The sequence below is a fragment of the Mytilus californianus genome, unplaced genomic scaffold (assembly GCF_021869535.1).
Source record: "Mytilus californianus isolate M0D057914Y unplaced genomic scaffold, xbMytCali1.0.p SCAF_3, whole genome shotgun sequence".
In the NCBI taxonomy this organism is placed as follows: Eukaryota; Metazoa; Mollusca; class Bivalvia; order Mytilida; family Mytilidae; genus Mytilus; species Mytilus californianus.
Window position 1 is genome coordinate 22118570 of NW_026262679.1, and position 144179 is coordinate 22262748.

At 32.9% G+C, this 144179-nt stretch overlaps 5 protein-coding genes across 10 annotated transcripts; 1 reads left to right on the forward strand and 4 right to left on the reverse strand.

The window, feature by feature from the left end:
• Positions 1-7356: 7356 nt before the first annotated feature.
• On the reverse strand, positions 7357-53718 carry LOC127734125 (peptidylglycine alpha-amidating monooxygenase-like). 4 transcript variants are annotated; one of them, XM_052243797.1, is made up of 24 exons: positions 53672-53715; positions 46752-47009; positions 44933-44987; positions 39447-39534; positions 38673-38755; positions 36265-36342; positions 35516-35567; positions 33344-33411; positions 32359-32442; positions 30880-30962; positions 28837-28887; positions 27323-27375; positions 26823-27106; positions 24417-24582; positions 23651-23761; positions 23153-23225; positions 22633-22772; positions 22185-22267; positions 21430-21630; positions 20666-20778; positions 18190-18316; positions 17437-17637; positions 16578-16643; positions 7357-13512 (listed from the first exon to the last, which is right to left on the reverse strand). In XM_052243797.1, exons 2-24 carry the CDS (start codon positions 46881-46883, stop codon positions 13337-13339), a joined length of 2568 nt encoding a protein of 855 aa, XP_052099757.1. In that variant the 5' UTR covers positions 46884-47009; positions 53672-53715; the 3' UTR covers positions 7357-13336. The 4 variants fall into 4 exon arrangements, with proteins under 4 accessions (XP_052099757.1, XP_052099758.1, XP_052099759.1 ...); XM_052243798.1 differs by lacking the exon at positions 53672-53715 and adding an exon at positions 51281-51387; XM_052243799.1 differs by lacking the exon at positions 16578-16643 and having other exon boundaries at positions 53672-53713.
• Positions 51403-62819, forward strand: LOC127734129 (N(4)-(beta-N-acetylglucosaminyl)-L-asparaginase-like). 2 transcript variants are annotated; one of them, XM_052243807.1, is made up of 8 exons: positions 51403-51550; positions 55558-55696; positions 57140-57272; positions 58041-58116; positions 60495-60575; positions 60820-60911; positions 61858-61956; positions 62222-62819. In XM_052243807.1, the coding sequence occupies exons 1-8, from the start codon at positions 51406-51408 to the stop codon at positions 62360-62362; spliced, it is 906 nt and encodes a 301-aa protein (XP_052099767.1). In that variant the 5' UTR covers positions 51403-51405; the 3' UTR covers positions 62363-62819. The 2 variants fall into 2 exon arrangements, with proteins under 2 accessions (XP_052099767.1, XP_052099768.1); XM_052243808.1 differs by lacking the exons at positions 51403-51550; positions 55558-55696 and having other exon boundaries at positions 57230-57369.
• Positions 62820-63124: 305 nt separating this feature from the next.
• LOC127734127 (ankyrin-1-like) lies at positions 63125-74828 on the reverse strand. Of its 2 annotated transcripts, none has more exons than XM_052243806.1 (5): positions 74731-74828; positions 73190-73317; positions 71278-71409; positions 67446-68123; positions 63125-66871 (listed from the first exon to the last, which is right to left on the reverse strand). In XM_052243806.1, the coding sequence occupies exons 3-5, from the start codon at positions 71393-71395 to the stop codon at positions 65856-65858; spliced, it is 1812 nt and encodes a 603-aa protein (XP_052099766.1). In that variant the 5' UTR covers positions 71396-71409; positions 73190-73317; positions 74731-74828; the 3' UTR covers positions 63125-65855. The 2 variants fall into 2 exon arrangements, with proteins under 2 accessions (XP_052099766.1, XP_052099765.1); XM_052243805.1 differs by having other exon boundaries at positions 73190-73274; positions 74731-74822.
• A 5192-nt stretch (positions 74829-80020) lies between these two features.
• LOC127733419 (uncharacterized) lies at positions 80021-82158 on the reverse strand. Its single transcript, XM_052242782.1, has one exon. The coding sequence runs from the start codon at positions 82156-82158 to the stop codon at positions 80188-80190; it is 1971 nt and encodes a 656-aa protein (XP_052098742.1). The 3' UTR covers positions 80021-80187.
• A 13423-nt stretch (positions 82159-95581) lies between these two features.
• Positions 95582-118455, reverse strand: LOC127734131 (uncharacterized). Its single transcript, XM_052243810.1, has 10 exons — positions 118369-118455; positions 117343-117437; positions 115254-115401; positions 111985-112248; positions 107739-107896; positions 106990-107312; positions 106119-106202; positions 103966-104036; positions 97040-97144; positions 95582-95696 (listed from the first exon to the last, which is right to left on the reverse strand). The coding sequence occupies exons 4-8, from the start codon at positions 112233-112235 to the stop codon at positions 104034-104036; spliced, it is 819 nt and encodes a 272-aa protein (XP_052099770.1). The 5' UTR covers positions 112236-112248; positions 115254-115401; positions 117343-117437; positions 118369-118455; the 3' UTR covers positions 95582-95696; positions 97040-97144; positions 103966-104033.
• Between the last annotated feature and the right edge of the window lie 25724 nt (positions 118456-144179).

Genomic DNA, 144179 nt, shown 5'->3' on the forward strand with positions numbered 1-144179 from the left:
AAAAACATACAGCTGGTAATTTGAAAAAAAGATTTACCTCATCGGTCAACCAATTTGTGATGGTGAACGTAAACGTTATGTAGTGTCGTTTTCCCTGTTGCAGCAGTTTTTGTGTCAGATGCACACTCATGTAAATAAAGTACGTATATTATGAACATGCAAAGGCGTTTCGGGTTTATTGATATATGTATACGCGATACGATGGGACAGATGGTATGTTACTGCTGAGAAATGGGAAAGTGACAATTGAAAAGTTGAAATCATTAAGTTTTTCATAGGATTTTTGTGAATTATAGTTATCTAGAATAAAGACGGTTTGTTTCAACATGTGCATAGGAAAGAAGGACGGATTTGTGATTTTCTAAAATTTCCTCGTTCGTGAATGATGTAAATGTATATGTGGTATTCTCGGTGTGTTCATGGTACATTGTAGTTTTCTAATGCGCCTCTGAATGGATGACCGAACAGGTTTATCAAATCAGATAAAGTGTCCAGTTAAGGTTCATATGGCTCTAACTAAACCCAGTTTCTTACATAGACCTCTACTGCATACAGAGATAGACAATATCAAGTAGGTTTACATTCGGGTTTACTTTTTTGGGAAAATAAAAAATATCAATTAGAAGGCATTCAGCAAATTTTGCAATTGTAAATGTAAGTTCATATCTATAAAAAGGGTAAAGTTATAAACAGTTTTGCACGCATCATCAGCATGACTCATTAACAGTTTGTCAACCTGATCTATCAACAGGGATCTTTCTAAAAGTTTGCATTCAAAATAAAAAAAGAAATGTTTGCTCAAAGAAGTAAAAATAATATGTTCTCTTTTTGGTTAATGAAAATGACTTGGTGTACAAATTCCTGACCCCGAAAATCAAATGATTGTTCCCTTATGCACATCATACATAAAAGAGAGGCGACAGATATCAAAGGGAAATTCAAACTCTATTAAGTCGAAACAAATATTGATTATCAATTCACAAATTCTAGTAGTTTTGACATGTTCACATTCACATTATTGTCATCGTTTACATGACATAAACTGACATAGCCAACATCGACAAAAATAACAGAATCCAGCAAACAAAAAAGACAAGGATAGACACAAAATAAACACCAAGAAGACAAGAAAAAATTTAATATATATAATATGGAAAACCCTTATCATTTTAACCATTTATAAGTCTGTGATAAATCATTGCATGGGCTTCAAAATTGTTTCTCTAATATAATCGTTGCACCTTTACGTTAATATTCAACAAGACTACTTTTTGTTTGGTAAGTCGACAAATGTACAACTTATAAAAAAAAACTGAGAATATTGATCTAGACATAGAGAAATGTGATAAAATAATGACAGCTTTCATTCTTATTGTTTCCATTTGTAGAATTAACTATTTCGAAACATGAAATATACAGAAATTTCACTGTAGATAATAATAGAACTTAAATGTAGTAATACAATTACCGGGGAAGATTATGCTGTTTCAGTTGGACGAAACCAGTATGCATTATGATCCGTTTGGTGACTTTGTCTTGCCATGTAGTTCCTATGGGTGATTAATATGTTTGAATTGATATGATAAAATAATTCATCAATAATGTAAATGAAGTAAGCCCTTAGTTATCTAATTACTACCACACGTTTATATTAATTAGTATTGTAATTTTCATTGTTATTAATAAATGTTATATGAGTATAACAAACCTTATCTTGAATTCTATCCTACTTATATCCTATTTTAGAGAAATTTTTTAGAAATTCAAATGTGACGTCACTTTGTGCGTTGATCTCTTTGGCTAACTCGGCTGTGAATTTTTATGTGCTGGTTTATGTTGTTTTATGTATCCGTTTTTATTCTGTAGTTAGTCACCACTTCGGTGTTAACATGTATATCTATTATATAGTCATTTTTATAAATTTACTGTTTGCAAAAGTACGAATTATTCTAAATAATAAGGATGTTCTTATCCCAGACAGAAAACCGTATTAGGCACAACTTTTTGGAACTTTTGGTCCTCAATGCTTTTCAATGCTTTTCAACTTTGTACTTGTTTTGGCTTTCGAACTTTTTTGATCTGAGCGTCACTGGTTAGTCTTGTGTGGACGAAACGCGCGTCTTTCGTATTAAATTTTAAACCTGGTACCTTTTGTTAGCTATTATTCGTATGTTTCTCTGTCCTATATGTTCTCCCATTTATTTGTATTGTAGTCCTGTCATGTAATGTTGTCATTTTAATGTTATATTTAACATTGCCATAAAAGCTGGAGGTTTGGCTAGCCACAAAACCAGGTTCAACCCACCACTTTTTTCTTAAAATGTCTTGTACCAAGTCAGGAAAATGGCCATTGTTATATTATAGTTCGTTTCTGTGTGTGTTACATTTTAATGTTGTGTTTCTGTTGTGTCGTAGTTCTCCTCTTATATTTAATGTGTTTCCCTCAATTTTAGTTTGTTACCCGGATTTGTTTGTTTCTCAATCGATTTATGAATTTTGAACAGCGGTATACTACTGTTGCCTTTACTTTCCATATCATTTTGAGAGTCAGATTTACTGAGGGGAAAAGCACACGTTCAGTGTATACCGGTCCATTTTCATCTTTTATGAAATTATGAATTGATACATAGAAACCTACAAACGGAACACTCTCTAGTAATGAATTTCTGTTAATATTCATGGATAAACACAAGGTATCAGTATATTGCTGATGTTCAACTTAAGATCGTAAAATTCAGCATTGAAACATGCATCAACAAGAAAAGGTTAATTACAAATGGGCTTCCCTAAATGAAATGTAAAGTCCCTAATTTTTGACAAGAGAAGGGTACTTTAGTACATTCAGTACATATAGCCTTACACCTAGATCAAACAGGATATTTCTGTAACCTATTTTAATTTCCATCATGCCTTAGAATAGTACTCGTCGTCGACAAACGTTTAAGGGTTAACCTCAAATAAACATTAGAATGACAATAAAGCAACCACTACATGTTATAAATATCCATATATACAATATATATACGTGATCATCTAACTAGTATGTTCTTTGATCGGATAAATTAGGATTATTCTTTTTTACTCCAGTTATTTACAGAACTCAAGGATATAGATCATTGTATAAACCAGACAAATATAATACTTATAGATTAACGATGGTTTTCAAACGAGAGGGTGTTTCTCAGGTACAATATCATCGATGTGGCCGAGAAACATCCTCGAGTTTGAAAGACCATTGGTAATCTATTTATCGCTGTTTTGCCCATGAAGTCGTTGATGTTTACATTGACAACGTCACGTGCGCCTATAATTTTCTATCTCAAGCAAGTAGCATGATATGAAAATTTATCACAAAAAAGATCAAAGGAAAAATACACAAAATAGCGATAAAATATTATATGTCTGTATAAAAAAGACAACACAACAAGTATGGTGGTTCAGGTTAATCCAGTTTTACCGAAATGATAATCCAATCAATGAATAAACTGTATGCTATTCTAAATTCTACAGTAATAGTATCCAAAGATGTGAATGAAGGAAAGAATTCAATAACAAGAGGCTGTCAGAGTGACAGCAAACCGGATTTTTCTGCAGAACCCTGAGCAAGTATGGACACAACATTTAAGCTGAAAACAGCTCTGAATTTGGATTGTGATTGAATATTTGACACAGCATAGGTTTGTGACACAAAATGAATGTGGTAAAAGAACTGAGTACATTGTTAGAATCAGCATATCAAAGAACCCCAAGAACTCGATTTTTGATGAAATCAAACAAAAGTTTAATTTAGGACCCTTTGGACCTCAATGTGGTATTATCTAATTAATAATGCAAATAAATACAGGTTTAGATTCAGCATTTCAAAGAACCATATATCTATTCAATTTATGTTGAAATCAAACACAATTTAATTTTGGACCCCGATTTGGACCAACTTGAAAACTGGGTCCAAAATCAGAAATCTAAATATTTGTTTATTAATAGACAATGTAAGCTTAGTTTTTAAATGAGTTCGATTCATCAAATAAATATATATATATAGCATTCAGAAAATTTAAAAAGTTTACCAAAGAAAAGAAAAAAAATCCAAAATGTCATTTATCATTAATATATTAATACAATGTCTTTTAAAAATCCATAAAACTTATCTGTAATTATCTTCAAAATGTCTAATAATGAACAGTTAATTTCAAACTATATTTATACTGTCCTACAGAGCTTATCATCATCAACACTTAGCATGCTTAGGAAACAGAAAATTTTCAAATAAATCTGTCACTCCAATTACAATTGTGTGATTGATATTTACCACATGCTTTCTTATCTGATAACAGGTGAAAATTATTTAAAAACACTTAGTGTAATCAAACTTTATATATATAATTAATAGTTCCCAATATTTTTTCTTTCATTTGTCACAAACTAATATAGATCTGCAACGTATCTATCAATGTCAACAACTTCATCTACACAATGTAATGTAATGAAATTTATCCTTTAATAAAAATAGATTATTATTTAATGAAAATGATATTGCAAATATGAACCCCCAAACAGGATCAAGTAAAAATTAAACATTAACACACACAACAAAAAAATACCACATAACAACTGTGACATCTACCTTCAAAACACACATGACTTAAAAAAAAATAGTTATAAGCAATTTTTGACAGCTCCTGACTAAAATCCATTGAACAGACACAATCGTTGATAGACTATCTATACATAAACTTATAAATTACACCATTTCTGTTCAAAGGGAATTAACTCAATCATATAATAAATATCACTTTTGGCTACTGAAAGGTCTACAACTCAACGAGAAAAGCTAAAATCGTGAAAATTGAATTTGACCTTAATTTAGTCACAGGAAACAACATATCTAAATTTGAAAAAAATTCTTCAAAGCTTTTTCATGTTAACAGAGACATATATACGTGTATATATGTCTCTGATGTTAATGAACGGACACTGTTTGGCAGCCGCCCGCCCGGCCGCCGTACATCCCCAAATCAATAACCGATTTTTCCTTCGAAAATCCGGTTAAAAATCATTGAATATACTAAATAAAAAGTCATCACAACATGTACGGGTTTATCCAGTTTTACCGAAATGATAACTCAATCATTGAAGAACTATGTGCTGCTTAAAATTCTAGTGAGTTTGAATATCTCTTTGGTATCTTTCGCCTCTTTTTTCAAATTTCAATTTATATTTGAAGAAGTCTGTATCAGTCTATGTGGTCTTTTAAAAACAGACCTCTTTCGATGTGACGTTTTGAAAGAAATAATATACAGTAGCTTGGATGCTAACTTATTTGTGCGAGCATGTCTAGCTGGTTATACACATATGATTAGAAATACGTCAGTCATGGTACAATTTATTTTCTGCCATATTGCTGTTCTATTCGTTCTGCGAGTTTTCAACATCATATAGTACCAATAATATGTTGTAATCTTAACTTGAACCAAATGCAGAGGAGCACTGAAAGTGGATAAGAGTGACTTTCTTTTACCTAGAGGTAATCTCACCGAGGTGCATCTACATCGAGATTTAAACCATATTATAACTTATAAATTCTGCCCTGTGATCTGTGATGCAAATCTATTTCGATTGATAGGGATGGTGGAAACAGTCTTGGTATCCTTAGGGAAGGAAATCCTGTCGGCAGTTCTACCATTTCATGTCAGAAAACTTAATTACATGAAAGGCATCTCCAGGTCAACGCAGTCTTCGAAAATAGATTGATGTCAATCTCTTAATCATCCTGGGTCTGTTAAAATTGTCAATAAGTTTTACGTTTCTGTTAAATTCATTTAATTAAAGAACTGCCCATAAAACCAAACCCTCCGAATAACCAAAAACATTAAGATATGACACACGACAACTACTGACGATGTTCCCAACTTGAGACAAGTAAAATTTTTGAAGTATATCACATTGAATGCATTTTTCTTTGTTATTGTGGCTTTATAATGTTTCTCTCCACCTGTTATAGTTTATTTAAAATTTGGTATAATTTCTGACCTGTTGACTACAAAATGTGTACCTTTCAGCGACGCTTCAAATCCTGGCCTAGTGTAAGTCCTTCTTCATAAACACACCTAATAAAAAGGCATTTTGTTTTTCCACATCTTCCTTATCATTTGAATAAAGTGTCAACACCTGAATTCTAAAATCACAAATTTATGACTTATGTAGTGACTCTTTTAAATATTCTGATTGATGTCTGGATAATAATAAATGGCAAATGTGTTCATGCAACACAGATGATACCCCCACTTGCAAATAACGTTATAAAGGGGCATAACTTCAGAATGGTGAAAGTGATGCCATCCAAATTGGAACTTGATTTGAGTTTTGTGGTAATAAGCATTGTGTATAAGTTTCATAACATTTGGTTGAGGTAAACTAAAGTTAGAGAACGGTAACCAATTTCGGGACATACGTACGGACAGACAAGGGTAAACCTTAATGCCTCCTCCACTCTCGAGCCTCCACTACAGCGTGGGCATAAGAATACAAAAATACTACTGATCATAAAAGAGTACTATAAACACTTATTCATAATCACACTTAATGCTTTAGTTATTTTATATTCTTCCTCATCAGAAATCTTTATATATTCATCTGAAATGGGGCATTGGATGATGGAGGCAGAGGTTTGTATACTTTTCAGAATTGAGATACATGAATTGGACAAAGGAAGGTAACTCTACTTCTAAATATTACTTTAACAATGACATCATTGATATTTTAGAACAGATACTAAATTCATACGACATGTGCAATTTATGTAGTTTTCTTTACAAGTATGGTCATACACATACACATCATTTTGTGAGTTGAATATCTGAGTATATATTTCATTAATAAACTTCTTGAAATGTTTATAGATAGGATGTATATAATGCTGTGCACAAACGCACTATGTTTTGTGTATCTCAAAAGAAGCGATACAATAGAAAAACAAAGGATATAGGGTATCCATCCATGACACAAAATCAGCACATGCACAGCAAAAAAATACACAAAAAGCAAAAGAACAGCGTTTTTATTGCTGTTCTTCATCTCATAGTCACAGTGAGGCCTTCAACATGAACCAAAAAAACTCTCACTATACTGCAAGTTTAAGACGGCCCCTAGCACGGGCTTAAGGGGAATTCTTTGCAAAAATAATTTGGATTGACTTAGTAAGATGTAACACTACCAAATCGGTCAAAAAGAACATACTGGGAAGTAGTACATATTTAAAACAAAATAGTTCCTACGCATAGGTGTAAATATAAAACAATCTGGAAAATTGATGCACTTCATAATATCCCCATTCCCTCAAAAAAAAAAGACACCACGCTATTTTGGACATTTTTATTTTTTACATTATCTCCACAGTTTACAAGACATAAATATATAATATTATCACAGGGGAAATAAAACCCTTAGCAATCATACATTTAGTTGAATATTGGAGGGAAATCAAATATCCAAAAAAATGTTAACATGACAAAGATCACAAACTAATCAGTTTCAAAGTGTATCTGAAGTAATTTGGTATTTTCAATATAAACAGAAAGGGGTTAACATTAGAAAACTGTCTAAAATTAAATACAAACTGAAAATTCAGAAATAAATGGAAATTTCTTTTGAAGCAAAAAAGTGTTGCAAAATGGAAACTTGAATTTGATGCTAGTAATAACCAGCATCAAAACACACAAAAACTTTAATAAATCTAATGTTGTTGTCACCTGCGAAAATCAGCTAGCAATAATAAATTCATGCATTCAAAACTGAATTTTCAGTAGTTCTTTCTGAGATCTTTAAGAGATATTTTTTTTTATCAGAAGACAACATAAAACTTTATCTTTCAAGTTCCTTTTACTAAGATCATTGAAATAAGATGATCTCAAAATTGTAAATAAAAATAACTTAACATTTTATACAACAATAACAACAAATTCTTAACAAAAATATAATATATACAATTTCATACATATTATTTGTACATTAACAACAATCATATCGCACAGATTTATTTTAAGTACATAGTAATACTTATACTGTGTATCAATACTCTGATATCTTAATAAGCCTCACAGAATAGACCATCATAAAAAAATCATCTGGACTAGTGGTCCATGTCATTGAAGTAAGAGGGGCACACTAACTTTGGAAAGATAAAATTCTTACAATCTGTTAACAGATCAATTTTGTTCAAATAATTTTGGATTTACATCGAAGGAGATCATGTTTACTGATTGAGAATAAAAATGAATTGAAGCTAGTTCAAAAGACTGCTAATTTTGTTCATAAATTTTGTAAATATATTTTTTTTTAAATTCTTCCTGCCTATTTCATGTTAAAAATACTATATTTTCAATTATTAACATACTTCTTTTGTTCTCAGATTATTGAAGTAGTAGCAAATAGATAAAAAAAAAAATCATTTAAACAGGACTTGCTGTTCAATTATAGCCTGCAATGTGAAATAAAATTATCAATACTATGCTTTATACATAAAGTGTACAAAAAATTCCAGTGAGGTGAGCTTTTTCTCCGTGTTGAAGACCTCACTGGAACTTTGACGTGAAGAATAACAATAAAAACAGTTCCTTTTGCATTTGATTATGCCAAGAGCTTGTAGGGATTTTACCTCATGGATTAATTTACTGCATACCTTCCATTTCTTATATTCAAAAACGTTTTCTGTTCAAAATACAAATCTATTCTTTCTACATGCAGATTGCCATGTGAATTTCTTTTTCTTTCTGTCCAAATTTAAACTATCAGCTGAAATGTCCTTTCATATGTTCATGAACAAAGTAATATTTATTTTCTTTACAGGAACAAAAATAAAATATCAAAGTGATACTTGAAGTATACTTTTTAAATTAATTCATTGCTGCTTGCTAAATGTCCAGTTCATAAAACAAATATGATATTGAACAGAATAATGGACTTATTGACCCTTGACTTTGTATAATAATCAGTATTTATATTAGTATGTGGCACACCCAAATGATAGGGAAAATGTTTCAGTAATGTTTACACTAAAATTTGAAATAAAGGTTAAAGTGACCTATTTCTCTGAAAACATTCCTATCTTACGGCAGTTGATAATTACCACAAAATCATTAGTGTACATGAGATATGTCACAAAGTATTTTGGTGGAAACAGAATGAGTTCATTTGATGTATCTGCATACCAAATTAAACAACTTTAGTTCAATTCATAGTTAGACCAAAACAAATCTTGATAAACTTAACCAAATTCATTTTATTATGAACAGATAGTCAGACTTCTCTAATGATCTGAAGTACAAAGTTTTAGGTGAATCAGGGGTACAAATATAGCCCTGAATAAACTTAACCAAATTCAATTAATAATGAACAGATAGTCAGACTTCTCTAATGATCTGAAGTACAAAGTTTTAGGTGAATCAGGGGTACAAATATAGCCCTGTATAAATTTAACCAAATTCATTTTATTATGAACAGATAGTCAGACTTCTCTAATGATCTGAAGTACAAAGTTTTAGGTGAATCAGGGGTACAAATATAGCCCTGTATAAATTTAACCAAATTCATTTTATTATGAACAGATAGTCAGACTTCTCTAATGATCTGAAGTACAAAGTTTTAGCTTAATCAGGTGTATAATTGATTACAAGTGACAAAAGTTAAACATACACAAACATGTCTTCTCTATATTGTAAATGTGGACTAATGACTAGATAGCTATGTTAAAGAAAACTGCAGTTCCTGATTTAAAACTTTGTCAGCAAATTCTATTCAGATTTATTGGAATTATCACTAGCAGCAGGTATATTCACATTATTCTTATCAATTAATAATGAAAGAAAAAAAAATGAAATCTATTAAATACCTATGTTATCTTAAAACAGGAAAGGCTTATAGAATAACTAATCGAAGAATTCAAATAGAGAAAAATATTCAACGAGTGACCGAACAACACATTAATTCACGAATGCGCGTAGCGCATGAGTTAATTATCAGTGTTGTTCGGTCACGAGTTGAATATTTTTCGATATTTGAATTCTTTGATTAGTTATTCTTTTTATTACATTGGCAAATGGTCTTTTTTCTGAAATTAAACTAGAATATGTAAGGAACTATATCTTTTTCTAAGCATTCACAATTTGTTTTGATCCGACGTCATGACAACGCCTATTGTTGTATGACGTCAGAGGAGTGAAATAACCACGTTTATTTCACATGTGAAATTATCGGTTTTTATTTCACTGGGAAATCAATGTAATTCATTGCAGCCAATGTAATAATTTATTTTAATATATTTTTATCCAAAATTTTCACAAAAACTGAGATCTTATATTAAGCAGTTGAGTTTAACCTAATTTTGTTTCTCATTTTTTAAAACAACTTCTACTACTGTTCAATATATAGAGAATATTATATGTCTTTTTCTATATCACACCTGTATAAACCCTAGTAAACCAATATATTCCTATAAGTTCTGCTTAAAGAATGACATTGGCAGACGGTTGATACAGTGTGTGATATTGTAAAAGACATATGATATACACTAATATATGTTGTCTGCTCTATGGTTGGGTTGTTGTCTCTTTGACACATTCCCTATTTCCATTCTCAATTTTACTTAAAAACAATTTTTTTAGTATAGTTTATGTAAGGGTTTGATAGATCCTATGCAACCGTGACTGGTATAATCAAAGTCATTGAAGGCTGATACATGTATAAGTAAACCAAAAACATATTTCCTCTACAATTAGTCCTTTCCCATGTTATATTAATTCTACAATAATTTATCACAGTAAATGGTAGAAGTTTCTATCTACTGTAAAAGCAGAAATTTTCGTGGAGGATTTAATTTCGTTTATTTCGTGGAAAGAATATATCCACGAAATTAAAACCCCCACGAAAATTTAACCTACATATAATATCACTTCCATTTACTGGAAACCACGAAATTAAATCCCCATGAAATCTTATAAAGAGACAAAACCACGAAATTTTAACCCCACGAAAATTAATGTTTCTACAGTATTTAGGTCCAGCATTTTAACTCAGTTGTCTTTCAGAATACCATATATGACCCTGATAATGCTGAACAAAACAAAATCATGTGATATGTACATATGAATAAATTATATTGATTATGATCACGAGGAAAATCCAGACAATGTTACAACATTATATTATTGTGACAATAAATATCTACAAAATTTTTAATGCCTGTGTTTTTAGAAGAGCAATTGCATGTCTAAAATTTGGACTCTGAACAAAATAAACTGTTATCACAGAGATATGTCTCGCCCTTTTGTAATTTTGATTATGCAAATGTTGAAATTAAAACAGCAATACTTTAACATGTTTCATAAGTTATGCAAATATTCAAAGTCAATGAACCATGACTGAGGTACATGGCTAAACAATCTCCATGTAAATGAGATGTGCCAAAGCTAATACAACTGCATACCAAATATCACTGACTTATTATAAGTCGTTCCCTCTAAACAAACCTAAACACAAACATTAACTTGTAAACTATATAAAAGTTTCAAAGTCAATGAACCATGAAGAGGGGGTGGGGCTATATAATCTCCATGGAACCAATACTTGCAAATGCCAATAAATTTGTATACCAAATATCCTTGACTTAACATTTGCAGTTCATCTTAAACTGATCTAATCACAAACTAATACATGTAAACTAAGCAAAAGTTTCTAAGTCAATAGACCATGACTGAGGGGGCGGGGCCAAATATTCTCAATGGTAATGAGATGTGCTAATGCTTATACAACTGCATACCAATTAACATTTGCCTACTCTAAATGGTTCCCCTTGAACTGACCTAATCACAAACTAATACATGTAAAATAAGCAAAAGTTTCAGAGTCAATAGACCATGACTGAGGGGCAGGGCCAAATAATCTCCATGGAAATGAGATGTGCCTATGCTAATACAACTACATACCAAATATGATTGACCTACCACTTGTGGTTCACCATAAACTAGACCTAATCACAAACTAATACATTGTTGCCGCCACCGCTGGAAACAGCATACCTATGTCTCGCTTTTTGACTCCGTCAAGGCGAGACAAAAAAAGCATGTGTAATATGAACCCCATCAAAAAACAATCAATAACAAATGTCTTTTTGAATAAACAAAAGCATTATTTTTCAAAATATATATCTACTGATTATAAATATCCAAATCTGCATGTTGTCATACCATCAACTAATAGTCTTTTTATCATTTGTCTACTTTTTGATGCATGTGAGTTTAATGTACTTTTCATGCACAAGTGGATCCCCCCCTCCCCCAGAATCCTCAAAAACAGCCCTCTCAGCAATAAGTTTCTTCTATAATGATATAATAAAACTTTCATTCCGAATATTTAAGTATATACCATATCATAACAGATGTCTATTACAGGCTTCAATGGACTTCTGTATATACTTAACATAAGAAATAAAGGACCATTTGCTTAAATATCATCCATTAGACTTAGCTTTTATTCTTTTATTTATCCAAATGTATATTTAAGAAGCAAATATTCATTCTAAATTTGCACTTCATTGCACAAGTATTGAACTCATGTATATCACTAATTATTGCACACAGTCTAGAAAATTATCACCATTTGATGAAACTATCAATACAACTGTATAATTAACTCTTACATATTATAATATATACAAATAAAATTTCTATTTATTAAATAGAATCCTGAGATGAAAGCCACTGGTAAATGTTTTGGAAATTCTATAAAATTAATAATCAAAACATATTTCATTTTTCAAATATAAGACTTGCATATTTGCATCCATTTTAGTAGAAAAGATTAAAGATAGTAGCAGCTTTGACATCTTGTGTAGAGTTCGATAATAAATACATGTTTATAAAAATATTAATAATTAATGATTACAAATCCATGCAGTATAACAGCACGGACTAGCTTTTTACACAAAGCATTTCTAATTTATAGACATTGATAATAATTTTGCATTTCTGGCAATATTTCATGAAAGAACATTGTCACTATAAAACAGAACTTTAGCTATTATACTAATAATCTATACACTAGTTTTATTAGTTTTCCTTGAAAAGAATAGCAGTGCAAATAATGATTATGTGAACGTTAGCTATATACAGCTATGAATGTCATCTGGAGGTCAAGCTCCTGTAAGTTCTCATTATGTGAATGTTAGCTATATACAGCTATGAATGTCATCTGGAGGTCAAGCTCCTGTAAGTTCTCATTATGTGAATGTTAGCTATATACAGCTATGAATGTCATCTGGAGGTCAAGCTCCTGTAAGTTCTCATTATGCTTTTCTTGGGGCAGAATATTCTTCTTCCTCGGAATCGTTGAGTGGATCAAATTCTGTGTCACTTTCCTCCATACTTAGCCGATCGAATCCTTTGTGTGGACTGAGGAAGTTACCAAGGTTAAATTTTTTCCTTGATCTTGACTTATATTGTCTGCAACAATTGTATTGGCCTGAAAAAATAACAAATGCAACAATTGTATTGTCTTGAAGAATTACAAAGAACTAATATTTGAATATTTGTTTGAATTATCTAGTTTCAATTACAACTAAATACATTAATTTATGTTACGTTAATCTACTCTAAAACAAAATATGTTATTTAATAGTCTTTTCTGTTAAGGGAATCTTACTACATTTGTACCTCAATGTTTTTATTCAATTCATGAAAAATGAAAAATCTTACCATCCCTTCTTTTCTAGAACACGGGCACATAAAAAAAATTGAACAAAGAGCTCTTAAATGAAAAAAAAGAAAGAATCTGACTCTAATGTTGATAAATAAATGATAATGCATAAAATAAAATATAGTTTAAAAAATTGACCGACAAAAAATGTTAAGTTTGTTAGTATATATTTTCATGCAAGTTTGATTAGTTGTTAAGTTTAACAAATGAACACGTTTCCCTATCCAAGATAAAATAAAATTCCATGTAATCCCGGATAAAGCTACCTCTATCTGATCAGCAGGATAAATATTATGATGAGCTTTCTTTTTTCCTGTATTATTATAAATGTAAATTGAAATGAAGTGGAAAGTATACTTTTATCATATGTTTAAAAAAAATAGTCCATCAACATTTATTTGTGTTGGATGTGTTTTGTTTATTCCTTATTTCATCATCTGCACCTTTATCAATCGAAGGCATTAGGGAGCTACTATTTGATTTATATGGGGGGGGGGGGGGGCTAGGATGAAAAATTGTGTCCTGCATTTATTTTTAGTTGTAATCTCGGTCCTGCCTTTTTATTTTTCACTTTATTCAGTCCTGCCTTTTTTGTTATTAGTTTATCCTGACTTTTTTTTTTGCCAAGTTGCTCATCCTGCCTTTTTTTTTACTCAAAACTTCTGTCCTGCCTTTTTTTTCAAATTTCATCCTAGCCCCCCTATAAAAATCAAATGGTAGCTCCCTTACTATTTTATCTGTTTTGACTAAAATAATTGAGTTACCAGCTGTAATTAAATGAATTTTGATTGATTCTTTATACTTATTTCCTGTTTGCATTTTTTTTCAATATAGATATACAACTAATTTGTAATATTTTTGTATAGTCTGCAAATGATCTCTTTTTAATACAGTTATATGTTTATTCATGGTATAATCAAAGGATATGATTAAAGCTATGCAATGGCCACCAGACATTCAGAAAGAACTGGTCAAGTTGTGTAAACAATGAACTGAAACTGAACAAATCTTTCTGACAATCAAAGCAATATAATAAGAACTGTGTACCTTCATTGTAAAAATCTATTTATAAAAAGAGAATGTAACGAGAAAGTAAGAACTATAGTTACACCAAATGTCTGCAAGTCAATTCAAATTATAATTACATTCTTTTACAGAAATTTGAACTTAAGATAGTCTGATAGTATTGATTAATTGTTGGTTGTTTAATGCCCAGTGGCAAATATTTCATGCATGATCAGGACGAAGTCTGATAGTATGAGGTAAATATAAAAAATGAAGGATTTTTATTCAATTCAGTCAAAATGTAGTTTGTATCATGCTATTTTCAAAGTATGATTAAAAGTAAATGCCACAGAGATTGTTTCCGAGCTTCATGTTTTGCAAATTGACGTATTTCATAAGGAATTATATATGGGCAATACATTGCAATGTGATTAGAAAGAAAACTGAACGAAAGAAATTTGAAATAAAATATGAGATGATAGCTCTCATCAAATGATTTCAGAAAATAAAAAGAAAAAATGGGGTCACCGTCCTTGTTTTCTTGCTAAAATATATTCAGAAATTATATTAATAATCTAAGTTGTCTTCTCTTATAATGCAAAGTGATACCATTATGAAATCCATCAAACCCTTTTCTGTAATTTAAAAAAAAAAGTTGTAATTAAGTAATAAAATAGCAAAATTTTCACAAATAAATTGCCTTTCTGCCTCCAAATTTTCTTTACATTACATTAAAAAGACTGGACCCTTCATTTGCTGTCATGTGAGATGCAAGATGGCAAAAGATTCCCATGCTACCTCATTTTCTTTTGTAGTGAATTTGGTATCATTTAATATTCACTTGTCTTAATGACATACTGAACAATTTAAACATAATTCTATTCATTAAGCATTTCAATACCTATATGGATTGTTGTTAATATATGGATAATAACAAAGGTATCCACAAAAGGATTAGGTCTAGTTTAACATTAATAAAAAAAAAACAGAAAAAATTTCCAATTAATAATGGTATATGTTAGTTGTACTATATATTTCAAAGGAATGATTCAAATGCCCCTGCCTACTATTTAATTCAAAGGAACACATATCTGTAAAGTAAATAATCTACAGGTAAAAAGAAAGCCAAACTCAATCATTTATTCAAAATTATACTTTTTTATATGTCAAAAATCAGCTCACTTTCTACAGGGATAATAAAAAAAGATCTGCAAAACTGATAAATTACAGAAGGACAGACATGGGCAACACTCTATATCCAGTCACTGAGTGTCAAGGGGCATAACAATCATAAGTTTACTATTTGTTGCATCCATACAGATATTAAGTAAATGTCATTCAACTTTTAAAAGTATGGGTCACAGAGCTTTTTGGTTTATCTTCCTTAATATAACATAGTTTGAAAATTTTCATTGGATGAAAACTTTTCTATTTTTGTAAAAATAAAAAAGATGTTACCATAAGATAAATCATAATTTTGTTTTTCTTTCCTATAAAAAGTTTCATAAAAAATTCCTTTTCATCATCAAAGTTGTTAATTTTAGTAAAAATCTGGACCAATAATAGACAGCTATTTGCAATTAAAAATTAATGTAGAACCCCTATCTAACTTAATTGTGAAATAGCATCTAAACAATAAGCCCATACAGCTCTGAATACCACTGAAGACAAGTTGTTAGTAACTAAATATAACTAGCATTGCAAGTGGGTACTAATGAGGCCTATTTGTGGTAGTAACAGCACTGCACGACAAATACTAATAAGCTTATCTGTGGTAGTAATACCACTGCACACATATACTGAGGCTTATTTGTGGTATTCCTAACCTTTAGTTGTGGCTAATTCGCCTTTTAAAACAGAAAAGATGTCCTCATTTCTGCGAAACTTATCTGCTGAAATTAAATTGGACTAATTCAATTTCTGTTGGTTTATTTACAAACTTTTTAAGCTTTGCATGTTGCACAATATTATTTTCTCATATTACTCAAGGTTATACCACTAACAGTAAATGAAGAATATGATGAAACTAAAAGTAAATCAGTATGATGGTCTAGAAATGCTGACAATTTACATGTAGGAGGCCATTTAAAATTATACTAGATCTGACTTTTCATAAAATCTGTGACCTTATTTTGGACATCAAATGATGATCTATTCAAAATCAAAAACAAAAATAAAACATTTTCCATTGATACAATAGTTGCAAGTAGTTAAACAATGTTGACACCAAAGTATATCCATTAAAATTTATTTCATGTTCTATACAGTGGATTAATTTTAAGCAGTTTAAATTTCATGATTCCTATGGTGAAACCTGTTAGTGAGAATTTGTTTTCAATTTTTTCTTGTCCTCAACTCTCATACAATATCAAAATTATGAGAAGGTATTTTGTCAGGATTTCATCTAGACAAAAAAAAATGAGGGATAAAAAGTCTGTAGCAAATATTTCCCAATCTACAGTTTGTGCACTCCACATTCTTCATTACTTCATTCATTTTTCAATCATAAATCTGTCATAAGTACCTTCCATTTGTTGGTAAATAATTCAATAGTGTCAAATCCATCTAAATTATCTGCCTAAGTAAAATCCATTGAGATATGGATAATATTGAAAATGATCTTTGATGTTGACAATGAGACACCTACTGTTTAAAGATTATGATAAAAGTGATAACCATGCTTACCTTTTCTCATTCTAACAATAATGATAATGATGATTATGATGATTACAGGTATAACCAGCAGTCCACCAATGATTAATGCAGGCATCAAATCATCTTTTTTGGGTAAAACTTTTTTCTCTGGTAAGATCGGTGTTGTTGTTGTCGGTGTGGCCGTTGTTGTGGTTGTTGTTGTTGAGCTGGACGAGGAGCTTGAGGTAGTACCTAAACAAAAACAGATTCATGATTGTGCATACCTTTATTTCAAATACTGTTAATTTTGAAATTATTGCAAGTTTTTTTTTTACTGCGAATAATGCGACTGGGTGAGTATTGCAATAATAAGAACTTGCATTCTGATATCTGATATGTATATCCTTATGAAGCATTTCCTGAAATTGCAATAATTAATCATGCATTGATGTTCAGTCTACGAAAATCACAATAATAAATGCACACAATAATTTCTGAATTTACAGTAGTGATTTTCATTATATAAAATGATTTAATTTCTCATTCAGTTGACTTTTGGTTTTTGATTGCCCCCATGGTATATTCTTGCTTCATTTATTAAATACTCCTAATTTGTTTATTATAAGAAAGTATGCCTTTTAGCTACGATTGAATTAATCAGTCTAGAAACTTATTTAGCATAAATTTGAAAGAGAGTATACAATTTTTCTAACACTTTAATGCTTTCCATGAGCTCTATTTTCTAGACAGATAGTTGTGAGTAATACATACTTGAAGAAACAGATAGTTGTGAGTAATACATACTTGAAGAAACAGCTTTTGTGTACAGTGGATTCATGTCAAACTTCCATAGTTTATTTGGATTCAATTCCACAACATAAACTCTCATATTAGTAGAATCAACAGCTACATCATGTGGATTCTGTAAACCCTGAAACAAGAAATTAGTTCATTTTATTTAAATCCATTACAGTATTCTCCAACTTCGGATTAAAAAAAAGTTAAATCACAAAAATACTAAACTCCGAGGAAAATTCAAAACGGAAAGTCCCTAATCAAATGGTAAAGTCAAAAGCACAAACACATCAAACGAATTGATAACAACTGTCATATTCCTGACTTGGTACAGGCATCTTCTTATGTAGAAAATGGTGGATTAAACCTGGTTTTAAAGCACTAAACCTCTCACTTGTATGACAGTCACATCAAATTAAGTTAAGTCAAAGTTACTGAAGGTGTCATAAGTTTTTGATTGAAGGTATGCAGATAGATCTTATGGCGATACGTCTACATTCCACTCAAATTTTTGGGAACACATGCTTGTTTTAACAAGTATTTTTCAAGAAAGACTTGAAGAAATGTGGCCAATCAGTTTTATGGAAAACTGATATATTTAGTCATGTTTGAAATATAAAAGTATTTTAAGGTACACATGGTTGATATATCTCCAATCATTTCGGAATGTTACAGTGTCATTGAAAACTGAGCAAATTTTAACTTAAGTTGTATGCCATTTTATTTTTTTATTGTAACATCATAATCATTCTGACATTCTACAATGAAGTGAGAAACCAAATGATCACAGAAGGCAGTTAATTATTTTGACTGGACCTTGAAGATACATTTCTTCAAAGGAAATATGGCTTAATAGGAGTTGCCACAGGTGAGGCAGTGTATAACACAGAAATTGCTACTGAAATATAAGATGTAGCTGTTCTTATATGAGAAATGATGAATGACCAAAATTAAAAGGCCTTCAAAGAAAGCGACAACCATACATTCTAATAGCTATCTTAAAAAGTAAATATGACCTGATTTTGCATGACATCATTATTAAGTATATATTTTCTACTAAAGTATTGTTTTACATGACAAGTATCCGTTTCAAATTTTGATGTTTTGATCATAAGATAATAATCCCTTTTGTTGTTTCTTGAACACTCTTACCCATACATGAATAAGTACTACATATACCGTACCTACTCGCTTATTAGTCGGAAAATTGGGAGTAAAATTCATAATCCAGAGAGGGGGACCGACTAATAGACGAGATCTAGCGACCAGAGGAAAAATCCAAGCTTGAGAAAAGTGGTCAGGAGTGAATTTCCTGGTCAAAACTACGTTTTTGATTGCCAAACCTACATAAATCAATAAATAAAAAGTTTTTGTTGAAAATAAATGACTACAATACTGTCTTTGTGTTTTATTTGTTCTTTGGTAAACATTTTCTGCAAATTCGTGTTGAAATTCTACTGTTTCCGGTTTGTGTATTGATTTTCATGGTCACATGGTTTTCCAAAAAACCCAAAAGAAGAGCCAAGAACCAAAAATGAAAAGGAGATAACAATGTACCAAATATGTGAAAGGATGTTTTCAGCGGTGTTATTGTGTCATTATTGTGATATCATGATATCAATTCAATGCTTATAAATCATATAATAATAAAAAAATAATTTTAAGATTCATTCCCAAAATCAAAATATTATTCATTAAAGTGTCTCAGGTAAACAAAAATTACAAAATTGATTGACAAGCCAATATAATCCATTGATAACCCCAATTAAGAGACAAAGAGTTCTATTTACTAAAGGTGTGAAAACTATCAGTGATAGGTAAACAGATGACACTAATGAGTTGGAGTTAGTTATTTTAATATATTGATAAGCTTCACTTAATTTTTCTAATCCTTTAATCATCACAATATAATAAGAATTATGAAGTGTACATGCTCATTTAACACCGAGTTATGTATGCTGTGAAAAATATTTTCATCAAGTGTTGATTGACTTTAAATTTTTCAGGTTCATATTGGTTTATATTCGCTTTTCTCAAACAATAGGTTGTTAGTCATACCCTACAAAATCATTGATGCATTACGTAAACAACACATGGCTAATCTAACATTTGAACAGTGAACAAAACAAGAGAAATGAATACATCTTTATTATTAACAGCAATATAAATTATCATGATGAGCATCAACTAAATTCAAACCAAACATTAATGCAGAAATGAATATTATTCCTGGATTTGCATTGGTTCTACCGGCGTTCAGTTACTGTCAGCTGAAAAAAAATGCCCAAATTTTGTCCGACTTATACGAGGGTCAAGACTAAATCCTTAGAATTTGGAGCTGAAAAGGGCCCCCGACTTATAGTAGGATCGACTATTAGGCGAGTTTATACGGTAATTGCTCTAAGGAATATGCTAAGAGTTAATCACAAAAGTAGGTTGTTCACTACTAATGGAGGACAATGGATTTCAGAATAATAAATCTAACCTGTTGATTGTTGAATGTTTCTAGAGTATTGCCAGTTTCCATGTCAACAATAATACCCTGTACTGGTGCCCCATTTGGACCTGCAGGACCATTCACAGCAAACAACATGCCACCTACAAATTCAACAATGAAAATGTACACAGAATCAAAAAAGCAAAGAATCACAAAGGTTCTATGTACTGATAAGATAACAAGAGTAAAAAATAAAAATACAAATTTCATGCTGGAAATATAGAAAGATTTTTGCCAGTACCTGTATAAGTATTTCAGAGCTATTAAAGTACTCCACAATTTTAGTTTTATTAAAGTAAAAACCACCTTATTTATTGTACCAACACTAATAATAAACCTATTTTACACTAAACTATGTTCACTTATTTTCATGCAATATTGCTAGGTATTGAAATCATTAATGTAAAACAATATACCATAATACCACAAATAGGTACATGATTGTAATTCTGTGTGGTAAAAAGAAAAAAAGAAAACAAGAGGAACAATCAAGGAAATTTCAGAATAAACCATTAGTTACAACAGTAAGATATTATATTGCTGTCATACATATACCATGACTTTATTTTAAATTGGGAAACAAACTTTCACACTTATGATATGGAATATTATTGGCAAAAAGATGATACAAGGTACAAAAATATATAAAACTGTCCATTAGTACATGAAGATCATTGTCACAACTTAAGCAAAACAACTTGATAGTAAACCATCTGAAAACTTCTGCCATAAATGTTAAAACAGTAATTTACCATGAAGGGGACAGAACTCCACAGCAAATAACCTGGATCCAAACTCTTTAGGATGATACTGTCTCTGAAAGTTTCCATCTAAGTCAAAGCACTGAATCCTGCCATTTTCTCTATCTGCTACACATATCCATTGTTTGTCCTCTACTAAGGTCATACCATGGGGAACATTAAACTGTCCAGGAAGAGGATAACCATCTTCACCTATAAGTACATTTACAATCATATGTATTTATTCTACAAATGTTGGGTTGAATATGCCATTTAAAAGTACTATGTCCGTGTTTTATATATATGGTCTTTCAGTTTCAGAGTAGACATTTGTTTAGACAAATGACATCAGTTTGTAGATTCAGTTTTCATATAAAAATATACAAATTATTTTACTAGAAAAATAAGAACTTTTGGTATGATTGAAAATTAGACAACTTATTAATTTATATAAAAGTATGTCAAGATTTTTTTCAGGTATTCATAAATCTTAATACTTTTGTATTCTTGTTTAAATCAACATTTGAATTAAATCCACAATTTGAAAATGTGCTTGTTTTCAAGAACAAAACTTGCAACAAAATACTTCACATCAAAATATCACTTGAGTTTTAGTTGAATACATTTACTGAAATAAAATGATTTATTGCATATTTGTGTGTTAAATTTGTCCATACTTTCTTTTTTTTTAAATTTGAATCATCTCATTTCTAGAATAAATCATTATTTGTATATATGTAATGTTACTGGATAATAGTATCACATACCAAGTTGTCCCAGGTTCCTTGTACCAAACGTTTTTATTATTTTTCCATCTTTATCAAATTTAATAACTCTTGCATTGCAGTACCTATAAAATAATAAAACATTTTCTGTAATTTAGTTTTTTTAATGTCACTCACTATTAACATTTTACACAATGAACATATAAAAATAATATTTGAAATGCATGCAACACCACTTTTGAATGGACGTCTGCTATGAATTCCTTGCTTGATGAGTTATTTGTAACAATGTTGTCTAATAGCAAATGATTTTATTATTTCAAATATCTAACAAAAATATTATTATCTTATTAAGATTCAATTATTCCATTATAAAAGATGATCTTTAAAGACAGTAGTTAATAATCATTTTTATTTCTGCTAATTGAATACTTGGATAATAGAATCATGTTTTGAAATGTTCCACATTGAACTTTTCAGTAGTACTAACCCATCACTGACAAAGAAGTCTCCTGTCTTTAGCACTACAACATCAGTGGGTTTACAGAAATGTGTCATGTCTGATCCTGGTACAAATTTCTCACCCAAGACAAAATCTGGTGTGTCTTTACCAGCTGGTATCCTTAAAACCTGTCCAAAGTATAATATGTCCAATAACTCTATCAAGAAAAATGTTCAACTGCATGTTTATGAAGGATAAAAATCCTTTATTTCGCGCAAAATATTTTTTTCATTAAAAAACAATTTTAAATAAAGCAAAAACAAAACAGATACAGGGTTATACTTTTAAAACCAAGTATGGTATTTGACTTAAGAAAATTAATTAAAACATGAATCATGGGAGAAGGCCAATTTTTTTTACTATATTTCTTTCAAAGGTATGAACAAAAATGTTCTTTGTCAGCAAAATGAAGTGAATTACTTTCTTAATAAACAATTCATTTGTTGAGTGAGAGGGAATCAAAAGAACTAACAATAAATTTGGAAAGAATTATATTATCAGTTATTACCTGATGAAGTCCAACATCTGTCACCCATATGTTGTTATTATCGTCTACTTCTATCCCATGAGGCATGAAAAACCTAAATAATTATTAGAATTTAAAGTTATAATAAACATCTAGAATAGGTAAATATTTGTATTTAGATAAATACTGCCTTTCAACTAAGTGTGTAATCATTTATCTGAGAATCAAACATAGAATGATGTATATTTTGAATAAAATTGTAAAAAATTGAGATGTTGAAATGTTTTTTAATCTTCTTCTTAATATAATGCAAGTAAAAATTTATTGGACTTTTTTCAAAATACAGATTATAACTTATTCTATAAGATTTGATATCTCCTCATACATATGATTTTAATAAGTAAAAGTTAGTTTAAATACTATGCTTGATATCAATCCTGCAGAATGAAAAAATTTTTGATAAACCATTGGAGATAAAAACAAGTTTTTAAATTTCCATATATTTTGCATTTTATTCTATCAATTGCGGGACAAACTTACATGTTTTTTCCAAGCTGTCGTATGATCTGGCCATTTTTGTTATATATCACGATAGTATTAGTAGATATGGGTCTGTCTTGGTTGTTAATTGTATTGTCAAAATTAAATGCACTGAAATTAAAAACAATCATTGTTAATTTCATCAATCAAAGAATTAAAGCAAAATTATTATTGTTTTTACTAAATATCACAATTTTATAATAAACTAAACCAACTTTGTTAAATGACTGATTTGATTGCAGTTTTTAAAATGGTAATAACATTTTAAGCAAGCTTTATTTGGTTATACAAGTACTGTTGATTTGTTCATTTTTGTGGGTGCTTGGCTTTTATGTTGGCGTTTAATGCCACTTTCAGCCATCTTGGCTATATCATGGTGGCTAGATATTATTAGTGGAGGAAGCTGGAGTAACTGGAGAGAACAACAACCTTTGGAAGGAAACCGGAAGTCATAATTAATCCAGATCTGAGTTGTATACACTTCCCCATGATCCATGTTTAAACTCACAGCCTGAGAGTTGTCTGGCTATTAATCACTGAAGATGGAACAACTAAGACCACTCGTCCACCAAGGCCCAGTGGGTGCATATATCATTGGTCTCTAACAACAAGTAGTTTTACAGTAAGACAATTACTGATCCTAATTATACCAGCCCACTTCAAGCATAAACATTGTCCAGTTTATTGATGGACATTAAAGTCTTTGCTCAATGTTAACCATGATCAAATCAGCAAATTCTCAAATAACTGCTGATGATTTACTTACTTAAAATCCCAAACTCTCTCAGCCCTATGGAACACATAAACATTGCCCTGTTTATCAGTGGTTACTCCAGCTATTTGTCCCATCAGTCCAATACTGTCAAATGATACACCTTGAACTTGTGGTAATGGTATGCCAAATTCTGATGACGTGCCCAAGTAGTGGGTTCCTGTAGAATATAACAGTACAATACATTAAGGTGTGAATCAAATCTAGATATAGGTCGTGTAAAAGAGTAATGTGTGATTCAAGTGACTTTACCTTATATTTGTCTGAGTTCCTGCGGATGAATTCTGATTTCAAAACATCAAAACTAATTACAGGTAAACTTTTTATAAATAGTTCACAATAGAATAGCAGTTTTTTTAGTTATGTCTGAATACTGTAAATTCAGAAATTATTGCGATGTTTTTATTATTGCGAAAAAATGCTACAGGGTTATAATCGCAATAATTTAAACTCGCATTTTGAAATTTTTTATATGAATTAAACAGGATTTTTCTCAATATCACAAAAATTAAAATGGTATTTTAGTCTAAAATGACAAAATCGCAATAATTTCTGAATTTACAGTAGCATTGATTCAGTAACAGAACTTCTATTATTGCATGTGAATTTAACTTTTACATTTCTGCATGGTCAAAGGTAGAACAAATGGTCCAAATTTCGGTTATAAATGGACAACAAAAATAGGGTCAAATAATGCAGTCCTTGGAAAAGATCAGTAATAAAGACATATGATAAGGTCATTACTGTGTTTTTTTATTAATCATGGTACCAGTATCTTCTATGGAAGCTAGTCCTTCTTTTGCCTTCAAGGTTGCGCTTCTGTTAATATAGACAATGCAATTTCCCATAGGAACTCCATGAACAGCTAAAACTGTGCCACTTTTTTACTATGAAGTTTCGTAAAAAATTATATCCGACAATGGAAAGTTCATATGCACTACAAATTTTTTCAAAAGTCAAAACATAGGGCTGTACGGCATATTTTCAACATTTATATGCCTTAAACTTCTAAGAGTTTAAACTTATACTAAAATTCATTACTACAATCCCTTTACTTTGGGTCTTCCTCAGCATTCAATTTGGCTGCTATCCATGTGTATTTATACTGGTAAAATTTTCAAGTTGTGTCTCTATGAGATGAAACATAGAAATCGTTTCTGGGAACCAGTTGGTAACCAAAACAAAATATCTATGAATATTATATATCTCCCCAAAAGAGCCATGGTTTGTGAAACAGCTGTATTTACAAAGTGCAACCCCAAAAGACTTTATAGAGTACAAGGATACAGTTGACATACTATAAACATATAATTAAATAGCAACACAAAGATACATGCAATTGAATATTTTTTTCAGTGAGTAACAGATAGAATTTAACAGCTTTTAAGAAACTGATTCAATTGTGAATGGCTTCTTAAATTCTAAAGTACAAACAGTATAAGAATGAACACAATGGAAAATGTACTTCTATCTCAAGTAATTATTTTCATTTGTGAAAAATAATTGTTTAATAAATTTCAGAATGAGTTGTATCTAAAAGTTTTCTTTTTCTAAAATTATCTTACTCTGTCAGTGATATAAAATAATCTGTTGGTTCAAGTAGATAATTTTGCAAAATAAGAGGAAAAAAAGGTTGGAATAAAACTCCTTCATAGCACAGGGTATAAAATCATTACTCAATCAATTATTCAGCGTATGAACTTTAAAGATGAAAATAGTTATAATTCATAAATCAGGGTATTTAAAGGCAATAATTTACTAAAACAACATGAAAATAGGAATGGCTTTGGTACAAATAAAGAACACCACATTAATCTGATAATAATAAATAAGAAATTGAGTCAAAGTTATTCACATATATAAAATTAAATTTAAAAAAAAAAGATACACAAGACTACAAGACAACACTTAACATCTTTGACTTACGATGTTTTGACGATTTTATTAAATTAGGACTACTTGTTGTCTTGTAACCCATGCTATCACCAAAAGCATAATGTCGATTATGTGCCCCTTTCTTTCCACTAACTCTGTGGGCATCATTGCTAGAGTACCCAAAATCAGCAGCAGCTTCTTGAGATTTATATGGTCCTCTACGATTAGAACTTTGTACATCAAACGATTTCTGTCGGTTTCTATTCCTAGAAGACTCAAGCGGCAGATCAATATTATCACTGTTACCAAAGTAACGATATCTATCCATGTCTGAATCATTATCATCATTGTAATAATCGTATGATGGATGAGGCCGTTTACGATTTCTTAACATTTCAACATTATCATAATAGTCATTATAGTCTGGATGATACTCCCGAGGATAAACATTTTGATTGTTCCTATGGTTTTTCCGTAGATTATAACTGTCTCTATTATTTAATTGATATAATTTACCATCATTACCTTGTTTTACTGTTGGTACTGGAGTTGTGGTAGTAGTAGTAGTAGTTGTTGTTGTAGTTGTTGATGGTCCCTCGTGACCCTCAGGACTACCCATGTGACCATGGTGAGAATGGGCCACAGCTTCTAGCTTAGGATTAGGTGGCAGTTCAACATCTGAACCAGCAGGGAGGTTTTTGATTAGGTTTGGAATGTTGTTTCCTGCACATGTGCGAGATTGTAATCTAGTCCCAGCTGGTGTGTAGTACATTATGTAAAAGTTACACATTTCATCATCAGCAGTAGATCTGTAAAAATAGACCAATTGATGATTTTGCAGTTTAAAAACATCTAAACTTACCAGTTGTCATCTAAATATAAAGTGTATTGTTTTAGTCTTTTTGATTTGATTTGCCTTGATTGCAATCTAATCTAAATTGTTTAAAATAACTATGTCACTTCATTTTTTTTTAACAATATGTGATAGCAATTTCTCAAACATACTTAAAACTAAATGTACTTACCCAATATATGTATTTCTATTTCTTGACATTGAATTATAAGTACATCGTCCAACCTGAAATATATGTAAAATTCATCTATTCCATTTAACATCAATGCAGTTAAACTTCATAAAGAAATATAACCCTATTGATAGAGGATCCTCCAATACAACTAACTCAGTTTAAAAGTATCATTATTCCTAGAGGAATAAAAATATTCAGTGACAGCTATTTGAGGATTAATTATTATTTGTTGGGTACCAATTTTCGTGGAATCCATAGGGATAGACGAACCACATATTTTAATCTGTGTCAACATCCTATTGATATTACACCAAACATCACAAGTCCCAGACACCACATCGAAAATTTTTAGCATCTTACAACAGACAGCCGTACTATTCCCTACATGTGCGACAACCATACATTTCACAACATTCCCTACCCATTTGGAAGCAGTACCTCCTTCAGAGTGAAGCCATTTGAAATGGTATGGAATATCCAGTGAGGTGTTGTCTATTTTGGAAAAGATACAAACAATTTGTAAATAACTTTCACTTTCACTTTCATTTTAATGTCATCAAACCAACAATTGTGACATGACATAACCAAACACGAACTTCATTCTACTACCATGTACGGAACTCTAACAATCATAATTGGATAAACAGATCAACAAGACAATGACAATTCTATAAATAACTCATTTTATTTTTAATCTTTTATTTTTAATTTCTATTTTCAATTTCTACTTTCATTTCTATTTATATATTTGTTATCACTTCCGCTTTTATCAACTTCCAGAAGTCCACATACAATGTACTTCAGGGATCATTTTTCTTATTGTAACCATGATAGCGCTACTCATGTGGTGAAACATGTAGACATAATAAATTCTTTATTATTTCGATATAACGTGGGAAGTCTTTATTTTCTATAAATTTATGTACCTGTAGAAAGACAACTATTGAATACCACTAGGTATCTACCCTAACTTTACCACTACCACACGTAGACCACTTCAGGGGTTCACTGTACCCATCACATATTTTAATGCTTAACAAAGTACAATTTCTTTAGACTTGAAAGCAGACTCAGCTAAAACCACGAAATCAAATATCCTAGAATTTTTGTTTATCCCAAATCCACAAAAATTGGAATCCAGGAAAATTGGAATCCATGAAAATTAGAATCCATGAAAATTGGAATCCACGAAAATACATGAATACAGGGTATCAGAATATAATTCTTTCAGTAAGCCTTATTATATAGTTATCTTTCAGACCTTAAAATTTTCAAAATAAGTAGCATACATTCTTTTTAGTAAATTAACTGATAAAATGATTGTTCTGATCTCCTCCAACTTCGTAAAGAATCACACTTATAATTAAATTTAAATGTCTTGTCATTACATTTTAAGAATTTTGGACAAAATATTCTTAGCATTACTTTTTTGTCCTCAAACAGTTATATCGAAAACAAACAACCTATTCAAAAATTGAATGGAAAAAAAGAAAACATTGTTTTATACTTACCAAATAGTCACCAGGTTTTATAACCACTTTACTCTGAACTGGATAAAATGACTAAAACAGATATATATAATTATTAAAAGATCAGTTTAAACTGATAATCATATTTCTAATAGCTAAGTGGCAAGCAAATAAATGTAAACAACTTACAGGTAGCAATTAATCAAAATCAATTGGTTTTATTATTTCTCATAACTGAAAACTTGTTTAGTTGCTTGTGTATTGATTCTATAGATTTATTTCATAAGATCCAAAAAAATTACATTACATGGGCCTTGCTCTACAATAAACTGTTAACACAGAGATATGTCTCACCTATTTATTTTGATAATGCAAATGTTGAAATTAAAATAGCAATACTTTAACATGTAAGTTATGCAAATATTCAAAGTCAATGAACCATGACTGAAGGTACAGGGCTAAACAATCTCCATGGAAATGAGATATGCAATGCTAATACAACTGTAAACCAAATACCATTGACTTTTCATAAGTCGTTCCCTTTAAACAAACCTAAACACAAACATTAACTTGTAAACTATGTAAAAGTTTCAAAGTCCATGAAACATGATCAGGGGTGGGGCTATATAATCTCCATGGAAATAAAACTTGCAAATGCCAAAACATTTGCATACCGAATATCATTGACTTAACATTAGTGATTCATCTTAAACTGACCTAATCACAAACTAATACATGCAAACTAAGCAAAAGTTTCAAAGTCAATAGACCATGACTGAGGGGTAAGGACCAAATATTCTCCATGAAAATGAGATGTGCTAATGCTTATACAACTGCATACCAATTATCATTGACCTACCACTAATGGTTCCCCTTAAACTGACCTAATCACAAACTAATACATGAAACTAAGCAAAAGTTTCAAAGTCAATAGACCATGAATGAGGGGGCAGGGCAAAATAATCTCCATGGAAATGAGATATGCCAATGCTTATACAACTACATACCAAATATCATTGACCTACCACTAGTGGTTCCCCATAAACTGACCTAATCACAAACTAATACATGTAAACTAAGCAAAGTTTCAAAGTCAATAGACCTTGACTGAGGGGGCAGGGCTAAATAATCTCCATGGTAATGAGATATGCCAATGCTTATACAACTACATACCAAATATCATTGACCTACCACTAGTGGTTCACCATGAACTAGACCTAATCAGAAACTTATACATTGTTGACGCCGCCGATGCTGGAAACAGCATACCTATGTCTTGCTTTTTGACTCTGTCAAGGCGAGACAAAAACTCATTCCAATCACAGTTTTTTTTTTTATCTTTTTCTTTACTGAAAACATTTTTTTCAACTATCCAATCTTACCTCTATTGGTTTAGTGAACTATGACAATCAGAAATATTTTAAGATGATGATAATGATAATGGATTGATGTTTAACATCCAGTTACAAATATAACTTGCATATCAGGACAAGAACATGCTAATGTGATATAAAAATGGATCATACCTTATACTAGGGCCAAACTTTGAGCCAGATTTAAAAAAAAAAAGGCCAACTTACAAGGAAACAGTCCTTAGGAAGATATGTCAATTTGAAATTCAAACTTGATCTGTATTTAGTGGTAATAAGCAATATGTGTAAGTTTCAAAATATTTGGTTGAGGCAAACTAAAGTTAGAGAACGGAAACCAACTTTGGGACGTACTTACGTACAGACGGACAAGGGTAAAACTTAATGCCCCCTCCGCTACGGCGGGGGCATAATAATCTGAATTTGGTAACTCGCACTAGACAAGAAACAGAAACAGCTTCTTCATAAAATTCATATAAACCCACAACCTCCCACACATAAGAAGAACATGTAACCAAGAGATCACTAAGAAGGTTGAAATATTACAACTGTTTTATTGAAATATTTACTATCAATCAGACAGTCAATGTAAGACTTTAAACAATGAAAGAAACTTAACCCATAGTACAAACTCTAGATGGTCCCTCAAGTGAACACAGAATGACTATGTCATCAATGTTATTATTCTTTTCTACATATGTGATATTACACCAACCTGTGGCCATTGTGGATTCCCTTTACCAATCATGTTATATCCATTGGTTGTCCTGTTTACTTGGTAACCAGAGATCACTCGACCTATAAGCCAAATTAAATTAAGATTGTTTTATGTATGTTTTAAAGTTTATGTATATAAATATGTATCAATCAATATGTGACCACAATAATAAAATGAATAATTATTTCATATAACAAATACAATACATATATATTCATATTTTCAAAAATCTTATAGTTTTAACTATTGATTCTCCTTATGTCACATCTACTTGCTAACTTACCTACATTTTTCACTAGAAGATTTTAAAGTCATTTATATAGGGTATATTTGTCACATAAGAAAATAATCAAATGATATTACCCAAGAATAGGCAGAAAAGTAATATAATCTACTTTTATTATTTGTTGGCTAATTATAAAGGATAAATTCTAGTTTTAAAATGAATATCTATTCCTTTATCTAGTTTCATTATTAATGTTCAAAACATTTTTTCAAATAATATCAAGGTTCAATGGTTTAAATCACATGAAGAGTGAATCTATGCCTTGAAATATCTTCCAACATATATATGTAAACCTCAGATCTGTGTACGGCCTCAAATCTGTGTCCGTTTCTCAAATCTGTGTCCCATCGTGACGTCATTCGATAATCTATGTCCGTTAAAAAAGATATGGCCTCAAATCTGTGTCCTATTTTCAAATTTGTTTTCAATCGTGACATGATTCGCAAATCTATGTCCGTTAAAAAAGATACGGCCTCAAATCTGTGTCCTTTTCTTAAATCTTTTTCCAGTTTGTTTTGCTAATAAGTACAGACTTATAGGATTTTTGTTTTTATACAGTCATTTCCCATAATTCAGTGTTAAGTTGGGATGTGTTCTCCATGTGCATGATGTGTGTGCTTAAAAAATTTACATTCGTGTGTATTTATTGTATGATTTACATCTTATTGTAAAACTACAACATTTTCAAATTGTTTGCTTTTCTTGATCCCGTGTTTAATTGTTTCTGTAGTAAAAATCGTTACGTCACTTTACTCTTTACGTCTTGATAACAAATACGAAATATAAGTTAATAAACAAACTGAGACAAAATGACATCTGTATAACAGCAACTAAATTTACATGTACGGCCTTCAACAATGAATTAAAGCTATTCTGTATCGTAAGCTATAAACACATACCGATTTACAAACGTTTTGTTCAATGTTTCATTATACTTGATGACGTCTTGCTATGTCTTACGTCACCCCATTTCGATAAAGGACATAGATTTGAGACAAAAATGGCAATAGATTTTAGTCAATAAAGGACATAGATTTGAAACAATACAGGACATAGATTTGAGACAATAAAAGACATAGATTTGAGACAATAAAGGACATAAATTTGGAACGTCTATGACGCAAAATTTAAAAAGGACATAGATTTGCGGAAAGCACATAGATTTGAGGCTTACATATATAATAACTTACTTAAACTATGAGCATGTGTTCTGTATCCAAATGGGTAAATATTACCAGACGATTTAAATTCACAAGAAATGTCTGAATGAACTTCTGAAATATCAAAATACTTAAATTATATTTTATGAATCTGCAGTGGAAATTAATACCCCTGATGCACAAATCACTGTAAATGTGGATGTTTGTCTGATTTCAATGCCTAACATATTTGCACACAGTTAAATACCCTCTTCAAACAATAAATGTGTCCTCAATATTGTTCATTTGTACAAACAACTTCTGTGGATGGTATTTTTGTGCATCTCACCAGATCACCAAATAAGTGAAACTTTCCATGTTTACAATACTGCAATCTTCTATCATGGTTGCAACTTTGAAACACAGAATTTTTGGTTTGTATGCAAATTTTGAAATTGATATACTAAGCCTGGTTGACTTTTCAAAGTAACTTGACCATTATGCCAGTTACTTTGTCACATGACAACACCTATCAATATTCTAATGGTTTTCCCTCTATCACAGGGTAAGGTTTTTTTTTGGTTTTTGGATGACAATTGGCAAATGAAAACAATTCAAAAGGAAGAGGCATCCAAGTCCTCAACAACTTCACAACTCAATGTTCAAAATTTTCTGATGATGGTTGAACCACTGATCAAAAGTATGGTCACAAAAAAAAATTTCTACCAAATTGTTGCTTTATATCATATTTGTTTTTCGTTTCTTGTTTTGTACATAAATCAGGCTGTTGGTTTTCTTGCTTGAATTGTTTTGCATTTTGTCATGTCTGGGTTTTTTACGGGCATGGCTCATTGTTGAAGGCAATACAGTGACCTAAAATTGATAATATCAACATCATTTGGTTGTCTCATTGGCAATCATATAAATCTCTTTATTTCACAAAAAAGGACATACAACATTTCACAGTAAGTTAAAGAATAGACATCACTATAACACAGCACTACAAATCTGACATTACTAACAATTATCAACTTACTTTTCTGTTGAGGTCCTATAACTGTACTATATGAGAGCAATAAATAAATCCCTGCTTCAAAAAATTGTCTGAAACACAAGATATCAAAATCAAAATAAAGTAAACTATCTGATATACCATGTATACCAGAATATCAAAGTTTAGAGGAAAATATATGGTTTATTCTTTTACACTACATTGCAATGATTCAAATAAATTACTCAACAATGGTTGGAAAGGTTGTAATGTTTCAGTAAGTTACAGGAACAGTAAGGACATAAGTTGGAAAGTTCAGGAGATATTATTATATGGTCTTTTTAATTATCTGTTATTGCTTTGCTTATAAAATGAAGGGATAAGCAATGATTTCATACAACATATGAACAAGTTTGTCAAGCTGCACCACATTTACTTACAGAATAGCAACAAAAGAACATTCGATTCATAACTAAAATAAACTGTCATCACAAAAATATGTCTCACTTTTTTCTAATTTTGATTATGCAAATGTTGAAATTAAAATGGCAATACTTAACAAGTTAGGCTAATATTCAAAGTCAATAAACCATGACTGAGGTACATGGCTAAACCATCTCCATGTAAATGAGATGCGCCAATGCTAATACAACTGCATACCAAATATCATTGACTTATTATAAGTTGTTCCCATTAAACAAACCTAAACACAAATGCTAACTTGTAAACTATGTAAAAGTTTCAAAGTCAATGAACCATGAAGAGGGGGTGGAGCTATATATCTCCGTGGAACTATATATCTCCATGGAAACGATACTTACAAATGCCAATAAATTTGCATACCAAATATCATTGACTTAACATCAGCAGTTCATCTTAAGCTGATCTTATCACAAACTAGTACATGTAAACTAAGCAAAAGTTTCTAAGTCAATAGACCATGACTAAGGGGGCTGAGCCAAATAATCTCCATAGAAATGAGATATGCCAATGCTTATACAACTGCATACCAAATATCATTGACCTACCACTAATGGTTCCCCATAAACTGACCTAATCACAAACTTTTACATATAAAATAAGCAAAAGTTTCAGTCAATAGACTATGACTGAGGGGGCAGGACCAAATAATCTCCATGAAAATAAGATGTGCCAATGCTAATACAACTGTATACCAAATACCATTAACCTACCACTAATGGTTCCCCATAAACTGACCTAATCACAAACTGATACATGTAAAATAAGCAAAAGTTTCAAAGTCAATAGACCATGACTGAGGGGGCATGGCCAAATAATCTTCATGGAAATGAGATGTGCCAATGCTAATACAACTGTATACCAAATATGATTGACCTACAACTTGTGGTTCACCACAAACTAGACCTAATCACAAACTAATACATTGTTGACACCGCCGATGACGCCGGAAACAGCATACCTATGTCTCGCTTTTTGACTCCGTCAAGCGAGACAAAAACAGTCTAATTTTTTCTGCCAAAAAATTTACAAAATGAACTAGAATAAGGTGATCTTGTGATCACATATATCCCTGATTGCAAAAACTCTTTAAACAGTCAATGCCAAAACCCAAATTCAAATAGAATTAACCTCTATTTTATGTTTCCTTTCATTGTGGTAAAATCAAAAAAGATTTTGACAAAGAGTACTTTCAATATATATATAACCTGAGAAACTAACCTGAAATTAAAATTCAAGGTAACTAAGGGGAATAACTCTTGAATGGTAAATGTCAAAACCATAAAAATTGAAATTGACCTGTATTTTATGGTCCATGATATAGTGATTATGTTTCAAAAGTGTGAAAATGGAAGAAAAGCCAACTATTAAGGTACCAAAGGGGTACAGCTCTTGTACAGTAATGACAAAATAATCAAAATTTAAAACTTTTGACGGATGGACAGATATGTGCATCAGGATATACCCCCTCATTGAGGTGGGATATAAGAAGTTGGAGTCAGTTAGAAGGCAAACAATTCATAAATATATGTTATATACAATCATTGGTTCCTAAAATATTAAATGTTAAAGAAATAAAATAAGACAATTTTGCTGAAAAATAAACATACAATATATAAACAAATTCCAAATTGAGGTCAGTATGTAAGAATACACACTTTTTATCCAAACTTAGTGAAAATCTATATGCCACTGACGTGGCAAGCATAGAATTATCTAATAGAATACTGGACTTACTTCTGATTTGTAACATGTAATTTGATCCCTGAACGGTCTGGTTTATCACCTTCTACAAAAACACAAGTTTTTATTGCATTTATGTGTAACCTGCATTTGATTTTATACTATTCAGTCATACATAATTAGTGTGGCAAAGCAAGTGCTTGGTGATTTCTAACATCATAAAGACTCTCTGAGTAAAGACTCCAAGTTTCATTTTCTAAATCAACTTGAACAGAATAAGTCTTTAGTATTATGTTTACATAAAACATTTATTGCCAAGCCTTTATTACAATTTTATTAAAGTGCTGTCTCATTGTATGTACCCTGCATCTCATTTTATTCATCATGCAACACATTGTGAAGATAGTGTTCAAATATTTAACTGAGGGCTGTTGAATTGAAGCATATATGGAGCCCATGGAAGGCACTTTCAAAATCTTGTTATAGCCTTCATTTACATTTTCACTGTACTTGACACCCACCCATAGTTGAGATTTTAAAGGGCCTTCCTGGGGGCCAATGTATGTTTTAATGGAACAGCACGTATCTCCTAATTTTATACTGAACATGTGAAGTAATAAAAAAAATGTGTATATAGGACATTGTCAATACTTTATCAATATCAGCACTGGTATCTGTTAACATAATAAACATACCTGTATACATGTACAGTAGACAATAAAAGGTACAAAATATCTAAGTTCTCTATGGAAAACAAGATTTAAGGGTTATGATAAACAAATGATAACGATAAAGTGACTTACTTAAAAGAGGCTTAGCATAATGTATTTGTACCACTATATATCTAATATTAGAACTTCCTGAGACATGGAATCCTACATCTGAAATATTTTAAAATATGATTAATAGTAAAACATTGTCACACATCCAATCCTACAGCTAAAACAACTAGATGTGTCAGAACAAAACGAATGGCCTGCTTGCAAATTTTCAAAGTCCAAAGCCCTGAATTTCAGCAAAACTCAGTGGAGCGGAACCAAATGTACACTTGAACTGTAACTCATCATAGTAGACTCACATACTAAAAATCAGCTCAATATGTGAAGGTGTTTAGAAAAAAAAGTCTGTATAACTGTTCGTTGCGGAATGATGGAATGACAGAATGAAGGGTAAGGGTAAAACTATATGGCCCCGACCACAATAAAAATATTTTACAATACATCCAGTGTTCTCCCCAGAAGTTTTGAATATCATCACATTTGGTTTAAAAAAATACTGTATTTTTTTCAATGTCATTTGTTGTGATGCAGCGATGAATGCTCTATTTCCTTTATGATATATATGTTTATATTGTTCAATTCATACCTGAGAATACAATTAAACTATAACCATGATAACAGTTGTTTCAGTTTATGTTTTCTATATTCATTTATAGTTACAGCATTATTTTTTCCTCTAGGGCCAAATAAAAATATATGTGTGGTTCCAGTTACCCTATCTACCCAACTAAATGAATGAATGAATGGTTTATTAAAGTGCAACTTGTAAATACACAATACTAAATATCAAGTAAAAAAAAAGAACTGTTTTTTATTTAAAAAGGGAAGAGAAAGTATGACATATAGCAATAAAATTTCAATTAAAAAACTTTTTTCTTTATCATGTCTATGAAATTCATTGTTTCATGGTATTCAATGAATTAGTCCCAGTTGTTTCTTTATATCAAAATTATGTATATTTTTAACAAAGTTAAGCTACTTTAATCAGTAAATTGAAACAATGCATTTTCAAAAAGGTTACATTTAGCAAGGAGATCTAACAAATAGTCTGTTAATGCTTGTAGAATGTGTAGTTTTCTCCTTTGGGATATTTTTTTCTGTCTACTGTGCCATTTGTGCATCTGTAGTTATTATCGTAAAAATGAGGAGTTTTGTCATATCTGGTCCAGTTGCAATCCGTATTTTACATAAATATTTCAATTGCGGCCGAAGCAAAAATAATGAAAATAAACAATGTTTGACAAGAGATTGGGATTGAATATGACGCTTTTAATGCATTAAATGGATGAAACATTAACTAAAGCCAATTATGATCACTTTCTAAAGAAGTATCAAACTTATTTAGCTAAAAAAAAAAAGATTAATATATGCTCTCGATGAACAAGTAGTACCAGTAGGGAAAGAAAGTAATTTTGTTGAAAATTGTAAAAATATACGACCAAACCTCTTTTCTGAAGAGGTAAATCGTTTGTATCTATGAATTTCCATTATGCAAACGTAAATTTCAAAATTTTTTTATGATTTTATTATTACATTTTCTCCATGCAATATTTGTGATTGGACCATGTGGTATAAGTCATCTCACAAGTGGGCCCCACAACTGTCAGCTTGAGGTATTCGTATCCAAACAGTTATCACCCAAAGGGCAATTAACACCTATTTAATCACTCTAAATTGCCTCCATTGTCCGACTTGAAGGGATTACAATTAAAGGTGATATAATTTTTATGATCACAAGCGGTAATTAGATGAAAGTTCAAAATTTAGGACATTGTTTTGCGATAAAGAGACAAGTAAAATAGCATCCTCAAAATAATTATAGCGTCGCGGAAATTATTATAGCATCACGGGAAATAAATATAGTGTCTCGGTACCGCGACGCTAAAACGGTCTGGGGAAAACACTGACATCTAAAAGCAGAACTTTGTCACAAATCAAATCCTACAGCTCTAAACAAATTTTAGTAGACAAATTAATCAGAAATACTTTCGGTTTTTTTTTAAATAGTTTCGTAAATGGTGATAATGATGATTCCTTGCGAAATTCACTGTTAATTACTGATTTTATGATATAACCTTCCATACCTTGAAAATGACTTATGTTCTGGAACTTTAACAAGAACCTATAGGAATTTGCTTTCAGGTAAGAGTTTCTCATAATACTGGATATATAGTAAAGATGTATTGGAAGTTGAGGTACCTTTTTCAGCAACCTTTTTGTGCTATGCATATATTATTTCAGTTTTTACCTTGTTTGTTCAGATTTTTTATCACCCCCTATCACATCATCTTTTTTCAATGAAAGCTTAACTTTAAACCCTGACACACATGTAAATAATGTCTGCAACAGCATTAAATCTACACATAAGATCTTCATTACATATATACAAGTAACTATTCAATGCATATAAACATTTCCAAATAAAGACTAACCTTTAGGCAAAGTAAGTGGTGGGGCATTCTTTGCCCAAGCAAATAAAATTTGTTCTGTGGACTTGCAAATCTGGCCACAATGCCTGTGATATGAATGGTACAAAACATATATATTAAAACATACAGTATTTTGGAAATTATATTTTTTTTAAATACAAAAAGTGTAATAATGGTGTTTATGTTTCAGTTTCAGTTATATCAAATGAAAGCTTAAAGTTACTGTGTGAATTCTTTTATTTGTTTTGTCTTGAAATTTCCAGTGCCAATTGGGATTTGGGACGTTTATCTGATGCCTCACCTTCGGAAAGGCTTTAAATGGCTTAACAAAGAGGTCATTAATGGTAAATTGAAAGACAATATTTCTTATCCTTCCCGAAATCCCTCATTTTCCAGCAGAAGTAAAAAAAATCTGAACTATTCTTCAGGTTCACAGATTTTGAAAACCTGTTTAATTGATTTGTTGTTTAAATGGTTCTTGTCCTGTAAATTCATGAAATGTTTGCCACTGGACATATCTAAACAATGTTACAAGGATCAATCAATCAATCAACTGAAAGTTTTAACAGGATAATATTGATATCATCAGTTATAAAAATCATAAGCCTAGTAACTTCGATGAGTTTTCTGTCTGAATTTATGTACATATATAATATTCGTCCAAATTTTTTTATTTGGGTTTAAAAATACATTTGAGAATGGTAAATTGGTTAATGTTCATTCTGATTAAAAGCTTCCTATATAACTTAGTTTGAATAAATTAAAAACACACATTACCATGTAGGATCACTTTTAGCTGGTTCTGAACATCCAAATAATAAAATATGATGAGCTTGACCAATGTCTTGTATTGCTTCAAATTGGACTAAAATTAAACAAAATAAATTGTGTTTTAGAACATTATACAACTGATGATACAAGTAAACAATATTCACAACTACTTTTGTTCTTGTACTTTTCTTTGTATATGTGTACATGAGGAATATATTAAGAACGTATTTTTATTCATGGTGTATTTATTTTTCTTAGAATTCTTGTTTATCAAAATCAAAAATTTCAATATTAAAAAAATGTTTACTTGTATTATTTTCTAAGTGTATTATCTGAAATACCAAATTTAAAAACCTGTTTTCAATTGAATTCTTCAAACTAAGAAAAAATTAGCCTCCCCTTATTATCCCCCCCCCCCCCCACCCAATCTAATAATAGAAACAATTATTTTTATGCTCTGTGTTCCTTACCAGTTAAATCATCAAGAATATGATACTACTTCTGATGGGACACAGATGATGCCCCCGCTGGCATATCATATAAAGTTATAAAGGGACATAACTGAAGAACAGTAAAAGTGACGCTACCCAAATTTATATTTGATCTGAGTTTTGTGGTAATAAGTATTGTGTATAAGTTTCATAAAATTTGGTTGAGGCAAACTTTAGTTAGGGAACGGAGAAGAAAAATTCAGCAATTTTTCCATTTGTAAAGGGGCATAACTCTAGAACAGTAAAAGTGACACCACCAAAATTCAAACTTGATTTGTATTTTGTGGTAATAAGCATTGTGTATAAGTTTCATAACATTTGGTTGAGGCTAACTTAAGCTAGAAAACGGAAATGAAAAATTCAGCAATTTTTCCATTTGTAAAGGGGCATAACTCTAGAACGGTTAAAGTGACGCCACCAAAATTCAAACTTGATCTGTATTTTGTGGTAGTAAGTATTGTGTATAAGTTTCATAATATTTGCTTGAGGCTAACTGAAGTTAGAGAATGGAAACGAAAAATTCAGCAATTTTTCCATTTGTAAAGGGGCATAACTCTAGAACGGTTAAAGTGACGCCACCTAAATTCAAACTTGATCTGTATTTTGTGGTAGTAAGCACTGTGTATAAGTTTCATTACATTTGGTTGAGGCAAACTAAAGTTAAAGTATGGAAACGAAAAATTCAGCAATTTTTCCATTTGTAAAGGGGCATAAATCTAGAATGGTTAATGTGACGCCACCTAAATTCAAACTTGATCTGAGTTTCTTGGTAATAAGTATTGTGTATAAGTTTCATAACATTTGGTTGAGGCAAACTAAAGTTAGAGTTTGGAAACCAACTCTGGGACATACGTACAGACGGACAAGGGTAAAAAAATTAATGCCCCCTCTGCTACGGCGGGGGCATAAAAATAAACAAATTAGGCTCTTTTATAAAAATACACTATGACTGAATGGCAGGGTGTCCTTGTAATCTTTTTTTAATACACATTTATCTATCACAAATAGTTACATTTATATTTTCATTGTTTGTTCATCTTTCTTTTGAGCCATTGTCCCAAACAAATTGGCATTAATTATAGAAAGTGCTTCAATATAAAAGTAAAGATAAATAAATGGAGAATGTGTCCATAGGACACAGATGATGCCCCCACTTGCATATAACGTAACATTATAAAGGGGCACAACTCGAAAACAGCAAAAGTGACGCTACCCAAATTCAAACGTGATCTGTGTTTTGTGGTAATAAGCATTGTGTATAAGTTTCATTACATTTGGTTGAGGCAAACTAAAGTTAGAGAACGGAAACCAATTTGGGGACGTATATATGGACCAACAGACAAGGGTAACACTTAATGTCCCCTCCTGTGATGGCAGGTGCATAATAAAAACCTGAATAGTTTTATTTTGTTACCTAATGTGTTTACTCTATCTTTTTAAAATATGCCTTAATTATAACCTTCATTTAAACCTTATGATCAAAAAGATCATTTTATTCACAGTGGTTTGAACCACAAAATAAAAATAACAAGTATTGTTTTTTTTGTTTTTGTACTATCAGCATTCACTTTACCTATAGACGACTTTGACTTTCAAATTCATGCACTTTCCCATAAATTAACTACATGTATGTCACAATGTTGATGTTATGACATCACAGTAAGAACCAATTGTTTGATGAAGCCAACCAGTGTAACTCATTCATAACAAAACAAATCTAAAATGGTGTGTACATGTTTGTGAAGAAAACTTATTCAAGTTTACCCCCTTTAAGAAGAGCTTGAGATAATATCTTTTTAAAGATGAAAAAAGTCAAGTACAAAAATCTGCATACAAGTCAACTGTTAAAATATCAAAAGTTTGTTATACTTAAATCAGTATTCTAAGTTTATATAACATTATACAATGAATGTGATTTATGCTGTTGAATAATTAATGCTAGACATTAATCTTATCAGTTCAATTGGAAACTATGTATATATTTTTGTTTTTTTCTCTCCAATAAATATGTTTACACAAATTTGTAAACAACTCCTTAGGCACCAAGGTTTCATAACTGTGAATACCACAAAATCCTGTCAAGAATTACCATGTCTTCTGAATAAGGAAGTGAGGATATTGACAGGAATTTATTATTTTGATCTCCACAATCTATGAAATCAATTTCCTACCACCATATACATAACATTATGCATCATCAATCTTGTAGTCCATATTTTTATTATGATTATTTTCCTACACTTAATTACAATCTATATGAATCTAGCAAGTCTGTTCAGTATTGGAAACACTGGATTGTACAATTAGTTCAATAATCAGAAAAACAAACAAAACATATAAAAATAATGTTGGCTGTTTATTCAAATTGAAAAGAAAATTATGAGATACCTTACTACATGCATATGTATAACATAAAAAATAAACTGTTTAGAAATATGTCTAATAGCAGATAAGAATAATTTAAAATGAGTTTATGATATATTTTACAATGTTTGTAACCCCAAACCCTCCCTTGTAACACAAAATTCTGAAGAATATTTCTTAATTCAACTAGTTCATGGAAAGGGCATAACTTACATAAAACTCATAAAGGAAGCCAATTTTCTGCATAATATAATTGATTATCTGCCCACCATATCAATAGTAAGGATTTTACACAAGGAATCGATTATCTTAGCTGTATTTAGCAAAACCTTTCCGAATTTTGGGGCCTAGTGCTTTTCAACTCCGTACTTTATTTAGCCTTTTAACTATTTTGATTTGAGCATCACTGATAAGTCTTTTGAAGATGAAAAATGTGCCTGGCATACAAAATTTTAATCATGATATCGATGATGCTTTTATTTACAACCACTGGGTTGATGCCACTGCTGGTGGAGCTTTCCTCTCAAGGGTATCACCAGCCTAGCAGTCAGCAATTCTCTTTTGACATAAATTATCATTTATGTTGGTCATAATTATAAATTAACTGTTTACAAAACTTTGAATTTTTCAAAATACTAAGTATTTTTTACCCAAGAAATAGATAGCTGTATTTGGCACAACCTTTCAGAATTTTGGGTCCTCAATGCTTTAACTTGTTCTTTATTTGGCTTTTCAACTATTTTGATTTGAGCATCACTGATGAATCTTTTGAAGACCAATTGCACATCTAGCATACAAAATTTTAATCCTGGTTTTTACGATGAGTTTAATCATTGTACATAGAACTTAACTAAATAGGAGAGCTATTCCTATCAAAACACCCCATATGTGGTTTATAGGTGTTCAATGTATAGGTTTCAATTTTTGTAAATGTTCAAACAGTCACTATAACAGTATAGTTTCTGATCTAGTTTCCACAGAGCTCTTTAGAAGGGAAGCTATAATATGATGTATGTTCTATTTCATGGTATTGTACATGCAGACTGAGATTAATTCAGTAACAATTTTACATGATTACCATGATTACTGTATCTCCAATAAACAGAACAAACCCATCATCATAAGATGTCTCAGTTACTAGGTGCAATGACTACGAGAATTATGACAGGAAACTACTTAATAAACATGCATTCAGTAGTATTACATTTCTACTAGTGTTCCTCAAATGAAATATATTAAGTGGATGGGATAAAATCTGTAACCCATAATTAATATATGTCAAGAGTTAAATTCTTAGTAAAGTTTTTTAATCTTAAAACAGATTTTGAAAATAACTCAAGAAGCATCTTCTAAATTACTCAGATTTTGGACTGTTTTCAGTTTGGGGGCTCGTTCTTTACTTTTTGGAAACTACATCAATTGGCAAATTGAACTATTAAAAAACTAAGAAGTGTAACTGTAAGAAGAACCTGACCATTATATTGCACATTACAAACATGTTCAGCAATCTGAACCCTAAAGATTTAAGTGAAGTGAGCTACAACAGATTATTCCAGCATCTATCACCATTATTCATGCATGTCTACAGAGACAGAACTTTCCAATACTCAATCAATAAAATAGCCTGATTCGTGACAATTTTCCTCAATGGAAGGACCATCGCTCTAAAATCGTTTCCAAATGAAAACACCATTTCCTGTAGCTTGGAAATTAACACCTGACTTTTGTAGTAAAGATCAGATCCATTTTCAGCATAATGTTGACCTAAACAATGTTTCCAGGTGACTGGATCATTTTTATTATTTTCTTGACCAATCTAACAGATTTGATCAATCAGATGTAAAACAGAATGATAAAATAAATATAATTTAATTTTTTAATGCAGAGGACATTAATTTCTATTTCTGTCAACAGATATCTTGCTACCGTCAATAGCATCTGGTTAACTATTAATTCTGAAGCAAATAACTGATGAATTTAATTACCACTGTGAATTTGTCATTTGCATCACCTTCGTCAACACAGATTATTTACCACTACTCTGTAACCAATATATGATAATGAAGTATTGATTAGAGGTAGAAAACTTATTTAGATTCCAATAACAAACCCACTACAATTTCTTTAACAAAACTTATTCTAATAAAATTATTTTTAACCCTTATATGTCTTGTTTTTCATAAAACCAACAGAAGTGGAAATCTATTATAGAATACATGCAAAAAGACTATTACAGTATCTACTGGTTAGAAATCTACAGCTAGACAAGCACTGAAAAGAAATTGTATGACAACAGTTTTTTGTATTGGAAAATCATAGCAGTTCAATTTACTGTATTCATCCTAATTTAATTTAAGGGGTATACCGGTTAAACCTTCATCTTACATTGCTACTTAATAATAACATGTCAACCATCTCCCTAACCTTGGGTAGTGGTGTTATAACATTAATACGAACATTTAAGAATGAATTGTTTTGTCTCCTGTGTACTATTAAACAATCTATCAAACAGAGAATGTATTTTATTTGTAATATATTGTGTTTACTACACATTGCTACAAATCAAGTGTCAACATCTAACATATGTAATTTACATATTTGCATGTTATTTTGCATGTGTAGTTGACCAGTACCTACCTATGTATGTATCTCCTACAGGTAATCGATGTCCACTGCATAAATATTCGTCATGCTGAAATAAATAAAACATTAAAACTAAAAACATGAAAAGAAGAAAAAACCTCTAGTTGGCAAGTTCATGTACATGAACCACATCAATGTAAAGAAGCAACAAAAAATAATTAACATTCAATTCAAGTTGATCAAGTTTTGAAGCTTTGGACTTAAGTAAATGTACTTTCAAAATGTAGTATTTAGTTCAAGAATAACTGTATAATATATGTACAAGTTCCTACCTAAAACGAAGTGGTTCTCTGATCACTGTTCAGAAATTTCAAGGTTAAGAAAATTTGTAAGGGTTCCACGGAACCCAGTGTCTCGCCTACTTTTGCTGATGTCTATGTTTTCAGTGTCCAAGTTTGGTAAAAATCCAGGATGGTTTATGAATCTAATGAATGTTTTAAAAACTTTAACTGCAGACTGTGTGTAATGTTAACTGGAAGAAAAACTAAGTCCATTTATAAGTAATATACGGAAAAACAGGAAATAATTTTTTTCAATCTAGATACTAGCTCTTGATCATAAACAAGCTTCTGTCCAAGTTTGGTACAAATCCAGGATAGTTTAAGAAAGTTATTAAAATTTCAAAAACTTTAACCATAGAGAAAATATTTGTGGACGCCCCCGACGACGGAATGTAGGATCACTATGTCTCACTTTTGCGACAAAAGTCGCAGGCTCAACAAAAGTGTATAATATAAACCTTTATGCAATTTCAAAGTAGGCCAGACAAAAAATGAATGTGCTCAGAGACCACCCATTCCCATTAAAATAAAAAAGACCCACCCTGATTTTACTGATAATTTGCAATTGACATGTTAATTTTTTCAATGCATTTACTGTAATAACTCTCTATGGTTAGGCACATACAAATGTACTGTAATAACTCTCTATGGTTAGGCACATACAAATGTTCTGTAATAACTCTATGGTTAGGCACATACAAATGTTCTGTAATACAAATGTAACTCTCTATGGTTAGGCACATACAAATGTTCTGTAATAACTCTATGGTTAGGCACATACAAATGTACTGTAATAACTTTATGGTTAGACACATACAAATGTACTGTCATAACTCTATGGTTAGGCACACTGATGGACACTTAAAACAACCTATATATATGCCCCTTGGAATTTAACAGTGTGGACTGTGTGGTATATATGGTATATACATTATTAACATTGTACATGTAGCTAGAGATCATTTTTTTAAAGACAGATTTGTAAAATCAAATTACAGGAGCTTTAGATCAAGCGCAAAAAAATCAGTTAAAAAAATTACTACATGTATTATTTTTAAATTCTCATTTTCTCTTTAAAAAAACTGAAATTTTCTCGCAAAATGAGAAAAAACAGATGGACAGACTGATGGACTTCCCATCACTATACACTGCTGCTTTAAAAAACAGATAGATAGACTGATGGACTTCCCTTCACTATATACATTGTACTGCTGCTTTAAAAAAGAGGGTCATAGTAATTATTTGTTACATCTTTAAAAAAAATGTACATCTTTTGTAACCTCTTGTATCTAAATTTGAGTCAAAAAGCATCATTTCAAGTTAACTGAGGTCAAAGAATTATAATCAGCTGAAAAATAACTTTGTATTAATAACAAAATCATCATACATGTATATGAAAATTATTGAGGGAATTTATGGAATAAAACCCCTCCTACCCATGCCTTACTAAAGAATATATGATGGAATGTTTCTAATCATAAGTCAGTATTCAAATCTGACCTTTGGAACGCTGCAAAAAAAGTCTGACTTACCTTAGTGACATTTGCTCCCTTCATTGTGATATCTATTGACTGTGAAATAACTGCTTGTGTAAATCCAAAGTCAAACAAACAAATTAACGTCACAAAAACATAAATAAACATATTTAAGTCCACAGAAGCCATGATTCAGTCTTGTCTTGTATAATTCACTTGAAAATATAAGTTGCAGAATAAGCTGTTCACTTAATTCCAGATAGTATGTTCTGTTCTTTAAAGATTAACTGTATCAAAATACTTCAAGAGCCATTTCTGTAATAAAATGAGATTAAATTTCTTTAAGATAATAACATATCCTTAGATTTTGTTCAAAGTATTACAAATTAACTGTGAAGCAGACAGACAATGTAACAATTGTGCATGTTTGGTCGGGTTGTTGTCTCTTTGACATATTCCCCATTTCCATTCTCAATTTTATGTGTAGTCATGTGTTACGTAACATTATTGTTTTCTTTGGTAATTAATTGAAGCAATTAAAATTTTCATATAAGCTATGCCATCTATCAGATAAAGATACAAATGTGCAACTTCTTAACATACGATAAGAAATAATAAATGTGTTACATGTCAGTTTGATGTAAACAGAGAAACAGGATATATAACAACAAGTAGACATAGATAAATACATATTATAACCAAGCTGTACCATATAGATATGATTAATTCCTTGTATATTTAATAATTTTTTTAACCTAATCCCTACATTTTTTTTAATTACATATTTATTTGCAGGTGATATATATCATGTATATACAACAAATTTAAAAAAGTATAAAACTGAAAATGCATCTTTATATACTTCTTTCATCAGTATTGTAAAATAAAATATTTAAATTATAACAGCATTCATACATAAAATTGAGAATGGAAAAGGGGAATGTGTCAAAGAGACAACAACCCGACCAAAGAGCAGAAAACAGCCTAAGGCCACCAATGGGTCTTCAACACAGCGAGAAAATCCCGCACCCAGAGGCGGGCTTCAGCTGGCCCCTAAACAAATATTGTACTAGTTCAGCAAAAATGGACGTCACACTAAACTCCGAAACATATAAATGAACCAAAATTAAAAAAACAAACAAGACTAACAACATGAACAAAGGCCAGAGGCTCCTGACTTGGGACAGGCACAAAAATGTGGCTGGGTTCAACATGTTTTGTGAGATCTCAACCCTCCCTTAAACATGATGTATGCATTTCGTAATCCACATGTATGTAAAAATCATATTCATGTACATACAAAAATTCTTTTATTGTGAGTAAACATTAATTATATTTGTTCAATGGAGGAGACAATTCTAATTATAAGTTGTATAGCCTATATTTTTGTGTCTGATCCTTTTGACATGTATAAGTTTGACAATAAAATATGTTAAAACTAAAAAGTATTTTTTTTAAATTTTCAATTATTCATTTATAATTTCTGTAACAGGCACTAATTATTAAATTTTTTAAAGTGCTTTAAATATTGTAATGAATGACTAAATATAGAACACTAATTTATGTCATTTCCCTTTGTAACTAACCAATTCCCATCCTAATGTATGTACTCTTGTATACATATAGTTACAATGTAATTCCGTTTCAGACATGGCATAATGTCCTTTACTTTTAATTGGTCAAACTTTCTTTGTCGTTTTCATATTGTATACAGAAACAGCTAATGATAATAATCTATAAAAGGGATTTGGTAATGGATCATGCCTATAAATACATAAATAAAAATTTCAAGGGAAATCCAAATTCAATCTTATATTCATATGCTTAAATACATACAAACAAAAATGTTGAACACTTCTAAGAAACTTCTAAAAAAATGTAAATGCAACTATTTATGTACCTTGACATACATTTACATGTATGTTACATGTACCTCTGAATGGGAAATCTATAGATGCTAACTTAATGCAAAAATGCAACCATTAAGGTATCTTTATATATGTTACACCTTTACAATTTTCTCCCCAGTATATTCATATAGCATAATGGGATTAATTATAGCATCACACTCATAATACATTCTTTATAAAATTGATTCAGATAGCATCATGGTAAAAAATATAGCACCATGATACCATGGTGCTATAAGGCCCTGGGGAGAACACTGCCTTTATATGAATTCTGTAGATCACACCATATCCTTCAAACTTTGTAAGGATCACTCTGAATAATCTAACAGATGATAGAATGTACTCATGTTTTCAAAAATACACTTCCAGATGCAACCAGCTGTTGCTATACAATAGTTAGCATCATTTGAATTGAAACTGTGTATCAAAATCATAACATGCACATATAGTATAACATGCACATATAGGAATAACTCATCAACAGGCATCCTTTCTTATGAAATATTTAGGGAAAATGTGCCTGTACTTAGTTACAACCACTCACAAAAAGGGAGCATATATAATCCCCATACCATGCATATATGTACATTTACAATACAGAATTAGTCAGGTACATATATCATTGGTGTCTTCTGCAGTGAAGGCACACATTCATCCAAAATATTCAACTTCAATTACTGATATTTCTTTAACTTGTGTTTATACACAAACTATGAAATTAAAACTAAGACTGACTATTCATGATTAGACATGAGGAAAACATACGATGTATGTTGAATTATGGTTATTGGACTGTCTATTTCATTAAACTCTCAATAATTCTGCAAATTGGTTACTGTTCCATATCCTGATCACAATTTATTTTAATTTTGGATATACTGTAAAAGAGTCAAATCTATGTACAGCCTCAAACCTGTGTCTTTTTATCGAATCCATGTCCTAAATAATACCATCATATATTGCATCAAAGTCTGAAAGACTTCACAAATCTATGTCTTTTTTCTTAATGCTGTAATTTTATAACTTCTTTCAAGCTTGGTATATAGTGTGATTGCTTTTGGTGTGTAAATTAATATTACAACAAAAAATGTACAGAAAATCCTGTAAACTAGAAAAAATTTATTGTAATTGATTTGTAATTGATTGATTTCCAAATATTATGACACTTAAAATGCATCTACTATCAAGCTAAACCCTTTACATACAGTGCTGTCAAATCTCATGCATTTTTAGCTTTATTGGCAGCATTTTCCTTTGATCTATTGTTTTTTCTCTTTGATCTTTACAATTTTTTGCCAAATCTCATGCATTTGCTTCATGAAAACTTGACAGCCCTGCCTTTATGTAAGAAATATTAATATGGTAAATGATAATATTTGAATGTATGATATTTTTTAGAGTTCTTTTTTGAATAGAATATTTAACATCAATATGAAAATGGAACAATTGTTTTTTTTATTTTAAATTTCATTGAAGTAATGCTCCTTGATGTAGATCCAAACAAAGGCAGGCATCAATTAAGCCACGAATGATATAGACACAATAAGAGGTTTATGGAGGGTAGATTTATCGGCCAGGCATTCAAACAGACTTGACTGTAAAACAATACTCTTTTCATGCTTAGTTCTTATGTTCATGTAATCAAACTTTAAAAAAGAACATATTTGATGTAGGAAAGTTGGGTGAAATATTAAAGACATATTTAAAATAAATAAACTAACACTCACACATATCTAGCCATTATCTAAGGCATGTAGGTGTCTAGATGCGTAACCGTAGCTCTTATGTCCGTATGATATTTTTTTGGGACAATTTGCGGTCTATGGTCCGCATTAAGTTTGGCTAAAATGGCTGCATTTTCACCTCAAAATTTACTCTGAGTACAGACAAACCTTTGTATCTGGAAAAGTTTTAAGGCATAGCATGCCCTAGATAAATAAAATTCAAATATATCTTATGTTTTAGAAAAATAAAAACTTAACAAGATTTTGCAGTGCACTTTTTTCATTCCTCCAGAAGGTGCCTACATAAACTAAGTTGGGAAAGAGGTTTGAGAACTTCCCCACAGGTAATAATTGAAGTGAACTGTATTGATTGACATGGACAATAGATACCAGACAATAATTGATTTAAACTGTGTACCTGAGTGGACCATATCAAGTGAACCTCAACTGTTTGTTAATTTTATCATCTTCTTCAGGGACGAAAAAAAGTGCACTGCATTTAAATTTTCTAAAGCATACAATGCATTTGAATTTTATTATCTAGGGCATGCTATGCCTTAAAACTTTTCCAGATGCACAGGTTTGTCTGTACACAGTAAATTTTGAGGTGAAAACGCAGCCATTTTAGCCAAAGGGTCCACATGAACCTTAAGGACATAGGAGCTACGGTTCCGCAGCTAGTAGGTGTCAATATGAAAAATCTATCTATGATCTATTAATATATGAAAATGCATTGGAAAGAGCTAACATGCTCAGACACTTATAAAAACAATAATCTAAAAATTGAGGTTTAATAATAAGATTGACGTAAGATCAAGATCCTACAACTGTGCATGTATGCATCTGGATGATCTCCGTCACGTCACCATATGACACTTTATTTAGGGTTATACACAACGTTGTTTTATTTATTTAGAAAAGGAACATTAATTTCGTGATTAAAATGACTTACATGTGAAACATAATTAGATTAAAAGAGCTCATTCGATGTCAAACACCCTTTGTAAACATTCCTGAAATAATTCTGTTTCTGTAAACATTCTGGTCAATACTACTTCCTGTAGGGGAAGTAACTCAATGTACCTTCGCGATCAACTGACACACGAAATGCACAAAGTAATAATAGGAACTTGGAGTTTTTCATATGAAGCGGTAACTACAGCTAGGAATGCTCTTTTATTAAGTCAGTCGTCGATTCATTCAATAGAAAAGGGAGTTAACAGTGAGTTTCGTTTATATCTACTTTTTTTCTCCTTTTTAACTTACCAATAAAGGTTTTCAAAACCACTCAGTGTCTTACTTTCTCCTCATGAAATTAAGTTAACTTCTCCAAGACTTGAATATATTATGCTAACGGTAATTTTTTTATCAAATTAGCGGTAAGTGCTCGAGATTGATCAATCGATCAATTGATTGATTGGTTGATTGATTGGTTGATTGGTTGATTGGTTGATTAATTGATTGATTATGTCAAAATATTCAATTATCGTTAAAACACAATATCTATCATGACCGTGATGTATTGTATTCCCTCTGCACTTTTTTTTTTACCAAATTGATGATGTATACGTTGTCTGGTAAAATCTGGGACCAATAGAGTACGTAGCAAACTTGAACACACTAAAAAGAATTTTACATACAGCTTATCAGTGCTTTATCGATTTAGTATATGGTTATCAATACATCTGTTATTCTGAGCTTGTAAGGTTAATTTCAGTATGATGAAAACAATAGTTTTCTTTAATTTTGACTGATTGATCAGACAAGAGACGTATAATACCAAATTGGCAGTGATATTATATTTCTAGTCAGATTGATATAAATCTGAAGAAAAATTAAACAAAAGTTTATTGATCTATCTAAAACGATTGAGTTCAGTCAGGCGCGTAGCAACCCGTACGCAAAGACGCAGTTGAGTACACATCGAAAATTTGACAAAAATAAAAATATGGTAAATCTAGAAAGAATAAAACTAAATTAATAAGATAAATTAAAAAGAATTATACAAATATGTTGATAGTCACTTTGTAGCTATATTCCGTTCAGGAAACTAGTCTACTCTTTTCATTTACGGAATTAGCATCGTGATTATGTTGCTGATGCAAACAATTAAAATGACTGAGTCCTCGGGGTGTCAGAACACAATTGTTACAACTACTATACCTCCTTACCCTGACATATTTTCTTAAGATTACAAAATAACTGATGAAATAAAATATGACGTTCTAAATAGACCATGGACAACGATTCATTCTTATGATTGTGAGGTATGTATAGTCTTACATACGTCGTCATAACATATTTTTTTAAACAGTCTAGTCAAACTTAAGTTTAACGGGGTGGTAAATGTAATTTTCGTTCAACGTATTTGCCGTTTTTTTTTTATTTGACGATCAACATGTTTTTTCTTTTTTATTTCACGTTCGGCCGTGCAAGACGGGTGCTTCGTTCAACATGTTTCACCAATTTAATTAAACATGCTTTGAGATTAAAAGTGCTTATTTTCCGTGCTTCAAGATTTAAAGTGCTTGTTTTACTTGCTTGGTAAAATTAAAAGACTCGTTTTGGAAGTTAATAAAAAGAAATCAGAAATAATTTGATGCTTTTCTTTGTAGATTTTTGGACTTCAAACGTATATTACTGACCAGTTAAAGCATTAACATATATATTGATATAGATATACTGTTCCCAGGTTAAAATTTTCTGATTAGGCAACATTTAAAATATATGGTGGTGTCACTATATATTTTAATTGTACTTAATACCTAATCAAGCTCAACCCACTACACAAAAACCTAATTTCTAAGCCAACAATACTTGTTTGTTTTTCCCTAATTAATATTTTTTTCAAATTTAATTATTTTCAAAAGTTGACTTGTAACTCATGAAAATAAGATTTCTGTGTGGTAATTTTAAGTCCCAGGAAATCGCGAAAATGCAGGATAGTGCACCGTTTACCGCCAGAGCTTCTGGTGGCCTGAAGCGGACCAGACCCCCCCCCTCCTTCGTATGACTTCCTTCCCCGGCATTGTGTACACATCATACTGGCCTAGCTACGCCCCTGTCAGTAGTGTAGACTAAATGTTATTGTATTGCTACAGTTGATATACAGATAATATTTTCTTTCGGGTTCGTATTCTTGATTACAGAAAACAGTTGTAAAATAGTCTCAATCAGAGAATATTATTTATGGGTCTCCAGCAAGAATATCATATGACTGTAAAAGTAACGGGATAGACGGTGCTTTATACACGCAGTGAATTCACGTAGCAAATATAGGATACTGTGGTTTTAGTGAGGGTTAAGAATATTTTATTGTTTATTATAAGTGTTTTGTACTTACTGTGCTTATCTACACTACTGTTTCAAATTATTCCATGATTAAAATATTCACATACACTGTTACTTAATATTTTCCATAAATAAATTAAAACACGATTTAAATATTTAAAAGATGTCCAAGTGCCATCAAAGTAGCTTCCTGCTATTAGGATTAAGTGTGTGGTATAAAATGTCAAATCAAGGAAGACATTTGGGACATATAAACACCTCCGAGCTAAATGTTTGCCTGTCGAGTACCTGTTACTCTTTATGGTGTAAACTTGTAAACAACCTATTTATGTAAAAGAGGCAACGATGGACAAGTACATTTTTCACTTCAGCCTGATAATCACGGTCTTGGAGGATTTTATTTAAAAAAAAAATAAACTCAAGATTCATAAAGGACTTAATTAAACCCGAATATATACTGAAGACATCTATGTCGATCATTTGGTCTCTGATGGATATATGTCTCATTGGCAATCATAGTTTTATCACATCTTCTTAGTTTTGTATCAAATAACAGATTAAATGCTATAATCATATAATCATAATTTCTATAAACCCTAGCCATTTTTTTAAATACATGTATGTTACTCCATATATATATCGCTTTTCATTGAATATGATTTACTTATAATTAGTAATCGTTTTAATTATTGATGTTATTGTCATGTCAAATGTTTATTTCCTTTAGGGTCCTTAATTGGAAATGAAAAAAATCGTCTTTTGTATTGGCATATTTAGAACCAATTTGACAAAGACGAGTACATGTCAACTTTTTAATCGTATATGGAATATCAAGTTTTTGCTCATTTTTTTACGTTGTCAACGTGAAAAAATGGTCAACAAATTTCCTTCCATTACAATTGTATGGTATAAAATTCCAAATTTATACTACATTTGTGTAATTGGCAATATTTGTTCCTTTCTGAAAAAAAAAATGTTCCTCTCCGACAACGTAATATACTATTTTTCAAAGTCATTGTTGAAAAATAGAATCAAAGGCGTTTGGGACATGGAACCCCCGTTTTTTTTTTTTTTTTTTTTTTTTGTTTTTTCTTTTTTTTTTTCTTCAAATTTTCTTTTTATACGTGCTGCCCCCGTCTACTCTAATTTTCCAGTAGAGGAACAGCACGTAAAACTGTAGTTAATTGCAAGATTGTATGGGTATACAATGAAGCGGAACTCATAAAAATAAAGGAGACTAACTTTAAATATTAAACAGAGAAAAAAAAACGCATAAGAATTAAAGAAAAAAGGGGACTTCGAGCATCAAGCGCATGCTTATATAGAACAGGATGACCAGAACAACTATATAATTTTACCAAGCCTGTCAACAATTTGAGAAGATTGGATAAGTTTTATAGGACCTGTGTTTGAGTGCGTGTATTTCCGTTGTTAAGGTGAAAGATGCGTACACTGTAAATCAGCGATCTCTTGTATTTTCTGATATTTTTTTATACAATTAGAGCATACGGAACTACAACTGCATACAGAAAATCTTTACATTCCTATAGTAGGTTTAGGAGATTGTAATCCAACAAAAAGATTGGATACCTATAGAATCCATATATATAACGCTACTGAAAAATGCCGCGTGATTTTACTTGGACAGTAAACACATTTAGGGTGTCCCCTAATTCGATTATTTATTTTAGGAAAATTAAAATTGGGTAATTGTTTCGATGTGAAAATATGACAATAACATCAAAATAAGCGTATCGATCGTTGTGAGTGCAGACGGCATCGTGCCGTGACCACCCGGAATCCTATTTCAAATTGAAGTTTTGCGATACGATACACAATGGGATGTGTGAGTGTGTGTGTGTGTGTGTTGGAGAGGGGGGATGGGGCGGTGTAATTAGGCTTTCGTGATACATAAAACAATTTTTCTTATTTTGATAGGCATTGAAGAAAATATGAATTACGGTCCCTGTATTGTTGGCATTGGTGGACCGAGAAATTCGCATGGATTTTTGGAAATGGATGCCGCTGTAATGAATGGACGACATTTACAATTTGGAGCTGTAACTGCACTTAAAGGGTTAGTTTACTTCTTTTGATGTAATACGAACAGTAGACTCCTATATCAAATCAATATGCTACGATTTATTGCAATATCTCTCTGTGTGTCCATGGAACCAAAAACATCTACAATCCAATCTTATCTAACCATTTAGGAAAAAGACAATCAATATCTGACACGCTGTTTAATGTAATTGTGCATCCTTTTCACGTTTCCTAAGGTGAAAATAATTTAGAGTAATATATCCGTAAGAATCTCATCCTTTTGAATTATTTTCAGTTAACCTTTATTATGTTGTAGTTGTGCGGCCTATTTTGTCGTGTTTTTTTATTGCAAGGGCTTGAAATATGAGCCAATTTTGCCGGATTCACAAATACGCCGAGTGCAAATATATCTGTAATTTTTCTCTCATCCTGGGTAAAGCGAATTTTATAACATCTTGGATATGTAGTGTGGTGAAGTATCCTGTATGGGGGTTTTGTCTCGCCAGATGATGCGATATATGTATAAATCTTCATATCTTTTATGGTGGAAGAGCTTGATAACCCATATCTGCATGGGATTTAGATGCTTTTGTCTGAAATTTCCACCTGCGGGAAATGTCACAGAAAACGAGTCATAGGGATGATGATACGACCTCAACGACGTAAACTTCATTGTTTAAAGCTTTATATTTGTTGAGGTAGAAGACAATCCATATCCTTGATACAGATGACTTTGTCTGAAGTTTCCATCTGGCATATGTCCGTTGTTCTTGGCCTCATTTTCATAACTCAATGACCGCTTTATAAACTATGCGTTTTTATCATGTGATTTATCACTTAAAGGTAATAGATCAACTATAATCGGTGTATAAATTAATAGTAAGACGTACATGTCCGTCTGTCAGGGCCCACCTCACCATCACATTATTTCGTGAATCAGTGACCAATGTTAAGTTTAAGCAGCAGAGACAAAAAGTCATTTCAGCGTGTGCACTCTTAGTGTTTCCTCTTATAATCTCCTCTAAATTGGTGATTTTTTTACCATGCATTATCCAATATGGTCTCCAACTAGAAACATGGTCAAGTACTATACATAGGACACGTTGTTTTGTCGGAAAATTCTATTAAATAACACGACCACCTCATCGGAACTAGGTACCGGTATCTTAGAGACCGGTATAATACGCTGGAATATTTTATGTATTCAAAGATGAAAAAATAAGCGCACCTAAGATCATCAGAGAGAGCTCATTCGGCTGTTAATTAGCCCTGTAATCTATACAAGGCGTCTATGAGGGGGTGGACAGGGGTAAGGAACATTGGAATGAGGGGCGGGAGTCAGGGGGTGTGAAGAGCGTGAGTAAAATAGGGATATGCTGGGGGAAAAATGATTGATTTTCGTCTGGGAGTAAAGGGTAGGGGGAATGGGGGTTGTGTAATCAGGGACGCCCTCGTCTATGATATCATTTTTATTTAGATTTTCAAAACCGATCTCTGTGGCTAGGAGTGTTATGGAACATTGTACTCACAGTATGTTGACAGCAGAGGGTGCCAGAATATTTGCAGAAAAAGAAGGATTTACTTTCAAACCAGAGCTCGCCAGTGAAGCTGTAAATATATCCGAAATTTGGAGTTGTAGTTGAATGTTACACAAGAACATTTTAGTCAGGGTTCTCACTAACACAAGTCCTGTCACTTTCTGTACCGGTGAGTCCAAAGATGCATTACAGTTGCAATTATCGTCAATTAATTGCATAAGTTTAAAAGTTAATATACATTTGACTATTTATAATTTTTGTTGTAAACAGGCTTTAATGGTGAATCAAGGTATATACAGAACTTTGGACTCGCCCTGGACTGGCCTGACACAGTGAGAACCATGTCATAGTAACACATATTTTAAACATTTGCGGAATGTTCATCATACCAGAGACATATATGTACAATATGTCTCTGATCATACCAATCAGTTTGATATAAAGTTTGACTTGCAAAGATATTATATTCTTTCATGATTTATTTACCAAATAAAGTATGACCCACAAAATAGTGTTGACATGTAAATATAGTCACTGTGGTAAGCCATGTGCTGCAAAACTGTGGCACTATGAGGGACATTTAAAACAGTTGATTGCCACACTACACTGGCATCATTTTTCTAACGACTACATACTTTAAGCCGAGGAATTTAACAGTAGATATTTTTTGACTATCCCTTAAATGTTAATTATAAGTTGAAAAGAAATGAGGCGGTCATATAAAGATCATTCAGTACACAGTTTTTTTTTTACAATTTTAAATTGAAATATGTTTTTGTTTTATTCTTCATTTAATTTCTAATTTACAAACCCCGGAATATAAGAGAATCACACTTTCAGAATAATGGAGAAATGCAACACCAAAGTCATGATACGCTAGGACTGATTGTTTTGGATGGTGATGATATTTCTTGTGGTTAGTATTATGTTAATGGAAAGATTAATTATTTCATTTGTCATGAGAAAAGTATACATACAGGCATATTGATTAATTATACTTCATGTCAAAATGCCAGATTTTGATTGGTTAATACGAGGGAGACAATTTACTCTATCCCATGGCAAATACTCTATCACCCTCCACGCGGAGACGCTTGCTCAAGTGTGCGCTTTGATAAATACGGATGATTGTTATGTACAAGACGACATAGTTTATCACTTTGAATTTGAAATTGAATAGACAGTAATAACAGAACATTCAGTATAATAAATTAAATAACACATATCTGAGAGGGTGATAGAGCAGATTGTTACCCCTCGAAAAGACATTGTCAACCTTGGCTTCGCCTCAGTTGACAATGTTTTCTCGGGGTAACAATCTGCTCTATCACCGTCTGAGCTATGCGTTATTTATATATTATAACACAGAGCACTGTTAAGATTTTGGTTATATGATGTGAACTTTTTAATCAGTATTTTTTTTCAAATGGCATAAATATGATATACCATTTTGAACGTTTCAAGGATAAACTGACCTATATTTCATGATTTTGTGATCACCGATAAATAAAATTGAGAATGGAAATGGGGAATATGTCAAAGAGACAACAACCCGACCAAAGAGCAGACAACAGCCGAAGTACGCATTACTTATATATGCTGACTTCATACTGGAGCTTCTTAGGAAGAATAAAAAGAAGCTAGCATGATTATCCTTAAACTTCACGTTCCGCTATATAAACGATGTCCTCTCACTAAATAATTCAAAGTTTGGTTACGATCTAGGACTATCAAAAAGCCCCAGTTACTGTCCCATCGAACTTGAAATAATGGATACAACAGATACAATTAAGTCTGCCTGATATCTTGACTTACATCTAAAAATTGACAATGAAGGTCGGTTGAGAACAAAACTTACGACAACAGAGATGATTTCAGCTTCCTAATTGTGAACTTTCTATGTAGCAACATTCAAGCAGCACCTGTATATGAAGTTTTTATCTCCTAGTTGATACGATATTCAATTGAGCATTATTTCCTTGCTAGAGGGTGGGGCTAACTAGGAAACTACTGAACACCGAGTTCCAATTGGTGAAGTTGAAATCATCCCTTCAAAACCGTCACTATCAAGAGCGAGTTAACCGTTATGGAATATCTGTTTCGCAGATGACGACGAATATGTTCCAGTGTTATAACCACATTTCCGTCCTCTTTTCCTCAAATATGACCTACCGAAGTTGACTTGTACTTGCATGAGCAACACGACGGGTGCCACATGTGGAGCAGGATCTGCTTTCCCATCCGGAGAACCTGAGAGTAGCCCAGGTTTTTGATGGGATTCGTGTTGTTCAGTCTTTAGTTTTCTATGTTGTAATTTTGTGTACTGCTGTTTGTCTTTTCGTCGTTTTTCGTTTTTGACATTAGTTTGTTTTCGACTTATGAGTTTGAATACCCCTTTGGCATCTTTCGCCTCTCTTTTATATAGACGTTTCAGGCATCCACAGTATTGGACTTGTTTTGCACAAATGTAAGTCTTGTATCGATCATCAGCCCAGTGGCCAGTCAGCACTTTAGCTTTTACATAAAATATCATTAATAGGTCGATTTTCTGTAATTTTACTGTCTATTAAACTGAATTATTCGAAACGGGCATATTTAGCTCATAGCCGTACTTTGCACAACTGTTCGGAATTTTTGGTTTTAAATACTCTTAGACTACGTAATTGAGCCGACCTTCACTGTTCGAGCGCAACTAGTGAGTCTAATATGTAGACCCAACGTGCATCTGGTGTACAAAATTAAAAGTCTGGTATCTTTGATGTATCTTTTATGAATGCAAGCTAGGACTCCTGAAAATGGAAGTATCAGTAAAATGGTTCAAAGCATAACCTTCCTGGTATAAAATTTGGCTGCAATTATCTGCTTCGCACAATAAAGCTGCGAACGAAGTCTGAGGATCTGGGACTACTCTCGACATCGTACATCAGTCTCCGGAAATAACATATTCCCTTTTATTAGATTAATCTTCGGCTTATGTTCAAAAACGTCTTTTTAGTTATTAGATGTTGTTATTTCCAGTTTGGACCAAAGGATAACTGTATTAAACTCAAGTATTTCTTAATTTAGCCAGTTTTGATATGGTTGTGCAGGATGTTAGTGTACAGTTTGACTTTTAACCTATAACACAATTATACGAGATAATACCACCAAAGTTCCTATAACAATAAATACATTATGAAGTTTACACTGTAGTACAGAAACGTCAATACCAGATTTACAGCATTGAATTACCTTTTCATTGCTAGCCATTTTATAAAGGTCTGTAGACTATACTTTTCATTTTTATTTGTTTAGGTGTATCGACTAGTGGTATGCCAAATAAACATCCTGGTAGAGTAGGAGATAGTGCACTTCCTGGCAATGGTTTGTATGCAGGTAAGTCTCGACAACATAACTTATAAAGGAGATAGTGCACTTCCTGGCAATGGTTTATATGCAGGTAAGTCTCGACAACATAACTTATAAAGGAGATAAGGATGTATTATATCTGACATGCAATGATACTCTCTTGACATTACTCAAAATTCATGATAGGTATTCATCTGCAAAATCAGATTTCAAGATTTTTTGTGTTCTATTTAAACAGCCTGTTATTGGGTTTTTTTTTGTCTGGTTTTAGATGTTACTGGCGGTGCAGCATGCTGTAGTGGCGATGGAGATTTCATTCTAAAGTTCTGTCCAGCATTCCATGTGGTTCAATTACTGAAACAGGTAGGTGGTGCAGCATGTTGTAGTGGCGACGGAGATTTCATTCTAAAGTTCTGTCCAGCATTCCATGTGGTTCAGTTACTGAAACGGGTAGGTGGTGCAGCATGTTGTAGTGGCGACGGAGATTTCATTCTAAAGTTCTGTCCAGCATTCCATGTGGTTCAGTTACTGAAACGGGTAGGTGGTGCAGCATGTTGTAGTGGCGACGGAGATTTCATTCTAAAGTTCTGTCCAGCATTCCATGTGGTTCAGTTACTGAAACGGGTAGGTGGTGCAGCATGTTGTAGTGGCGACGGAGATTTCATTCTAAAGTTCTGTCCAGCATTCCATGTGGTTCAGTTACTGAAACAGGTAGGTGGTGCAGCATGTTGTAGTGGCAGTAAAGTTTTTATTCTAAAGTTCTGACAACATTCCATGTGGTTCAGTTACGGAATTGGGTAGGTGGTGCAGCATTTTGTAGTGCTGATAAAGATTTCATTCTAAAGTTCTGTCCAGCATTCCATATGGTTCAGTTACTGAAACAGGTAGGTGGTGCAGCATGTTGTAGTGGCGATGGAGATTTTTATTCTAAAGTTCTGTCCATCATTCCATATGGTTCAGTTACTCAAACAGGAAGTCATCTAAAATGGTTATTTTATTAGTTTTAATAGAAAAATGCAAAAAGAATTAATAAGGAAACATGTAATATTTTATTTGAACAGTTAAACTGTATTGATACCTAGAAAAGTTCCATTATACATATGTTTTAGCTGTTCTGTAAATCTGTTTAAAAGATATGTGAAAGATACCAAAGGAATATTCAAATTCATAAGTTGACAACTGACAATGCCATGGCAAAAAAAGAAAAATGACAAAAGACAAACAACAGTACATGTAATTCTGTTTAAAGTTGTGAATATATTACACATGGAATTTATTGATATTCAATTACTTTTTTTGATAATTTTAGGGAAAAGAACCCAAAGAAGCATGTAAAATTGTCATCAGTGATATGAAAAATCGATCCTCTGATTATTTTGAAATTTCTATAATAGCAGTTAACATGAAGGTATTTAGTCATTTAGTCAGATCAATATATATAAAGGATGAAACAGTCTTATTCATAATTTCATCTTATAAATTTATAATGTCAGATAAATACATATGCGTCAAAATATTTTCTGTTTAACTTTAAATATTTGGAATGCTGAATGGATATTGCAGTTTGCTATATTTTTAAAAACATTTATCAGTTCAGTATATGCTACTTTCTAATGTCCATAATATCAGGCTCTCTTTTGGAGTTTTCTCCAGTATATTTCTGTTTTTAACAGGGTGAGTATGGTACAGGCACTACTGTGGAAAGCTGGAAAGATCCTCTAGAAAAAGATAAAACATATAATGGATTTCCTTATGTTGTTTGGACAAGTGGAATGGATGAACCAGTTTGCTTGTGTCAAGAAACAAGCACATAATTATGATACAATTAATTCATAACAGACAACCACACTTCAAGTTACCATTGGGTTACAGGTTTATTCATGGTGACTAGTTTTGCCACATTGGTTGTGTCTAGGACCAAGGATACAATTGTACATATTATGAAGTACTGTACTTCAACAACAGAGGGCATAAGCTGACATTCAAAGATACAAAATGTAGAATGCAGAGGAAAACTTATTCACTAATAATAAATTATTGTACAGTTGTTAAAAGACAATAAAGACATATGAAAAAGAAGTGCTGAATTGTCAGTGCCTACAGAAAACAGGTTGTGACTTTAATCCACAATCGAGTTTTCTAATAATCATGACAGAAAAATATGACTGTTATAGCAGTATTATAGTTTTATTGCAGAATTGTACATTACAATTTAGACTATGCACTTGACTTCTCCTCATCATGTCCTTTATATTAAACTACCTTTTACTTGATTCATTACCAACACATCGTCCTGAACATGCATGAAATATTTGCCAATGAAACATCAATGTCATAGTTGCCAGAAAAGTAACAGCTATGTCTTACTCCAGTCAAATTCGAAAGTCCAGTTGAATTGGATCTAAGTTGGTATTATCTAGGAGCTTGCATTTTCAGTTACTTATTAAAGGATGGCAGTTAACCTCACTCCAGTTCCCTAACAAATAAAACTGACTGCTATTAAAGTTATATATGTGTCAATGTGTAGAATGTAGTGTTGAAGTTGATGTGTTTTCATGAAAAGCTAACACTTTACAGAGTTTCAAAAGTATTTAATTTATCATTCTATTTCTTTTAACATTCTTGCATAGTGAATCTATAGAAAACATATCAGAATATCAAATACTACACCTGAGTATCACACCAAACAAATCTATGTTAAGTATAAACTAACAATCTACTTCAATATAAGTCAGTACACTGACAGAGTAAACATAAAAAGCTATTATGCAAAGCAAAACTTGAGAAACAAAAATCTAAAATGAAAGCGTTATAAATACTGTAAATCCAGAAATTTTTTGCAATGTTTTTATTATTGCAAAAATTGTGACCGAATATGTGGTGCAAAAATAAAAACTCACATTTTGAAATTAGATAGCACTATTTGTATGCAGCATTTTCTTAAATCACAATAATTAATCTCACATTTTTGTCCCTCCTTTTAAAATCGCAATAATAAATGTACACAATAATTTCTGAATTTTTTGCCTTCTTTTGCAAACCCTGAAAATTTGAGTTTCAAAAATGAAGATTTTTGGTCCCAAATCTTTTTTTGGAATCTTCATACTTTCACCTTTTCTCTTAAAACTGTTGACATGACTGTATTGGTGAGGCCTTATAATCTCCATTAAAATGAGATGTGCCAATGCTTATACAACTAAATACCAGCTATCGTTGAATTACCATTATAAACTGACATAACCATAAATTTTAACAAATTGTTAACGCTGCTGGTAATAGCACACTCAAGTCTCACCATCATGACTTTGTTGGGCCATAAAGATGGCAAAAATGCCAATGATTAGGAAATAAACACATGTAAAGTTCATGTAATAAAAAATTCAAAAACTTCATTCTAGATTACTATAAAATCATGAAAAAGAAAATAGATGTATGGTATTTAAAAAATTAATAAAAGATTAAACAAAACATATTGTGTGTAAAAAATATCATTAAAATAATTACCGGTATATGAAAGGAATATACAAAATTCCTGACATAAATGCATATGGTAATAAATTGCTTCGCCGAGCGCAGCTGGATACGACCGCAGAGGCCCAACCCTGAACCGTTGGGGCCAAAATGGACACAATATTCGCACTTGATACAGGTCTGAATTTGGATTGTAATTCAATATTTGACACTTAATAGGTTTCCGACACAGAATAACTGTAGTCAAAGAACTTAGAATTGGTTATATGATTTGAATTTATATTCAATTTTTTGCTTTTGTGAAATCCACTTTGCTGTTGCGAATTGACCTCCCCCCCCCTTTTTTTCAAAAAAAAAATATTTGAAAGATTTTCTTTTTGATTTCTGAAATCTTGAGGAGAAAAAATTGTAAGGAAACTTGTGGTATAATTTCAGAGAGATCCATACACTGTTCCACAAGTTATTGTCATGAAACTAGAAAAATGCTTATTTGGGCCCCTTTTTGGCCCCTAATTCCTAAACTGTTGGGACTATAACCCCCAAAATCAATTCCAACCTTCCTTTTGTGGTTATAAACCTTATGTTTAAATTTCATAGAGATCCATTCACTTAAACTAAAGTTATTGTGCGAAAACCAATGTGTCTTCGGACGACGACACCACCGTCATACCAATATACGACCGCAAATATTTTTGGCGGTAGTATAAAAAGGTTATGATTAAATACTTGGTGTATTTTTATGTGCACAAATGCTACATCTGATGGTATAAACAGGAATTAAACATTGCACCTGATCAAGTTAGGTCATACTTAATCCTATTGATCAAAATTTTGATTGCGTCCTTTTTGAGCATTATTACAAGTTTGGTTTATGCAAATAGATTTTTAAATGCGATAGGCCTAATTTTGATGAAGTTAAACAGAAAAAGGAGAAATGAAGAAAATTCACTTTATGATTTAAGTAAACATTGCAAAAATTCTTAACAATGACAAAATCTAAGATGGGTTAGGAGATAATTAAACAATAACTTAAGACATCGGGCAAGTAATTTTAAGAAATATTAAACAATGATTTAAAATAATTTCTGGGTCACACAAACTACTTTATGATTATTGTCTGTAAAACAACCTAAAAATGGAAATTTACTGATGAATAATCATGGGTTGAAAAGAAATTAAACAAATAAAAAAATCATGGTCATTAAGCATGAAAAGTAGGTCAAGGTGATTCAAATGTTGTATTTTATAAGAGTTTAATGATTAAAAATATCAGGGATATACCATTACTGGCTTCTGAGAGTTGGACTATCAAGTAAACAAACAAAATTTAAATTTAAAACTAAATGCACCTGTCACATTCATGACACAACATTATAAAGTAGTAAAATAGTATACACATTTCTACAATTATTGATCTACAAGCACTGATTGTCTGAATTTAGAATCTTCCCAAAAACTGTCATACATCAGTGGAAGCTGAAAACAAACTGACCTATTAAAACGATACTGGTGCAAGAGTTTAAGCTTCTAATACATGTAATATAAAAGGACTTAAAATCATATGTCTCTTATCACATGAGCTGTGTCGGATAGAAATATACCATATACAAATTAATATCAATATATCTGTTAACTTATGAGTTGAAAAAATCTCTACAGAAAGTCTGTAACCGTTTGAAAATTGAGTTGTTATAAGAACCCTACAAAACAGACCAAAATTAATCTATTATTTCTTATTTGAATGTTCCAAAATCAATGAAAGTCTTATAAATGTACATGTATACGTCCACTTGCATAAGGTCGATTTTTATCCAACGCAGCTCACATGTAAAATCCTTAATAAATATTTCTCCAGTGGCAAAATCTCTGTGAGCTTCTTACGTCTCTATATAAAATATCCTTTAACAAAAGTTTGTCTTTCAAATGCTGTGGTATACACTGATTTTCAACAAACAATTTCAAATCATATTTGTACAGTTTTCTAATATAATCCCTACAACAAATCAACAGATTTTGAGGACTTTCTACATTACACGATAACCATAATCGAATATCATCACTTTTACTTTTTTCAATCATCCACTGCAATGATGTCTTTTTCTCTTGCTGTATATTATATCCTGATGACAACAACAACCAGACCATGTCAGCTAAATTTCTGCAGACTGCAGCACATAACACAGATCTTTCTAATGGGAGTTCTTCTGGGGGTACTATGTAGCCATTATCATTGTCATTAAGGTCATTTACTATAATATTCTCTTCATATTTTACAATAAAGTCCATTGAGGCATTAGCATCTAAAAGCAATCTTGATGCCATGATGTTTCCATTTGAAACAGCATCATACAATGGTGTTCTAATTGGTATAGATGTAGAATTTATATCTGGATTTGCTCCCAGTTCTAAAAGTACCTTCAGTGAATCAGAATCATGATCAAATACAGCTTCATGTAGCATTGTCAGACCTTCTTTACTGTGACTGTTTATATCAAACCCTTTTGATGCCAATTTTCTGATAACACCTGACCGGTTTATTCCATCTCTTTCAAATAGTGCATCAATAATACAGTTCCTGTCTTTTTTCTGTTGTGGCTTTATACACCTCAGCCTATATTCATTTTTGATCATTTCAATAATACCTTCATAATCCATTAATTCTGCCCAATCCAGAGCTGTATAGCCATTTAGTTCATTGTCAAGTTTTATTTGATGATTTAGCAAAATTCTAACCATATCTTCATCATTTCGAAGAACTGCTAAATGTAAAGATTCCTGATCATATAGTTTGTCTGTCCCATGATTGAAATGAAAACCTCTATCAAGAAGAAGCTTAAGCATACTTTTGTTACCTGAAACAGTTGTAAAATAATTATTGATTTCTCCCACTAGTGATAATTATCAATGTGACAGTTAATGAAATAATTTTTTAAAGATACATCCAAATCTATTATTCTTAAATAATATAGAAGGATAAGATGTATGCATGGTAAATCCATAATTCACCACAACTAATTTTATCAGGGCTTTACTACCAATTAATTTATATAACAACAAATTGGGACAAAGAATTGTACAGTAACTTTAAATTTTGTCAAGTGGTAATTTTAAAACATGTTTTTTTATTCTCAATTTCTGTTTTTTGTTGATTTTGTTTGTGGACACAAATTATGTTACTGTATATGTTCTCAATTCTTGTTTTACTTTTGGAGGTTTATACACAATTTCTAATCTGAACTTTAACTTTATATAGAAAATTTTACTTATGTAAGATATGGAAGTACATATAACAATAGGTCCATACTTTAAATATTTAAAATAAAGAAATTATTTCTATGGTGAAATGTCATTTCAGAAGAGGGTTGACAATGTTCAAAATTTAGACATGTTCCATCAACATTTGACAATATGTAGTTAACAACTTACTTAGTTTTACGGCAGTATGTAAAGCATATGTTTGAAACTGTGGAACAAAGTATCTTCTGGAACTGATCACAAGTTGTAACAACTCAGCATTATTTGTTTGCACGGCTTTACATATTGTCATATTCGTAGCTTTTAATCCTGCTTTAATCAACTTATCGACAAGTCTTACTGAGTTAATTTCTGCAGCACAACATAAAGCTGTTTTACTCTGAGTGTTTATGTAAGATTTGTTAACATTGGGATGATCAAGTAGAATTTCCACCATATCTTCAGCACCTTCTAATACCGCTAACATTAGACTAGAAACTTTATTCGTACATGGAGTACATGTAGTGTTTACATCTACACCTGACGAAAGGATAAAATTGAAAATGTTCATGTTTTTACTTAAAATGGCAGCATTAAGTGGTGTGAGACTCATTGATGAAGTTTTCTGATCTAAAGATACACCATTGTCTGTCAAGAATTTAATGATGTCAAATTTTTGTAAAATACAAGATACGATAAGGAATGAGGTTCTTGCTTGACGAATAAATCTTGGATTACTTTTGTTTGTCACATGACTACATTTTCCATGAAGTATAAATTCTATGACTTTTTCTGGATGAAATATATGACCATTGTGTTTGACTTGTTCTAACATCTTCATGCATACACAGGGTGATTCTGACAGATATTCTAAAAAGTAAAAAAAAAAAAAAAATATTAATTTATCTATAAACAAATTATGAAAACAGTACATGTAACAGGAAAATTGAAATATAATGATCCAATATACAATAAGCAAAAGTTTGAAAGAATGTATATGTGAAAGTTAATTTGTATGACAAAATAAATCACAAAAACATTGTTTAAGAATAAAATTTTTTAACATCACACAAAAACAAGAGTGCACATGAGTGATGGTGAAATATCTCACCTGTTTTACTTACGATTGAATTCATGTTGAAAGTCTGTAATATAAAGGTTTTTACTTCAACTATCACATAAACTTAACATTATCAAAGATCCATGAAAGTGAAGTCATGGTCATATGAACCATGCCAGACAGACATGTACACCTTACAAGTATTCCATACACCAAATATAGTGGTCCTATCCCTTATAGTACCAGAGAAACAGATCAAACCATAAAATCTTAACACTGACCAATGAACCATGAAAATCAGATCAAGGTAATATCAACCCTGCCAGACCAGACACCTTACAATCATTCTTGACACCAATCATAGTTGACCTATTGTTTATAGTAACTGATAAACTGACATAACTGCAACAAGAGTGCACACGCTGAAATGTCTCGCCTCTTTTACTGACCATTGATTTTATGTTGAAAGTCTTTAAGATCAAGGTTTTACTACAAGTATCACATAAACTTAACATTTTTAAAGTTCCATGACAATGAGGTCAAGGTCAGATAAAAATTGTAACACAGACATGTACACCTTACTATTATTCCATACACCAAATATAGTTGACCCATTGCTTATGGTAATTGAAAAACAGACCAAATCACAAAAAAAATATCCTTAACCAATGAACCATGAAAATGAGGTCAAGGTCAGATGATATTGGCTAGACAGACATGTAAACCTTACAATCATTCTATTCACCAATTATAGTTGTCCTATTGCTATTAGTATTTGTAAAACAGACCAAAACACAAAAATTTAACATTGACCAATGAACCATAAAACTAAGGTCAAGGTCAGATGACACCGACTAGACAGACATGTACACCTTACATTCATTCCATAAACCAAATATAGTTGACCTAATGCTTATAGTACTTAAAAAACAGATAAAAACACAAAAACTTAACATTGATCAATGAACCATGAAAATGAGGTCAAGGTCAGATGACATCAGCTAGACAGACATGTACACCTTACAATCATTCCATACACTAAATATAGTTGACCTATCTATTGCTTACAGTACTTTAAACAGACCAAAACACAAAAATTTAACAATGACCAATGAACCATGAAAATGAGGTCGAGGTCAGATGAAACCTGCCAGTCTGACATGTACCCCTTACAATCATTCCATACACAACATATAGTTGACCTGCTGCTTGTAGTATCTGAGAAACGGACCTCATTACGAAACTTTAATCTTGATCACTGATCCATGAATTGAGGTCAAGATCAGGTTAACCCTGTCTGACGGACATGTAGACCTTGCAAGGAACCCATATACATTGTACCAAATATTGTTATCCTTTTACTCATAATAAGTGAGAAATTCACAAGACAAAAAAAATGTAATTTTTTTTCAAGCAGCCGCTGAACCATGAAAATGAGGTCAAGGACAAAGGGTATATGAAAGATTGAAACTTTGTAACATAAGGTATCTGCATACAAGGTATGAAGCATCCAGGTCTTCTATCTTCTGAAACATAAAGCTTTATATAAATAGTTTACGCCTCTGCTGCCGCTGCCGGATAGTAATACCTATGTCTCGCATACTGCAACTTTCGTCGCATGTGAGACATGTACAACTTACAATCATTCCATACACCAAATATAGTGGCCCTTTTGCTTATAGTATCTGAGAAATAGACCAAACCACAAAAACTAAACATTGTCTAATGAATCATGAAATTGAGGTCAAGGTTAAATGACCTGCAAGTTGGACATGTACACCTTACAATCATTCTATACATCAAATATAGTTGACCTACAGCTTATAGTATCTGAGATACAGACTTGACCATGTAACTTTAACCTTGATCACTGATCCATGAAATGAGGTCAAGGTCAGGTGAACCCTACCTGACAGACATGTAGACCTTGCAAGGAACCCATATACCAAATATAGTTATCCTATTACTCATAATAAGAGAGTATTTCATTTTTCAAAAAAACTTTTTTTTTTCAAGCAGTCAGTGAACCGTATGAAATTGAGGTGAAGGACAATGGACATATGACAGACGGTAACTTCATAACTAAGGCATCTGCATATGAGGTATGAAGCATCCAGGTCTTTTAACTTCTAAAATATAAAGTTTTATACAAATAGTTTATGCCATCGCTTCTGCCGCCGCCAATTGATTGTAATACCTTTGTCGCAAATAGCAGGCAAGACAAAAAATGTTAAAAAGAAAACATTTTTTCAACATCATGAACTATATTCTTTAGAAAGTATTACTGTTTTTCTATATTAAATAATAGCCTAACATATTGATCTGGTCATACTTCATGTACTTCATCTTGGAAATAGCATCCTTATTTTTTGTCCAAAAAATCTTACATTACTGGCAAAGTATAACATTGCTTTTAAGGAAGACAAGCAAACTGAAACACTGGAATATTTCTACATGTCACCTACAGTCAGATTTTGTTATCTTGATCAAAAGTAAAACAAACCCACCCAAGTTTTTTTTAACTTATCTCATTATTCACAGTGTATATTATCAAACAACAGTAACTAAAATAAATTAATTACTAAGTAAAAGAAACAATTTTAGATTTTATCTTCAATATTCAAAACTGAGCTATTACATTTCACTATAAACAGGGTTTATTTTCAAAAGTAAATACCGGTAGTAGATAGATGTTTTTACCCAAAAATCCGCCCACTTGGAATTCTGGGGTCACTAGAGTTACATCTCAGTTCCTCCTCTGCTGCAGGCTTCAATAAATGTTAATTATCAGCATAAATCTTGCTTAAAAAGATGCAAGATTGTAGTGCTAAAATGTGAAATTAGTTTGAACTGCATTCCTTATCACATTTTAGGACGGTTTTTTTCACTTCAATTTCACTGAGGAGTAAGAGTTTATTTTTGTTACTAATGTTCTACCATAATATACAATAGATGTATCATTACCATATCCAAACTGAATATCCAACAGATCTAGGTTGTTTGATAGCTGGGTTATGACCTCCTCTTCCGATGACCTAAATAATAACCTCAGCACCTCAACAATCCTTGTCTTTTCATCCATCTTTCAAGGAACATCTTAAAAATTGAAAATATGTGTTTTAAATATATGCTATCAATTGAATAGTTTCCAAATATTTCATTGCCAAATAATTAAACTATATAAAAAAAACAAGCAAAAAGTGGAAAGTTGATTCCTTATGCAATTTAGTTTGTTACCCACCACATATTATGTGTCTGTCCCAAATTGCAATCCTCATCAGAGTTTGTCTTTAAATAAATGGTGTTAATAGCAGATTTTTGTGATTCTCTATTAAATGTTAAAAATTTATTCCCTTAATTGTCTAGACTTGGGCAATTTATAATTTGATAAATTGAATGTTAAATATTACAAAATTTTATAAACTTTGGACAAATTTCTTTTATATAATGAATTAATGTGATTAACTTTGGAAAAAAGTCAAATTTTCTTTCAAATAATAATGAAACCACATTAACTGTTTTTTTTTTAAATTGTGATTTCTATTTTATTTCAGCATGTATGGTAAAAATGTATTTTAAAAATCAGATTTACAATGGGAGATAACTCAATCATGTTATTAAATATGATGAAGTTTGCATAGTTATACATATTATATTTTATTTTATTTTTTCACAATCTTAAAAAAAATCAGTAATGTCTTTATTTTTAAACTCCAACTCCTGCTGGGACTATTATACTAGTATAATAGATTTTTGTAATTTTTAAAGCTTAGATGATCTAATAATAAACAATTTACTCAGTCCCTCAAGACATCAAATAAAACCAAGGAAATATTGATGCATTGTGGTTTATTGATATCAAGACTGAGTGCAACTATCATGAATGGAAATATTTTCTAACAGTTAAATACAGGAGACACCTATAAACATTGCCTTAACTTTGAGTTGAATGTTAGGAGCTGAATTTAAAGAAGGTAATTATGCTGCCATTGTTCGCCTTCAAATTAGATACAATGACGTAGTTTCCATAAGGGAATAGATGGCTAAAAGACAACAAATCAATATGTCCTGCTTTTCTATTTCCCATTGTGACATTTTGAATTATTGTGAATTCACATGGCGGGTGATGCAATCATAGCAGGATACCCTGACCCTGTCTACAAACCTGGTCGTGCTCCTTTTGGAGTTAATGAGATTACCTCCATTTTTTATTTGTTACCCTGATAAACATCGGTAAACAACTGACATCTTATTTTTTCCTACAGTTTTATCACCTTAAGAATGAAGTCAGTCAGTATAACATGGACAACAACTGACACCTTATTATTTCCTACAGTTTTATAACCTTAAGAACAAAATCAGTTGGTATAACATGGTCAACAATTGGGGACTCTCTGCTTGTAAAATGATTTCTTTCAAAAATTAAGAAGACGTGATATGATTGCCAATGAAACATTTATCATCCAGATTCTAAATGATATAGATTTAACCAACAATAGGTCACTGTACAGCCTTCAACAATTAGCAAAACCCATACAGTATACTATGATAAGCTGCTATAAAAGGTAAAAAAATCCCTGCAAAAAAAAACACTACATACAATTATTTTTGGTAATTCAAAGCATGTGTACACAAATTTATATGTCCTAGGGCTGAGGTATGTATCAAACATTAATTAACAGAATGTTTGACACCAAAACTGTCAAATAAAGCCATTATATTCAATGTTAAACAATTTAAAAGAAAAAAAACAGCAGTCTTATTTAATTACAAAGGAATTATAGAAAATAGACAGCTACCAATGACAATCAGTGGCATTTTCCCATTTTAAAAGATGACTGGCACATTTGTTAATAAATAAAACAATGAATCTTACCAGTTGACTACCTTGTCTTTAGGTCACATATCACTTATACATCTACATATTTTTAGTAATTCTTCATGCTCAAACCAACACCATACTACATTAAAAAAAATTGGATATTGGAGGATAATTTCTGAAATCTACAAATACATTTTTGGTACATAAATGGTAGGTTTTCACATACAGATTAAATATTTGTATAAACAATAATACTTTTATTACTTTTTCAATTACCAATTGCAATGGCTAATTTAATCAAATTCTAGTCATGATAGTAAATATATATATTTATTTTTGGTAATTCAAAGCATGTGTACACAAATTTATATGTCCTAGGGCTGAGCATGGAAGTAATATTACTTCCATGGGCTGAGATATCAAACATTAATTAACAGAATGTTTGACACCAAAACTGTCAAATAAAGCCATTATATTCAATGTTCAAATTTGTTTAATGATATATAATAACCCTAATTTTTCCTTTTTTTATTTTCTTAAAGCCCATTATAAGAGTTATCTTCTCATATCTTATTTTAAAATTCTATTGGTTAGTTTTCCTTCTATAAAAGTTGTTTCTACTTGTATCAGACAATTTCACACAACCTATAGCTTAAAAAAAGCTCCTTGACCTAAATATGAATTTTTGAACATAGGGTGATATAATGTGCATTTTGACAAAGCATTAATTTAGACTTATTATGCATTTTGTAAGAAATTGATGCCTGTGATATATTCCAACTGCTCATTCTTAACAGTCAACTTTTTGTGGAAAGAACATGTGATGTTTTCATAAATTTTCATTTTTTTCAGTGGAGACTAGTACTTCATCTGTTAAAACAAAATGTGAAGGTTTTGTGTATCTTTAAGTATATTTAGTTTATATATATGTTAAAAGAAATCTGGGACTATTATACTCACTAAACGTTAGTATAATAGTCCCAGAAGAAATGCATAATAACAAATGATAAAAAAAAATAAAATTGTTTAGCCCCTAAAGAAAAATAATAAGCAGTCTCTTTTTCTCTTTTTGCGATAATGGCAGAGTTCAAAGAACATGAGGAAAGAGGGTACATGTTGCCAGACAAGAAGGGTGGGTGCTCTGCCCTTTAAATTGTCTAGCTCTGCCATTGTCGATTGACATGATTGTTTTGGTGGAATTAGTAGTTAACCTCCCTGTATTACTCATGTTATCCTACTATTAAACAATGTTGCTGTTATTTCTTTAAGTTTAAAACAAATTATCTTGTTTATCAGCAATTTAAAATCAATGACTGCAGGTTTTGTCAACTGAGTGCTTGATAGTCCGAGATTACTCTGACGTCCAAAGGCTGTTTTGCCAGACAAGCTGGGGCCCCAACTTGTCTGGCAAAACAGCCGTTGGACGTCAGAGTAAACTCGGACTAAGTGATTGATTGATAAATTGTTGGTTAGGTTTTGTCAACTGCAATGCATCTTTGACTTGTATAAAACAGGTGCATAATTTATGCACCTTTTTCTAAACATAACATATTGCATTATCATCTTTATTTTCCCCTTAATTAAATCAATTATACCATGCTTTTTAGTGTAAATTTGTGCCGAAATTCAGATTTTGTTGTTCTTGCCTACCATTTAGTCTTGTTACAACTTAATGATAACCTCCAGTTATTCCTGTGTTAAAACGTTTGAACGCATAAGTTGACAGCTATAACTGAATACCAAAAAATATCTTAAACAACGGACTTAATAATAATAATAAATTCTTTATCTAAAGAGGGTACTCAGTTAGAATTAGTCATATTTTCATTGAGACCCTTAAACAAAATACATGTACACAGTTAACATTTATACATCAAAATACAATATATTATATCAGGAACATATAGGTTTGAACGTTTTTTTTCAATTTAGACTTGTTTATATCAAGAACATATATATATATATATTGACTATAGTATACTGTTCCCAGATCATCATTCAAACATTTACAAATGGCAACAATTAATAAAGTTTTCATATTCTAACCATAAAATTGTATTTTATTTCTCTGAAAATCTAACGAGAAAAATAGAAAAATTCCTCGTAATTAAGTCATCAACGTTTCAGTGCAACTTGAGACAGGCCGATTTTTTTATTTGCCCTCCTCCTTTTTCCAAATCCGTTATTTTTTTTTGTTTTCTATCAATTTCAATTATTTTCGCGTTTTTCTGTATTAAATGAACATAAATATACTAGAAATAACTTGTATTTACTATTTACTATCAATTCCAAGTTTACTATATCCATTGAATGTTTTGTATTGTAATCTTAATGTATATACATAAAATTGTTGATGGACTAACACCTGATCACTTATCAACGCTACAACTTAAAAAAAATCGATCTGTCTCTAATAACGATAGATTTGTTCCAAGACCCAAATACTAATTTTTATAAAAAAAACTTTTTATTATTCTGCAACCAAGGTTTTACCATTCACAATAAAAAAAAATTGTCGTACGTTTTAACCTATTTATTTCAATTTTGATGAGGCTATATAGAAGATAAAGAGAATCTTAATATAATAAAGGCATGCCTATAATAAACGTGATAAGCAAAATAAGATCTTTAAATAAGTCATCATGGCTAAGATCTTAAATTGGTCCCTGATGTTAACTAGTGTTTGTCCTTGGAGAACGATTTTATCCGCTTTTCGGTTTTTTAGGAGAAACAAAAAAAAAATTTGAACGAAACTGTAAATTGCAAAAGTGATTAGCAAAATGTGATCTACAAACAAGTCAACATGACTGAAAACATCGAATGATCCCTTTTAGGAGTTGTTGACCTTGAGTGACATGTTTTACCCATTCTGTTTGTACTTTTGCAACTATAATCTATAATGTTAGTTCGAGTTGTTTGTGCCTCGTGCTAATATGTTGAAACTGACATTTACAATTTGTTCTGTTACAGCACTGCTCCGAACCACATTCTGATTGTGCCGATCCCAAGTCAGGAGCCTGGCTGTGGTTCAATGGTTGTTGTGGGTTGCCAGGGGCGGGTCCAGGTGAGGGCGTAATGGGCGTACGCCCCCCCCCCCCTTTTAAAAAAAAACAAAAAAAAAACTATCGTAATCTGCTAATATTGTATTGAATATGGCAATTTATCATATTCATTAATACTCTGAAATGGTTCTAATGAATGATGATCAATCCACTCTAGTCTAACCATTCATTAAATGAGAGTCCGTCAGTATTTCTATGTTCATTTTAGGTTTTGCGGTAAGGTACATTTATACTAGTAACATGTATATTTGGTATAGCATTTTTACTTTCCATCTGGATAGCCTTTGGTAGTATCATATTGTTTCAATATCCATTAGTGAGTAACTAAGTGACATTGACCTACATTTTGCCATGAAGTTCAAGCACCATATTTATTTATGTACCATATACCACCTATCGGAACTAGACAGTGACATGATTGCTTTAATTTAGTACTGTAGTACAATGACGTCAATTTTTCATATTCAATCATGTATTCCACATTAAAGCCTACAATATTAAGAACGAAAGAACTTCATACTTCAGTGTTTGTTTGTCTTGTATCATGTGTGTCGTTCAACGAAACCAGAACTTAATCTAAAATAGAGAGATATTTATCAGTCTGGCCACTTCATAATTTGATGCTAAATTGTTGAAATCCAAGAGCTTCTGAGCTTCCCCATAAACCCTCTACCAGGGCAACCGTAATTTCGCCTCCCGTTCATAAAATTTAGCCTAGGACTATTGAAGTGTTAAGTAACGCCTTATACCCTAGAACTTGCAATTTCTCGTTATTGGTCTACTGCTGTTAAGATCCATCCAATCATATTAATATACTATAGACAATTAATGGAGAGAACGGCATAAAAAATGTCAAACCCTGACACTTTAACTTTAAAATATACATGCTCCAAGTCAGGAACTGTTACATTAGTGCATTTCACAATTATTTAATGTTTTTATGCCAAAAAAAATATTTTCACCTCGCTTCGCTCGGCGAACATTTCATTCTACGCCCCCTCTTTGTTGAAGTTTTACACCTGCGATTATGGAATTTTTTCAATGAGACACAGAGAAACCCAGGGACACGCACAAAACAATACATCTATAGAGGTCAACATAGACGGTCTTCGTTTCCTATCATAATATACTCAATAGGGTTGCTGCTTACACCGATGGTTCCGAATGGTAATAAAGTTGAGGTCATTTTTTCGAATGTTTGTGATTTGTTTGACCGTTATGGCATATCTGTGCCACAATGCCATTTGTTTTCCCGATATGACATCACCGACTGAAACTCATTACCGAATTTTACTTGCAATCAGCCCACAACTGGTGCCACTAGCTGAACAGGAACTACTTGCTCTTCTTGAATTGAGAATCTGAGTTAACCCCAGGTTTTGGGATGGAGTTCATGTTGCTCAGTCTTTAGTTTTATGTGTAGTGTTTTGTTGACTGTCTTTTCATCGTTTTTCTTTTTGGCCATGGTATTGTCTGTTTTTCTTTTTGGCCATGGTATTGTCTGTTTTTCTCTTTATTTGGCCATGGTATTGTCTGTTTTTCTTTTTGGTCATGGTATTGTCTGTTTTCTTTTTGGCCATGGTATTGTCTGTTTTTCTTTTTGGCCATGATATAGTCTGTTTTTCTTTTTGGCCATGGTATTGTCTGTTTTTCTTTTTGGCCATGGTATTGTCTGTTTTTCTCTTTTTGGCCATGGTATTGTCTGTTTTTTTTTCTCTTTTTGGCCATGGTATTGTCTGTTTTTCTTTTTGGCCATGGTATTGTCTGTTTTTCTCTTTTTGGCCATGGCATTGCCTGTTTTTCTTTTTGGCCATGGTATTGTCTGTTTTTCATTTTGGACATGGTATTATACCCTTTTTCTTAAACTGGTAGGGCTTTGCGCCCAAAAATCAATCCCAACTTTTCTTTTATGGTATGAAACCTTGTGGGACATTTTCATAGAGATCCATAGATTTGTATTCAAGTTATTGTTCGGAAACATGAAAATCATAGTTTTTTGCCTCTAATTCCTAAACGGTTTGGACCATAAACCCCAAAATCAATCCCAACCTTTCTCTTGAGGTATGGAACCTTGTGGTACAATTTCATAGAGATCTATACACTTATACACAAGTTATTATCCTGGAATAAGAAAAATGATTGTGTTTGGCCCAAAATTCCTAAATAGATTGGACAATAACCTCAAAATCAATCCAAACCTTCCTTTGGTGGTATGGAACCTTGTGGTGCAATTTCATAGAGATTCATATACTAATACTCAAGTTATTGTCTGGAACCCAAATGACTTCGGACGACGATGACGACGACGCTGACGTCATAGCATTATACGACCGCAAAATTATAAAAAGTACTAACTTATTTATTCCTTTTTTAAGTAAGTAACCTTCTTGTCGTTTGTTTTTCTGTGACAATTTTAATAACTGTTTGACATTATCCAGAAAATTGGTTGCTCCAAAAGACTATTCAGTTGTGCATGGAGAAATTCGAAAGGGCCGGTGACCCTGTTCCCTTTATTAAAATAGCGGTAATAGAGGGATGGAAAATACCAAAGTGATATTTATACTCATAAGTCGATAGCCAACTGACAGCGCCATTGCATAAATCGAAAAGGACGAAAAGACAAACAATCTGCAAAACATAACATAGAAAAAATTAAAAACTGAGCAACACGAACCCTACCAAAAAACCGGGGTGATCTCAGGTGATTTTCAATCAGATAAAGAATCTTTACAATCAATCAGTATAACGTTATACTCCTAACATTAAAAAGTCGCCTCGCCTGCAATTGCTGTTGTCAGTGAAAAGTGTAATGTTGACTGTAAAAAGTCGAGTCCATTTATCAGCAAAATACTGAATTTAAGGGGAAAAACTCTTTCTTCACACTGGGTATTCCGGTCAGAAACCGCGGAGGGATCCAAATCCGGAGGAGCAATTAATGAAAAGTGTGTAACAGTGGGTAGGTAAAATATGGATCCGATTCCGATTTGCTGATCCAGATTTTACCTTTCTGTCGTTAAAAACGCGGCTTTTGAATCGGAATACCAGGTGTTTTCTTTAACTATGCGATTGCTTATCTTGAAGATTAGTTTCTGTCCATAACAATCCATGAAGGTATACAAATGTTTCATGTCAACACAAAATTAATTACAGACTGTCTGTAAATGTTAACTGAAAAAAACTAATTGAAGCTATCTGTCATGTCAGTAAAATATTGAAAATCAGGGACATAAATATAAATATGTTTTCAAAATTTTGCTTCAGACATTATCTCCTAATCATAAAAATCTTCTGTTAAAGTTTCATAAAATTCGATGAAAGTTTGACAAAGTAATTATTGTGTAACAAACTTAAACCCCTGACTGTATCTACTTGTTAACTGCAAAAAACAACTATGCTCTTTTAGCAGTAAAATACGGGAGAATGAAAAACAAATATTTTCATTATTTTGCTCCGAATACGGTTATAGAAAGATTCTGTCCAAATTTCATAAAATTCCATAAAGTTTTGATTGAGGTCTAAAAACCATAGACTGAACCTAAATGTCGACGACGCCATCGCCGACGACGACGGAATCTACAACGAGGATCACTATAAACATAAGGAGATGTGGCATGATTGCCAATGAGACAACTATCCACCAGATTTCAAATGAAGTGAATGTAAATAATTATAGACAACCGTACTGTCTTCAACAATGCCCATAAAAACCCATACCGTATAGTCTGCTATAAAAGGTCTCGATATGAAAAATGTGAAACAATTCAAACGAGAAAACCAACGGCCTAATGTATAACAAAACAATTTACTAAAAACAAATATGACAGACATGAACCAACGACAACTATGTCTCGCTTCCGCGACATAAATGTCACAGGCTGAACGAAAATCAACACAATTTTAAACAAGTACATGTATTATTATTAACAGATTCAACTTAAATGTGCTAACATGAAAAAAATAGTACTATGATAATGTAAGGTGGCATCATCTCTAACCCAAGGAATCCAAACTAACCGGGTCTTTACTTTTATTGTCCTCTATCTTTGCTGGTTCCACTATAACTGTTTTCTTACTCTTTTGTTTTTGAAACAATGGTTTGTACTTGAGTCCCTGTTTACTTTTAATTTGTTCTGAAGCGAGAGTCACAACCTGCGATAAATCAATATTTTCCTCGTCGTCGTCGGTTCTAAGATACCGACAATGTTTTATTTCGTCCCAGATATCCTTTGGTGATTTAGTCTTCTTCTTCCCGCCACCAGTTTCACCAGGAATTCCATATAGGGTAGCCTCTAACTGCTTTTTGATATACTCTTCTATTCTTTCTAGATATTCTTCCTTTTTATGTAGCAATATTACAAATCTATTGTGTTCGTCCATTAGAAGAAGTTGTCTGCGCTCTTCGTAAGGATCATCACCTATACAGAACAAACCATCGGAGATGCTGAGAGACATCCTGGATTCCATTTTCGTTGCCTCTTTGTCAATACTGCTATGACATGAATACTGTTTGGTCATTTGTGCGAAATTCGCGGATTTTCCCATAGCGGAGAAACTTCGTCGTTCCGGGCTACTATTACATGATTTCTTTCTCGACTGCCTCTCGAAATTGGACCGAGCACTTTTCGATTGGCCGTTTCGAGTTCGAGGGACGGCAAATTTATTGTAACTCTTTATAGATACGGGCGAATCACGACCTGAATTTGTATTTAAAGTTTTGTCCTTTTGACAACTGTTTTTAATATCACCGTCCTGTTTATTTTCATCTATTTTTGTTTTTTTATCAGTTTTCTTTAGCTTAGTTGTATCATCTTTAACTCGTGTTTCGTGTTGATTTTTCTGATGACATGTTCTGGTAAATTGATTAGACTGCTTTTGTTGGAAAATTTTCTTTGGACTTGCATTTTTATTTGAATCAGGACTTGCTATAGCACTAATCTGTTCTTCATTATCATTAGTATCGGGTATATCAGGTGTTGTTCCTTTGGAGTCATCTATAGGATTCGCGGTAAGAGGGCTAATGTTTACGTCGCTACATTGATGTGGACTTTGACTAACGACATCCTCTTCTTTCTTTGGCATTTCATTCTCAGCACTACTTGTTTTGTTCATAATGCGTGGCGAATTAACATTCCCTGTTTCTATAAAGTTAACGGTCAAGCTCATTTTTTTTTCGGGGATGTCTTCTTTGTCTGGTTCCTTGTCTACATTTTTGTTACTTTCGGTAGGTGTTTCTCCGTAAACTATACATATCCCCGAACATTTCGATTGTTCATATTTTTCTGTAGTTTGTTCGAGCAACGCAGTGGGAATTTCCTTGCTCTCAATTTTGTCTACGAAATTCGACTCTTGTATAATAGCATCACATGTTTTAGATTTGAAAAACTGTGGTCTATCTATTGATTCAATACTCTGACGTTTTTTAGATATGCTTTCACGGGATCCGTTTAATTTACTGTCCCATGCAGATGTTGAAGGTCGATGAACAACAGATACACTTTCTTTGCACTCATTTAAATGGCTATCAAAAGTTCCTGACATAACAGAATTTCTCTTACTATCCTGACTAGCTTCCACACTCCTGCTTGTAAAAGCACTTTTAGTTTTCCGAAGATGCTCTCGACCCTGCAATTTCAAACGTTTTTCTGCGTCTGCGATACGTAACATAGATGTTGTATTAACTGTGTTTTGAGGAGGACTAAGTCGGCCGGTTGCCTCAAGATCTTTTAGTCTTGTGATCTCGTTAACTTTCAAATGAGTTTTGATTTTGGAAACTTTGTCTCTGAATCGTCTGTAGAAAACCTTCATCCCTCTGTTTTCCATATCTATTAGTTTCACAGAATACGATGCCTCGGCATCCAAGGTTACAAGACTTTTTTTCAGACATCTTTGTTCTTTTATATTGTACTTGACTGCCGCAACCTCTTTGTCACTATTCAATATTCTATTAACCAGTTTAGACATCTGAAAAGTAAAAAATATGTCCACTACATGTTCGTTTCTACAACGTGAATGGTCAAGAATACAGTAAAGTTTAAACATAACTCGAATGTCATTTATTTTTCAAAGACCAAGTCAGGAATATGACAGATATGTTTTCCATTCGTTCTTTTGGTTGATACAGTCTAACGTTTTGTGGTTGATACAGTCTAACGTTTTGTGGTTGATACAGTCTAACGTTTTGTGGTTGATACAGTCTAACGTTTTGTGGTTGATACAATCTAACGATTTGTGGTTGATACAATCTAACGTTTGGTTTTGTCAAGTTTTATGGACGTCCCCCTTTTTGAATTTACCTTAAAGTTAGGTATTTTTTTAATACTTTTTCGTCTATGTGCGTCTGAATAGTAGGACTGTAATGTAGAAATTTTATTTGTTGAACATAATGGCCCTCTACCTACTGTTTCCTCTGTGACAAAAAAACAGCAGTGTACAGACCAGGATTAAATTAAGTAAATGCCATTTTGAAATTATTTTCTTCTTTGTGAATATACATTTCCGTGATGTCGACGTCATTTGGACTCTGGTGGATATTTGTATTAGTCGAAATCATACCACATCGCCTTAATTTTATATTTCGTAGAACATATTTTTTGTTTGAATGACTTTCATGAAACTTATTTCATTTTGTTGTCTCTTTTTTTCCATCTTCAAGTTAGCTTTGATCTGATGCTTCATGAAGACAATTCAAAGAAATTATTTTTCGATCCTTTATAAATAATAAAAAGATTCTTACCTCTAATTTTCACTAATATTTCCTAAAAAATTGATATGACACATCTCCGACCAAACATGTTGTTGAATGACGACAGTGCTTTCCGATGGATTTATTATGGATTACGGTTTATTATGGATTAACAGAGTTTAAACCAACTTAAATAGCCATTGTATACAGAAGATTATTTAAGAAAATAATTAAGTATTCATAGTCGTGTGAAGAATTTTCTTCCAATAACAGATATCAAATTTAAAATTAAGGCCATAATTGTTATTTTAAAATAACAAAATATTTAGTTGAAAAGATAAATACGTCCCGTTTTGTTAATTAGAATTGTGGTAAGTCAACGTAAAACATTAGATGTATATATATATCCAACCCAAATGAATTCAGAATATTTAAATTTTTGTACTTTAAAGGCTCTCTGTATTCAATCAAGATTTTAAGTAATTGAATACTTGATGTCAGTTGCATAAATTTGAATAATAAAATATGACTGTATAAAACAAACTTTTTAAAAAGAAAAAGAGTTAAACTAACGAAGGATGTGACTTAAACACGGCCTCTGTTCAGTCTTGTAAGGACAACCCAACGTCATGAAATATTGTTTCAAAATATTGTGTGCAATTATAGTCTGGCTCAGGGGGTCGTGTCCGCCTAAAACACAATACAATTTTAATACCGCTTTGATGTAACGAATATGACATTGAAATTACATAACATAACTGTCCCTCCATTCAATTAACCATTATTTATAAGTGTCTTTAACCCCGAAGTAAAACTATTTTACATTTTTATTGCACCTATTCACTGAATAGTTAATCCCGTTTTAATTAAATTAAATTAAAACGTTGAATTTTACAAAAAAGGTTTTAATAGAATAAAATGGAATTGGTCAGGTGTAAATTAATCCTAGATCAAATGTTAGAAGGATTAATGATTAATCTACACCCAAAATGTTAATGCCTCTATTTATTTAAGGTTTGGTAATATTAAAAGTATATCAAAATGTGTTCGCTTCTCAGCTTTGTTCAGGAGTGTAATCTTAGAATACTCTCGGACCAAATAAACACACATTGAATCAGAATCTGGTGATCGAACTATGTTTATTTCTCTATTTCTTAGAATATCAAAAGATATACTCAATTGGCCATAAAATATGAATTAGACAACTGGCAACAAAAGATTATAAATCTAATAGTTGCGTTTTAAAGGTGGACACCATTCTGAGGTCCTATGATCATGAATTGCCATCATCGCATGAAATCATATTTATCCCAAGAAAATTGGAAAAAAAATTAGATTCACGATTTGACTAATGTTGTTAAGATAATTAAATCAAGACTGTATGGTATGGGTTTGCCTCGTTGTTGACATGTCAGACCGCAAAACTTATAATCATTTAGCGTTTAAATCAGTTTTCATGCACTGGCTTAATATCTTATTAAAAAGGAGAGATATCAAGTGGCCAATCACGGATAAACTCTTAGCCGAAGAAAAAGAGACAACACCTTACAAAAAAATTGACGTAAAAAAAGTCCCAACACAATAAAACGAAAACATGCCAAAAAATAATTCACCAAACCATCAATCCCCTTTTTCGTTCTTTGTCCTGCTGAATAATCAGATTCTGATTTAGTGTACCCATTAAATTAGCTATAATACAGAATTGCTCAAATCTTGTAACAAAATGTTGATGCCCTCCCATCTGAAGTATTGAAAAATTGGATACCCCCGTACCTTTCTATTCATGAAAATTTGCAAGGAACCCCTTTAATTTTGCTCCCAGCCCCTCCCCAGGTTACAAATGATTGGTCCCTTAGTTTACTAAGATTTGATATCTAGGGGATGACCATCGAGGAGGTTTTTTTGGGGGGGAAGGGGCAGAGCATTTTTGAAATTAATCAGTATTCTGGCCATGTGATATCTGGAAAAAATCTTTGATCGAGGCATCCCGAAAATGTATATTATGTCCCATAGGTACATGACGAGATTTTTGTAATATATATATATATATCAGACTCAGATCGACGTCCGGTCTCTAATCGACGTCAGTTCCTCAAATTGACATTCAATCTGACGTCATAATTTTGAATACTAGTAGATTGCTCTTATCAAAGTCTTTTATTTTAGTTTTCAAATCGACGTCCAATTCTTGGCTACTCGAATCGACGTCGTTTTTATTGAATATTGCAATAATTACGCAGAATACATGTACGTCACAAAAACAACACTTCAACGACCGACTTATGTAATGCTTTAATAGGGATAGAACTTGAATTATATACCTTGGAGTTATTCGAGAGAAGACTGAGAATGTATTTACATCAAGGCTGAGCAGGGAAGTTCTACAATTCAGGACAAACCCGGCCATAACTTCCCCGACAAAGAAACAGCTGTATTCGTCGTCATATATGTTGAAAGGAGGCAAGTGTGCCAACAACAAGAGGTTAGACTCGTGTCTTTTGTATATGTGTCACTCCAGGTGTAAAACACGGAAATTTGTTAAAAAAATATCTGGCAGAGTTTCTCAACAATTGGCTGCACTTAATTATTTTGTCTATTGTTGAAGACTGTAATTTGCCCTCTAGATGTCTTTCGGTTGTCTTAGTCGTTGGGCTGTTGTCTCATTTACGTATACTTACAGGTCATTTATTTATATGAATATGAAAGGCATGCGACAACGTAAATCGACTGGATTAACCGCTTCTTTCAAGCAAAAATACTAATATGCATGTACATGCTATGAGATGTCGCTGGTTAATCTTGGTTGTCTTGTTCTCATTTACCAATGTTAGTTCTTTTATTTTGTTTTAGCTGATTATTTGGGAAGGGATGTAGCTTAATTTGTTGTTCCTTCTGATAATCCCTTCTTATACGTGTCCTCAGCTAAGTCATAATGAAATAAGAAAAAAAAATGTTGATTTAAATAACAACCCAACTTCTAGGATATCCACGTGCTTAAACAAATGTATTTGTAATGCCTCTGCAGCCAGTTTGTTAACAAAAAATGCACGTGGATATCCACAAATTTTCCCGTGCAATGCCAAAAAATGACTTACCGGTTTTAGATTAACTTCACAAAATATTGTTAGGTCAACAGTGAACGGGAGAGCTTTTTCACTCTCCTTTTCCTGTGACATTACCTGAAAAACTCAAAACCTTATATATGTGGTAACTTGAACCCAGCCTAAGTGTGGTATTCAATATGTGGGACAGACGGACAAACAATCATTTAAATTCCCTTTCATCTCCGCATCTAGTAAGTGTTCTACTACTAATCTGTCAGTGCTTCTAACTACCTCCTTTACTACTATCAAAGAACTTGTTATTAACTTTTGTAATAAAGCTTATGAAAATAATGGTATTAACTATTTTTGGAGTGTTAAAAATTCATTAGAGGTTTTAGATAAAATACGTGCTTTTGATGGTCCTTTTAATTCTGTTGACAGTTATGATTTTTCTACTCTCTACACTACACTTCCACACAATCTTATAAAAAAAAAGTTTTCATATTTAATTAAATGGTCTTTTGAAAAATCTCATAGCAAATATATTTGTTGTAACTCGTTTAAAGCCTTTTTCTGTAACGAAAAAAGAAAGTATGCTAAATATACTTACTGGAAATGTGAAGATATGATTGAAGCTTTTAATTTTCTCCTAGACAACATATATGTACGTTTCGGCGATAAAATGTATCGACAGGTAGTAGGTATTCATATGGGCACTAACTGTGCCCCTTTACTAGCAGATTTATTCCTGTATTGCTATGAATCTCAGTTTATGACCAAACTCAGTAAAGACACGTCATTGTTACATTTGGTTGATACATTCAACAATACCTACCGTTATTTTTTCGTTAAATAATCCAGAGTTCTCTAAATATACTACCGAAATTTACCCAAAGGAACTTACTTTAAATAAATCTTACATAAACAGCAGTAGTTGTTCTTTTCGAGATTTAGACATTTCAATTTTTAAAGGGAAACTCCATACTAAAATTTACGACAAAAGAGACGATTTTTCATTCCCTATTGTTAATTTTCCCTTTTAAGGTTTTATTAACAGGTTAACTCCTAACTATTCTACTGCCTGTCTATACTTTTATTTTGGCATTGCACAAGTCATGTCTTCTTTGACTGTCCATGATGTTAAAACACTAAATCCCTGGATTGTGTTTTATTTGATTTTAGTCTCTGATGCATGATTTTTTTATTATTAATTGTTTTTGACTTTAAACTAGCTTTCAGTAACTGCGAGTACTCTCAAATCGTACTTTCGTGTTAATTTGACCTGTTGATACAATTTGTAATGTATTTTTGTTATTTAATGTTTACTTATTCAGTGTTATATCTAGTCTCACTATTTTTAATATACATGTATACCACCTTTGATAAGTGTTTAGTATGACGATAAATTTTCACTTTTGTTCTCGTACTAGGAACAACAAAATTATTTATTTTGTAAAAAATATTTCCGTTCTCCATGTATACCTTACAACAAAATTATTTCTATTTACCTGTGTACGTTATTTTATTTGGCGGCATTTTGTCCAAAGTTATGGTTGTCTTTCTGATATTGTTTTAAATCTAACCCCCTTGTTTTATTAATTTTGTATTTAAATTGTGTCATAGATCAAATTTATTCGTTTAGTGTATGTTCACTTGTTTTTGTAAATATGTCTTTTGATTGAGTTAAGCCATTTCAATTGATATTTTATAGTGTGTCTTTCTATGTTGTGATGTCACACTATTGTTTCAGGTAGGGTGAAAGTTGGCGCCTATTAAAACGTTTAAACCTGCTGCATTGGTTTGCACCTGTCCTAAGTCAGGAACCTGATGTTCAGTGGTTGTTTGTTGTTGTGTTTCTCGTTTTTTTATATAGATTAGACCGTTGTTTTTCCTGTTTGAATGGTTTTACACTAGTCATTTTTGGGGCCCTTTATAGCTTGCTGTTCGGTGTGAGCCAAGGCTCCGTGTTGAAGGCCGTACTTTGACCTATTATGGTTTACTTTTACAAATTGTGACTTGGATAAAGAGTTGTCTCATTGGCACTATACCACATCTTCTTATATCGAATTAAGCAACTTTACACAAAACGATTAGTACAAATAAAATAAACTAGGAATAAATTATTACACCATATTGGACATCGATTAGGGCAGACTCCGATCGATCACACATCGTATTAGAATAGGTGATTTGATTTGAACGTCGATTAGAGAGTGAAAAAAATAAACAGCTGCACCTTGGGTGCATGATACGCCCGTCGCTTTTTCAAAGAATAAAGTTCTATTGAACCTCAAAGTCATATCAGAAATTTTTAAAAAACTAAAGGGAGGCTATTTTAATAGATATAAACCAGTCACCAAAGTTTCATGAAAACTGCTCAAAGAACTTATGAGTTATTGTCCGAAAACTTGAAAATCCCCCTTTTTGAATGAATAAAACCCCAAAACTCAGAAAAGTAAAATCTAAAATTTATAAAAATCGAAAGGGAGCTCACGTCAATAGATATAAACAATTCACCAAAGTTTCATGAAAACTGCTGAAAGCATTTTTGAGTTATTGTCCGAAAACGGGAAAATCCCCCCTTTTTTAATGAATAAAACTCCATAACTTGGAAACGTGAAATCTAAAATTTATTAAAATCGAAAGGGAGCTCACATCAATAGATATAAACAATTCATCAAAGTTTCATGAAACTGCTCAAAGCATTTTTGAGTTATTGTCCGTAAACTGGAAAATCCCCCTTTTTTAATGAATAAAACCCCACAACTCGAAAACGTAAAATCCAAAATTTATAAAAATCGAAAGGGAGCTCACGTCAATAGATATAAACAATTCACCAAAGTTTCATGCAAATTGGATAAAGCGTTTTTGAGTTATTGTCCGACATGTTGACGACGGACGGACGGACAGACGGACGGACAGACGGACAAGGGTAAAACTTAATGCCCCCTCCGCTACGGCAGGGGCATAAAAATATTATAATCAAACATAACTCTGTGTATTTACAATAAGTAGTTTTTAAGTAAACAAGTTAGTTAAGTTGTTTAAACGAGTAAGTTAAGTCGTTAAAACAAGTTAGCTAAGTTGTTAGCTAACTTGTTATTACAAGTAAGCTCAGTCGTTAGCTAACTCGTTATTACAAGTAAGCTAAGTCGTTATAACAAGTAAGCTTAGTCGTTATAACGACTTAAAAATAAAACTCCAATCAATTAAAAACCAAAAACTGCAAATTTTCCTTAAAATTACCAATTCAGGGGCAGCAACCCAAAAACGCGTTGTCTGATGTTTCTGAAAAATTTCAGGCAGATAGAACTTGAACTGATGAACATTTTTACCCCTGTCAGATTGGCTCTAAATGATTTAGTTTTAGAGATATAAGCCAAAATCTACATTTTACCCCAATGTTCTATTTTTAGACATGGTGGCCATCTTGATTATTGGGGAGGGGGGGGGGGGGGGGGGGGGGGTGTCATCGGATATTTTTTTGAAACAAGATACCCTAAGAATGATTATTATTACATGGTAAGCGATTAGGTCAAATTTATCACTCAAGACTTCAATTGCAATGAAGTTCTCTAAATCAACATCTTTTTGTTAAAAATATAGTGGCCTCACCACTTTGTTTATGTGGTGCTATAGAAACAACAGCGCATTACTTGTTGCACTGTCCCCGATTTCACATCATGCATGAACAGCATTTTTAAAACATCAGAATCATACACTTCTTGTCAGAAGAAATTTTGCTATACGGTTCAACGGAACTCAGCTACGAACAAAACACTGAAATATTCTTGGCAGTTCAAACATTCATACTCAGTAGCAAAAGATTTGTCATATAATTTCAAACATCTTGTTCAACAAGTCTACAGTGCATATTTATATCTTAAATAATTGTGTCCGTTCAGAAACATGCACTTTATCATTGTACTTCCGATGTATCTGATTTTTTTTTTCTCTCTTCTTGTGTTCACAACCTTATTATATGTCTTGTTTGTTTTCCATCTAGTGTAACATTGTTTAATTTTATACATTCTACTCCTTGAGTATTACAATATGAAATGTTCTTATTTGAATCAGGAAACGGATTAATACAAGTTAACAGCTTGTTTCCGGATCCTATTAATTATTCAATTGTATTAATATGTAAATGCCAAATTGTGTACATTATTTATCTTGAATTTAATTAATAAAATATGTTTACACTAAGGATGATTTTGGCCATATTTGCTTAAATTTTGCCAGTAGTTTCAGAGGAGAAGATTTTTGTAAAAATCAACGACGACGACGGATGCCAAGTGATGAGAAAAGCTCACTTAGCCCTCTGGGCCAGGTGAGCTAAAAAAGCAACGGACAAAAAGTAAAAGTGTCGGACAAAAAGCAAAATTATCGGACAAAAAGCAAAACGGACAAAAAGCAAAAGTGTCGGACAAAAAGCAAAATTATCAGACAAAAAGCAACAGAAAAAAGCAAAATTATCGGATAAAAAGCAAAATCGGACAAAAAGCAAATTGCGGACAAAAAGCACCGTATCATACCAGTAAACATTTTTTAACAACTGACACTGAATGATTACAACAGCTAACATGGCCCATTAGATAAGGTGTCAAGTGAGTTAACAAAAGTAGAATATCATCCAGCACAACAATGGAATCATATCTAAAAGGAAGATCAAATAAAATGAAGAATGATAAAACAAACAATTTATTTTTGTCATGAATCCGCAGATCTGTTCCTGTGAAGTTGTAGTCGTAGTGATGATAATGTGATCAAAATGGCTTCCTAAATAGAGAGAAATATCTTTCAGTATAAAGCATAATAATTTGTTTCCATATGTTCACCTAGAAATGCATGAATTATTTTTGCGAAAACCCCCCCTTTTTTTTTTACAAAAAAAACAATATCTCTAAAATAAAATTTTGAATCAAAACCAAAAAGTATACAGATCTTTAGATTAATATAACTAAAAAGTGTGTAAAATTTTAAGCAATAATCATAAATCGTTTTTGAGATACGGCGCGACATGTGAAAAAAACCCTCCCCCTTTTTTTACAAAATACTCAATAACTCAAATATAAAATTTTGAATCATCACCAAAAAGTATACAGATCTTAAGATTAATATAACTAAGAAGTGTGTAAAGTTTTAAGCAATAATCATAAATTGTTTTTGAGATACGGCGCGACATGTGAAAAAAAACACACACCTGTTTTAGTTACTAAGTCCCGTAACTCAAAAAGTATACAGATCGTTTGACCTTCATAAGAAACAACTATTTTAAGTTTCATGAAATTTGGATAAGTCGTTCTCAAGTTACGGTGCGACATGTTTACGCCGGACAGACAGATGGACAGAAGGACATTTGTATACCATAATACGTCCCGTCAAAATTTTGACGGGCGTATAAAAACTATGAAAGAAGGAGTGTTTTGGGCCTGTAAATATAAAAAAAAAATTAAAAAGGTTCTCCTGAACACTTTGTCTCGTCTGGACTGCTGTTGGCAGTATAAATTGAATGTTGACTGACAAAAAATAAGTCCTTTTATTAGTAAAATACTGAGAACAGAAAAGAAGAAAACTTTGCTTAGAATGCTATGTCTTGATTATAAAGAAGCCTCTGTCCAACTTTTGTAACATTCCATGAAGAATTGACAAAGATATTTAAGTTTTAAAATCTTTTACCACAGACTGTACCTAAATATTTAAGGTGAACAATAAGTCCATTATTTAGTTAAGTACAGCGAAACGATGAACAAAATGTAAATTTTACTCTTGATAGTAACTTTTGATTTTGAGATGCTTCTGTAAAAATTTCAAGAAATTCTATGAAGGTTTGAAAAAGGTTATTAAAGTTTTAAAAACTTAAAAAAAAAAAAAGCATCTGAATATTAACTGCAAAAATTTTTATCAGTAAAACACAGAAAAGTAAAAAAAAATGTTTAAACTTCAGTTCTGTCCAAGTTATTTGATGTCTAAAAAACTTTAACTCCAGAATGTATCCAAATGGTAATTAAAAAATACTATTCCCATCTATCAGTAAAATACAGAAAAATAGAAAATATGTTTTCAAAATCTTGTATCAGATGCTATCTCTTATTAATACAGAAGCTTCTGTTCCAATTTCATAAAATTCATGAAGGTTTGACAAAGTTATTGATTTCTACCGTAATTGGCCCTGTATAGTTCGCACTGTTACATTAGGTAAATTATTAGTTTTGAAAATCATAAGATCACCCTCTACAATTTCAATAACAAACCTGGTGGAACTTAAAACAAACCTTGCGAAATCAAATTTTTCTCTTATTTCTTGCTTATCATACTCTATAATCTGCACCCCTTGTGGCAGATTCAATTTTGGAGAATAAAACCGTGGACTATACAAGCCTGAATTGGGTAATAAAACTTTAACCCCAGACTATATCTATACATTGTGCATATTCAAAAGGCTGTGTCCTTTCACAATACTAATTTTCTAAAATGTTTTTCCTTATTGAATAAAATTGAGAATGGAAATGGGGAATATGTCAAAGAGACAACAACCCAACCAAAGAGCAGACAACAGCTGAAGGCCACCAATGGGTCTTCAATGCAGCGAGAAAATCCCGCACCCGGAGGTGGTCCTCAGCTGGCCCCTAACTAAAATTGTATGCTAGTTCAGTGAAAATGGACGTCACACTAAACTCCAAAACATATAAATGAACTAAAATTAAAAAACATACTAGACTAACAAAGTTTGGAAGTTTGGATTCATCTTTTCAAATTGATCAACTGATAAAATATTTTAGCTAATTGATAGTAAAAGGTTACTTTTTGGGTAGCAATAATTGTGCTTTATTCTATTTCTCTGTATGTGTATGTATAAAGTCAAGGTTTAGTATAATTTTGTCACTTTGCCACATTTATTGTTATATCAAGTCCATGTAAATCATGAAAAGAAAATAATTAAAAAAAAATACACAAAGTTGAGCAATGGAAGCACATAGGTCTATGGTTCACTGTAGGAGGAGTTATCCAGAAATGCTATGCATCTCTTATGCAAGTATACACTCCAAAAATGACAAAGTTCAATTATCTCCCAAAAGAGCAAATATTAATAAAAATCAAAACCCTGACCACATGCACACCTTCAATATATGTACAAACAGCCAGCAAAGTGAAAACTTCCTAGCATTCAAACTGTAGGAGGAGTTATCCGGAAACGCTATGCACCTCTTATGCAAGTACATACTCTAAAAAATGACAAAGTTCAACTATTTCCCAAAAGAGCAAATATCTTGAATAACTATATACCGCTGATGGGACGGATGGACGGACAGGGGTAAAACAATATGCCCCCCCCCCCACTTTTAGTTGCGAGGGCATAAAAAGCCTGCCTATTGTTGCCTCCGAAGACCTAAGAAGCATTCATGGTATAGCATGAAAACACAAACTTAGATACCTAATTTCAAGAATGTCTCATTTGTATTTTCATGACAAATAAAATAAAAATTTAATAGGACAGACAAAAGGTTACACACAGACAGATGGAGTGAATACACATAGACAGATGGACTGAATACACATAGACAGATGGACTGAATACACATAGACAGATGGACTGGAGTAAAGCAGAATAGCCTCTCCTTTGGAACATGGGGTAAAATAACAATGCCATGACTTATGGATAACTTACTTGTTCACAAGATTCTGTAGTTTTTGTACAGGCTCTGGTTCACCAGCTTTTCTAGGTAATACTTCCTTGCAGCCATCAACATTAATGTTAAGAGCAGTATCCTGTGATACTTGGTAATGATGTTCATTGTCCTCTGGTTGGCCAGCTTTTCTTGATAATTCTTCATTACAGTCATCAACTTCAAAACTTACAGCAGCTTCTTGTGATACTTGGTAAAGATGGTCATTCTACTCTGGTTGCTGTTTGGTGTTCTGGAAAAAAAACCAATGCTTATGCTACAACATCACAGTAAGAAATGATTGTTCAATGACATCATTTACCGGTACACTGATTGACCTTGGGTCAACTAGAGAAACCCATTCATAAAAAACAACTTAAGATTAATCTATATATCTTATTACTATTAGGATTTTTTGACACTTGATTTGAGATTTTGTGATATTTGACTTTTTGACTTCATATAACAATCCCTTTTACACTGTGGTGTCACACTTTTTCTCTTGTGATGTCAAAATTTACACCAATGTCTGTGATATTCAGTAAAGGCTGTAATAAACTAGATGCTCTAAAGAGCCTGTGTAGCTTACCTGGATCTATGCACATTTCCAACATTGGAGACTTGGATATAATTAAAAAATCTCATTTCGTTGATCTTGTATTGCTGACCATTTTTACTGGTTCCAGTTTCTCTATATCTAGTTTTTGCCCAGAATACAAACAAATGGTTAAAATTGTCATTCAAGGACAATAACTTCCATAAGAAGTGCATTGACAATTTCTGCTTTGTTGTTTGTCTTGTCTATCTGATCCTTTTTGGCTGTTTACAGTTTCTCTTTATCTTCTATATATTGGTTTTGAAAAAAAAAAAGATTGCCCCCCCCTCTTGCATTATCGAAAGTGCCAGGAGTAAAACCAAGCTTTTGCACTACTCTAGCCAACATTTTTAAAGTAACTGGTAACAAAAACATATTGTATATAGATCTATCTATTGTTATAGATTGTATCATTTGTATATATGTTACTCTCTAGATGTTTTTTTGGTTATTTTTGTTGTTTAGTTTTTGTTTTGTGGGTGTATACCACAAATTTCCTTTATTCATAGTGATATTACATCGTGATTGAGGCTAAATGATTAGGAAAATTTTTTTTTACATTAATTATGCTTCTATCGCTTATGATTCAGTTTGCTAATACTGAATTTTGCAAAAAAAAAGTAAATTCAACGAACACCCTGAACTTTGAGCAAAACATGTATGTGTCTGGTAGAGATCCCTCTCATTGGCAATCTTCTTGTTTTTATATGTGTATGTTTACTTACCTTAATCACTGAATTGGAATTCTTTACAGATTCACTGCTTCTCTTGGTTAAACAGCAACAATGAAAATAAAAAGGTAGAAAAGATCACTGCAACTAGCATACAAATATAGATAGTTAAGTGGCTGCTTAATAGACAGTAGCAAATATTACATGCATATTGAGTACGATAACATATTTTGTAAATAAGATTTGAATTATACCCAGATACGGTTAATTAAGAAATAACTTATAGGGGCTTGAATTTATATTGATTTTACCATGGGTTGGCCTTTTATTTCAAATATTTTACCATGAGTGATAGTGATCAGATCAAAGCTCTCTGGACCAAGACAAATATTTGTGGTTCCCATAATTGAACACACTACAAATATTGTTTGTAAAAAGCATAGAAAACTGAATAAGTGACATACTTAAATGATTTTCAATTACAGGAACTAAACATATTTAATCAAACAGATTTTTACTTAAGAAATCATGCTTTCAACAAATTTGTATCATAAAGTCTGTTTATATGTTTCCATGTTTAGTTATAAATGCCTATAACATCGCAGTAAATTGAAACAGACAAAAGAACACATGATGTGCTGATCAGCTGACATACAATATATACTAATTTTATGGACCCAAATGTTTGAAGGACTTCATATTATGTTACCCATCTAATTTTCTATGTGGTGCAATAAGTTTGTCGAATTCCTTCTCATTAACTGTCCATACTCCTTCATTCTTTTCATTTGTTACTCGGACAAAACATTTATTAAAACTCAGAACTTGTCTGGCATTGTTCTACAAGCAAAAATAACAAAAAATGTAATATCTTTTAGGAAAACCAGCTTTTAATTAATTGATTAGTGTTTACACACCACTTTCAGCACTATTGGCTATTTTGTGGTGGTCAATTTTTATTGGTGGAGGAAGCTGGAGTGCCAAGAGAGAACTACAGACCTTCGTCAGAAACACTGAAAACCCTAGTCAATTAAGGTTGGAGTCAAATGCACCTGCCAGGTGCAGTGTTCGAACTCACAACCTCACTTTTTCATTAAGAGTTAAATAATAAATACACTAGTTGCCATTAGACACTTGTATCAGATACTTCGGGTGCCACATGTGGAGCATGATCTGCTTACCCTTCCAGAGCACCTGAGATCATCTCCAGTTTTTGGTGGGGTTCGTGTTGCTGTTGTACCCCTGTTTGTGCCATTTTTACCTATTGTGTCTGTTTGTTTTGTTCACACATCGTTGTCAATATAATGGAATTTGATGCAACTGTCATACAAGTGAGAGGTTTAGCTAGCTTTAAAACCAGGTTTAATCCACCATTTTCTACATAAGAAAATGCCTGTACCAAGTCAGGAATATGACAGTTGTTATCCATTCGTTTGATGTGTTTGAACTTTTGATTTTGCCATTTGATTGGGGACTTTCATTTTTGAATTTTCCTCGGAGTTCAGTATTTTTGTGATTTTACTTTTTGTATTCTAACATGGCATTCAGTTTTGATGTCAAAAGTAAGAAAAATAAACTGAGAGTGATCACAACATTCTTATTAAACCTCTTTAAAAAGATGAGACACAAAAAGTGATGTGTGAGTGTGTGTGAATGTAAATTTCCTAATATTCTCTAAATGTTGATCAATCACGTTAACCTATAAACATATTTATTTTATTCTTTTAATAAATCAGTTATGAAAAACCTTACTGAATATTTGTTGATTTATTCATATGTTGCTAACCTTTATGTCATTTGGTCTCAGGAGAAAATTGTCTCATTGGCAATAATACCACATCTTCTTATCTTTATATAAAACAATTTGAACTAAAAGAAAATCTCTATTTTCAAATCTAAAAAATATCATCATTTGAATTTCAAATTTATTTAATAGAGAATGACTATTTATATTTAGATTTATAGAATCTCAATTTCCATATTTAATAGTCTAAAACAACGGCCAATTATTAAACAAAACAACTGCTAATTATTAAACTGATATGATCCTGATTTCAAAATTTAAATGAGAATCAATATCTATACTAAATATAATTAAATTGATAGAATCTTGATTTCCAATCTAACAGAGAACTGGTATTGATAATAAGACAGATAGAAAGAGAGCCTTATGACATACTAACCTTCATTGTGGTTATATCATCAATCTGTTTATATGAATATGCATTGTGTAACCATCGATAGATTTCACTTAATGTTAAGTTACGGTTAGGAGATTCTACAATAGCCTGAAACAGAAAAATTGTTTGTTACCTCCCTTTAATAAATTTCAATATTTTTTATGCTTTAGACACACGTAATTGATTTTGGATAATATTTGTCAAATATTTCAATCTCAAGTTGTTTTTTATGAATGAGCAACACCAGTTGACCCCAGGTCAATCGGCTTAAACAACATCATTGCACATTCAGTTCATTTTTTTTTAACAACATAATTAAATATTTATTTCAATTATTGGCTTGTTACAATATCCTTCAGGAGTCCAAGCTCCTCCTGATGTTCCCTGTTACATTTCACTAATCACTCAGGGCAGTAATTAGTTGTAAAATTTATATTACATCAAATATATATTAAATAATATCACTCATAATGATTATTCATATGTTTTCTAATGGTTGCTAAAACATTACTTTTGATTGTCATTGTCAAACATACTCTTCTATTGAACTCATTAAGAAAAATTGAGAAAACATTGACATTTTTTGTCTTTTGATCAGATATGTAATAGGCTTTGTAAATTGAAAAACCAACAATTGTTAAAAAATAGTTAAAGTTAAAATATTCTTCGTCTGAAGTTTTATATCCAAATAAAAAATGTCTTAATTTTATCTTACAAGTTATTTTACTCTTCTTTAAAACTTCATTTATTTTATTCCAAAAATGTTCTAAATACGGACATAGTATAAAGAAGTGATCATAATCTTCTTCTTGTGTACAAAAGTTACAAAACTATTGTTTACAATTTTCCACCTGAATAATTTTCTTTGTAGGTAGAATATGTTGTAGTAATTTCCATCTAAAAATTTTAAGTTTATTTTCTTTTAAATATCTGAATAAAAATTTATATAAATTGTTTCGATATAACACATCATCTATATCAAGTATACACAGCCATTTTTGGGGTCCAATAGCTGGTTCAAATTTTTTATTTATCAGAGATTTATATAAAAGTTTGTTTGATAATGATTCTAATTTTATAGGTAAACCTTTCCATATAAATTGGTTTCTTTTTATATTTACAGTACTTTTTACAGAATTTTCCGACTTTAAAATTGCTACCCAGTCTTTTGGTATTGATTTCTTTACCAAATTAATTTCAGCTAGCCAGTTTGATTTATTTTTTAGTTTATTAAAAATGATGTCTTGAGAAATGCAGCCTTTTTCATCTATGATATCATTTACATAAATAAGATCGCTTTTAATCCAATTTTTTAAAACTATAGCTTTATTTTCAAATTTAATAAATTTATTGTTCCATAATATTTGTTTTCTTATATCTGTAAATGTTTCAGGTTTTTTCATTAGACCTCCTCCAGTCAATTTCCAACATTTAAGGATATTTTTATAAAAATCTGGGATATTTTCAAGGCTTTCGTCTGGCTTATCCCCACTGTTTGTTTGAAACACTAACCAGTTTGACCCAAAATTAAAAAATATGGCTGAGGTATAATTTTCCAACCTCCTTCACAATCAGTTACTAGTCTTTTAACCCACATAGCTTTTAAAGCAGTGAAATAACTTCTTATATCTATCATATCTAATCCCCCCTTTTCAAATGGACCATTGATTGAATTTCTTTTTATTTTATCTGGTTTATTATCCCAAACAAATTTAAAACAACTTTTTTCTATTTCTTTCAAATATTTCTCTGAAACTATACAGGCAGTTCCCACAAAAGTGAAAATAGGCACAATTAGTGTTTTAATAATCAAAATTTTTCCAAAAATAGTAAGATTTCTTTTCTGCCTACAACAAAATAATTTATTCATCTTTTCGATTTTATTTTCCCAATTTAGTTTTTCACATTCCTCTCTACAATGCCCAAAGTATATGCCAAGAGTTTTGACTGGTCCATTGCTCCAGTTGATTCCCTCAATTTTGTCTTTACATGATTTAAGCTTTCCTACCCATAAACCCTCTGTTTTATTTCTGTTTAATTTCAATCCTGAATAAGAACCAAATATTTCAATTTCGTTCATAGCTAACTGAACGTCATATTTAGAACAACAAAATAAAGTAGTATCGTCTGCTAGTTGCGAAATTTTTATGCTATGATTTTTGCATTCCAATTTGATTTTGATACCTTTAAAATCGGTATTGCTTCTTAATCTTGACTCCATGATTTCCACCGATAAAACAAATAATAATGCCAATAAAGGACATCCTTGGCGTATACCCCTGGTGTTTTTAAAGACATCAGATATCCAACCATTATTCATAACACATGTTTGAATATCGCTATATAAAGTCTTAACCCATCTTATAAAAGAATCATTAAATCCAAAATGTTTTAAAACTGAAAACATAAAATTCCATTCTAAAGAGTCAAACACTTTAGAAAAATCAACAAAGACTATAACCCCTTCAATTTTGTATAAATCAGTGAAATCAATTCTTTACATATCCAGTCTGGTCTTCTTTAATAATTTTTGGTAGGATCTTTTTCAATCGTTGTGCTAGAGCGTACGATAGAAGCTTCATGTCAATATTTAAAAGGGAAATAGGACAGTAATTATTTAGTGACAATGGATCACCTTTTTTGAATAATAGCGTTAATACACTTGTACGCTGTGAATATGTAAGTGTTTGATCTTTATATCCAATATTAAGAATGTTTACTACTATGTACTTTAATTTATCCCAAAATTTTCTATAAAATTCAACTGTTAATCCGTCTAAACCAGGAGATTTATTAAGTTTCATTTTATAAATAGCATCTGAGCATTCTTCTACTGTAATATCCCCATCGCAGACTGATTTATCATTTTCATCCATTTCTTTCTCTAGTTTTGTCTCAAATATATATTTATCACTTGATGTTTTATCAGGGCTTTGCGTCGAGTATAACTTTTTATAGTACTCTTTAATACTACATAGTATATCACTTTGATCCGTTAAAATCTCATCATTTTCTCCTTTTAATTTATTGATTGACTTTTTTACCTGCCTCTGTTTTTCTAAACCTAAAAAGTATGAGTTATTTTTTCCCCAAATTCAACCCATTTCTCTCGTGATCTAATTTGAGCCCTTTTAGCCTTTTGTTCGTAAATTTTGGTATTTTTATTTTCAAGTTCTTCAATACCTTTATCTAAAATGTTATTCTCAGATTCTTGCTCATCTCTAATTTTCAATTTTATTTCTAATTTTTTTTCAAGAGTTCATAAGTTTTCTCTTGTAAATTTTGCTTTAGTTTTACAATAAGCTATAGTTGCCTCCCTTACCTTTATTTTAAATATATCCCATGCTAAACCAAGGTTTTTTAAATTACGATTATTCATAAAGCAGCTATCCATTTCTTTATTAACTAATTGTATGTAGTCATTATCTTCTAATATAGAATTATTTATTTTCCAGTACCCCCTTCCGGTTTCTGATGCACCAGTTTAAATTTCATAAAAACACTTTGATGATCCATAGAACCAATAACTGCAGGTTTAATTTTGCAACATTCTACTTGTGGTATGAAGTCTGAGCCTATCAGAATCATATCAATTCTACTTGCCTGTGATTTATCTTTTCTTCGCCAAATATATTGTTGTTTATTTTTATTTGAATATCTCCAAATGTCTGTTAAGTTATTTATTTTTATTAAAGATTTTAAACTATTTACTGATTGGATATTTTTTACCTCTGAACGAGTAGTTTTTCTGTCTATAGCTTTCATCGTATCATTGAAATCTCCACCCATTATTGTAATTCCTATCCCTTGTTCTTTTAATATATCATTTACTTTTTTGAAAAATATATTTCTATTACTTTTGCAATTAGGTGCATATATACACATTAGTGTAAAAACGCTTTCATCACTTTCTACATTAAGAAGAACTAATCGTCCATCTACATCGTTATGTTTATTTATCAACTTATAATTCAGTGACTTTTTAATGAGAATAGCCACACCCCTACAAGAGGCCGTTCCGTGACTGCAAAATATATCATACTCTGAATTATTTCTTATTTCTGTTTCTATGTTTTCATCAAAATGAGTTTCTTGTAAAAAACAAACAGAACAGTTTTCAGATTTAATCCATTCAATTACTCTGTCTCTTTTAGATTTATTTTTAGTACCATTCACATTTAAACTACTTAAGTTTATCAAAAATTTAGATGCTATTTCAAAGTATGATTTCATATTTTTGTAATAGCTCCTCACATAACTGTACATGCCTACAAACAGTACAGTTAAAACACATTTTTATAACAATCATACAGAAATCGACAATATACATCACTCTATTTCTACTAACATAAAAAGTACAATTCATCAGGTAACATATAATTACAGGTAACAAATAAAACACGCTACCTGTGAATACAGCATTTAATTTACTGGCCTGATTTGACCTTGTTATGTTAAAATCGATAGACAATAAAATTGACACTGAAATATTCAACAGCCACCATGTGTGATTCGTTACAGTCTTACAATGTGTATTCGGATGGATATATGTTTCTGATATACGTGTCTTATTCACATAATTTTATCTAAATAAGTGAAATGGATAATGTAAACACATTTAAAATAATAATAAATGTAAACTTCACCGTTTTTCAAGGCTTCTATAGCTGTTTTGTTGGCTATGTTTACTAAAGAAGTAACTTCTTTGGAAGAATTAGATATTTGAGATGTATTTAGTAGGAAGTGTAGAGGAATTCAGTTCTTACTGTAACGTAATAACATAAGCATTGAGACAAATTTACATGAAAGTGCACGTGAACTTTACAAAAAAGAAATTGGTATTTTTCATTTTTTTAAATAAATTTGAAAATTTAGATGTTATTTGAATTACTTTATTTTAAAAATTAACGTGAATTTCATGTGAAAAAAATTCATGTGATTTTCACGTGTGTTTCACATGAGATTCACTTGAAAGTTGAAACTCGCTTGAATTGATTTAACGCGAGTTTCAAGTATAAGCTCGTTTGAGGTGAAATTCACGTGAGATTCACATGAATTTCACGTGAGATTCACATGAATTTAAATTCAAGTGAAATTGATGTGAGTGAAATTTGCCTGTGTATAAATTTCTAGTCTGTGACATTGAATATTTTAATTTACATCAACAGTAAACAGTGGAGCTCACAAACACAGCATTCATTTATTGAGGCAAAATTCTATCCCAAGAAATTAAATGTGTCTAAAGAATCTCAAAATTGTGAAAAAGTCATTGTACAGATTTTGTTATAAGTTTCTCTTCATTAATATAGTGTTATCAGATGAACCAGACTTCAGTAATGGGTAACTTATCCAGAAAATTAAGACACCAAATTATCATTTACCCTTTCGGCAAAATCATACTTAGGGCTATTCCATTAAAATGTATGTGGGAGGGTAGGAAGGGAAGTTTAATTATTGAATGTGGGTCATGGGTCTTTTTTCAGTATGCGTCTATAACCATTATGCAAAATTATCTAAAAAATGGTTCTTGGTTGTAGGGATATTTTGAAAGTCCCTTCCTACCCTCCCACATACATTTTAATGGAATAGCCCTTAGAAGGCTGAAAGTGATAATTGCGGTTTAGCAATTCAGTTTAAATTAACTGTCAAAAAGTAGCTTCAATTCTGAAACAGATTTTTAAGATGTTAAATATTATCATTATTTTTTAGGTTTTTTTTTTCAAGACTTTTTGATTGGTGGCAGATCTTGATAGTTTCTGCTTAATCTATATACAACTTTGATAGATTACAGAAGATTTGGAGCATGACATTTTATATGAACAATTGTGAATTGTTGAACACAGTATGTTGAAGTTTTTATGTTATTTTTGTCGCTGGGTTGATGTCTCACTGACATATACTTCACACACCTTATATTCACTTTAATCAAACAGAAATCCAAAATTAAAATTTTTACAGAAAGGAGTTTAATGCTAACTTCTCATCTAAAAAAAAAGATTCTGCAAATTATAATAAATCTCTTAATACACAACAGAAGGAGATGATTTCTTGCTTATCTGTATCTTGATGTAAAATTGAGAAATGTTATTTTGCAGTTATCAGATTTTTTGTGACAGGTGATTTGCACTTTTATTTCAAAGTAAACCTTCTGTTGTAAAATTTCTAACAGCTATAACAGTAATCTGTAGATTTTGTTTGCTGTAACTAGTGGGGCAGAAACAAATGACCTTTCTAAAACACCTAGACTTGCTACAATTCCCTTTCTTTAATTTTTTTCTTACTAATTTATATGTTTACTGAAAACTGACAGAGAACTCCTCTGCAGATGTCAGTATAATGGAAATCTCTTAGTTATAGCAGTAAAATTGTTACAGGGGCAAAATTGAAAAAAATAAATTAGGAAGGGACATGAACAAGTCTATAGAACATCTGGAATCACTTCTGTTTTTTCCAGGGTTGTATTGCTTAATCTTTAGTTTTCAATGATGTGTTGAGTGGATTGATGTTTGTCTTTTTATCATTTTTCTTTCAGCAATAATATTGTCTGTTTTTGTTCATTTTTAATTGCCCATTTCATATTTACTGCCCCTTTTTTAAATAGTACCTTGAAAAACCATCAATATTATTGTAAACAATGATTGTAATTTTATTTTTATTTGTGTTCAGTGTTTATCGGTAATATTACCTGTGGTATCTATTAATTGATTGTTGGTGCTTAACCTCACTTTCAGCACTATTGGCTATTTCATGGTGGTCAGTTTTTATTGGTGGAGGAAGCGGGAGTGCCCAGAGAGAACCAGTGACCTTTTGCAAATAAACTGTCAATCCTAGTCAATTAAGATTAGAGTCAAATGCACCTGCCATGTGAGGGGTTCCAACTCACAACCTCAGTCTTGACAGACTAGTGATACAGTAGTTGGACTACTTACCTGTCGTATCAAAGAGGCATATGTAAATGGCCGAGGGGGTCTCCTTATGTAAACTTTTCTTGGTTTCATTACTGAAAAAAGAAAAAAATTGTTGATATCAAAACTTACAGGTGTTTATGTATAATGTAATGCTTTTCAATTTATGTTGTATAAAAATTCATTAAGTTTGGGTAATTTCTTTTCTTATCATTGCCTCTTATAAACTCTTATAAAATTGAGAATGGAAATTGGGAATTTGTCAAAGAGACAACAACCCGACCAAAGAGCAGAAAACAGCCCAAGGCCACCAATCGGTCTTCAACAAAGCGAGAAAATACCGCACACAGAGGCCGGCTTCAGCTGGCCCCTAAACAAAAATGTATTCCTATCAAGTCATTAAAACTTGATGTCTTTCATCCTGCAGATTCTTATATTTTGGCATTGCATTGCATAAGATCATGTTTTTCTCAGACTGCTTATGACATCTTTTAACTGAATTTGTGAGGAGGATTCCACACTTGCAAACATGTTTACCCAAGCAACATTCTGTATGTGCCTGTCCCAATCCAGGAGCCTGTTGTCATAAGTTGCCATCTGTCATAATTGTTTCATTCAGGCTGTTAGATTATTTCTCATTTCTAATTGACTTCATAATGGTTTATCAGAAGATTTTTTTAATTTTGATTAAGATCTATATTTTCACTATTTTTCTAGTCTTGAAATTAAGGGATGACCATATTTCAATACCATATTTACCCCAGTCAATACTTGGGATTAAGTAACATAGGAAATAAAAGGACTCCAAAATATAAATGGGTAATTATAGTATATAACATGATACTACTGTTATGTGTTACAGTACCTTGTGTTTATTTACCAGATGCATACCTGCCAACTTTCATGATTTTGGCATGAACTACACAACTTTGACCCCTTGTCAGGATTGCACGATCGTGATTGTGAAAAAAGTCCTTTAACAAAATTTTGTAAAAACCTACAGGAAAAATTTGTTCATTCCCGGTTTTTAACTTTTCCCAAGGGAGACAATTAAGATCAGCAACAAATAGCAAATCACATTTGTATTTTTTTTTTATTACGTTTTCATCTCCTGATTAATTGGTGCATTTTAAAAAACCACAGAATGAAACTCGTTTGGAAGTTTTGAGTTGTATTCCTTTGTCTGTTTGTCAAAATTGTCAAAATTGTCAAAATTATGATAATGGTTATTGAATTATAATTTGCAAGAAAGTTCTTAAGTCACCTACATAGTAAAGCGTTGATCAATTGAGAGGCTGGTTGACAAATTTTACAATAGGGATAACACATGCCTTGTAAAGCAGGCAAGGACTGTTCAACTTCATAAGAAGTTCTTCACAGCTCAGAACACTACCAAGTCTGTCGGTAACTTCTTTGTACAACCAGATAATGAGCAACTCAAGACGGTCAAGCAAGCATATTCAGTAACACAAAAGAACTATTCATAAGACGTTTTCATATCTTTGAGTTAATTAAATCAGACTATTGAAATATGAACCAAGTTTAATACAAGTCAATGAAGTGTGTTTTCTTTGATAAAATTTGAGCTGAAGAGAGCAGTGCTACCATAAACATAATAAATAGTAGCTTATTTGGACATAACACTTATTGTAACTGGTCCATACATAGTCATAATTATTGTTATCAAATTTTCAAATTATTAAAAATCTTGTCCTTTATTTTTCACGAGGAAATTCAGATAAATGTTCTTTGTCCATATTTATATATGGAAAAGTCAGTTATAACTACACAAGAAAAGATTTTGCTGGTAATTAATCTAACTTAATGTACTATCTTTTCTACACATTAGGATGAGTACAAGAATCATCATCAGTATACCATATGAAAAAAGAAGAAAAGGGCTTATTAGCTCATCATCAGTATACCATATGAAAAAAGAAGAAAAGGGCTTATTAGCTCATCATCAGTATACCATATGAAAAAAGAAGAAAAGGGCTTATTAGCTCATCATCAGTATACCATATGAAAAAAGAAGAAAAATTACACATTTCTAGAGTAAAACACAGACATACAAAAACGACACAAAATTTGTAACCCTAAAAAATGTTGTTGCACACAAAAACCCCCATGGCGATTTTCAAAAGTTGGCTGGTATGCAGATGACATTGCCACTGTACCTGCAATATATGTTCCTCATCGACTGAAGAGTAGAATTCTGGCGTCTGTTGTACTTCTTCTTCCTTTCCAGGCGATTCCATTAACTTACAAAAAGAAAAATACAACAAATATAAATATTGAGCTCACAATGCTGGAATTACAGAGTGTAATAGCTTTATATGTAACATAGCTGTTCCATAGGATGCTTATGATAGCTAACTTGAAATTAATGTCAAAACATCTTTTGTATGACCTAATGATAATTTGTGCATATCTGCAGAGTCTCCAAAAATCATCTTAAATCCTGATTTAAATTATAGTTTTCATTTTTGGTATGTTATGAATCAAATTATTTTACTTTCAGAAAACACACTATATTTCCATTTTAAGATATTTAGTATGTCCTCGATGATAAAAATTATATGATTTGAGAAACACAAGTCAAGCATGAATGACCTTCAAAGTGTAACATGATTACCCCTAATTCCTTGTTTTTGAGATCTAGATACTGAAAAAGTCATGTGCGTATCAATTCTAAGCACATTCCCTGCAAGTTTCTTATCATATTATCTAGGTGATGATGAGTTATCCAGGTCATGTGACCTGTCATGCGATATAGATGATGAGTTATTCAGGTCATGTGATCTAGATGATGAGTGATCCAGGTCATGAGATCTGTCATGTGATCTAGACAATAGTCTTCCAGAACATGAGAACTGTCATGTGATTGAGCTGATGAGTCATTAATGTGAATGCTGTCTAAACACACTTACCACTGATTTCTTGTCATTTAATCTTGACGATGATGAGTCATCCAGTTCATGTGATCTGTCATGTGATTGAGCTGATGACTTATTCATGTGATCATCAAGTCTAAACATTGTAACTTACCTCTGATGTATTGTCATTTGATCTAGATGACTCCAAGTTATCCAAGTCAAGTGATCTGGATGGTGATGAGTTTTCCAAATCATGTGATCTGTCATGTGATCTAGACAATAAGTTGTCCATGTGAGTATCCAGTCTTGAAACGTTCCCTTCTGGTTTCTTGTCATATAATCTGGACGATGCTGAGTTGTCAAGGTCACATGATCGAGATATTGAGTTGTCCACATTTACCATTAGTTTTTTGTCATGTGATCTAGAGGATATACTATTCTTTTGAGTATCAATGCTGTTGTCATCACAGTTTGAATTTGAACTTACAAATTGATCTGAAACAGAATTCTGTAGAAATTTATACAAAATTGTCATAAAAATATGCCAACATTTGCCACAAATTGTAATTGTAGAAAATATGCCTGCTAAAGTCCTGACTTGGTACAGGCATCTTACATTAAAAAAACATGTGTGTTGAACTGTGTTTTATGATCAGCAAAAACTTCAATTTGTAAGACCAATCTGTTTTGTCCCAATCTACCGATGCATCTTAGGTGAAAGCAAAAACATAAAAACATATGCCATGTTGATACAATTTTACAACTGAACACAAGGATTATTGTTGCCAAGAGAAGTTTAAATTGGTTTCAGCCATTTTTTAAAGGCTAAACACACCATAAGATCCAGAGGGATAGACCTCAATAGATCAAATTTGAGATTCTTAATGATACATCAAACTCATGATCTCAAACCTGTTGTACCTTGTTTGTCATCACTGTCTACTGAAAACACTTCCTCACATTCCAAGTGAAGTGGAACACTTTCATCTTGAGTCTCTTGACCCGCTGTTATAAATTCTTCTGACATAGATTTATTTTCACTTTGCTGACTGTCACAGGACAGTTCTGGTGGTTCATTGCTGCAAGATACAAGTAATGAAAAAAATATTTTTAATAATATAATGTAAAAAAAAAAGGATTACAATGTAAAATCAAAGTACTGAAGTACTGAACATCGGATGACCACAAGTCCTTGTGGATGGTCAAAAGCACTTGTCTCAGGAAAAAAATCACATATCTCTTTACCTGAAACTGAAATTAATGTACAGAGAATTATTTTTTTTCTGAGACAAGTTTGTGTGTGGATGACGAATAAATGACAGGAAATTACACTTCACCGTAATAACTTTTATGTTGTAGTGATACAAATCAGTATACACTGATTTGTATACACTGATTTGTTGGTATATATTATATTAAAATAACAGTTACATATATATATGATTTCCATCCATTTGTATATCATTCTATTCTACTATTCTACTTATGATAGTGCAATGCAAGTGCATGGCGGACACTTTTCTGTAAAAATTCGATTTTTCTAAAAGTTTGGATACGAGTAACCATTCATATTTTCATATTTTCCCGCAAATTATATTTATTCAAACCGGAAGTCCGCTTATTGAGAATATTGTGTCACGTTCCCAGACTATCGGTACGTGTGCATTGATATAATCAATGATTTTTTACTTATATATATATAAATATATATATATACTACAAAACATTTTCATATTATTAATAATAACAAAAATATTTGTATCAGTATTCATTGAAGAGATGTTTTTATATCAAACGATAAGGAATGTTATTTTGCACTAGTTTATGTTCGCGTATTTATCATGTTTATAGATCGGTTAAAATCCCAAAACTAATTTGCATAATTTATGCATTAATGGAAATTTAGGCGATAGCAATACATCGAAATGACCTCAAGGTCATCGCGATGTAAAAAACCTATTTAACTCAAAAAAAATTATTACAATGTAAAACTATTATTGTAACAATGTAAACAAAAAATAAAACTTTTTACAATGTAAAACTATTACAAAGTAAAACTATTGCAACTAAAACTATTACAATGTAAAACTTATAATTACAATGTAAAACTATTACAAAGTAAAACTATTGCATGTAAAACTATTACAATGTAAAACTATACAAAGTAAAGCTATTACAATGTAAAAAATAACTATTGAAATGTAAAAAAACTAAAACAATGTAATAAAAACAACTAATGAAACAAAACCTTATGAACTTCGCTCATCAAATCATTTGAAATTATATAAATGAGTGAAAAGTTGTACATCATTGATCATGAATAAAAGGAGAATGCATCTACCTCAATGAGACAACTACCCAATGACATAAAAAATATGCATCAAAAACAAAAAATGGCCAGGTTGCAAATAATATTTTTTAAACAATGGATAATTTTTTGATAAAAAGTTGTGTACATCCTTGTCCTTATGTGATATATTGTTGCCTCATAGGCAATTATACCACATCTCCACATCTCCACATCTCCACATCTCCACATCCACATCCTTGTCCTTATGTGATATATTGTTGCCTCATAGGCAATTATACCACATCTCCACATCGCCATATTTAAATAATAAACGGAAATATAAAAATTATATAATAAACTGTTAACACAGATATATGTCTCGCCTATTTGTTATTTTGAAAATGCAAATGTTGAAATTAAAATAGCAATACATTTTTTTTTTTAAACAACATAATAATTTTATTAATCAAATATTGCTTGTTACATAAATCATCAAGATTCCAAGCTTCTCTTGACGTACCCTGTTATGATCCACTGACTACCCAGGGAATAGTCAGCTGATTAGATAAATTGACATACATTTTCTTTACAAAACATTATAATAACAATACTAGAAATATTATTCATTGATTATGTTCCTTTTAATTGTTAGTAACATTGGACTTATTGTCTTATGTCCATTAATATTGGTGTCTACTCTCTTAGTGTATTCATTGACAAAAATTCTGTAGACGTCTATGTTTTTTTGTTTTCTGCTCAGATACATAGTATGACTTATATATTGAAAAACTAAGTATTGTAATTAAAAAATTTATTGAGTAATATTTGTTGTCTGTGATTTTGTATCCAAATATCAGGTGTTCTAGTTTTATTAAAAAATCTATATCACTCCTTTTTAAGAGGTCGTAAATTTGCTGCCAAAATCTTGTCAAATAAGAACAATTGAAAAAACAGTGATCATAGTCTTCTTCTATGTTACAAAAATTACACATATTATTATTAGTTATTTTCCATTGTAATAAAAGCTTTTTTGTTGGTACAATAAACTGTAGTAATTTCCATCTGAATATTTTTAATTTATTTTCAGTTAAATATTTAAAAATAAAGTTACATAGTGAATTCATATTTGGAGCTTCTTGCATTGGTAGAATTTTAAGCCACCTGTTTATCCCTACTGACTGTTCTTTTTTACTATTCACTAGCGAATCATATAACATTTTATTTGAAAAACATGTAGTCTCAAAATAACGATATTTCCATGTGATCTTATTTCTCTTGACATTTACTGTACTTTGAACAGAATTTTCTTGTTTAACTATGTGAATCCAATTTTGTGGAAAAGCTTGTTTCAATATATGAAATTCTGCAATCCAGTTTACCTTACACTTTATTGTTTAAAATATATTTTTCTGATAATGACATAGTGTCATCTAGAATGTCATTTAAGTATATTATACTACTCTTAATCCAGTTTTCAAAGATAATTGGTTTATTATGAAATGTAAAATAGCAATACTTTAACATGTAAGTTATGCAAATATTCAAAGTCAATGAACCATGACTGAAGGTACAGGGCTAAACAATCTCCATGGAAATGAGATGTGCCAATGCTAATACAACTGCAAACCAAATACCATTGACTTTTCATAAGTCGTTCCCTTTAAACAAACCTAAACACAAACATTAACTTGTAAACTATGTAAAAGTTTCAAAGTCAATGAACCATAATTAGGGGGTGGGGTTATATAATCTCCATGGAAATGAAACTTGCAAATGCCAATACATTTGCATACCGATTACCGAATATCATTCACTTAGCATTAGTGGTTCATCTTGAACTGACCTAATCACAAACCAATACATGTAAACTAAGCAAAAGTTTCAAAGTCAATAGACCATGACTGAGGGGTAAGGATCAAATATTCTCCATGGAAATGAGATGTGCTAATGCTTATACAACTGCATACCAATTATCATTGACCTACCACTAACAGTTACCCTTAAACTGACCTAATCACAAACTAATACATGAAAACTAAGCAAAAGTTTCAAAGTCAATAGACCATGAATGAGGGGGCAGGGCCAAATAATCTCCATGGAAATGAGATATGCCAATACTTATACAACTGCATACCAAATATCATTGACCTACCACTAGTGGTTCCCTAAAACTGACCTAATCACAAACTAATACATGTAAACTAAGCAAAGTTTCAAAGTCAATAGACCTTGACTGAGGGAGCAGGGCTAAATAATCTCCATGGTACTGAGATGTGGTGCCAATGTTAATACAATTGCATACCAAATATCATTGACCTACCACTAGTGGTTCCCCATAAACTGTCCTAATCACAAACTAATACATGTAAACTAAGCAAAGTTTAAAAGTCAATAGACCTTGACTGAGGGGGCGGGGCCAAATAATCTCCATGGTAATGAGATGTGCCAATGCTAATACAACTGCATACCAAATATCATTGACCTACCACTAGTGGTTCACCATGAACTAGACCTCATCACAAAAAATACATTGTTGACGCTGCTGACGCCGGAAACAGCATACCTATGTCTCGCTTTTTGACTCAAATGAAACAAAAATGAAACACTATATGTTGATATAAAAAACACTACTGTAAATTCAGAAATTATTGCAATGTTTATATCAATGCAAAAAATGCAACAATTTCTGGTTCGCAATAATAAAAACTAGCATTCATAATTTCAGTAATGATGTTCCATCATTAAATTTTGGCAATCACATTAATTGGATATCATATCTTATCCAGAGGTCAAGGATTTGCAATAATAAATGCACACATTAATTTCTGAATTTACAGTATATATTCAAAATTAAGTAACAAAACATTGCATAGTTACATTTTGAACCACCCTGTCTGGTAGTCTGGATGGTTATGTGGTGTGCCAACTTTGACCAAATGACCCTCATGTGTGTTAACTGTTGCTTTACAGGATGCAATTGTACAACGCCAGTAAATTCTGTTGTTTCGTTTGGTCTTAGCACTGTAACGGTAACCTCCAAGGACCAAACTTGCTCTGCCAAACTTATTCTTTACATACTTAAGTTGTTGTGTTTTTCCCTTACTTGGTATTGAATCATTCCAGGACATTAAGTCAACCAACCTAAAATATAAACATTGAGTGCTTAGTATGTATCATTTGTTTATAAATAGAATACAGTAAACCAACTAATTTTCGCAAGCAATTTATTTTCATGAAAAGATAAAAAATAGTGAATATAAATCGTTAGAAAAAATGTGACACTTGGGTCTCCCCCAATATAAATTCATCAAGAAAATAAAAAAAACTTGAAAAAATAAATTGCGGCAAAGTCTGTTGAAAAGGGCTAAACGTGAAATAAATTATCCACGAAAATAATTTATTTTTGTGAGCAATTAATTGTTACTTCTTTCTCAGGTAGAAAAAAAAACGCAAATATAAATTGTAACCAATATGTAAAACTTAGGTCTTCTTTTTTATAAAGACTTCAAGAAAATTACAAAATAGGGAACATAAATCACCGTGAAGATGGCTCGAAAGAAAGTATCCACAAAATCAAGTTGGTTTACAGTATACAAACAGTCTACAACATCAATGTTTTCACATCATTTCTCAAGAAATAAATAGTCTTTGCCTTTTAATTTGTTACTGAAGTTACAAATATTGATTTACAAATCAAACCATAAAATACATATGACCAGTGAGACTGTTGAACACCAAATATGACTGTTAAAAAAGCTTTACGATGAGTTCTTTGTATATTTGAAAAAAGTGTGGGAAATCACTGATGTTTTATACAGTGCTTAGATTTTTATAATTTATTTTTTGGCAATAACTTGAAAAATCCTTCATGAACTCATTGCTTAATGAATAACAAATTAGGATTAATGATGTCTTCCTTAAAGGGTACTGCTACTGCGCCAGATTATGATGATACAAATTTTTCTTTTCATTTTAACTTTTAAGGTGTTAATCAAATAGTGTTGAGTGTCTGATAGGTGAATTTTAAGACTAGCTGTATATATATCTTTTGATAAACAAGTCTAAATTGAAAACAACATTCAAACCTATGATTGCATTGGATAAAAACCGCATTTTTTATACGTGTGAATGTAAAACAAATTTCTTGGTAGAGGGGTCTAAATACAGCACAAACAACATTTTCCAAAAGACCAAAAAGTGAAAAGTATATTTTAACAAAACGCATTTGACAAACAGGTCGAACAACTGATGTTCTTAAACCCTGCTGACTGCCATTGGCGATTGCCAAATAAATTGATCACCAGATGTTACATGGATCTTAATTATTAATTTTAATACCAAACAGAAAACAATAAAATTGCGAAAAGATGGTAAATCGCAAACATGAGGTGCAAAAAATTTATACACCATATCCGGATTTCGACAATTAATGTCTCTTCAGTGATGTTAGGGATCGAAATGGTATTTGGAAAACCATACAATTTACCTCAATTTAGGATTGACTCTTGAATTTTAAAGAGTCGAAATAGGATGAACGGATCATTTAAACCAGAAGGAAAATATAATACAAGCCCAAACGAAAAAATATAAACAAATCTAAATTGAAAACAACGTTCGAACCTATGATTGCGTTGTATAAAAAAACTGCATTTTTTATACGTGTGCATATAAAACAAATTTCTTGGTAGAGGGGTCTAAATACAGCACAAACAACATTTTCCAAAAGACCAAAAAGTGAAAAGTATATTTTAACATACTCGTGGATAGTGTCCACATGTGGACACAGATGATGCCCCCGCTTGCATATCATATAGTTATAAAGGGACATAACTCAAGAACGGTAAAAGTGACGCTACCCAAATTTGAACTTGATCTGAGTTTTGTGGTAATAAGCATTGTGTGTAAGTCTCATAACATTTGGTTGAGGCTAACTTAAGTAGAGAACAGAAACTAAAAAGTCAGCAATTTTACTATTTGTAAACACGCATAACTCTAGAATGGTTGTGTATAAGTTTTATAACATTTGGTTGAGACAAACTAAAGTTAGAGAACGGAAACGAAAAATTCAGCAATTTTTGTGTTTATAAAGGGAGGTACCTCAAGAATGGTAAAAGTGTTGCCACCAAATTTCGTACTCAATCTGTATTAAGAAGTAATAAGCATTGTGTATAAGTCTCATAACATTTGGTTGAGGCAAACTAAAGTTAGAAAACAGAAACAAAAAATTTGTACTTGATCTTAGTTTTGTGGTAATGAATATTGTGTATAGGTTTCATAATGTTTGGTTGGGGCAAACTTAAGTAACAGAATGGAAACTAAAAATTTTGCAATCTTTCGATTTATAAAGGGGCATAACTCAATAATGGTTAAAGTGACACTACCCAAATTCAACTTGATCTGTGTTTTATCAGTGGAAGTCAAAATTAAACATTGCATTGTATAAAGCATTAATTGTAGTTGATTCAACTATAATCATGGACAAAGGAAGATAACTCCTATTTAAAAATTACTTAATATTTAGAAGAAAATAAAAATTTTGCAATTTTTCAATTTATAAAGTGGCATAACTCTAGAACGGTTAAAGTGACGCCACCAAAATTTAAACTTGATCTGTGTTTTGTGGTAATAAGCGCTGTGTATAAGTTACATAACATTTGGTTGAGGCAAACTAAAGTTAGAGAACAGAAACGATAAATTCAGCAATTTTTCCATTTGTAAAGGGGCATAACTCTAGAACGGTAAAAGTGACGCCACCAAAATTCAAATTTGATCTGTGTTTTGTGGTAATAAACATTGTGTATAAGTTTCATAATATTGGGTTGAGGCAAACTAAAGTTAGAGAACGGAAACCAATTTTGGGACATACGTACGTACAGACGGACAAGGGTAAAACTTAATGCCCCCTCCGCTACGGAGGTGGCATAAAAAAACAATCTTTTATTGTAAAACTCTACCCTAAAGCAAGAACCTACTTTACTATTAGTATACTCTCTTTAACATAATAATAATTGAATATTTTAAATCTTTTACGTTTGAATGATAACTTTAAAGCCTTCTATTTTTCAATTAAAAAAAAAATTTTAAACTTAAACTGCATTCTGTAAACAAAAATATCTGTTTACAATTTTTCTTTCTCTATAACTCACTTCAGTTCTGATGGTGCGACTCCCTTGACACGGGCAGGTGTTGTGGTAATGTTGGAACAACAAGCTGGGATAATCTACATTCAGGGCTTCATCTGCATCTAAACTTGCCTCTAAACCTTTAACACCACCAAATACTACTAGTGCATGTCTGAAAACAGATGTTACAAATTGTCAAAAAGTAAGTTTAAAAAACCTATATAACTGAACAATCTGCTCCATGTTCCTCTTAGATTGATAAAAACTGAACAATCTGCTCCATATCTTAGATTGATAAAAATGAAAAAAAAACAAAAATAAACAAATGTAATTTGATATGATGAGCTGCATATAATGACAAAATTTTGAAAGGAAACATGAGAGTTATCCAACCAAAAGACCTAAACGACAGAAACTCTTGCTAAAATACAATATATCTAAATGGTAATATGGTGATCAAACTCTTAACATAACCAAACATCTTAGAAATAAGACATCTTCTTTACAAAAGTCCTTGGAGAGATTGTTTAGTTGTCATGTGACCAGTTTAATACACATAAAATTGATGTGGTTAAATATCTATAATCTAAACAGAAGACATGTGTAACCGGAGAGCATGATTCTACTTGCAAAATCGCATGTCTCAACCGGGACTCGAACCCGGGACCTTGTATCTTTTATTTTGACAGTCTATGAAAAAGCTTGGAGGCCAAAATATAGCAATTGAGCATTTTCTTTAAAATTATTGATGTAAATTCTATTCATTGTCCTTTATATTATCAATTTTGATTTGTCTGAATGGGAGGATAATATTCAAAAATTGAAATAGAGTAAACAAGTTAAACTGCGAGCTACTGCTCACTGATGATACCCCTGCCCAAATATTTCAGTAAACAGGAAGTTGTTGAGTGATGAATCTGAAAACACATCACACTGTATAGCCGACTTGTATAAACCTGAAACCAAATTTCAGAAATCCTTGTATTGTAGTTCCTGAGAAAAATGTGCCGAAAATTTTCAACTTCGCTATCATGTGTAAAATGATACAAGTGTTTAGTAAACAGGAAGTTGTTGAGTGATGAATCTGAAAACACATCACACAGTATAGCTGACTTATATAAACCCTGAAACCAAATTTCAGAAATCCTTGTATTGTAGTTCCTGAAAAATGTGCGACGAAAAAAATTTTCATGGGACAGATGGACAGACTGACGGACTGACGATGGATGGACGGACAGATGAATGGACAGACAGACAGAGGCAAAACAGTAAACTCCCACTTTTTTTAAAGCGTGGGTATAACCCCACTTTTTTAAAGCCGGGGTATAATAATCTCCCTCATTTTAGCCAATCAAAATCTGGCATTTTAACATAAAGTATAACAAATTTCGTTAACATATATTTTAGCATTCAATGTTATAACCAGTAGCACATCTACATTGGATCTTTGCTTTTTTGTCTAGGTCATTGAATAGAATGACTTTCTATATATAGAATAATGGCATTTTTGTTTTTAATAATGACTTCATCAGCAAGAATATCAAGCGAGCTCGTTAGGACAAGTTGATGAAGTCGGTAGCAAAAAATAAAATGCCATTATTCTTTTTATCAGCAATTTCTCTTAACTGTATTTTTTTTTTGCTTGAGAATATGAAGTAAAATGAAATAATAAGTAAAACTACTTTTTCGCATACAAAATGTTTGGATAGTTGTTCGGTTGTATGAATGAAGTCGTGTGCATTTCATTGATAAATTGAAGCGGATGGAAACGAACATGTGACGTTGCTGTACTTATACATTTTGGCATTGCCTAATATTTTCGAGTATCAAGTCCTGTCCATGATCTTGAAAATATATGGCAGTAAGATCAAAGGGAAATGTAAAAATTGACGATAATTAGACAGCACAGTGAGGATGAAAATAGCTGATACCAAATTACCATAGTTTGTACTGAAGAATTAGAAATTATACTTCTACTTAAAGACACATCTTAAATATAGTTAAATAGATTTTCCGATGTTGTAAATGTATCTATATGTGATCCCTTTTCTGAAGTACCAATGGCCAGATCATAACCAGATTTATATGGACACTCAGAAAACACGGCACCTACACTACTGGCTAATCTGACATTGTATCCCCAGTACAAATCAGCTTCTTTCTGTGGTGTAGATGGTGATACAACTATGCCTTTCCATTTCTTTTTCTCTATAAATAAAACAATACTTTGTTATCATTGACTGCATTAGTTCAAGGGAATAATTATTCATTTTAACAAGTTAAGAAATGTTGACCTGAAATGTCAAATCTGCAAATTGTAATAGAAAAACTGTATGGTGCAAATGTAAAACTCATGAATCACTTTTTAAAATAAAATGATTATTACACGTATGTTGCTATGTGCCAACTGTCTGGAAATAACATTTTATGTAACAGTTAACATTTCTTATCCTCAATTTAAAAGAAGATGTTCTGTTTCATGGACTTAATTGTGATGAACTTTGCAAATTATAATAAAAACTCAAAGTAGGTCGTAAAGATGGTTGTACATGATAGCAGTTGATATTTTGGATAGAATATATACATTGATTCAATCATAAAAAGTTGATTTCTAACAAAAGTTTTATCAATGTTCCTATTGAAATTTGATTTTTTTTTGTTTAGTTATAGAATACATTTAAGAAGATCTTAATTTGAAACATCATTATTTTCAAGTTCTTATTCATGTCAAACAAATTTTTTTTTAAAAGGAACAATGTTGAAAGTTTTGACAGAAATCAACTTTTTATGATTGAATCAATGTTTATATTAAACTGAATGAAAATATATTATTAATATCGAATAACTACATCATCACATGCAGTTAATGAGTATAAAAGCAGTATTTTTGTCTATATATAAGAAATTTTTTTTACTCAGGTAATTTAATCAATGAATGATAGATTTCTCTTAGAAGAAATTTAAAGGTCCCAGAGAATAAACTACACAGAGAACAATAGCTATTGTATCTATTCAATAGGACAGGTGAACTTGCAAAAGTTTAAATACCTGGTCAAGATAGAGATGGCACTGTGGAAAACTTTCATTGGGTTCGCAATAATAAGGAAATTGAACAACTAGAATATGGAATAAATTTTACCTGGATCTTGGTCAGATAATTTGACTGTAACTCTTATTCCTGGTTGTAAATGTTTATCTATCTGTACTTCTTTCTGTAAACATATAAACACAGTTTGTATGATCAACATTTATACTTGTCTGTTGTGTGATTCATACAATTCTAGGCTTTTTTGTGAAGCACAACATTAGTGTTATCTTGGAACCAAATTATTTAAACCTAATCTTGCTGTAGTTGTTGCAACTTAATACAACAAATATGGCAATTTTGACAATTATGTAATTTAATATTGATAACACCAAAAACTTAAAACTTGAAAATGATAGTTGAGACTTTTGGATTCATATTATCATCAGTTTCATTTATAATATAAGGAAAGTTTCAGAATTTGTGCATTGTATCCAAGCATTTTTTATGACATGTAGATTTACAAAAAAGTGAAATAAACATATGAAATTCTCAAGTACAGTTGACTGGAGTTATCTTAAAACCGCAAGAGTTATAATATTTCAACTCAACTGAAGTTCGACTCGAGAGGAGCTTATGTAAAAACAATCAAGGGGAGACAACTCAAATTTGCACTAGATAAAACCAGAATTGTGTATCTGATTGATCTAGTCATGTTTTGTACTGGTGAACATCAATTAGATATATGTTTTTCATTTGAGGCAGTGTTTTAGTTTTCTGAAGTTTTTAAATACTGTATTGTTCTAATTATGCAGCTGCTGCTTTGAAACAAAAAGTACAATATATCATGTTTGTGAAACAAAAAGTACAATATATCATGTTTGTTTGAATATTACTAGTTTCAAACAACAAATATGGCAATTTTGGCAATTATGTAATTTAATATTGATAACACTGAAAACTTAAAACTTGAAAATGATAGTTGAGACTTCTGGATTCATATTATCCTCAGTTTCATAGATAATATAAGGAAGGTTTCAGAATTTGTATCCAAGCATTTTTTATGACATGTAGTTTCATTCTGACCCATTCTTTACATACTGTTTAAATATATAATATATGTAATAGATTTACCTTTGGAAGACCAACATTAGCAAAAGATCCCTTGCCAGTCTTCACAGGTTTATCTAACACTACACTCTCTCCGAACTGGCAATTGTCGTCTGCTCTCATGTGGTGGGGACTATCAAGTGGATTCAAAATGCCTGAAAAAAAAATAAAATTGGTCTTGACCAACTGAACATTGATTGCTATGGTTCTGATAGCATAAACAAGGAGATTTTTAAATCTACAACAAATCTAACTTAAATAATACTTTGTAAGTACACATGTATATAAAATTGGTTGATGCTGCTTCTTTGCCAACTTGCAGCATTGAGCAGTAAGAGCAAAGAATGGTGTTAGCATCTGAATTAGCATGTAATACCCTAGTATTTGCTGCTGGAAGTTAAGCAGCCATCAATTCACACCTTGACCTACATTTCTTAGGGTAAATGACTCTTTTAAAAAGTAATTATCTGTTGTCATGTGCACTTATATTCATAATGATTTCACCATGCTACATCTTGTACATGTGGAAATACATAAAAATAAATGGAGAATGTGTCCCCATGGACACAGATGATGCCCCCACTTGCATACAACATTATAAAGGGACATAACTCAAGAACAATAAAAGTGACACTACCCAAATTTGTACTTGATCTTAGTTTTGTGGTAATAAGTATTGTGTATAGGTTTCATGTTTGGTTGGGGCAAACTTAAGTTACAGAATGGAAACTAAAAATTTTGCAATTTTTCGATTTATAAAGGGGCATAACTCAATAATTGTTAAAGTAACACTACCCAAATTCAACTTGATCTGTGTTTTATCAGTGGAAGGCAAAATTAAACATTGCATTGTATAAAGCATTGATTGTAGTTGATTCAACTATAATCATGGACAAAGGAAGATAACTCCAATTTTAAAAATTACTTGAACAATGACATCATTGATATTTTTAGAAAAAAAATGAAAAATTTAGCAATTTTTCAATTTGTAAAGGGGCATAACTCTAGAACAGTAAAAGTGACGCCACCAAAGTTCAAACTTGATCTGTGGATTGTGGTGATAAGCATTGTGTATAAGTATCATAATATTTGGTTGAGGCAAACTTAAGTTAGAGAACAGAATGAAAAATTTTGCAATTTTACTATTTATAAAGGGGCATAACTCTACAACGTTAAAGTGACGCTACCAAAATTCAAACTTGATCTGTGTTTTGTGGTAATAAGCATTGTGTAATGTTGGATAACATTTGGTTGAGGCAAACTTAAGTTAGAGAACGGAAACCAATTTTGGGACGTACAGACGTACGGACGTACAGACGGACAAGGGTTAAACTTAATGCCCCCTCCTCTATGGCAGGGGCATAAAAAGTTTGTACGCGTTATGACCTGAGATTTTCTTCTTCAATGCAGGTCATGACCTGCATTTTCATTTTCATAGGTTGACAGGTATGCCAATAAGTAAGAATAAAATTTATAACAAGAATTAAAATCAAGGGGCTTCTAAGAGACTAAATCACTCATCTGTCAAAATATATCTTGCATTGCAGATTTTTTTTTCTGTTTAAAGTTTCTACCCGTCTAATATTGTTTTTGAGATAATAGGTAAAAACTAGAAAAATTAATAAAAAAATCTTGTGATATATCCAATTTTTACTGATAAATATCAAAATCAAATGAATAATTACAAATTTCTTTTCATAGCATTGCATAGCGATGTATAAACAACAAAACATTAACAGTCATTTGTTCTGATTTGGTGTTTCATACAACTGCATGTGTTTTGTTTTAGCTAAAGGTTCTTCACATATAAATGTGATGAAAAAATTGAATGTATCTTACTAAAACTGCACTGTTTTACTTTCAAAGTCGTATTTCTTGTAATTAGATATAAGAAGATGTGGTATAAGTGCCAATGAGACAACTCTCCATCCAAGTCACAATTTGTAAAAGTAAACCATTATAAGTCAAAGTACGGTCTTCAACACAGAGCCTTGGCTCACACCGAAAACAGCAAGCTATAAAGGGCCCCAAAAATGACTAGTGTAAAACCATTCAAACGGAAAAACCAACGGTCTAATCTATATAAAAAACGAGAAACAAGAAACACTTATGAACCACATCAACAAACGACAACTACTGAACATCAGATTCCTGACTTAGGACAGGCGCAAACAAATGCAGCGGGTTTAAATGTTTTCATAGGTACCAACCTTCACCCTTATCTGAAACAATAGTGTAATATCACAACATAGAAAGACACACTATAAAATATCAATTGAAATGGCTTAACTGAATCAAAAGACATATTAACACAATTGAACATACACTGAACGAATAAATTTGATCTATGATACAATGTAAATACAAAATCAATAAAATAAGGGGTGAATAAATAAAGGCAACAGTAGTATACCGCTGTGAGATGTTAAACAATTTAAAAAAAAAAACAACAACAACCTTGAACAAAAAGCCGCCAAATACAATTATATACAAAGGGAAATGAAAATAATTTTTTTGTAAGGTATACAGTTTAAATGCAGAACGGAAATATTTTTTACAAAATAAATAATTTTGTTGTTCAAAGTACGAAGGAGTGAAAATTTATAGTCATACCAAACACTTATCAAAGCTGGTATACAGACGAGATATAACCCTGAATAAGTAAAAATTAAATAACAAAAAAGCATTACAAATAGTATCAACAGGTCAAATTAATATCTATTAAGTATGGAATTTCATCACACTCTCAACTTATTTGTTTGTGATTTACAAATTCTTTTCCTATCTCCGTTAATGACAAAGACAACTTTTCCAGTTGTTCTTTTTTTTACAATTTTGGCTTATTTTAACACTTATGTTCTAGAATCATTTACAGCTATTTTCAACTTCTACTTGATCATGAAAAACAGGAACAAATGTAACTACTGCAAACAATCACACATGACTTGAAAATACAGAGTTTTACTACATGTTTTCAACAAGTGACAAAAAGTTTTTTCCTGAATTCCTGTGGCAAACAAAGGTGTGCAGATTATGTACCAAAAGGGATTATACATGGCCGATTACAATATAAATTAATAAAACTGTTTTCAAGATATAGGACAATTAATGCAATTTATCATCATTTTCTTTTTGTAGCCATATCACCAATGTTTGTTGAATGACGCCAGAATACAAAACACAAACTTTATATAAGTTAGTCCTTAATGATTATTCATCCCAATTTTGTTTGAAATTGGTTCAGTCGTTTCAAAGGAGAAGATCTTTCAAAACTTTAAAACAGAAGAAGACTGATAACAAAAGTAATATTTATAACTCACTTGGCCCATAGGCTCAGTGAAAATGATAAAAATAGTGAATAGAAAGTACTTATTGCTCCATTGTTAAGAACAAATCTAAATTATCAAATTTTAGTGATCTAAACTGTTGTAGATATCTCATGTACTGCAGTTTAATTGATATTTGTGGGTACTATTTTGTCTAGATTTAAGAAATATTATAATTTTGAGGATTTTTCAAGAAAGGAGAAGGTTCGGTAAGGGCTAATTTTTGCCTAAAATTTGAAGTACATTTGATAAAAGATGTTTGACATTTTTTAAACACATGAGTGTCTACTTCAGTCGTTTCAGTTAGTTTAAGTAAACGATTTAAACTGATTTGGTCATTAAAGACACTCAAATTCAAGCTTAGATATGAAAAATCTGTCAGATATGCCATAAAACGTCACTTTTCAGACAGTTTTTGTCTAAAATGTAAGTGGCCGCATTCGTGTTCAGTCTCCACCTTTATATATGTTTAATATGTTTAATCATCAAATACAACATTTAAATATTAAGACTGAACACAAGTGCGGCCACTTCCATTTTAGACAAAAACCGTCTGAAAATTAGCACAAATGCTAAAATTGTGAAAAATTTGATAACTTTGCATGAATTAATTATGCTAGTAGTACACAGAACACCACCAATTGCAAGCCTGTCACTAATTTCTTCGTTCGACCAAATGATGAAGGTAAAATTTTGAATAAATCATTAACTATTTTTATAGAACTATGGCACAACTGTTTTAGTCTTTTTTCTCTTTTAATAAATTAAATATAAATAGTTAATTTGTCGAGGAATAGAAGTTCCTTCATAATATAAGTTCCAAATGGAAACAATATTCTGGAATATTATTTCCACTGGAATAAATATTACAGTAAATGTTCCTAACGGAATAAATGGTATAGAACATTTGTTCCAACAGGAACAGATATTATGACATTGTTTATAACAAAGTTTCCAGTGGAACTTCTGTTAAGCGGAACAAATATACGTTGACAAATTGTCTTTTGGTCTTGATTCTAATGATATGATTTTATTTGTTATAATGTAAACATTTACAAGTTTTCATCAGTTTAATTTGTGAAATGTCAATTATTAACTGTTGATAAATAATATCTTTAGTCATATTTAAAGTGATAATATATGTACAATATTTTGATTATGATCATTTAATAATCATCTAAAATTGAGTAAATACTGTAAATTCAGAAATTATTGCAATGTTTTTATTATTGCGAAAAATGCGACAGGGTTATAATCGCAATAGTTTAAACTCGCATTTTGAAATTTTTATATGAATTAAACAGGATTTTTCTCAATATTGCAAAAAATAAAATCGCATTTTAGTCCAAAATGACAAAATCGCAATAATAAATGCACACAATAATTTCTGAATTTACAGTATTTTAATTATTTAATCTGTTAGTAAACCACTATTGAATTCTTAATTGCATGATAATTAAATTATACGTGTTGATACAACTTATTGCATTGTTTTCTTAGTTAATCTGATTAAGTCATAAAGGTAAAATTCCTAACACGGCCTTCATTAATGACTTGATTGTTGACCAATGGTTGTTTATTAGAAGGCTAAAATGTATTCATAAAATGCTGTAGATTTATTTTTTTATTTTTTTTTTATTTTTCAGGTATTATCAAAGCTGAGGTCATGTGGTCCAACTTCATAGCACAGCACAACATCTCCTTTCTACTTGCAGACTGCTTCACAAAGCTGTGTAAAGCCTTGTTTACAGACAGCAAGATAGCTACAAAGTTTGCATGCAGCCGTACAAAGACTACACAAATCATCAAGAAGTCACTTGCACCTACTCTTCATCAAGAGGTTGTCCGAGACCTGCAGTCTGAACTATTTTCCATAGCCATTGATGAGAGCAACAACCACAACTGTGACAAGTCTCATGCCATTCTGTTTCGCTACTTCACTGACCAAGTAACAACCACATTCCTAGCCATGCCAATATGTAATATAGGAAAAGCATCTAACATCTTTGACCATTTTCAGGAAGTGTTTGTACAAGTTATTTTCTAATAAACTTTAATTTCTAATTTTAACACCATCTATTAACTGATTGTCATTGATTGATTGAGTATATGCTTTATGTCCAGTGGACAATATTTCATACATATACAGGTATATGACAATAAGAAGTAACAGCTTCAAATTCATGTTAGTAATACTTATAAAAATAAGATGTGGTATAATTGCCAATGAGACAACTCCCTACCAGAGACCAAATGACATAGAAGTCTAAAACTTTATTTTGTTTATACAAGTTCATGTTAATTGTGATTTAAAAGTATATATTGCATGTGTGCATGTACTTTTAATAATCATTAAATAGTACCTTTTGTAGTTTACATTTCAACTGTTGATATTGATCTATATTATATATTGTTGCCTTTTTGTTATCAAATTATTAAAATGATTATTTTTTTTTATTTCTTTACAATGTATCAGATAAACAACAAGAAATCTTACTGGTGTTTATCACAATAAAGAGAGTACAACAATCATAAAATTAAAAAAGAAGGGTTATAACCTCATCTTCCATCATCACCCAAAAAAAAAAGAAGTATGCCACTATTTCTTGATCCAAATCATTACATATTTTTTCGTATGTGGTGATTAATGGCTTGGTTCTATAATCTTTTGTTAAGTTTTTTTTTTTGTTGTTGTTGTTGTTAAAATGTGTCGATCTGTTGAGTCAATCCTTTTTCACCTGATTTATATATTTTGTTCATATGTTGTGCTGTTACACCACTGCTCCATGTTAGGGGAGGGTTGAGCATTCACAAGCATGTTTAACCCTGTCACTTTTTGTACATGATGCCTATCCCAAGCTTACTCAATTACAGAATGGGCTTATGATGACATTTGTGTTGTCTCATTTGGTTATCATACTGCATATTCTTATTTTTTTTATTATTCTTTTATTTAAATAATTAATGTAATTTAATAAGTTTATTGATAATGTTGTTTGGAATGCTTTTAATATTTCCATGAGGAGTGAAACTCTAACTTATTTTCTTTTCAATGGGAGTTTTGTGTCACTGGATTATTTTGATCTATTTTCAAACTTAGTCCATAATCATTATTAATGTCAATTTTCCCCATTCATTATTATGACCATATAGAGTTAAGGAATAATTGAAATTCGCTCACTGTGACCATGATCAGGTAAATTCCAGTTCCACTCAGTTATGCCTCAATGAACAGATTTCTATTGTTAGATTTAAAATAAAACTAAAAGGTCAACTGTCCCTATTGTTGTTGGTTGATCAGGTGTTCAGATGGTACACAATAGATTGCAAGTTCTGTCACTTGAGCAGAAAACTCATGGGCGTCACAATTTTTAGTAAAGTGCAATAATTGATACCTTAGATTTTACCCAATAATACTAGAAAATAAAATCTTCCTGCTTTTAATCCATTCTAAACAAATATGTCCCTCTATATAAGGATAATCACTCTATACAGTTATTATCACCATATATAGGGGGTGTGTTCCCAACCTAGGCATGTATAAGCTTTTAATCTTCTTCTATTGGATATTAACCCTATTTGCAGGGTCACCACATCAAAAATATATATGCGTTTATTTTAGAAATAATTTACCTTGTTAATTTATTTATAAATGTTTATTAAATAAAATAATGGTAGAATGGTAAAAGGAGAGATTGATTGATTGATTGATTGATTGTTGGTTGCTTAACGTCCAGTGGTAAAAGAAAGAGAGAGCAAGAAAAGGTATATGTGATTTTTAACACCCTTAGCTACTACCGAAAGAGAGTACATGTATATAATGTATAATACACTGAACACATCCGTGTGACAAGAAATTATAAAACTTATATTATTTCAAAATGGATAAAACTCATTTGATATGACTTTGGTTAGATTATCTATAGTTAAAAATTTCCACTTGTTATAATTAAAGTTTTCATGGTTTTTGTCTGGGACATAGCTAGGGTAATCATACGGGTGCGACTTTTTTTTTAAACTTCCAAATTATGTTTAAACTGTTTTTTTTTTTAGGTATATTGGGGTATGTTGGGGTATATTGGGGTAAAAAGTCACGCCGAAATCACACTTCCGGTACATGTAAGAGTTAACTTTTCCTTTCCCGCAATCGTCAAATAGAAACTTTGTAGGTTTTTTGGGGGGTTTTGAAAGTTACTTATGTAAGGTAGGTTTTATTCTTTCTTTATCAATAACATATGGTCTAGTAATGTTATGTATAAATATCAAGTTTTAAGTTTTACACAGTATGAAAGTCAAGATTAGTTTGGTGACTCGAAAACGAGTGGAGCCAATTTGACAGCTTGTTTTTGCAATTATTTAAGCATAATAATTTTTTACAAAAAAATTTTGTTTTTAATGTGTGATATTTTGAAAAATATAACCTTAATTCACATTTTTTTTTGTCACTTACTATTATGTGACTAGCTGCATTTCTTGTCAAAAATCTTCTTCCCTTGAGGGACTGTAGAAACTCTCTCAGTACTTTCACCCTCCAAATTTGTTATTTTTAGCTATGGTAGTATAAGACAATTCTATCGACCTTATACAAAACTTCTTATGAAAAACACCTCAAGGAATATGCAAACAAAAATGAGAGTTCATTAATCGGATAAGCAAAATAATGGCACCTTTTGATCTAAATAAACAAATTGATTTCATAAACATTTAGCTATAAATGAAGACTTTACTTTCAAATAAGCTTGTATTTATAATTTATTCTATCATTGAGATAACCATCGGCATTCTGTTAAAAAATGTCTTTGGGTGACTTTTAAAGACAGAGGCGTCACAAGTTCAATAGACATAGATTCAAAATAATTTGTTGTTATATTTGTCTATTATTTTAGGTTCCATTTCAAACAGGCAAAGTTGAACTAAGATAGTTTCTGAAAAAATGTAAGCACCCTACTCATATAAATCAAGTATTTATACATGGCCATTTTTCAAATAATTGAATTTGAGCGTTCCTGATGAGATACATAAAAAGTGCTTTGGATGCACCAAATTATTAAAATGCTATTTTTGTGAGACATAGGTATTATACATCCAGTGGTGGTGGCAATGGTGTAAACTATTTGTTTAAAGCTTTATATTTCAGAAGGTAGAAGACCTGGATGCTTCAGACTTTGTGTGCAGATACTTTATGTTACAAAGTTTCCTTCTGTCATATGTCCATTGTCCTTGACCTCATTTTCATGGTTCAGTGACTGCTTGAAAGAAAATTAGTTTTTTTGTTAAGTGAAATACTAACTTATTATGAGTAATTGGATAACTTATTTGGTATATGGGTTCCTCGCAAAGTCTACATGTGTGTCGGGTAAGGTTTCCCTGACCTCGACCTTATTCCTTGATCAAGGTTAAAGTTATGTGGTCAAGTCCATATCTCAGATACTATAAGCAAAAGGTCAACTATATTTGGTATTTGAAATGATTGTAAGGCATACATGTATGACTGACAGGTTTCATCTGACCTTGACTTCAATTTCATTGGACAATATTTAGTTTTTATGGGTTGGTCTATTTCTAAGATACTACCCATATAAGCAATAGGGCCACTATATTTGGTGTATGGAATGATTGTCAGGTGTACATGTCTGTCTGGCAGGTTTCGTCTGACCTTGTCAAATATGGTTTGAGATTGACATTTGTACTTATAGGATGCACATTTACAATTTTCATTCAGCTGTTAAATAACCGTGACCTTGACCAAATTCAGAATTTTTACATAAGATTCGATACAAGTAATCTCTAGAGATGTTTTATAGATATTAACATTTATAAGTTGCCCTCCCAAAATGTTATTTTTCTGTCTTTTGATAGAAGGTGTTTGTAATGATTTTCTGGGTAAATATCCAATTTTCTTTAGGTGAGTGTAGAAGCACATCAAACTGTACTTAGTTCCAAAACTGGTGTAATATTGACACAGAATGGATTGAATTAGTAGGTCTGAGTATATCTTTGCTTTATAGAAATAAGAAAAACTGCAAACGGTGAAAAAGGGGAAGGGGTTCTGTTAAAGTTATGAAAATAAAATGACAATTAGAAACAGGTTAATCACTCCATCTTACACACTTATATGACTTATTAAGCATAAATTAATTGGCCTACAATTGACACGAAGTTAAAGGTTATCTACTAAAAGAGGGTTATGTACAGCATCGATGTATTTTACAAACACTTGTAAACAACATCAATCTTATTGAAATGTAGATCTCTGATTTTGTTATTCCCATGCATATGAGCTTATATATACAAGCACGCGAGTTGATATAGATCAGAATTTTAATCAGATAAAAACAACATAGAAAAATTGACGAAGCTAGTAAGTAGCTATTACATTTCATTGTCTACTGTTAAGTTGAAAGCATTCTGACCAGGTTTCGGTTAGAGAGCTAATTTCAGTTGTTTTTTTTTAAGTCGCAGAATGCGAGGCATATAGAATAAAATCTGATGGTGGAGGCGGCAACGCCGTAAATTATATGTATAGCTTTATATTTCAGAGGGTAGAGGAATAGGATGTATATATTTTGTATATAGGTCCATTGTGTTATGAAGTTCCAGTCTGTCATATAATCATTGTTCTTGGCCTCATTTTCATGATTAAGTGACTGCTAAAAAACTGTATAGCTTTTTTTTGTCATGTGAATGTCTTATTTATCATGAGTTCTAGGATAACTATTTTTGGTTACTAATATATGGTATCCTTGCGAGGTCTACATGTCCGTCAAACATGGTTCACCTGGCCTTGACTTCAATTAAAGCTCACCGGGGCCGAAGGGCCCCATGTGAGCTTATGCCATCACTTGGCGTCCATCGTCGTCCGTCGTCTGTCGTCGTCGTCTGTCGTTGTAAACTATTTAAAATATCTTCTCCTCTGAAACTACTGGGCCAAATACCTTCAAACTTTAACTAAATTTTCCTTAGGGTATCTAGTTAATAAATTGTATCCCAAGTTTTGATCCATCGACAAACATGGCCGTCATGGCTAAAAGTAGAACATAGGGGTCAAATGCAGTTTTTGGCTTATATCTCAAAAACTAAAGCTTTTAGAGCAAATCTGACGTGGGGTAAATTTGTTCAATTGGTCAAGATCTATCAGCTTTAAAACTTTCAGACGAATCGAACAACCCATTGTTGGGTTGCTGCCACCGAATTGGTAGTTTTAACAAAATTTTGCAGTTTTTTGTTATTATTTTGAATATTATTATAGATGTATATAAACTGTAAGCAGCAATAATGTTCAGCAAAGTAAGATCTACAAAAAAGTTAATATGACCATAATTGTCAATTGACCCCTTAAGGAGTTATTGCCCTTTAAAGACAATTTTACACAATTTGTTCATCAAGTTTGCTAACATTTAAAAATCTTCTCCTCTGAAACTACTGGGCCAAATACCTTGAAACCTTAATAAATGTTCCTTAGGGTATCTTGTTTATAAATTGTTTCCGAAGTTTGTATCCATTGACAAACATGGCTGCCATGGCTAAAAATAGAACATAAGGGTCAAATGCAGTTTTTGGCTTATATCTCAAAAACTAAATCTTTTAGAGCAAATGTGACATGGGGTAAAATCGTTTAATTGGTCAAGATCTATCGGCCCTGAAATTATCAGACGATTCGAACAACCCATTGTTGGGTTGCTGCCACCGAATTGGTAGTTTTAACAAAATTTAGCAGTTTTTTGTTATTATTTTGAATATTATTATAGATATATATAAACTGTAAGCAGCAATAATGTTCAGCAAAGTAAGATCTACAAAAAAGTTAATATGACCACAATTGTCAATTGACCCCTTAAGTAGTTATTGTCCTTTAAAGACAATTTTACACAATTTGTTCATCAAGTTTGCTAACATTTAAAAATCTTCTCCTCCGAAATACAGGTGAGCGATTCAGGCTCTTGAGAGCCTCTTGTTAAAATAAGGAGATGTGGAATTCGAAGTAAGCAATTAAAGGCAAACGTACAGACTTCAAAACTGAGAAAAACCCATACCGTATGGTCGGCTATAAAAGGCCCCAATATGAAAAATGTCAAACAATGCATTTGAGAAAACTAACAGCCTAATTTATAACAAATATTTTGTTTATAGGTCCATTGTATTATGAAGTTCCAGTCTGTCATATAATCATTGTTCTTGGCCTCATTTTCATGGTTAAGTGACTGCTAAAAAACTGTATAGCTTTTTTTTTGTCATGTGAATGTCTTATTTATCATGAGTTCTAGGATAACTATTTTTGGTTACTAATATATGGTATCCTTGCAAGGTCTACATGTCCTTCAAACATGGTTCACCTGGCCTTGACTTCATTTCTTGGATCTGTGAACAAGGTAAAGTTTCAGTGGTCAAGTCCATATCTCAGATACTTTAAGTAGTTGGTCAAATAATATTTGTTGCATGGAATGGTAGCAAGATGAACATGTTTTTGTGGCAGAGTCCATCTGTCCTTATCCCATTTACATAGAAAAGTGATAATGTTAATTTTATTTAAAACTACTTATAGAATATGAAAATAAGGAGATGTGGAATTCGAATTAAGCAATTAAAGGCAACCGTACAGACTTCAAAACGGATGAAAAGCCATACTGTATGGTCGCCTATAAAAGGCCCCAATATGAAAAATTTGAATCAATGTATTTGAGAAAACTAACAGCCTAATTTATAACAAAACAATTTACCATGAAAAATATGACAAACATGAACCAACGACAACCACTCAAACCTCGATCCTGACTTGGGACAGGCATATAAAAAATTTATAATCCTTTTCTCTAAGACTTTCGACATAATTCAGTCAATTAGTAAAGCATGCTGTACCTGTTGAATCCTAGTTTTTACAGTCATGATGTTTATGATAATACTTTTCTCAGACTATTGATGACGTCCTTTCATTAACTTTGAGTAGGAGACTACCATTTGATTTACAAAGGGGGCAGGGGAGGAGGATTTAAAAAAAGAATAACTTGGACTGGTATGAACTGAAAATGAATGACTGCACTAGACAGGATGAAAATAAATACTCTGCAACATGAAATGCAGAATAGTTATGTGTACAAAAGTGAAAATAACCACCATCTGTGTTGTGAATATGAAACTAATATATACTTTTTGTTTTTCTTTCAGAGTACCTGACCCGATGTCGACGCCACGGACCAAGACAAACGCACAGATGCAAGAACACCAAGAGATAAGTATTTTTTCTTACTTGAAGTGCCCCCCGACATCTGTGTTGTCAATATGAAACTAATATACACTTTTTGTTTTTCTTTCAGAGAACCTGATCCGGATGTGGAGGCTGCGGACCCAAGGCAAAGATGCAGGAAACAGCAAGAGATAAGTATTTTTTCTGACTTGCAGTGCCCCCCTCCATCGGTGTTGTCGATATGAAACTAATATACACTTTTTGTTTTTCTTTCAGAGTACCTGACCCGGGGGTGGAGGCCGCGGAACCCAAGGCAAAGGCACAGATGCAGGAAACAGCAAGAGATAAGTATTTTTTCTGACTTGCAGTGCCCCCCTCCATCGGTGTGGTCGATATGAAACTAATATACACTTTTTGTTTTTCTTTCAGAGTACCTGACCCGGAGGTGGAGGCCGAGGAACCCAAGGCAAAGGCACAGATGCAGGAAACAGCAAGAGATAAGTATTTTTTCTGACTTGCAGTGCCCCCCACCATCGGTGTGGTCGATATGAAACTAATATACACTTTTTGTTTTTCTTTCAGAGTACCTGACCTGGAGGTGGAGGCCGCGGAACCCAAGGCAAAGGCACAGATGCAGGAAACAGCAAGAGATAAGTATTTTTTCTGACTTGCAGTGCCCCCCTCCATCTGTGTGGTCGATATGAAACTAATATACACTTTTTGTTTTTCTTTCAGAGTACCTGACCCGGAGGTCGAGGCCGCGGAACCCAAGGCAAAGGCACAGATGCAGGAAACAGCAAGAGATAAGTATTTTTTCTGACTTGCAGTGCCCCCCTCCATCGGTGTGGTCAATATGAAACTAATATACACTTTTTGTTTTTCTTTCAGAGTACCTGACCCAGACGTAGAGGCCGTGGAACCCAAGGCAAAGGCACAGATGCAGGAAACAGCAAGAGATAAGTATTTTTTCTGACTTGCAGTGCCCCCTCCATCGGTGTGGTCGATATGAAACTAATATACACTTTTTGTTTTTCTTTCAGAGTACCTGACCTGGAGGTGGAGGCCGCGGAACCCAAGGCAAAGGCACAGATGCAGGAAACAGCAAGAGATAAGTATTTTTTCTGACTTGCAGTGCCCCCCTCCATCGGTGTGGTCGATATGAAACTAATATACACTTTTTGTTTTTCTTTCAGAGTACCTGACCCGGAGGTGGAGGCAGCAGAAACCCAAGGCAAAGGCACAGATGCAGGAAACAGCAAGAGATAAGTATTTTTTCTGACTTGCAGTGCCCCCCTCCATCGGTGTGGTCGATTTGAAACTAATATACACTTTTTGTTTTTCTTTCAGAGTACCTGACCCTGAGGTGGAGGCCGCGGAACCCAAGGCAAAGGCACAGATGCAGGAAACAGCAAGAGATAAGTATTTTTTCTGACTTGCAGTGCCCCCCTCCATCGGTGTGGTCGATATGAAACTAATATACACTTTTTGTTTTTCTTTCAGAGTACCTGACCCGGAGGTGGAGGCCACGGAACCTAAGGCAAAGCCACAGATGCAGGAAACAGCAAGAGATAAGTATTTTTTCTGACTTGCAGTGCCCCCCTCCATCGGTGTGGTCGATATGAAACTAATATACACTTTTTGTTTTTCTTTCAGAGTACCTGACCCGGAGGTGGAGGCCGCGGAACCCAAGGCAAAGGCACAGATGTAGGAAACAGTAAGAGATAAGTATTTTTTCTGACTTGCAGTGCCCCCCTCCATCGGTGTGGTCGATATGAAACTAATATACACTTTTTGTTTTTCTTTCAGAGTACCTGACCCGGAGGTGGAGGCCGCAGAAACCCAAGGCAAAGGCACAGATGCAGGAAACAGCAAGAGATAAGTATTTTTTCTGACTTGCAGTGCCCCCTTCCATCGGTGTGGTCGATATGAAACTAATATACACTTTTTGTTTTTCTTTCAGAGTACCTGACCCGGAGGTGGAGGCCACAGAAACCCAAGGCTAAGGCACAGATGCAGGAAACAGCAAGAGATAAGTATTTTTTCTGACTTGCAGTGCCCCCCTCCATCGGTGTGGTCGATATGAAACTAATATACACTTTTTGTTTTTCTTTCAGAGTACCTGACCCGGAGGTGGAGGCCGCAGAAACTCAAGGCAAAGGCACAGATGCAGGAAACAGCAAGAGATAAGTATTTTTTCTGACTTGCAGTGCCCCCTCCATCGGTGTGGTCGATATGAAACTAATATACACTTTTTGTTTTTCTTTCAGAGTACCTGACCCGGAGGTGGAGGCCGCAGAAACCCAAGGCAAAGGCACAGATGCAGGAAACAGCAAGAGATAAGTATTTTTTCTGACTTGCAGTGCCCCCCTCCATCGGTGTGGTCGATATGAAACTAATATACACTTTTTGTTTTTCTTTCAGAGTACCTGACCCGGAGGTGGAGGCCGCGGAACCCAAGGCAAAGGCACAGATGCAGGAAACAGCAAGAGATAAGTATTTTTTCTGACTTGCAGTGCCCCCCTCCATCGGTGTGGTCGATATGAAACTAATATACACTTTTTGTTTTTCTTTCAGAGTACCTGACCCGGAGGTGGAGGCCACAGAAACCCAAGGCAAAGGCACAGATGCAGGAAACAGCAAGAGATAAGTATTTTTTCTGACTTGCAGTGCCCCCCTCCATCGGTGTGGTCGATATGAAACTAATATACACTTTTTGTTTTTCTTTCAGAGTACCTGACCCGGAGGTGGAGGCCGAAGAAACCCAAGGCAAAGGCACAGATGCAGGAAACAGCAAGAGATAAGTATTTTTTCTGACTTGCAGTGCCCCCCTCCATAGGTGTGGTCGATATGAAACTAATATACACTTTTTGTTTTTCTTTCAGAGTACCTGACCCGGAGGTGGAGGCCGCGGAAACCGGAGGTGGAGGCCGCGGAAACCCAAGGCAAAGGCACAGATGCAGGAAACAGCAAGAGATAAGTATTTTTTCTGACTTGCAGTGCCCCCCTCCATCGGTGTGGTCGATATGAAACTAATATACACTTTTTGTTTTTCTTTCAGAGTACCTGACCCAGAGGTGGAGGCCGCGGAAACTCAAGGCAAAGGCACAGATGCAGGAAACAGCAAGAGATAAGTATTTTTTCTGACTTACAGTGCCCCCCTCCATCGGTGTGGTCGATATGAAACTAATATACACTTTTTGTTTTTCTTTCAGAGTACCTGACCTGGAGGTGGAGGCCGCGGAAACCCAAGGCAAAGGCACAGATGCAGGAAACAGCAAGAGATAAGTATTTTTTCTGACTTGCAGTGCCCCCCTCCATCGGTGTGGTCGATATGAAACTAATATACACTTTTTGTTTTTCTTTCAGAGTACCTGACCCGGAGGTGGGGGCCGCAGAAACCCAAGGCAAAGGCACAGATGCAGGAAACAGCAAGAGATAAGTATTTTTTCTGACTTGCAGTGCCCCCTTCCATCGGTGTGGTCGATATGAAACTAATATACACTTTTTGTTTTTCTTTCAGAGTACCTGACCCGGAGGTGGAGGCCACAGAAACCCAAGGCTAAGGCACAGATGCAGGAAACAGCAAGAGATAAGTATTTTTTCTGACTTGCAGTGCCCCCCTCCATCGGTGTGGTCGATATGAAACTAATATACACTTTTTGTTTTTCTTTCAGAGTACCTGACCCGGAGGTGGAGGCCGCAGAAACTCAAGGCAAAGGCACAGATGCAGGAAACAGCAAGAGATAAGTATTTTTTCTGACTTGCAGTGCCCCCTCCATCGGTGTGGTCGATATGAAACTAATATACACTTTTTGTTTTTCTTTCAGAGTACCTGACCCGGAGGTGGAGGCCGCAGAAACCCAAGGCAAAGGCACAGATGCAGGAAACAGCAAGAGATAAGTATTTTTTCTGACTTGCAGTGCCCCCTTCCATCGGTGTGGTCGATATGAAACTAATATACACTTTTTGTTTTTCTTTCAGAGTACCTGACCCGGAGGTGGAGGCCACAGAAACCCAAGGCTAAGGCACAGATGCAGGAAACAGCAAGAGATAAGTATTTTTTCTGACTTGCAGTGCCCCCCTCCATCGGTGTGGTCGATATGAAACTAATATACACTTTTTGTTTTTCTTTCAGAGTACCTGACCCGGAGGTGGAGGCCGCAGAAACTCAAGGCAAAGGCACAGATGCAGGAAACAGCAAGAGATAAGTATTTTTTCTGACTTGCAGTGCCCCCTCCATCGGTGTGGTCGATATGAAACTAATATACACTTTTTGTTTTTCTTTCAGAGTACCTGACCCGGAGGTGGAGGCCGCAGAAACCCAAGGCAAAGGCACAGATGCAGGAAACAGCAAGAGATAAGTATTTTTTCTGACTTGCAGTGCCCCCCTCCATCGGTGTGGTCGATATGAAACTAATATACACTTTTTGTTTTTCTTTCAGAGTACCTGACCCGGAGGTGGAGGCCGCGGAACCCAAGGCAAAGGCACAGATGCAGGAAACAGCAAGAGATAAGTATTTTTTCTGACTTGCAGTGCCCCCCTCCATCGGTGTGGTCGATATGAAACTAATATACACTTTTTGTTTTTCTTTCAGAGTACCTGACCCGGAGGTGGAGGCCACAGAAACCCAAGGCAAAGGCACAGATGCAGGAAACAGCAAGAGATAAGTATTTTTTCTGACTTGCAGTGCCCCCCTCCATCGGTGTGGTCGATATGAAACTAATATACACTTTTTGTTTTTCTTTCAGAGTACCTGACCCGGAGGTGGAGGCCGAAGAAACCCAAGGCAAAGGCACAGATGCAGGAAACAGCAAGAGATAAGTATTTTTTCTGACTTGCAGTCCCCCCCTCCATAGGTGTGGTCGATATGAAACTAATATACACTTTTTGTTTTTCTTTCAGAGTACCTGACCCGGAGGTGGAGGCCGCGGAAACCGGAGGTGGAGGCCGCGGAAACCCAAGGCAAAGGCACAGATGCAGGAAACAGCAAGAGATAAGTATTTTTTCTGACTTGCAGTGCCCCCCTCCATCGGTGTGGTCGATATGAAACTAATATACACTTTTTGTTTTTCTTTCAGAGTACCTGACCCAGAGGTGGAGGCCGCGGAAACTCAAGGCAAAGGCACAGATGCAGGAAACAGCAAGAGATAAGTATTTTTTCTGACTTACAGTGCCCCCCTCCATCGGTGTGGTCGATATGAAACTAATATACACTTTTTGTTTTTCTTTCAGAGTACCTGACTCGGAGGTGGAGGCCGCGGAAACCCAAGGCAAAGGCACAGATGCAGGAAACAGCAAGAGATAAGTATTTTTTCTGACTTGCAGTGCCCCCCTCCATCGGTGTGGTCGATATGAAACTAATATACACTTTTTGTTTTTCTTTCAGAGTACCTGACCCGGAGGTGGGGGCCGCAGAAACCCAAGGCAAAGGCACAGATGCAGGAAACAGCAAGAGATAAGTATTTTTTCTGACTTGCAGTGCCCCCTCCATCGGTGTGGTCGATATGAAACTAATATACACTTTTTGTTTTTCTTTCAGAGTACCTGACTCAGAGGTGGAGGCCGCAGAAACCCAAGGCAAAGGCACAGATGCAGGAAACAGCAAGAGATAAGTATTTTTTCTGACTTGCAGTGCCCCCCTCCATCGGTGTGGTCGATATGAAACTAATATACACTTTTTGTTTTTCTTTCAGAGTACCTGACCCGGAGGTGGAGGCCACGGAACCCAAGGCAAAGGCACAGATGCAGGAAACAGCAAGAGATAAGTATTTTTTCTGACTTGCAGTGCCCCCTTCCATCGGTGTGGTCGATATGAAACTAATATACACTTTTTGTTTTTCTTTCAGAGTACCTGACCCGGAGGTGGAGGCCACAGAAACCCAAGGCTAAGGCACAGATGCAGGAAACAGCAAGAGATAAGTATTTTTTCTGACTTGCAGTGCCCCCCTCCATCGGTGTGGTCGATATGAAACTAATATACACTTTTTGTTTTTCTTTCAGAGTACCTGACCCGGAGGTGGAGGCCGCAGAAACTCAAGGCAAAGGCACAGATGCAGGAAACAGCAAGAGATAAGTATTTTTTCTGACTTGCAGTGCCCCCTCCATCGGTGTGGTCGATATGAAACTAATATACACTTTTTGTTTTTCTTTCAGAGTACCTGACCCGGAGGTGGAGGCCGCAGAAACCCAAGGCAAAGGCACAGATGCAGGAAACAGCAAGAGATAAGTATTTTTTCTGACTTGCAGTGCCCCCCTCCATCGGTGTGGTCGATATGAAACTAATATACACTTTTTGTTTTTCTTTCAGAGTACCTGACCCGGAGGTGGAGGCCGCGGAACCCAAGGCAAAGGCACAGATGCAGGAAACAGCAAGAGATAAGTATTTTTTCTGACTTGCAGTGCCCCCCTCCATCGGTGTGGTCGATATGAAACTAATATACACTTTTTGTTTTTTCTTTCAGAGTACCTGACCCGGAGGTGGAGGCCACAGAAACCCAAGGCAAAGGCACAGATGCAGGAAACAGCAAGAGATAAGTATTTTTTCTGACTTGCAGTGCCCCCCTCCATCGGTGTGGTCGATATGAAACTAATATACACTTTTTGTTTTTCTTTCAGAGTACCTGACCCGGAGGTGGAGGCCGAAGAAACCCAAGGCAAAGGCACAGATGCAGGAAACAGCAAGAGATAAGTATTTTTTCTGACTTGCAGTGCCCCCCTCCATAGGTGTGGTCGATATGAAACTAATATACACTTTTTGTTTTTCTTTCAGAGTACCTGACCCGGAGGTGGAGGCCGCGGAAACCGGAGGTGGAGGCCGCGGAAACCCAAGGCAAAGGCACAGATGCAGGAAACAGCAAGAGATAAGTATTTTTTCTGACTTGCAGTGCCCCCCTCCATCGGTGTGGTCGATATGAAACTAATATACACTTTTTGTTTTTCTTTCAGAGTACCTGACCCAGAGGTGGAGGCCGCGGAAACTCAAGGCAAAGGCACAGATGCAGGAAACAGCAAGAGATAAGTATTTTTTCTGACTTACAGTGCCCCCCTCCATCGGTGTGGTCGATATGAAACTAATATACACTTTTTGTTTTTCTTTCAGAGTACCTGACCCGGAGGTGGAGGCCGCGGAAACCCAAGGCAAAGGCACAGATGCAGGAAACAGCAAGAGATAAGTATTTTTTCTGACTTGCAGTGCCCCCCTCCATCGGTGTGGTCGATATGAAACTAATATACACTTTTTGTTTTTCTTTCAGAGTACCTGACCCGGAGGTGGGGGCCGCAGAAACCCAAGGCAAAGGCACAGATGCAGGAAACAGCAAGAGATAAGTATTTTTTCTGACTTGCAGTGCCCCCTCCATCGGTGTGGTCGATATGAAACTAATATACACTTTTTGTTTTTCTTTCAGAGTACCTGACTCAGAGGTGGAGGCCGCAGAAACCCAAGGCAAAGGCACAGATGCAGGAAACAGCAAGAGATAAGTATTTTTTCTGACTTGCAGTGCCCCCCTCCATCGGTGTGGTCGATATGAAACTAATATACACTTTTTGTTTTTCTTTCAGAGTACCTGACCCGGAGGTGGAGGCCATGGAACCCAAGGCAAAGGCACAGATGCAGGAAACAGCAAGAGATAAGTATTTTTTCTGACTTGCAGTGCCCCCCTCCATCGGTGTGGTCGATATGAAACTAATATACACTTTTTGTTTTTCTTTCAGAGTACCTGACCCGGAGGTGGAGGCCGCAGAAACTCAAGGCAAAGGCACAGATGCAGGAAACAGCAAGAGATAAGTATTTTTTCTGACTTGCAGTGCCCCCTCCATCGGTGTGGTCGATATGAAACTAATATACACTTTTTGTTTTTCTTTCAGAGTACCTGACCCGGAGGTGGAGGCCGCAGAAACCCAAGGCAAAGGCACAGATGCAGGAAACAGCAAGAGATAAGTATTTTTTCTGACTTGCAGTGCCCCCCTCCATCGGTGTGGTCGATATGAAACTAATATACACTTTTTGTTTTTCTTTCAGAGTACCTGACCCGGAGGTGGAGGCCGCGGAACCCAAGGCAAAGGCACAGATGCAGGAAACAGCAAGAGATAAGTATTTTTTCTGACTTGCAGTGCCCCCCTCCATCTGTGTGGTCGATATGAAACTAATATACACTTTTTGTTTTTCTTTCAGAGTACCTGACCCGGAGGTGGAGGCCACAGAAACCCAAGGCAAAGGCACAGATGCAGGAAACAGCAAGAGATAAGTATTTTTTCTGACTTGCAGTGCCCCCCTCCATCGGTGTGGTCGATATGAAACTAATATACACTTTTTGTTTTTCTTTCAGAGTACCTGACCCGGAGGTGGAGGCCGAAGAAACCCAAGGCAAAGGCACAGATGCAGGAAACAGCAAGAGATAAGTATTTTTTCTGACTTGCAGTGCCCCCCTCCATAGGTGTGGTCGATATGAAACTAATATACACTTTTTGTTTTTCTTTCAGAGTACCTGACCCGGAGGTGGAGGCCGCGGAAACCGGAGGTGGAGGCCGCGGAAACCCAAGGCAAAGGCACAGATGCAGGAAACAGCAAGAGATAAGTATTTTTTCTGACTTGCAGTGCCCCCCTCCATCGGTGTGGTCGATATGAAACTAATATACACTTTTTGTTTTTCTTTCAGAGTACCTGACCCAGAGGTGGAGGCCGCGGAAACTCAAGGCAAAGGCACAGATGCAGGAAACAGCAAGAGATAATTATTTTTTCTGACTTACAGTGCCCCCCTCCATCGGTGTGGTCGATATGAAACTAATATACACTTTTTGTTTTTCTTTCAGAGTACCTGACCCGGAGGTGGGGGCCGCAGAAACCCAAGGCAAAGGCACAGATGCAGGAAACAGCAAGAGATAAGTATTTTTTCTGACTTGCAGTGCCCCCTCCATCGGTGTGGTCGATATGAAACTAATATACACTTTTTGTTTTTCTTTCAGAGTACCTGACTCAGAGGTGGAGGCCGCAGAAACCCAAGGCAAAGGCACAGATGCAGGAAACAGCAAGAGATAAGTATTTTTTCTGACTTGCAGTGCCCCCCTCCATCGGTGTGGTCGATATGAAACTAATATACACTTTTTGTTTTTCTTTCAGAGTACCTGACCCGGAGGTGGAGGCCACGGAACCCAAGGCAAAGGCACAGATGCAGGAAACAGCAAGAGATAAGTATTTTTTCTGACTTGCAGTGCCCCCCTCCATCGGTGTGGTCGATATGAAACTAATATACACTTTTTGTTTTTCTTTCAGAGTACCTGACCCGGAGGTGGAGGCCGCGGAAACCCAAGGCAAAGGCACAGATGCAGGAAACAGCAAGAGAAAAGTATTTTTTCTGACTTGCAGTGCCCCCCTCCATCGGTGTGGTCGATATGAAACTAATATACACTTTTTGTTTTTCTTTCAGAGTACCTGACCCGGAGGTGGAGGCCTCGGAAACCCAAGGCAAAGGCACAGATGCAGGAAACAGCAAGAGAAAAGTATTTTTTCTGACTTGCAGTGCCCCCCTCCATCGGTGTGGTCGATATGAAACTAATATACACTTTTTGTTTTTCTTTCAGAGTACCTGACCCGGAGGTGGAGGCTGCGGAAACCCAAGGCAAAGGCACAGATGCAGGAAACAGCAAGAGATAAGTATTTTTTCTGACTTGCAGTGCCCCCCTCCATCGGTGTGGTCGATATGAAACTAATATACACTTTTTGTTTTTCTTTCAGAGTACCTGACCCGGAGGTGGAGGCCACAGAAACCCAAGGCAAAGGCACAGATGCAGGAAACAGCAAGAGATAAGTATTTTTTCTGACTTGCAGTGCCCCCCTCCATCGGTGTGGTCGATATGAAACTAATATACACTTTTTGTTTTTCTTTCAGAGTACCTGACCCGGAGGTGGAGGCAACAGAAACCCAAGGCAAAGGCACAGATGCAGGAAACAGCAAGAGATAAGTATTGTTTCTGACTTGCAGTGCCCCCCTCCATCGGTGTGGTCGATATGAAACTAATATACACTTTTTGTTTTTCTTTCAGAGTACCTGACCCGGAGGTGGAGGCCGCGGAAACCCAAGGCAAAGGCACAGATGCAGGAAACAGCAAGAGATAAGTATTTTTTCTGACTTGCAGTGCCCCCCTCCATCGGTGTGGTCGATATGAAACTAATATACACTTTTTGTTTTTCTTTCAGAGTACCTGACCCGGAGGTGGAGGCCGCAGAAACCCAAGGCAAAGGCACAGATGCAGGAAACAGCAAGAGATAAGTATTTTTTCTGACTTGCAGTGCCCTCTCCATCGGTGTGGTCGATATGAAACTAATATACACTTTTTGTTTTTCTTTCAGAGTACCTGACTCAGAGGTGGAGGCCGCAGAAACCCAAGGCAAAGGCACAGATGCAGGAAACAGCAAGAGATAAGTATTTTTTCTGACTTGCAGTGCCCCCCTCCATCGGTGTGGTCGATATGAAACTAATATACACTTTTTGTTTTTCTTTCAGAGTACCTGACCCGGAGGTGGAGGCCACGGAACCCAAGGCAAAGGCACAGATGCAGGAAACAGCAAGAGATAAGTATTTTTTCTGACTTGCAGTGCCCCCCTCCATCGGTGTGGTCGATATGAAACTAATATACACTTTTTGTTTTTCTTTCAGAGTACCTGACCCGGAGGTGGAGGCCGCGGAAACCCAAGGCAAAGGTACAGATGCAGGAAACAGCAAGAGAAAAGTATTTTTTCTGACTTGCAGTGCCCCCCGCCATCGGTGTGGTCGATATGAAACTAATATACACTTTTTGTTTTTCTTTCAGAGTACCTGACCCGGAGGTGGAGGCCTCGGAAACCCAAGGCAAAGGCACAGATGCAGGAAACAGCAAGAGATAAGTATTTTTTCTGACTTGCAGTGCCCCCCTCCATCGGTGGTCGATATGAAACTAATATACACTTTTTGTTTTTCTTTCAGAGTACCTGACCCGGAGGTGGAAGCTGCGGAAACCCAAGGCAAAGGCACAGATGCAGGAAACAGCAAGAGATAAGTATTTTTTCTGACTTGCAGTGCCCCCCTCCATCGGTGTGGTCGATATGAAACTAATATACACTTTTTGTTTTTCTTTCAGAGTACCTGACCCGGAGGTGGAGGCCACAGAAACCCAAGGCAAAGGCACAGATGCAGGAAACAGCAAGAGATAAGTATTTTTTCTGACTTGCAGTGCCCCCCTCCATCGGTGTGGTCGATATGAAACTAATATACACTTTTTGTTTTTCTTTCAGAGTACCTGACCCGGAGGTGGAGGCAACAGAAACCCAAGGCAAAGGCACAGATGCAGGAAACCGCAAGAGATAAGTATTTTTTCTGACTTGCAGTGCCCCCCTCCATCGGTGTGGTCGATATGAAACTAATATACACTTTTTGTTTTTCTTTCAGAGTACCTGACCCGGAGTTGGAGGCAACAGAAACCCAAGGCAAAGGCACAGATGCAGGAAACAGCAAGAGATAAGTATTTTTTCTGACTTGCAGTGCCCCCCTCCATCGGTGTGGTCGATATGAAACTAATATACACTTTTTGTTTTTCTTTCAGAGTACCTGACCCGGAGGTGGAGGCCACAGAAACCCAAGGCAAAGGCACAGATGCAGGAAACAGCAAGAGATAAGTATTTTTTCTGACTTGCAGTGCCCCCCTCCATCGGTGTGGTCGATATGAAACTAATATACACTTTTTGTTTTTCTTTCAGAGTACCTGACCCGGAGGTGGAGGCCGCAGAAACCCAAGGCAAAGGCACAGATGCAGGAAACAGCAAGAGATAAGTATTTTTTCTGACTTGCAGTGCCCCCCTCCATCGGTGTGGTCGATATGAAACTAATATACACTTTTTGTTTTTCTTTCAGAGTACCTGACCTGGAGGTGGAGGCCACGGAACCCAAGGCAAAGGCACAGATGCAGGAAACAGCAAGAGATAAGTATTTTTTCTGACTTGCAGTGCCCCCCTCCATCGGTGTGGTCGATATGAAACTAATATACACTTTTTGTTTTTCTTTCAGAGTACCTGACCCGGAGGTGGAGGCCACAGAAACCCAAGGCAAAGGCACAGATGCAGGAAACAGCAAGAGATAAGTATTTTTTCTGACTTGCAGTGCCCCCCTCCATCGGTGTGGTCGATATGAAACTAATATACACTTTTTGTTTTTCTTTCAGAGTACCTGACCCGGAGGTGGAGGCCGCGGAAACCCAAGGCAAAGGCACAGATGCAGGAAACAGCAAGAGATAAGTATTTTTTCTGACTTGCAGTGCCCCCTTCCATCGGTGTGGT

Coding starts and splice junctions, on each gene's coding strand:
- LOC127734131 (XM_052243810.1), bottom strand. CDS start 112,235: ATGTCCTGGAATGATTCAATACCAAGTAAGGGAAAAACACAACAACTT. Junction 107,313..107,738: donor AGACAGTGATGACAAACAAG/GTACAACAGGTT, acceptor ATTCTGTTTCAG/ATCAATTTGTAAGTTCAAAT. Junction 106,203..106,989: donor CAAATGACAATACATCAGAG/GTAAGTTACAAT, acceptor TCTTTTTGTAAG/TTAATGGAATCGCCTGGAAA.
- LOC127733419 (XM_052242782.1), bottom strand. CDS start 82,158: ATGTCTAAACTGGTTAATAGAATATTGAATAGTGACAAAGAGGTTGCG.
- LOC127734127 (XM_052243806.1), bottom strand. CDS start 71,395: ATGGATGAAAAGACAAGGATTGTTGAGGTGCTGAGGTTATTATTTAGG. Junction 68,124..71,277: donor GGATATTCAGTTTGGATATG/GTAATGATACAT, acceptor TTTACTTTTTAG/AATATCTGTCAGAATCACCC. Junction 66,872..67,445: donor ACATACTGCCGTAAAACTAA/GTAAGTTGTTAA, acceptor CAACTGTTTCAG/GTAACAAAAGTATGCTTAAG.
- LOC127734125 (XM_052243797.1), bottom strand. CDS start 46,883: ATGGCTTCTGTGGACTTAAATATGTTTATTTATGTTTTTGTGACGTTA. Junction 27,376..28,836: donor TAAAACCTGGTGACTATTTG/GTAAGTATAAAA, acceptor CATATATTTCAG/GTTGGACGATGTACTTATAA. Junction 24,583..26,822: donor AGTACCAACAGTAAAACAAG/GTAATGATGGTA, acceptor TATATTCTACAG/GAACCCACTACTTGGGCACG.
- LOC127734129 (XM_052243807.1), top strand. CDS start 51,406: ATGTACCTTCGCGATCAACTGACACACGAAATGCACAAAGTAATAATA. Junction 58,117..60,494: donor TGGTGATGATATTTCTTGTG/GTTAGTATTATG, acceptor TTATTTGTTTAG/GTGTATCGACTAGTGGTATG. Junction 61,957..62,221: donor TAATAGCAGTTAACATGAAG/GTATTTAGTCAT, acceptor TGTTTTTAACAG/GGTGAGTATGGTACAGGCAC.